We start from the raw sequence: 144,179 nt of genomic DNA on the forward strand, positions 1-144,179 counted from the left end.
AATGACATTTTATTTGCCAAACTCTGCAGCCTAAATTTCTTACCAAGTGCAGTACAGTGGTTTCACTCACACATCACTATTTTTTTCATCAAAGTGTCATGTCAGGCAAAATAAAGTCACAATCAAGGCACGTAGTACCAGGCGCCCACCAGGTTTTTTGTATTAGGTCCTATACTCTTTCGACTGTACATAAATGCTGTATCATCAATTCTGTCTTACTACAAATACCGCATGTACACTGACGACCTCTAGTTGTATGTTGTGTTGTTGTTGTTGTTGTTGTGGTCTTCAGTCCTGAGACTGGTTTGATGCAGCTCTCCATGCTACTCTATCCTGTGCAAGCTTCTTCATCTCCGAGTACCTACTGCAGCCTACATCCTTCTGAATCTGCTTAGTGTATTCATCTCTTGATCTCCCTCTACGATTTTTACCCCCCCACGCTGCCCTCCAATACTAAATTGGTGATCCCTCGATGTCTCAGAACATGTCCTACCAACCAATCCCTTCTTCTAGTCAAGTTGTGCCACAAGCTCCTTTTCTCCCCAATTCTATTCAATACCTCCTCATTAGTTATGTGGTCTACCCATCTAATCTTCTGCATTCTTCTGTAGCACCACATTTCGAAAGCTTCTATTCTCTTCTTGTCTAAACTATTTATCGTCCATGTTTCACTTCCATATATGGCTACACTCCATACAAATACTTTCAGAAACGACATCCTGACAAATCTGCACTCGATGTTACCAAATTTTTCTTCTTCAGAAACACTTTCCTTGCCAAGGCCAGTTTATATCCTCTCTACTTCGACCATCATCAGTTATTTTGCTCCCCAAATAGCAAAACTCCTTTACTACTTTAAGTGTCTTATTTCCTAATCTAATTCCCTCAGCATCACCCAACATAATTCGACTACATTCTATTATCCTAGTTTTGCTTTTGTTGATCTTCATCTTATATCCTCCCTTCACGACACTGTCCATTCCGTTCAACTGCTCTTGCAAGTCCTTTGCTGTCTCTGACAGAACTACAAAGTCATCGGCGAACCTCAAAGTTTTTATTTCTTCTCCATGGATTTTAATTCCTACTCAGAACTTTTCTTTTGTTTCCTTTATTGCTTGCTGAATGTATAGATTGAATAACGTCGGGGATAGGCTACAACCCTGTCTCACTCCCTTCCCAACCACTGCTTCCCTTTCGTGCCCCTTGACTCTTATAACTGCCATCTGCTTTCTGTACAAATTGTAAATAGCCTTTCGCTCCCTGTTTTTTACCCCTGCCACCTTCAGAATTTGGAAGAGAGTATTCCAATCAACATTGCCAAAAGCTTTCTCTAAGTCTACAAATGCTAGAAACGTAGGTTTGCCTTTCCTTAATCTTTCTTCTAAGATAAGTCGTAGGGTCAGTATTGCCTCACGTGTTCCAACATTTCTACGGAATCCAAACTGATCTTCCCCGACGTCGGCTTCTATCAGTTTTTCCTTTCGTCTGTAAAGAATTCGCGTTAGTATTTTGCAGCTGTGACTTATTAAACTGATAGTTCGGTAATTTGCACATCTGCCAACACCTGCTTTCTTTGGGATTGGAATTATTATATTCTTCTTGAAGTCTGAGGGTATTTCGCCTGTCTCATACATCTTGCTCACCAGATGGTAGAGTTTTGTCAGGACTGGCTCTCCCAAGGCTGTCTGTAGTTCTAATGGGATGCTGTCTACTCCCGGGGCCTTGTTTCGACTCAGGTCTTTCAGTGCTCTGTCAAACTCTTCACGCAGTAACATATCTCCCATTTCATCTTCATCTACATCCTCTTCCATTTCCATAATATTGCCCTCTAGTATATCGCCCTTGTATAGACCCTTTATATACTCCTTCCACCTTTCTGCTTTCCCTTCTTTGCTTAGAACTGGGTTTCCATCAAAGCTCTTGATATTCATGCAAGTGGTTCTCCTTTCTCCAAAGGTCTCATTAATTTTCCTATACGCAGTATCTATCTTATCCCTAGTGAGATAAGCCTCTATATCCTTACATTTGTCCTCTAGCCACCCCTGCCTAGCCATTTTGCACTTCCTGTCGATTTCATTTTTGAGACGTTTGTATTCCTTTTTGCCTGCTTCATTTACTGCATTTTTATATTTTCTCCTTTCATCAATTAAATTCAATATTTCTTTTGTTACCCAAGGGTTTCTACTAGCCCTCGTCTTTTTACCTATGTGATCCTCCGCTGCCTTCACTATTTCATCCCTTAAAGCTACCCATTCTTCTTCTACTGTATTTCTTTCCCCCATTCCTGTCAGTTGTTACCTTATGCTCTCCCTGAAACTCTGTACAACCTCTGGTTCGTTCAGTTTATCCAGGTTCCATCTCCTTAAATTCCCACCTTTTTGCAGTTTCTTCAGTTTTAATCCACAGTTCATAACCAATAGATTGTGGTCAGAGTCCACTTCTGCCCCTGGAAATGTCTTACAATTTAAAACCTGGTTGCTAAATCTCTGTCTTACCATTATATAATCTATCTGATACCTTTTAGTATCTCCAGGCTTCTCCCATGTATACAACCTTCTTTCATGATTCTTAAACCAAGTGTTAGCTATGTTCTGCGCAAGTTTCTACCAGACGGCTTCCTCTTTCATATCTTAGCCCCAATCCATATTCACCTACGATGTCTCCTCCTCTCCCTTTTCCTACACTTGAATTCCAGTCACCCATGACTATTAAATTTTCGTCTCCCTTCACTATTTGAATAATTTCTTTCATCTCATCATACATTTCATCAATTTATTCGTCATCTGCAGAGCTAGTTGGCATATAAACTTGTACTACTGTAGTAGGCGTGGGCTTCGTGTCTATCTTGGCTACAATAACGCGTTCACTATGCTGTTTGTAGTAGCTTACCCGTACTCCTATTTTTTTATTCATTATTAAACCTACTCCTGCATTACCCCTATTTGATTTCGTATTTATAACCTTGTATTCACCTGACCAAAAGTCTTGTTCCTCCTGCCAGCGACCTTCACTAATTCCCACTATATCTAACTTTAACCTATCCATTTCCCTTTTTAAATTTTCTAACCTACCTGCCCGCTTAAGGGATCTGACATTCCACGCTCCGATCCGTAGAACGCCAGTTTTCTTTCTCCTGAAAACAACATCCTCCTGAGTATTCCCCGACCGGAGATCCGAATGGGGGACTATTTTACCTCCGGAATATCTTACCAAGAGGACGCCATCATCATTTAATCATACAGTAAAGCTGCATGCCCTCGGGAAAAATTACGGCTGTAGTTTCCACTTGCTTTCAGCCGTTCGTAATACCAGAACAGCAAGGCTATTTTGGTTAGTGTTAGAAGGCCAGATCAGTCAATCATCCAGACTGTTGCCCCTGCAACTACTGAAAAGGCTGCTGCCTCTCTTTAGGAACCACACGTTTGTCTGGCCTCTCAAAAGATACCCCTCCGTTGTGGTTGCACCTACGGTACGGCTGTCTGTATCGTTGAGGCACGCAAGCCTCCCCACCAACGCCAAGGTCCGTAGTTCATGGGGGGTCTAGTGGTATCTAAGTGCAAAACCAAGAAACCTGAAGACAGCTATCGAGAATCTCAATGCGTGCAGCATACGGTGGTAAAGCTCAATCCATCCAAAACACAAGTGGTACCGATTGGTAATTATAGGCTCATCAGCACGAAATATCGGGAATACCCACCATCTTTAACCTCAAATGGGACAAAAATCAACTTTTCTTCTTCAGCAAAGTTTAAGGATAATAATAGATAAAAATATAAATTGGACTGAGCACGTAACTGTAATGTGCAAGAAGCTGTCAGCATCTCTCTATTATTATTATTATTATTATTATTATTACTATCACTATTAAAGGCAGCAGCTGCAGGGGAACAATTACTGCCAGCATTAACCTTATTAGTTCATAATCAGTATAGCTTACGCCACTGCCTCTTCAGTTACTCAAATAATTTTAATACTATTTGTCACATTAAAATATTTATTTCTTACGTAACTATGATGTAAAAAAGATAATGTATGTGTGAAACCCTGCTCTAATGTAAGAGAGGGCCTGATAGCCCTAATAAGAGCAGGTTAAGTAAACAAATAACATCTGCAGATGCAGTTTAACCAAAGTATCTCATACTCATCCTTCACAAATAGCAAAATTACACTCTTACACAAAACAATGAAAAAAATGTCAACGTATACAAAAGATGGAACACTATAACCAATGTATGCCATGCTGTACTTCATCTGGAAGGAGAACCATGTTTATCAGTTGTAAAACAGAAAGACTTGTTGAGGTTGCCATTTCTTGCTTAACAGCACACACAGTTATACAGTATACTTTGTAAAGTCTGAGATGTTGCAAACAAGAGACAATACTGAAAGATTCTATCCTTGAATTTAATTTTGTTACTTTTTTGTAAAAAGTTTAATAGATATTAGATATGGTTTTTGTTGAGTACAGTTCTATCTGATAAAACATTACTGCTGTATTTCTGTACCTGTATTATCATAAATAAAACGTAATGCCTCTGTATTAATGGCACTTGAAACAAAAACATTCTTATTGGTACTTAGAACAACGTTTCCCAGTAAGACAACTGGAACGTTCTTAATCAGTTATTTACATTCTAATTTCTATTTTTTTTTTCAATGATGACATGAGCAGTATAATTCTCTGGTACCAGAATATCTTTTAATTTTTTGATACAAATAAGTTTGTACAAAAAGAGACACTGTTTTCTGATTCTCCTGGCAAATATGAGACTTGGCGCTTAGAATGTTTGACGTTTCCACTCTTCATTTGAAAGTACTTAACGTGTCTGTCAAACATTTTATTTCAGTTTGCAGATTATAAAAAAGTTTCGTAGCTGCATATTGCCAAGTTATGTTTACTAGTGGTAAGTGTAGATCCTTTCTCCTTCTAGTATCGTTTGCGAGTACCCCTATCCTTTTCAAACTACAGTGAACTGTTGACAACAAATTTTATGAGTGAATAAATGAATTACGAGGTTGTGGCTAATATTCCTACTTGTTTAAATAGAAGCCTGCAAGGTGCATGTGTGTGAACTCGACATACACCTCTAATTGCTTTCTTCTGTGCACCGAATGTTGTTTGCTTAAATGAGTTGCCAGTAGGACACCAATAACTGAAAAATATGAAAAATGTGTTAACTTTTATTTCTATGTCCCCTAAAGATAGCAGTTATGTGAAGTAAGATAGAAAAGTAGCTGAACTTTAACGGCTTAGCATGTCTACTATGTAATTTTTTTCAATTGAAAGTTTCACACAAGAATTTAGGACATTGTTCATTACTTTTTGTTGATAAAGTACATTCATAGTAGATCGGGTATTTTTGATAGGACAAAATTGGATGAGTTGTGTATTTTTTTTTCTTAATTTCAAGCTGGTGTATTGTGCAAAACATTAATAAAAACGTCATTTCCCCAGTAGATGCTTCATTGATCGAAATGGAAATAATGCTCCTCTGAGTAATACAATATAGACGACAATAGGCTAATTATTGATGACTGGATCAGGGCCCAGCTATAGGACAAGGGGGGAGGGAGGGGGGGTAACCGCGCTAGCTGTGTAGCCGCTTCGTGGTGGAATGACTGGAACTGATCAGCTGTAGGACCTCCTCCGTCTAATAGGCAGTGCTCATGCATAGTTGTTCACATCTTTGGGCGGGTTTAGTGACATCTCTAAACAGCCAAAGGGACTGTGTCTGCGATAAAATATTCACAGTCAGCGTCTATTTTCAGGAGTTCTGGGAACCGGGGTGATGGAAAACTTTCCTTGAGGATGAACGTCTTTGTAAATAAACGCACTTCCATGCAAACTGCCTCTCCTGTGCGTCATTTACACCACAGCAAGTAATCTGTGCGAAGTGGAAACCATGAGAACTTACTCGCCTCTACTCTCCGCTTGTTACTCTCCCCGCGGTGATCTTGGTGCTCCTCCCTCCGTACTGCATGCTCCCCTCTCCTCAGTAAACGAGAAAAGATGAACAGATTTTAGTTATATGCCCTATTAATTTCAGAGTTAAAACTCAAAATGTATTACACTATACACGTATCACTTCTGCTTCATTGACTGGTGCCCGATACCAGACTCTAGCATGGGGGCACATCAGAGAGACGTATGAGTAAGAGTGATACGTGAATGTAAGGCTTCATGGATGAATGACATTCTGAAGAAGAGTGTAGTGGCGAATGAAACTCTGTACCAAGGTCGGAATTAGAGCCCAGGTCTCACATTAGCAGATGTGCTAATCACTGTTTCACTCCAGTACAGTGGCTCTGCACAACTGCATGGCTCATCTTCACACACCTACCTCTGCAATCCAATTTTGCATTCATGCCTCAGTCCACCTGATATAGAGCTCTGCAAAGTCACTGTGCCAGGGTAGTTTAGTGGTTACCGCATCTGCATACTGAGCTGAAGACCTGGGTTCGAATCCTGGCCTTGGTACAAATTTTCATTTGTCACTTTGGTCCGCATATCATACATGTTCGAGACCTGAGAAAGGTCTCTAGAATCATACAGTTTCATTGAAAAAGTTTGACTATGTCTGAAAACTCATTGAGGAGGAGTTAGGGACGGAGCTTCAGAATTTTCGCATGGGGTAGCAAAATCCCTGGAGCCAGCCCTGGACTGAATTCAGCAGTGTAGTCCATCTTTAGATCTGGATACCTAAGAACCCGTCGCAAAAACTGCTGTGCGATGTCAACTCAGTACTCAGGGAGTTCCACAAGTCCTGTTACAGGCTTCAAAGTGTTGTAAAATGAACATACCAACTAAAGTAATAACGAGGAACCCATGTCCGGGAATGTACCATTTGTATGTAAAATAAGTTTGAAAATCGCTTCATGGCACGCACACAGCACGGACAATGCGCCCTGACACTGAGCGCTCTGCGGAAGCTGCTGCTACTGGTGACCATGCTGTACGCTGCACAAGCTGTATCTGCCACGTATGTTCTCATATACACGGTCCACAAACCCGGATGTGCGTGTAGGCGAGGTCCACAGCCCTCTTAGTAGCGAACGTACCATTTTCTCACAGCCGTTACTGGTGCCGTACGAAAATAGTATCTGATGGACTGAGGCGACGTTCTCAGTACTTGCGTTGTGGTGCTGTACCATTACTTTGCTTTACTGTTCCGTGTGCGGAAGCCAATCATAGTCTTTCAGCCCAGTATTGGGCCACCAATAATGTAGGTTGCATTTGTAGGGGCAGAACAGAAAATATTCTATGTCTTGTACAGCTCCACAATCGCATGTATAATCAGCTGCATTACCATGACCCTGCCTGATCATGTTTGTTTTCACTGGCGCCACCCCTGTTCTTATGCGGCTCAGGGTCCTCCACATTTTCCACTTTGTTGTGAAGCCGCCATGCACTACCTGTGCTGGTGGATATTCGGATGATCGTTCTCCAGTGCCGTGTTTAAGAAACTTTTCCGGTTCTCGGTCGTCCAAGCTCGCACTCCGTGCCAAAGAGGGGATGTCGATCATCGATGGTTCTCTGAGCCTCTCTGTAAATTCGCGATATGTTCTTCGGGAGCAAGACCAGCAACTCTGCAAAGCTTTGGGTAGGGGCGTGGGTTTCATACATCCTGTTGTGATTCCACATGTTTCACTTAGTCTTATGTCGATATTCTTCAAATGGTTTGATCCGGTCCATATGTGCAGGCATATTCAGCTGTAGAGAAGCATAGCACTACTATTATGTACCGTACCGTGAAGAGAGACTGAGCGCCATGGGATCTTCATATTTATTTTATAGCGAAACAGTGCAATCACAGACATGGATTTCTTATCGGAACTTTATCTGCTAAGTGCCACCTACAACCTATAAAATGTAATAGGATATCTGAAACACACTGTAACATATATTGAGCTGAATAGACGCAACTATTGCTGCGACGAGTTTTTAGGTAACGAGATCTGTAGATGGCATGTACTGGATGAAAAAAAAAAAAAATGTTGTCTCGACTGTGTTACTCAGACAAGAATTTGTGGTGCCTCCTCGGCAGCGTAACACTGTCTTTTAGTTGACAATAATGTTTCTAACATTTGCAAACGGACTAATTTTGCCTCCTGATTCAAATAAAATGGTAGAATGGGCCCATCATCGAACACTGCGAAACGTCCAGTCTGATTTTTCCTCATGAAGAAGATATGGCTTTCCTGTTTGTATCACTCAAACATCCTAGTTTATGTTTCTGTAACTGGTTCAAATGGCTCTGAGCACTATGGGACTCAACACCTGAAGTCATCAGTCCCCTAGAACTTAGAACTACTTAAACCTAACTGACCTAAGGACATCACACACATCCATGCCCGAAGCGGGATTCGAACCTGCCACCGTAGCAGTCGCGCGGTTCCGGACTGAAGCGTCTAGAACCGCTCGGCCTCTTTCTGTAACTGGTTTCTTAAATAGGAACGAAACCAGACATTTTAAGAATTATGTATTTCACAAAAACTTAATTACCCTAATAGAATATTATGACTGACACAGTCAAAGGCCGTTGATAAGTGGAGCTCGGATCTTTTCCTGAATTTAGGGTGAATTTTGCAACAATTCATGCACCAATCCAGGTATTGTTGTGAAGAAGAATTGGCGCGAATCGTTTGACGTACCAGATCTCTCGACGTGAATCCCACCAAACATTTATGGAACATAATCGATAAGTCATTTCGAGCACAGAATCCTGCACCGGCAAACTTTCGCATTATGGACGGCTGTATACACAGCATGGCTCAGTATTTCTGCAGGTGACTTCGAACGACTTGTTGAGTTCAGGCGCCGGCCGGAGTGGCCGTGCGGCTCTAGGCGCTACAGTCTAGAACCGAGCGACCGCTACGGTCGCAGGTTCGAATCCTGCCTCGGGCATGGATGTGTGTGATGTCCTTAGGTTAGTTAGGTTTAATTAGTTCTAAGTTCTAGGCGACTGATGACCTCAGAAGTTAAGTCGCATAGTGTTCAGAGTCATTTGAACCATTTGAGTCCAGGCCACGTCGATTTGTTGCACTATACCGGCCAAAAGGAGATCCGATATGGTATTAGGAGGTATCCCACAACTTTTGTCACCTCAGTGTACATAAATAACCAAGAATATTTTTAAGTAAACTTATGTAAAGTCCTTATTCAATATGGAATATTTTGGTTGATTGGTTGGTTTGGGGAAGGAGACCAGACAGCGTGGTCATCGGTCTCATCGGATTAGGGAAGGAAGTCGGCCGTGCCCTTTCAGAGGAACCATCCCGGCATTTGCCTGGAGTGATTTAGGGAAATCACGGAAAACCTAAATCAGGATGACCGGACGCGGGATTGAACCGTCGTCCTCCCGAATGCGAGTCCAGTGTCTAACCAGCGCCACCTCGCTCGGTTGGAATATTTTGACTGTGGATGCCATACATACAAAGTGTTACGTTCGTATAAAGTCATATTTTATTTACATACATTATTTTTAAGGTCATATTTATATACGCTTTAGCTTATAAATGTTTACATATTTCCCTGCTTTTATGTCGTGAAACGCGTATGTATTCAGTGTATTCATTGACAGCGATGGCGAGGCATGACAGAATCTCTGACCAGAGAGTTATTTATCATTGCTAGTCTGCGCTTAACCGCGCGAGTGTGCAGTTCCGAGTTGGACGCAGGTGTGGTACGTAGCGAGTCGCGAGAGCATGTAGTTCAGTTGCGAGTTAGCAGTTGCGAGATGTACTCGGTCGCAGTCGACGGGGGTCGACATGGGTCTCTGGTCACGATTCAGGACGAGGTATATTGTTAAATAACGTAATGAAGCAGCATTGCGCTCAGCTAGTAATGTATTGTAATTGTAATTAATTTGTTGAAGAATTGCCCCAATAATAATTTTTTTTATAAAGTAAATCTTCTAAAGAAAGGCAATCATTCCCTTTTAAAGAATTTTTCCTATGCATTTCCTCCAAGAATCAGAATTAAATATACGCCAGCATTGCACGGAGCTGTGCCGCAAAACAAGAGCAGATATTGAGGGAGTTTACTGATGTGAGAATTTTGGTTTTTTTTGTTCACATTTTATAATCGCACAGAGCCGATGGACAGCGCAGCTGCCCTTATAAAATTTATCAGGTTCATTTTAGCGTTAATTTTGTTGGAAGTCAACATTTGGCACACGTTTTCATTAGTATTGTCTTTAGAAATTCTTAAGGGGAATTTGGCTCCATTTATATTTAATAATTTTCTTACATTTTTGTGGGGAGGTTATACTTAGCACGATGATTATTTACATTTAAATATTGTCATGCATATTTGTGGGGAGGTTACACTTGGCGACATCCGGTCCAGGATCGTATTTCTTCGAGAATCTTCTGAAAAGTAGTCAGATATCTGCTCTTATTTACTTAAATATAATTAGGATTTGGCGCAACGCTTTTACTAATTTTGTGACTTTCTTTGCTCAGATCATCGGCAATTCGTTGTTCTTTGTTGTACTTGTGTTTGTTGAATTTTGCTTTGTCTTTGTTTCATTTGTGAATAATTGTGATTTGTGTAAAAATGCCGCGAAAGACTATTAATAGTGCATCGCGAGGTATTATGAATGAAATTACCGACTTAAACAACTTCACCGATAATACTTGTGACACGCAGTGTAATGATGACAATCCTGCGTTCACTGACAATCAGTGCGTTCCAACCACTAATGATGATTTTGGTCTTAATGATGAACAAACGAACTCGGTTATGTCCTCTGTTGATTTGACGACAATCGATGACGCGGGGCGTTCTGTTGCAATGAGCGCTGCCCAACTTAACGCAACCTGTTTGCAAAATTCGCGTGACGAACAGACAAATTTTTTTAATGAAAACGAACAGTGTAATCAGAATGCGTCGGATTTATTTAATTCCGAGGTAGTGTCTAAAAGTACACATCCGATAAGCAAACCTTTTTGTGAATCACTGAATAACCAAGTGGTTACAGAAAACGTGACAATTGCAGGTACGCCATCAAACAGCACAGAGAATAGAGTAGGTGATGTTACGCATTTTTACTACTACTTAGGGAAGATTTCAAACAACAACTTAATGAAATTAAAAAAAAACAAGACGACCTTCACAAACAACTTGTTGAAGAGAACAAACAATTTAGAGAACGGAACAAACAATTCTCTGAAAGCCTTAAACAGCCGAACGAAAAACACGACAACCATAATGAACAGAACAAACAAATTAGTGAGCAGATTACAGCTGTTACCGTGCAACGTCACGACACGAAAGAACAATCATGTGAAGAAAGTAAGGCTCATGCTAGGAACAGTAATGAAGAAATTACATTTGTTGTACAAGAATTAAGTAGTACACGTGTAGGCACAACAGAATCACTTAAAGATGAAATTAATGCAGTTACTGAACAATGTTCTAAAAACGCAGTACAGTTACACGACGAGTTTAATTTAAAAAGTCACCAGAACTGTCAGACACGCTGGATACGGAAAACGATAAGAAATTTGAACAACAGATCAGCCAAATTGACGAACGTGTTAAAGTAACAGAAATGAAGAATATTTCAGTTGCTAACGCGTCACAGCATGCTGCACATTCTGAACATTTGTCAGAATCACACAGCCAGTGTAACTTAAGCAATTTACAGAGACTACGCGACTTAAAATCCGAAAAACTACGCGACTTAAAATCTGAAAAGATACGCAACTTGAAATCCGAAGTGACACAGACAAACAGATTCTCACACAAACCTGAACGTGTTCTTAAATTCAGTGACGAGAACGTAGATTACGAGCAATTTGTATGTGTAAAAAAATCTAAGGAATTTAATAATGACAGAGCACAGATACACGATTTGAACTGGATACGTCGATTTATTTTTGTACTTTCACCGCTATTACCTGTAACGCAGAAACTAGCTTTGAACTGGATACGACAATTTGCTCTTGAATTTTTACCAACATTTCGTGTAATGCAAAAACTTGAATTAGCATGGATACAGCAATTTATTTCTGAATTTTTACCGCCATTGCCTGTAACACAATAGCTGAAGTTTATTTGTAGCGCGTAATTGACCTCAGGGGATTCATTACGCTTTAATGAATATGTGCCGTAGCGTGCATAGGGCCCCGAACTGTAGTAGTGCTGTTTCATCTTTAGTTTTCTGCACTGCTGCCTTCTCTTCTACTATCCTTTATATCTATCAAAACAGCTCTTTAACTATTGCTCTACCTAGTATTAAGAAATGTATAAAGAAAACCGGATATGACAAATTTTACCGAAAGTGACAATTTTTCATTAGGCACTCCACAATTACCGCCGTAATTTTAATAACAGATAAAATTGTAATCATCAGTACGTGTAAAAATTATCAGCAACAGGAACCACATTTAGCTAACAATAGACGTTTTTCCCAACAACAGCAACAAAACCAGTCGGTTAGCATACCTAACCAACAATGCAGTCTACAAGGTCAACCCATCTTTAATGTTTCGCCGCGTGCACGTATAGTCTCAGCTCCAACAAATAGTAACGCACGGCAGCAAAGAAATAACTTCGTACAGAAAACACAGTATTTCAATTCCTATCGCAATGCACCGTATAGGAATGACTATTACGACAGACGTAAAAATAATGAGGACAATTTTCAGCGTACATCTAACAACAGTCGGTCTTACCAACAGCAAAATTATCCACAAGAACATATTCTCATGAATGAACCCGACAGTAGGTATCATCCAGAGCGTAATACGTCTGGAAGAAATAATAGAACAGTTCAAATAGTTGAAATGCCACATAATCGTCCTGACAATAATAACACGTCAGATAGAATTTGACTAAATACAGTACAGGTTGCATCTTCCAGCAACGTAAGCAATACTTCAGATACACAGAATGTTATTCACGAAAATGTAATTACTTTTGACGACATCAGAGACACTCTTTTGCAGGAAAGACCAGTTGTTCAAAAAACCATTTCACACCCTGTCATCGAAATTAAAATTGGTTCATCGAAATTTTCAGCAGTAATCGATTCCGGCTCACCTATGTCAGTTATTAATGAAGAAACTTTCAACGAGTGTAATAAAGAGAATACCTATCCTACATTATCACTAAGCAAAACGAAAGTAAAAGGAGCAGTATCGAGTAAAGGAGTAGACGTTAAATTACAGACACATTTATCATTTTGTATTGCAGGTCAAACATTTCACTCGAATTTTTGGATTGTTCCTTTATTGACAACAGACGTTATTTTAGGCACGAACTTTCTGGTACAACAGGACGCCATTATTGACTTTCAAAATTCCTATTTAATGTTAAAGGATGAAAATGTACAATTGGCTTTAGAATTTCAGCACTCATTATCTGCAGAAGAACAAACAATTAATCGCACAGAGGTCATTTCCGTATCACGTAGCATAGACTGTAACTCAACATTGTTCACAGATACGTACGTACACAATTATAATACTCCAGACGAAGCCGACTATGACGTAATACAGACGATTTCAGATAAAGTTAAGCAAAGCAGTGCAAGTGCAGACGACGAACGCACGCAACTACACAAAATTCTTTTACAGCAAGCTCCAGTTTTCGACAACATTCCTGGTACTATGTCCGGTTTTATGTATGAAATTCAAGTCAAACAGCATGATACATTTAAAGCCAAGCATTACCCCATTCCATATATTCATAGAGAACAGGTTAAGAAAGAATTGCAGGATATGCTTGATCAAGGAATTATTGAACCAGCAGTTAGTCCGTACATAAACCCGCTACATATTGTTGAGAAAAAGGATGGCTCACTTCGCCTCATACTTGATTCACGTCACATCAGTGACATAATTATTAATGAAACAGATCGACCACAGACATTTCAGAAATTTCACGGTACTGCTATTTATTCTACATTAGATCTGAAATCGGGATTTTGGCAAATTCAGCTCCATCCGAATTGCAGAAAGTACACAGCATTTCTCTGTTTTGGCGACTTATCAATTTTGCAAATTACCATTCGGTTTAACTATTTCCTCAGCAGCTTTTATTCGCAGTTTGAATACAATACTTCCGACAGAACTTAAAGACAGAATCACGACGTACGTAGACGACGTTCTTATCGCAGAAGCTAACTGGTCTGAACACAAAGTGATTTTAGAACGACTGTTGCAAACTTTTCATGCGCAAGGACTCACAGTTAATCTCAGTAAATCGCACTTTGGTAAAACTTCTATAAAATTTCTTGGACGCGTAATTTCAGCAGAAGGCATTGCGCCCGACCCGGAAAAACTTCAAGCTCTACGTGACATTACTGTTCCTACGACAAAGAAACAATTACGCAGCTTTTTGGGTTTAATTAACTTTTTTCGCAAATTTATTCATTACTCTGCCTTGGACACACCCAGATTATGTCAATTGACAGGAAAAAACAGTATTTGGTCCTGGGATAAGCAAGCACATTCTGAATTTGTGAACTTGAAACATGCTTTGTTAAATGCACCACTTTTATCGCACCCAGATCTTACCAGAAATTTTTCCATTGCCACCGACAGTTCTAACACCGCTTTAGGAGTACATATTTTTCAGGAAATTGAAGAAGATGGTTCTACAGTAATTAAAAACATAGCATTTGCAAGTCGCATTCCATCACCTGCTGAACGTAATTATTCTGTCACAGAACTTTAAACATTATGTGTTGTTTGGGCTTTTACGAGATTTCGGCACTTACTTTATGGAAGACATACCACCGTTTATACAGACCACAGAGCGATACAATTTTTGCTTTCGGCTAAATTTACACACGATGGATTAAGCAGATGGAAACTTTATCTGCAGGAATTTAATTTTACAATAGTTCACATTCCCGGCACACAAAATGTTTTAGCAGACGCACTATCTCGTTCTCTCGGCAACAATTAGCAAGACGTCGCAACCAACTTCTGTAAAGCAAATTTCAGCGTTATGTATATTCAGCAAGTTGCATTTGAAAACTTCATTTCGTCGTCATTACAGGACATAGCACAAAAGCAAAGTAAAAACAACGTGTGGAAAGAAATTAAACAGCTTTGGCAAGACAGGAATAATGTTACGATTAGATACCATTACACTGTACGCAATGACATTCTGTTTCGCCGCTCTCATCCAGACAGCAAAAATTGGTTATTATGAATTCCTGACTAACTGGTTAACAAATTAATCTGGTATACTCATTTAAGTTACGCACATTACGGAGCTAGAAAATGTTTTCTTATACTGAGGCAGAACTGTTATTTTACGAACATGGAGAAACGTATTCGACGAGTTTTAGCGTCATGTAAAATTTGCCAGAAAACTAATTCAGACACAACTTCACATATTCCTCCATTATATCCCATTGTACCTGTTAAATTAAGACATATGGTCGCTGTAGATATTTTCGGTCCGATTCCCAGAACTAATAGAGGTTTTTGCTACATCCTTGTTTGCTGTTGAACTCACTTCAAAATTTGTTACTTTCACTCCGTTACGCAAAGCTACTGCTAAAACTGTTTCGAAAGCATTCGTAAAACATTTTCTATTTCATGTAGAGCAGGTGATGAAAGTAATTTCCGACAATGGATCACAATTTCGATCTGCAATATGGACACGTATGTTACGAGCTAGAAACATTTCTCCGATCTATATATCCAGGTACCATGCTTCTTCGAACCCTTGTGAACGATTAATGAAAGAAATTGGTAAACTGTGTAGAATATACTGCCACAAAAGACATATTTATTGGGACACACACATATTCTCGTTCCAAGATGTAATTAATTCCATTCCAAATGAATCCACTATGCTATCTCCGTCTGTTATACTGAAAAATGTTGAACCACCTAACAAAATTACAGAATTAGTAAACTTTCCTACATCTCGTCGACTACGACACCATGAAATAATTGACATTGCGCTGAACAACATCAAACGTGGCGCAGAGCGCCGGAGAAGACAACAAAAACAGGTTTGTATACGCCGTGACTTTCACGTTGGACAGAAGATATTAGTACGTACACACTATTTATCCAACAGAATAAAAGGTAAGTGCAGTAAATTTGAACTTCTATACGCAGGTCCATATCGGATTCGCAGCATTCCTCACCCCAATGTTGTACACGTCGAAACTTTGAGAACCAGAAAATCCAAAGGAAACCACCACGTCTCCAACATCAAACCCTTTATTGAATGAAGGTACTTTATGATTTAACATGCTGTAATGCCATTTGCTAATTTTTGTGATCACTTATGCAATTATATTCACATGACTTATTACTGATGATTATCATATTTTTTCTTGGCAAGTGCCCGGCAAGGTAAGGTTAGCAGGTCGCTCTTCTTGTCGTTACACATCAGACCGTGCATATTTTTCCAGATGAATATACACATTTTATGACAATTTATGCAATTATATTTATGTGATTACCTACTGATGACTATCGTATTTTTTTTCTTGGCAAGTGCCCAGCAAGATAAGGTTAGCAGGTCGCTTTACTTGTCGTTACACATCAGACCGTGCACATTTCCATTTTTTTTTGTATGTGTGATTGTTTTCCTGTTTTGTTTGTATGCATTATGAAATAGCTAAGACATAGCAAACACCAGTTGACTGACATTTTTGCCTTATGATATCTCAACATCGTGACTACTTTACTTTTTTTTTTGCTGCTGCATTATGATATTCTGTGTACATTTTGCTTTTGAACACTGTCTATGTTTCTGACATATTAAGTTTTTTTCTGTCATGTTATGCTGTATGCTCAGTTATGTTACTATAAACTAGTTTTCAGAAAGAAATGATGCGTGTAAAGGAAATAAATTAAACATAAATGGGAATTTCACCTACGGAATAGACGAAAGAAGATACAAAAACCTTATGAGGAAGAGTAAATGGATCAGAATTGACAAGCATTAACAAGAATATACTATACACATCGCAGAATAGCAGTCTTAACTAATTTTTTCTTTCAGAATACGAAGCGATTGATGCAGGCTGTCAGGCAGAACTACACATCTTAGTTTTAGTGATGAAATATGATAGAAATAAGGAATAATTGTATAATGAAAAATGAGGTGAATTTTTGCAGATGGTAATGAGTGGTGATGAATAATGATGAAGAATATGCTACTATGAATAATGAAGTTTTTTTCTTTACAGGTGATGATAATAATGGAGTTATGATATAGATAATGAAGTGATGGATAATGAAGTTTTTTCTTTACAGATGAGGATGATGTTGAAGTTGTGTATTTATGCTATGTAGTTATTTAAGTATTTGTTGCAGTTCGTTTTGACAGTATATATTATATTGCATAGTAGGATGAATGAAGGTTTTGGAAGGGACAGCTATGGAACACATTTTTATACACATTTCACTACCTGTTAATTCGAAGTTCACTACTTTTCAGCATAGTATTCGTTTCTTCTTTCAGCTAAATAATCCATTTTGTATTTTTTCCAGGAGAAGCTTTTCATGATACTTACTAAACCTGTACTAGTACTTGCATTTTTTTTACCCATTTGTGTCTATCATTTATAAATGTGATCACATGTACTGCGTTGTTTCATAACCTTGCTACAGCTGACTCATGACGAATGACGTTACACATTTTCATTTGCAGCAGTAACTCAAAAGCAAACAAAGTAATTACCAGTCGCAAATAATGCTACTAGTTTAAGAGAATTCTGAATAATACTGATCACCTCTGAATAGTATGTCACTTCAGTAATGACTTCTTAATGATACAAAAAAAAATAATGCTTTGTAACTGGCCAATGAATGCCACTGTTTATTGTAATAAGACTACTTATAATGCCCATGATTATTAATGCTATGACAGTAATTAACTCATTTTCAATAATGACTTCTCAATGATACAAAAAAAGAGAAAATAATGGTTTGTAACTGGCCAATAAATGCCACTGTTTATTGTAATGAGACTACTTATAATGCCCATGATTATTAATGCTATGACTGTAATTAACTGATTTTCAATAATGACTTCTTAATCATACAAAAAAAAACTGGCCAACGAATGCCACTGTTTCTTATATTTTAAATTTGTATTATGTCACTTTTATGCTATATATAGGAATACTAGTAGCTTGCTGCTACACTCATTAGCTCTTGGTTTGAATAATGACTTCTGTTGGTTTGTAACTGGCCATTGATTGCCACTGTTCGCTGTAATCAGATGATTTATGAACATTATTCTGTAATACTTCATACATGGTACAGAAATGTTCAGTAACAGGGCGATGAGTGCCACTAATTACTTAAATCAGTTGTTAGACTAGTGTAATTCTCATTGAAGACTAATATGTGACTTAATGTCCTTCAGCTTCTGACCTGACTACCCTGAATTACTGCAATATCCATTTGTCCTGTATATCCTCGTGATCATGGAGCACTATATTTGGTTTTGCACTAATTCTACGTTGGTGTGCCTTGTAAAAGCGTGGTGTTGACACGACATGCTGTCCACCACCGTGAGCGATGGAAACGTTATTATGGTCCCACTGTTTGGTGTACCTGATGTACTGCCAAAATGATAACATGGAATATTACTACGACATTTCAGTGTCTTGGGTACGCAGATTAATACTTCTGGGAAAAGAACTGCAGATTGTCTCACTTGGTGTTGTACTTCTGTGGAAAGATATGGACTTTCAGTGCAGCTGCGTGCAACCTAAAGTGCTACAACCATGATGCAATCCTTCCCTTTCCTATCCTAATTCTTGTAACATAGGGAAAAACATTTTTTTGCTAACATGATTTGTATGCATGACCTATACATTTTTTGTTAATTTGATAATATGTTCTGAACTTCAGTGCGTGTGCACTTTCGTCATTTTTCTAACATGATTTCTACTTATTGTATATACATTTGTGATTTGCTGATTTTTCTAACATGATTTCTACTCATTGTATGTACATTTTTTTGATTTGCTGATATGTTCTAAACTACAGTGCATGTGCACTTGTGTCATTTTGTTAATATGATTTGTATCCATTGCCTATACATTTTTTTCGATTTGCTGAAATATTCTGAATTTCAGTGCATGTGCACTTTTGTCATTTTATAACATGATTACTACTCATTGTATGTAAATATTGTCATACATTTTTGTGGGGGGATTACAGTCGTTAAACTGCGGGCCCTACTGGTAAGTAACTGAAGATCCGAACTGGTATTACTTTACAGTTTATAAAAGGTATTTTATGCTTAGTGGAGGTTTAAATAATTTCTACACTAGCACAGCCGCTTTAAATTCCAAACTCTAGTCGACTAAGTATTCCATTACTACTCAGGTGAGTGACAGTCCTCGAGTACGTTACCTCCTGTTGCCACAAGGCACGAAGTCCGGGGTGAGGGACGCTTGTGGGTAGCCGAGCCACTGCCACCGACTCCTCGCGTATGTTGCCGATGCCCATAGGCATCAGCTCTTTCACTTCGGCGGAGTCCGGGCCTCGCTCTCGAAGCAGAACAGCGTACAGTCTGGCCCTCATCGGTCGAAGCACCAATCCGGTAGGGCGCTGCTCGGCTAGGTCTTCTAGAACCTCACCGATGCGGAAACGCCTGCGCTTCATTACGGCGTACACCGCGGCAGGCATTTTGCACGTCACATGTCTCTCCTCGGCCAACCGCAGCAGTTCACCCCACGGGCCATCGCCAGTCGGCTCCTCTGCAACCGCGTTCCCGCGCCTGTAGCTGTCGATACTCGCTCTCACTTCGTCCTCCAAGTGATTCGGTTGGTCGTCGAAGGCGTAGGCACACAGAGCTGTAACATCCTCCGGCGGCCCATCCTTGACGAACTTGGCGACGTTCTCGACCCTGGAGCCCCTGCCGTAGCGTGAAAGAAGGTTGTCGTGTAGTGATGCCAGCTGCGACCTACTGATGATGTCGTTGCCGACGAATGACGCAAAGACTGGCAGGTGTTCGCGCCGGAGTCCCAGTTTCGAGGCTATGTCGGCAGGATTGTAGCGTCGCGCATTTAAGCTGCTGGTCATCTTCAGATGTTTGAAGAAGATAAGGCACGGAACTCCCTCGTGCACCAGCAGATCAGTGTCGCTGGATATAATGCCGAGACAATGGTCTTCCCTAGCGGCGTACTCGGCCAGCTCATTGTCGCAATCGCCGGTTGCGACACGCACATTGCAGTCCAGTTCGGTACCAAAAATGACTCTTGCAGTGGGCACCACGGCCTCTGGCCTCAAATAGAATTTCCTCTCTTTCATAGAAAGTCCTGCACGAAAATCGGCAAAGAGTTCCGATATCTGCCACAATCTATCCTTTCTTCGGTTTGCCCAGGCATTCATCTTTTCTTCTACTGGTATGCCATCGAAGAAGAAAACCAACCGGATCCCACTGTCACGAAACCTCTGCACAAAGGTTCTGCACGACTCCCGGAATTGCTTGTACTGACCGCCGCAAAACTTATCTGCCGTACCGTATATGTGCCTGGCGCAAGCAGCGCCATCAACGGCAATGACTGGCTCCACAGTCTTTGTGCGCCTCCATTCATCTGCGACGTCTCTGATGTTTACTTCTTCGTACCATTGTTTTCCATCAATGAACGACTGAAGGCCCCGGATGCCCATCGCACTTCTTTCGTTCTAGCGCTATATACTGTTACGAATTTTAAGTCGCCGATACCTGTAGGCAAACAGATTATGAAATTAGAATGCGTAAAGGCTTCAAACCATAAGGCTTGCTTAAATGGCTAAAATTAAGAGTTCACATGCAAAACTATATGGTCGACAAAATAGAAAATTTGGGTGGGTAAAAGCAACATATGGTAATAACATTTTATTAACGACCGGTTTCGACGTCATGTAGAAGTCACATTCAGAAAAATGAGCATCTTCTGGTGGCTGCTTGCATGCTCAAGCGGCACATGGGAATTCCACTGTGTGACAGAACTTCACGAGCCGGCCGAGGTGGCCGAGCGGCTCTAGGCGCTACAGTCTGGAACTGCGTGACCGCTACGGTCGCAGGTTCGAATCCTGTCTCGGGCATGGGTGTGTGTGATGTCCTTAGGTTAGTTAGGTTTAAGTAGTTCTAAGTTATAGGGGACTGGTTCCCGTAGAAGTTAAGTCCCATAGTGTTCAGAGCCATTTGAACCAAGAAAGGATGAAATAAAACACATACACTGGATCTCTGAGTAAATTTTGTTCTGCATCAGTACAAATGGAAAAAAAGTTAATCAAAATCAACTACTGTCTTGAGAAATGATCCCCCCGTTCATCCATATAGCGTTGCCAACGATGCATAAGGTGCTGAATACCGTTTCCAGAATGAGATTTTCACTTTGCAGCGGAGTGTGCGCTGATATGAAACTTCCTGGCAGATTAAAACTGTGTGCCCGACCGAGACTCGAACTCGGGACCTTTGCCTTTCGCGGGCAAGTGCTCTACCATCTGAGCTACCGAAGCACGACTCACGCCCGGTACTCACAGCTTTACTTCTGCCAGTATCTCGTCTCCTACCTTCCAAACTTTACAGAAGCTCTCCTGCGAACCTTCTGTAAAGGAGAGCTTCTGTAAAGTTTGGAAGGTAGGAGACGAGATACTGGCAGAAGTAAAGCTGTGAGTACCGGGCGTGAGTCGTGCTTCGGTAGCTCAGATGGTAGAGGACTTGCCCGCGAAAGGCAAAGGTCCCGAGTTCGAGTCTCGGTCGGGCACACAGTTTTAATCTGCCAGGAAGTTTCACCATTAGCGTTGCGAACAATGTGAGTCACTCGTCGCTGAAATGAAGTGACGATATTCGCCTCTTCTGCAAAGCGCCAATCACGCAATGCTTTCTTCAATTGTGGAATGAAGTCGAAGTCGCATGAACTGCGGTTTGGTAAATAGGGTGGGAAGGGGAGAATTTTCCACCCCCACCACTGTACACAATTCTCGATGAAGTCTGTAGTGTGGGCTATACCGTTATTATGAAGAACGACTGCATTATCCATCAGTGCCGGACGTTTTCGCCGAAGTGAACATCGCGGATCGTACAGCAGAAAGTTGGGTTAGTATCCGGCATTGATGCTGTTGGCATTCCTAACAGGATGACTCCGGAATACCGTGGCTATCATACGCCAGAGAGAACATGGCCTTTGTTGGTGATGGATTCTGTCGCTCCTTGTGTCGTCCTGGTGAACCTCGATAAGGCCATTCTGATGATGGGACTTCAGTTCTGATTCATGCCCTAGTGTTCAGATTTCATCAGTCGCAATAATGCGACTGAGCGTGTTATTCCGTTCGCACTCAAATCGCTCCAGGTTGATGCAACTAGTCTCGTATCGCATCCACTTTCGCACTTCTGTCAACTGATGTAGTACCATTTTGAACACTTCCTGCTCACCTTCGAGGCCTGCCGTAAACTACGGAACACTGTTGCCCCCATATACCAGCCCGTGCCATCAGTCTCTGCATAGGCCAACGCCGGTCCTCTGTGGAACGCGGTTCAATAACAGCCACGGACAGGCCAGCACGGGCAGATCTGGGGTGCTCACTTGGTGGCGAGGATATAGTTGCTGCGCGTCCACGTCGGAAAGCCTCCAGCTAACCTGCAGCTATTCGGCAGGGTAATGCTGTGTTTACTGTGATTACGGTGATGCCACGTGTTCGACCGATAGACCACAGTTGCCATGACTTACGGAATGACCCTCATATTATTGTTATCTAGACTTGTTTTAGCCCATTTGTATCACCAAATCGCTGTTACTCCTCCGGAGCACGTTGTCCATATTATAATAAAAGTTAGTGGCAGTCGACTGCTAGTCATGGAAATTACATAACCACTAAAGTAGCATCTCACAATCATTCGATCGCCGTAAATTCCACTGTATTCTTAAATGTGAAAATGATTCGCATTTTAGCAAAAAAAAAAAATAAAATAAAAAATAAAAAGAAATTGTTGAAATGGCTCGGAGCGCTATGGTACTTAACATCTGAGGTCATCAGTCCCCTAGAACTTAGAACTACTTAAACCTAACTAACCTAAGGACATCGCACACATCCATGCCCGAGGCAGGATTCGAACCTGCGACCGTAGCGGTCGCGTGGTTCCAGACTGAAGCGCCTAGAACCGCTCGGTCACACCGGCCGGCCGCATTTTAGCGCAATTGTAGAAAGTACGTAGGAGCAGGTGAGGCAACGCCACCTACATTTTATGTGTAAGGAAAGATTACACAGAGGTCTTCTCATTTAGAAATCGCACTTCAGTGGTGGTTGTTTGTGACAAGATCTTTTGGAAATTTGTGGTAAGCTCCTATGGGACCAAACTGCTGAGGACATCGGTCCCGACTTAATCTAACTTACGATAAGGACAACACATACTGTGAGGTAACGGGCGAGTCGTCGCGCCCTGAAAATATTCCAAGTTCTGTGGAAGCAGTGGCCGCACAGGCCGGTCGGCGGCCGCGGGCTGCTCGTTAGCAAAATACGTGGTGCCAAACGTTAGCCGGACGAGAGGGATAGCCCCGGCCCATGGTCCATCCGCGTGGCTGGGAATTCTGCTGTGACGAGGATGGTGCTGTGTGTCGATGAAGGAGACGTCTATTCCGGGAGTGCCAAAAGGTTCGTATGAGCACTTGCCAGCGGGCTCGTGCGCATGCGCAGAGCTGAATTCGCGTATGAGCAGTGTCTTCCTCGCGCTTCTGGCTACTTGACGCGTGGCTGTTTGCTGTACAGTAGCAGCAAGTAGCCAGATCCTACCCGTAAAAAATTTTCCGGCGCGCCCAAGCTGCCAGATTCGCGCATGGGCAGACCAAGCTGAGTTATAGTGGGGGGGATCCTTCCCCAAGTGACCCGTGTATATGTTTCGTGTCTTCGTAATATTGCTGGTCTCTTCGTTTACACCCCCCACGTCAAATGAAATCAAAACAGATTTCTGTGGCCGGGAGCCATCAAGTGAATTAACATACATTCTCATAACCATGAAAGACAAAAATAAGTTAGTAGTTTCAATTTTCTGATTTTATATTATTCCTACGTTATTAGCAATCTACCATTAATGTCTTAACGAAGATATTTCTGTTTTGTAGAGAAATTTGCTTCTATTAATTTTTTCCGCTGAGGCAGTTTATTTGAAACGAAGTGTTTCACACTATTGGCTACTTTCAACTTCGTTCAGTTTCAAGTGCAAATTTTCATTTTCTGGGACGAATGACACTATACCATAATAAAGAACCAAACATGAGATTACAGTACTGGACCTCCGAGAAAATTGGTATCACGAAAACCACATGAAAAGCTGAATATCAGGTACTTCATAGTGCATCTGGACATAGAAATGTGCAATTAGAGCGGAATGTAGCATTTTAGTATGGTTTATGAAATTCCGATGCTGGCTGGAGTAGTCTCTGATGTCCTGTTCCTTTTATGACACTATAAGATCTCTTAATGCTACATACGTACGAACACACGTGTACATTTACTTGAAGCTGACTAAGTAGGCAAATTTGGTAAGTAGTTTTGAATTAAATATTTTGTTCCAAATATGACAGCTTTAGCAGAATTTTACAAATCTGCCTTCTGTGAAAGTGTTTTTCGATCACAAGGCAATTGTCTAGTACTTCCTCTAGGCCTGAAGTTATTTCTTAATTTATGTTTACGTCTTAAATTTATAGAATGCCATTCTATGGTAAATTGCAGACTGGCAGCATATCGTGTTTTATCGTTTTAACTCCGCACATGGCCTCAAATTTAATCCTAGAGTAGAATATAAACTGTCAGTTGTACAGTTTCTTTGCCTCACAGACAAAAATGTTAATTTTTTGCACATTTTGAAATAGTCATGAAATTTACTGTCCTTTATTCCGGTGTAAGCTACACAAGAAACTGATTCTTTCTTTTTTTTTCCAAGAAATTTGTATTCCATCCTACTAACTTTTTGCAGTGCTGTGAAGATGTAAACCTGTTGGAAATGCTACGTAACAACATTGCAGAGTACGAATTAAAAAAAAAAAAAAGATCTGTCAAATTCACTCCAAAGCAAAATGTTGTGGTATTTCGAGCTGTGGAATCTAATTTTGAAATGATATTTTGCCAAGAACTGCTTCCTTATTTGCATCCTTTATCTGGGTGGGATATGATAAAACAATTGCTCTAAGTACAACTCTGCATGTCTTCTCAACAACATGCCGCAGGGCTGCACATGGTCACGTGATGCCCCACCACGCACGAAATTCCACCAGAATTGCGACGAAAAGCGTAGCAGCAGAGCAAGCACCAAACACGGGCTGCCTACGTCATCGTAGCTGCGCATCCACAGTACAGCCTGTTGTCTCCTGCTGTCTGGTAACTGCTCAAACGAACCTAAAGATGGCGGACTTTGTGGAACCTTAATGGCAGACATTTCACAGTTCGTATAGAATTTAATAGTAGCCAGATGAATCATGATAACTCAAAAGGAAACATGTACATTACCAATATTTGCACGACGATTCTGATGGTTTAATCATATTGACAACATATTTATTAGTTTAAAGTTTAGTATCTGACGGTAAATTATACAAGTAACACCCAGAAACGAATTTCCAAAATATAAACGCTTCATCCGATTTTGTCGATCGCCGTGTCTTTAGAAAGCTATTAGTGTAAAACTGGATTGGTATGACTTACAGGCATGTAACTTGAATAGTTCACGAGGTATTGGAGGTCAAAGTGGCCGATTACTATCGGTCGCGTCAGGCCATAAGTACTCCACAGTTACACGATAAAACGGTAGCAGCATGCTTATAAATATATTGATTCATCTATGTCTTTGTTAATATACGATATATGCTATTCATGAAGAAACAGGTCAATTATTTACGGTGTTTTAGAAAGCACAGAGACATTAGGGTCCTGGCCTACCTTTTCCTTCTTTTCTTTTGATATATGTTTATTTAATAGTTTATGTATCTAATAATTTGTGTTCGAGCGTGTTTGTGGCCCAGCCGTAGGAATATTTGTTTAATTTCAAGTATTTAAATCCAAATCCAGTATTTCGTATGTTTCATTAGGTTTGTGTGACTGTGCGTTGGCATAAAGACATGGCGCGAGCCAATCACAGCGATCGTGAATGGGGAGACTGGATGGAACCGAGTTTCCGGCGTGGACATAGGGATAGTCTGGGAAGTGCGGGAGTTCTGGACAGGACGGCACTGGACACGGGAAGTGCCGGGACTGTACGGGCGACAGACGCACGGTCGCGAAAGAGACTTGGGAGTGTGGAGCCGTTTGCGCGTGGTCGCGAGAGACAGAAATACTTCAGAGTGCGGACTTGTGAGATTTCCGAGGTTTGTGCAGTGAAGACGTAGTGTGCGTTTAGAAGTGAATGCCTCGCGAGCTATGTTGCTGTTCATAACTAATTACGTGCTGTAGGAATCTATTGTTTCCCTGTTATTCAAAAATGGTTCAAATGGCTCTGAGCACTATGGGACTCAACTTCTGAGGTCATCAGTCCCCTAGAACTTAGAACTACTTAAACCTAACTAACCTAAGGACATCACACACATCCATGCCCGAAGCAGGATTCGAACCCGCGACCGTAGCGGTTTCGCGGTTCCAGAGTGTAGCGCCTAGAACCGCTCGGCCACAACGGCCGGTTGTTCTGTTATTACCAAGCAACAAACTTAGGAACCAACGCAACTGGATACAGATCACAAGTATATACAACATTTATTACCAATACCCAGAATTAAAATTTTTAACAGAACAACGACTAGCCGATCAGATCCGTGTAATAATAAAAAATAACAGGATACCCCAGTCAGAATTAGAAAACATCAAACAAGAAGTACAAAAAATACTAGAACAAAATAATGTGCAATCAGCAGAAGAAGAAAATGCAGTAATGGGCTCAAACATCCCAGGGCAAACAAACAAAGAACAACACGCATCAATTAAACAATCAGAGGAAAACGAAATCTTAAGACAGCCACCAGAACAGGCACAAATAGAACACGAAGTGACACACATGTTAGATATAGAAGAAAACTTTCAGTTGACACATATAGAATACAAAGACACAAATACAGACATTACACCATTCTTGCATAGACCACCAAATAACCCACAAGTCGAAACAACAATAACAACTATCAACACAATCATACACAACAAAATAAATGAAAATACAACTATCGAAGAGTTACAACTACTGATTTATATAGGAGCACTCATTAAACTAAATATACACACTAGGCAGAGTTCAGAACAAACCAACACACAGAAGAAGCCCACAAAACCAGCGTGGCAACACAGGCTACAGATCAGAATAGAAAAACTGAGAAAAGACATTGGACAGCTAACAAAATTTATAAGGAATGAAAAATCAGACAAAAAACGAAAAAGGTTAGGTAACATCTCACAACAAGAAGCGATAGAGCAATTAGATGAAAAGAAGCAGAAATTACAAGCATTGGCCAAACGACTTAGAAGAAGATTATACCACAAATGCCTGAAGTGATAATTTTGCAACATGAAGTCACCCGAGCAATTAATTCTACTCACAGTTGGAAAGCCCCTGGAAAAGATAAAATAGCAAATTTCTGGCTAAAGAAGTTCACCTCAACACATTCACATCTAACTAAATTATTTAACAGTTACATTGCAGACCCATACACATTCCCTGATACACTTACACACGGAATAACTTATCTGAAACCTAAAGATCAAGCAGACACAGCAAACCCAGCTAAATATCGCCCCATAACATGCCTACCAACAATATACAAAATATTAACTTCAGTCATTACACAAAAATTAATGACACATACAACACAGAACAAAATTATAAATGAAGAACAAAAAGGCTGTTGCAAAGGAGCACGAGGATGTAAAGAGCAACTGATAATAGATGCAGAGGTGACATATCAAGCTAAAACTAAACGAAGGTCGCTACACTACACATACATTGATTACCAAAAAGCTTTTGGTAGTGTACCCCACTCATGGTTACTACAAATATTGGAAATATACAAAGTAGATCGTAAATTGATACAGTTCCTAAACATAGTAATGAAAAATTGGAAAACCACACTTAACATCCAAACAAATTCAAATAATATCACATCACAGCCAATACAGATTAAGCGTGGAATATACCAAGGAGATTCATTAAGTCCTCTCTGGTTCTGTCTTGCTCTGAACCCACTATCCAACATGCTAAATAATACAAATTATGGATACAATATTACTGGAACATACCAACACTAAATCACACATTTGGTATACATGGATGATCTAAAACTACTGGCAGCAACAAATCAACAACTCAACCAATTACTAAAGATAACAGAAGTATTCGGCAATGATATAAATATGGCTTTTGGAACAGACAAATGTAAGAAAAATAGCATAGTCAAGGGAAAACACACTAAACAAGAAGATTACATATTGGATAACCACAGTGAGTGCATAGAAGCGATGGAAAAAAAGAGATGCCTGTAAATATCTAGGATACAGACAAAAAATAGCAATATATAATACAAATATTAAAGAAGAACTAAAAGAAAATTATAGACAAAGATTAACAAAAATACTGAAAACAGAATAGACAGCAAGAAACAAGACAAAAGCTATAAATTGAGAAAGGAAAGAAACAATAATAATAATAATAATAATATTACTATTAATACTTCTGCACATGTTTTACAGTTGTTTCTTTATTCTTCTGCTCCGATTGTTTACGTTTAATTTCACTAATACTATTAATTATAATATTATAATTGTTATTATTACTGTTTTTAGTATTACTATTAATATTTCTGCATCTGTGATACAGTTGTTACTTTATGATTCTGTTCAGATTGTTTGTATATGTTTATTCCGTGAAACTACGAATGTACTCGATAGGTTTATTACGTTCAAATAAACGAAGCAAAAGCGGATTGCCAAAAAGCATTACAACAACTTCCAAATAGCACTTTTACATGTCAGGAACATGATGTTCCATAGAACAGTTTCACATATACTACAGTAAAGAAACTCGCATGACCGGGGCTCGAATCCAACAAGGGTCCTGAGTTCTAGTCCAACACCCTTGGTATGACAAACTGACGCTCTACCGACCTCCCAAATATTTCTTTTATATTTCGCTTTTTTTTCTTTTCCTGGCCTCCTTTCTCCCCCTAAAGAGTACATCGTCTTCTCTCATGAGGATAAAGTTTTCCTCTGAGATTGCTTCAACACAAACTAAGGTGCTTCTGAGCTGTGTATTTCAGAGTAAATTTCTGTTTCCTTTAAAATGTTTCCTTTAAAAGAAATACACAGGTATGAGACAAAACACAAGAATTTGTAATTATGTTTTTGAGTTTAAGTCTTTTTCTATTCACTTTGTAGACTAAGTTTCATGTACTTACATTTACTAAAAATTTTGCAAAGTTTTCTTGTATTCTCTAGTCTTTGTTGTATTATGACGCTTGAGGAAAACATACATTCGGAAATTATCTCTGGTTTTATTTTCTTCGATCAGGAGAAAATGCATTCAATATGGTTCAAATGGCTCTAAGATCTATGGGACTTAACATCTGAGGTCATCAGTCCCCTAGACTTACAACTACTTAAACCTAACTAACCAAAGGACATCACACACATCCATGCCCGAGGCAGGATTCGAACCCGCGACCGTAGCAGCAGCGTGGTTCCTGACTGAAGCGCTTAGAACCGCTCGGCCACAGCAGCAGGCGGAAATGCATTGTTTGGCCTTTTAACCAATTCGTGGCATTTCTTTTTGTAAATGAATATGGAATCAATAGCATTCAGAAAATTGGCAGGCAGATCTTGGGGAAGGGGGTACTGTTCATGTTGTCGTGGCTAACATTTGTCAGGGAATTGGCCAGATGACTCTCACTGTAGTGCACACAAACCTATGTTCTTCGGTTTCTATTAGGTCACAATTCTCACATGGTGGGGAATCATCCAGATGAATGGCATGAAGTTTCACTGCGGTTGCTACTTTCAGTTTCCTGCCTTGCACCGGTTTCACATCTGCTGGTGGGTGACGGATGCTGACATTTTTCTAAATAAATTTCCAGTTGTAGTGCGGGTATTTTTGTTGAATCAAATTTCCACTTTTATCTTCAATTAATATTAATTTCACATATATTCGATGGGCGGATTCTGGATGTCACTGAGTTCGAATAAAAATTGTTGAAAATGATCAAAGGCATTGGGGACGTGGCGCATATCTATGGGTGCATTCAAGACAGAGGGAGTAATTTCGTCTAGTAAGTGGGATGTGGGGCTGGTGAGTATCTGCTTCCACAACTTGTATGTGCAACACACGAAAAAAGCTTATGACCTTCTCCCAACGTCAGTGAGATTTAATCTCCTGTTATCGGCTGAGAGGGTCAACGTGTCAAACTTGACTTTGAAAATGTTACCACGAATTATAAAACGACGCAGAGCTGAGAGAATTCTCGCTGCTGCTTCACGTGGCGTGGGTGAAACCTGTGCCACATAATTGACTTTACAAACCATGCACATATTTGCTAAGGCTGGCTTTTGGATGTCGTCAAGTCCCCTCACGCTATGTTCTGTGACGATGGATCGCACGCTGGCAAGGTTTTTGCTAGAGTTTATGGGTACAGTATGCTTTACATTAGACCTCTAGTAGGTACCTAGAATTTGGATATGGGTGACAATATTTAGTTGTTTCGTGTTTCGCAAAGATATGCCATGCTCTACGTTCATGATGCGTCATTTAGTTTTGCTTAGCGGCGCACCTGATGCAAGTTCGTAGTTGCTGATGACTTACAATGCCTTCTCCACGTCACTTTCACCGGAGATCACGAGGCCCACATTGTCTGCGTATGCCTTGCATATGATTCTTTGGCCGTTACGAACAGCCCTCATAGCTGTTTCTGCAGTGTGGCTACTAGGGACTCAATGGCAATGCCACACAAGGCCATCGACACAGGACATCCTTGTCTCACCGAACTCGTGAACGCAAGTTGTCTGGTTAGCTGACCATTAATCACGATTTTCGATGTGCAGTTCTTCAAAATTCTATCAGTGATGTTGACAAAACATTGGGGAAAATCCAGTGCGGTCGTTATTTTGAGAAGGCTTTCATTACGCGAAGTCAGTGTGAAAGCTATCAGTAAGTGTACGATACGTAGCTGCCTGATGTTACTTGGTCTGGACGAAGTAACCGTTCGTGAGGGGAGACTGGCAGCGTCTCTGTGAAAAGCAAAAGCAGTTTCTCTCATTTCCTCATCTTCCGCGGTCTCGTCAGCCCAATTCCTCTCTAACGAAGGTCTGGACATATCTTTCGCGGTTGTAAGGCGGATTTCTGCAGTACCTTTGTGTGGAACTGCACTTGTTTTGTTTCCGCGGGGGTGGCTGTACTACTACTGGCAGCTGTGGGAACAGGTGTACGCTGAATGCGATCAGAAAATTCCTCTGGACTTTAATTTCAGGGCCACTCGTTTCACTTTTTCGCCCTTCAGTGGGACAATTTTCTCAACAGCTTGATGTGTGATCCTTTGTTTCATATTTTTTTCTGGGGGAGCGGCTTTTCTGTGAGGTTGGCACATTTTTCTGCAGCAGTATCGCGTTCAGGTTCAGCGATGTTCCAGTCAGCAGACGGTGTATCCGATGTCGATATACTGTCCGGAACGGACTAGTTTAGGGCTTCCTTAGACTGTTTGGCCGGTTGTGGTGCAGCCCGAATTACGTCCGCAACTTCAGTGACTTCCAGTGGCATACCGTTAGCTGTGGCATTATCTGTTTGAGGAGTGACCAGAACGGGCGCCGTGTGTCTGAGTGCAGCAACAACCGCCACGTACGTTATCGGCACAGAGGACATTGCTGCAGGCCTAACTGATTCGCCGGCCGACAGCTGGCCCACGAGCCGTTTTACACACTGGGCATGCACGTGACCCACTGAACTACACCCTGCGCACGTTCCAAGCCGTCCTTCATACATAACGATAGGTCGGTAGCCACAGATGTTAATGTAAGATGGTATATGTTTTTGTAGTTCCACTTTAAGTTGTCTGATATCCTTCAGCACCAGAAACTTGTGTCAGTTCGTCCATTTTCTGGAATACTATTGAGCACTCTACTGCATTTATTTGCTCGTCTGGGACTTCAAATGGCTATTCGAAAATACTTACTGTTCTTATATTGAAACCGGCATCGGTAACTTCACTAATATTTCCGTCACAAGATTCGACAATTTTATCACAAAGAAGGCAACTGTCACGATCGAGAAATACCTAGCAACTAAACCATCACGACATATCTTCACAGTTTCTGCAAGAAATTCATAAGAATTCGGTTTAATAAAGTTCCGAGCAAAGATTAACATCAAAGTTTCTGCTCTACTTAGTTGACTCATACTTGAATCTTCTCATGTTCACGTGAACACAAACATACACCGGAATGCTGCAATAAGTGCTCAAACTTACCGCGAGCGAACGAGACGGCTGCTGCGCACGGCGGAGGTTCACAGGGGACCGCAGCCGAAGGCACACTGACGGGAGCTCTACAAGAGATACGCCCAAAGTTATCTTTCTCTTGTGGCCCGTATGTCACGTTTACGTACGTACTCATGGACGCCAGCACAGATTACGAACTACAGCCGGGTTTTGGTTGATACGCTGTCGATATACAACGTTTAGTACTGATCTGACTGACTGACATCTGGTGGTTTGGGTGTGAGTGGACAATGCGGCTGACTGATTTGCAGAGGCCCGAGTGCGATTCCCGGCCGGATCAGAGATTTTATCAGCTCGGGGACTGGGTGCTGTGTTATCCTCATCACCATTGCATCATGATCTACGTGCAAGTTGTCGAAGTGGAGTAAAAAAGAAAATACCCGCACTAGGTTTCCGAACAACGCCAAATGCGATCTCGTAGCCAATAATTCCACACTGTCATTTCAATTTTTTACTGAAGGGAGTAATAACAATTTTTCCCAAAAATATATTTTAGGAAACATTGAGTTTATAGCCGCATCTAGAATCAGAAGCAAGTCTTGGTTATGTTCCTCAAATTATTTCGTGAAATTACTCCCTGTGCCCGTCTGTGTACACTCGCTAAAGTCAATTCATCGATTATATATCTTCAATTTCGAAGCAGTTTCTATCGCGCACGAAGTTACGCAAAACGACACAGGCTTTTACAATAAATAAAGAAAAATCTTGGAAAAATTCTCCATTTGTTGCTTCATATTCCCAGAGCACATTCTGCGCATCTTCGAGCCTTGAAAGACGCTAATTGAAAATTTCCTTGGCAATAGTCAACATATTGGCTCCATATCATCGAAGGAGGTGACTGTGCAGTCCAAAAGCCTCATTGCTCACGAAAAAGTAAGGTCTCCTGGGTCCTGTTGTTCAAGAATTTCCATTTCTTTATTTCCTAGCGATATCCATATAGAACTGAATTTGAACATGAATGACAATCCTTCCCGTAACTTCCAGTATGGGCGTATACAAACCGGTATACTGAATCTGCCACCGCCCTGAAAGTAATGGATGAAGTGTATTTTGTACATGAAATAAATCGAATTTGATGCGTTCACAACTCGATAAAAGGAGAAAAGAAAAATTTTTAGCAACTGCTTTTTTTCAAATATCTTATCGAAATAATAATTACACAAACGGGATAACTTACCATTTACATCTACATCTATCTGCATCTAAATGGATACTCCGTCAGCGTTGAGTTTTTATTTCAGCACAGAGTAAAAAAGTTTCCAAGTTTCTTCAGAAGTCGATGAATGCCAAGATGGAAATTAAAAGTTTTGTAAACACGCACACTCAGGTTCAAACTTTTCAGGTTCTTATTTGTATTTAACATTAATTACGAAAGCTACGTAATTGTTCATTTTGCGTAGAAATACAATAATGTACTACAAAATTACACTTCAGCACTATACTTTTACATAAATGTTCGATAAGAAGAAGTGCAAAATAAAAGTATAAAATGCTATTGAAATTATACCCATTATAATGACTACAACGATACTAAAATGATCTATTGACCACTTTCTGCAATGTTCTCATAAAGCTCTTCTGCTCCTTCTCGTACATTAAAATGCCTTCTAAGTTTTAAGACGTACTTTTTCTTTTCATTGCTGTCCAAGTTGTTCTTGTCCAAGGTGGCTACTTTCCTCACATACTGGCTTCAGTTTCTGGATATCCATACCTCAACCTCGACAGGAGTGGTGCTGACAATAACAACAACAACAACAACAACAACAACTGACTGATCACTTAACTTCAAAGAAATCTTAGACATTAGGCCTTTTACTGCACTGGACCGTAGAGCCTTTGCTCCCAATCTTCATTTAATATCTTGACGATGCCATGTTGTCCCGGCACTTTATAGTATTCAGTCAATGAAAGAATATCTTCCTTTCTCCGGTAGTCTTTATCCACTATGCTAACACTGAGTCAGGTTCATAGTTGTGACGACAAAATGGAAGGTAATATACCATCTTATTAAATTTTGGGGTTCTTCCTTGAAGAACATTATTGTGCCATCATTACTGTATTTTTGTTTTGACGGGACAGGAATAAAAAAAAATGAATTTCACTTGGACGATTTTATGGCTGGGACGCCTCAAAGTTTGTGAAAATCCAAAGAGCACAGGCTACGTAGTTGCACCGCTTCGGTCTTTCTGTTCCAAGCCAAATATATAATGTAATCCTTTCCTGTGTCTGTGGTTGGGAACGAATCATTAAGCACAAATTGTACAGCCATGCCCGTACAGCCAAACCCGTCTTGAACAGAATACTTCACCCACGGAGAGCTTCGGTATTGGCTGATTTTGTTGTACGGTATATCAAACATACTTTAAGTGCATTAGTATTTACCTCTTTAATTATTGCACAGAACTTTTTTGCACGGAGTTTGTGCAAACTGTGGTTCGTTGTTAACTGATCCTTTTTCTCCAAAGCTTGTTCCTTTTGAGAGCGTCTTTGGGCATCTCCGATGTTGCGTGAGATGTTGCGACACATACAGATACTGTCTGGCCATCTTTTTTCGTCATGCTGTAGTTTATCGAAACAGTATTCTTCCTTTTTCGTTTTTTCTTCCTGACAAAGATGGCTCGAACTGAGCAATAATCAGGAGTCAATGCTGTTTGAACCACTAATTGTTGGTTCTGGCGGCAAGTGCTTGCCTACAGTTTATGCTCTTATTTTTGCAGAAGACTAGTTTTATCATAACATCTTATTTTCCATTCAGGTGTCTCAGAAGCGAAGCATAGTCTGCGCTTATAGACATTTGCTTTAACTGGCTAAGAGCAAATACCGAGCTTTGCAAAAACTGGTAGTTTTCAACACCAAATAACAAAAGCAAATATCAGCTTTTGACAAAATCATTTCAATTGGTCACGCGTGGAACAAGCTTGATTTGTAACTTCGAACATCTCAATTTTGCACAAATGAGCATTTATCGACTTTTGAGAAAACGATCTTCGATTCCAGTACATTGTTCACCATCACAGCTCCAATGCATGTGTAAATTTGCCTCCAGTAAGAAATTGTGAGCAATTGTTTCCCCACTGCACTTTCGTAGACTAGGAACGAATAAAATGATCGGAGCTACCATGCTGTGCGCAACAGCAACAGGATAAATATGAAATAGCGGCAGTGCCGTTTCGACGGTCACCGGAACGAGTGAAGTGGGCCTTGGGTCTCTTTCACACACATGCTACTCCATTCGGTTCGGTTCGTTTTCAGTTCTTTCTTGGTTGCTGTCGACAAGCGTGAAACGGTGCTTCGGTTTCTATTCGCCACCTAATATAAACAATGGAGCACCGAATATTCTCTAAACACAAACAGGCTTCATGTTTCTATAAGGCGCGATCTCGTGTCCAGGGAAAACAAAGCAATCAAGACGTTCACACACGAACGGTTCAGTTTCTATTTTCGCCTGATAGCGTGCGGAGCTTTCTGAAAGTTATGTGTTGCTCGCTGTACCTGCTGATTGTCTAGTAATTACGTTTATCTGTTTCTCTAGTTTCTTGACTTCTCCCTGGGTGTTGTTACGTAATGTTTTGATCTCGTCCTGAATGTCATTACGCAATGTTTGTACGTCCGCTTGTACCTTGTCAGTGTCTGTTCTCAATTGATTGTGACCTGTTATTAAGTTTCTCTCACATTGAGAGGAATGTCGTTACACGTATTGCCAAATGCACTGAGGTTGACGAACATCATTTTGAGCATTTATTGTATTAATGTGATATTTACAGGCAATGACGCTGTAACAGCATGCATTCTCAGAAATGATACGTTCACAAAGGTACATGTATCACATTGGAACAACAGAAATAAAATTTTCAAACGTCCCTACTTTTATTTTTTTTCTTCTTTATTGAATTTCAGTTCCCCCCGAAGGGGGGTAAAATGGCAGAAAATTCTGGAACTTAAAACATAAAACACAGTGTTGATGATGCTAAGAAAATACACAAGAAGCAGAAAAATAACAGACAGACAGTTAAAAAACACGGCGACAGTCTGGTTTCTGTTCGCAAGATATAAAACGCACACCCAGCGACAGCATGATTTCTGTTCGCAACACTGTGGAAAGACGCACAACACTGAACACTCACTTAAACACTGCATTAAAAAGTTGGCACAAATATGACATGCCACAGCCGAGAGCAGGTGGGGGGGAAAATGGACAGATGATGGAGAAATAAAAAAGGGGGGGAGGAGAGGAAAAGTGAAGGGTGGGAGGGGGGAAAGAAGCCAATGGAGAATGAGGACCCAGAAGAGGGGCGGGGGTGCTGAGCAGACGTGCCAGGAAGGGGGAAGGCAGAGGAGGGGAATGCAAGGACTCGGAGGGTGGGCGGGGAGAAAACACAGGATGGAAGGGGGGAGGAAGAGGGAGCCCAGGGAAAGGACGGAGGAAAGGAGGGGGGTGAGGATCAGATTCGATAGGAGGGATAAATGGAGGGAGAGAGGGCATCATCCGGGAGGGGGAGTTGACGGAAGCCACTTTGGGAAAGGAGATGTAGGGTGTAGAGATGGAGGGTAGGGGGGACACAATGGTGAAGACGTGGCAGGGGGTGGGGATGGGAGAGGAGAGGAGCAACCAGGGGGTGAGGGGGTGCAAGACGGCGGGAAGTGTAGAGGATGCGGATATGTTCGAGGAATAGGAGCAGATGGGGGAAAGGAATGAGATCATAGAGGATCCGCGTGCGGGACGGGAGGCGTATTCAGAAGGCGAGGCGGAGTGCATGACGCTCAAGGATCTGGAGGGACGTATAGAATTTGGGGGGGCAGATATCCAGGCAGGACTGGCATAACAGAGGATGGGACAGATTAAGGATTTGTAGGTGTGGAGGATGGTAGAGGGGTGCAACCCCCACGTCCGGCCAGAGAGGAGTTTGAGGAGTCGGAGGCAGTTGTGGGCTTTGGATTGGATGGAGCGGAGATGAGGGATCCAGGTGAGGTGACGGTCAATGGTGAGGCCAAGGTAGGTGAAGGTGGGGGTGAGTTGGTTGGTTGGTTGGTTGTTTGAGGTTAAAGGGACCAAACAGCAAGGTCATCAGTCCCTTGTTTCAAATAGACTCCATTCTGCTAACGGGACATCTCAGTATAGTCAGAAAAATAAAACGGAAAAAGGGGAAACGTAAAAGGGCAGTCACGTTGTCATTAGTAAAAACAAATGAGGGAAGTTGGCAAGAGAACGGACCCAACACTATGCTGAAGCAGCATAGGCAAGACCACCTGTGACTTAAAAGGTACAACTGCTATAATGCAGAAAGTACGGATGGGAATAGAAAAACTAACCAAGCCTTAAAAAGAAGGGGTAAAAACAGAGTAAAAGGGAAAGAAAAGAGGATTCCGGTCAGGGAGGTGAATCGGGAATCTCTGAACACTGCCTACAGTGGGAGACACCCAAACACTCACCGCCCTGCCCCAACACCAGAAGGAGATTAAAAACTTTAAAACTGAGAATAAAAACCACTCTCCCGGAGGAATCCTAGAACCAGAGAGACCATCCGGGAATCGTCAGCCAACATCAAAGGTAAAGTGTGGGGGAGTCTGTACTTAGCACACAGAGCCAAAAGAAGGGGGCATTCAACCAAAATGTGGACCACTGACTGGAAGGCTCCACAACCACATAGCGGGGGTGGCTCATCACGCAAAAGGAAACCATGGGTCAGCCTGGTATGGCCAATGCGGAGACGACACAGTGTGGTCGAGTCCTTGCGGGAGAGGCTAAAGGAAGAACGCCATGGGCCTGGATTCACCTTAATGGCACGAAGTTTATTAGACAGTGGAGTAGCCTCCCAAGTATTGGCCCATGACTGTGCAAAGTGGGATTTGATGTGAAGCCGTAAATCCGCTGCAGGAGGGGTTACAGAAAATGGGGGGGTAAGTAACTGCTCCCCAGCCAAACGATCAGCGAGCTCATTACCCGGGATACCCACATGGCCCGGGACCCATAGGAAATCAATGGAACAAGCAGCACGGTGAAGATCAGCGAGATGGTCATGGATGGCAGAGACCAAGGGATGGCGCGAAAAACACCGGTCAATAGCAAGAAGGCCGCTCAACGAGTCCGTACATAACAAAACGCGGTTGTGTTGGGATTGTTTAATAAAGGTAAGGGCCCGGGAAATTGCCATCAATTCCGCAGTAAACACTCCACATGAGGGTGGCAGTAGATGATTTTCCGTTCCAACAAAGGACGTGAAGGCATACCCAACATGATCAGCAGATTTAGAGCCATCAGTGTAAAAAACAACAGCATCCCGAAACTCCCGTAAAATTTGGCGGAAAAAGGAACGGAACACCACCGGGGGGATGGAATCTTTCGGACCGCCGCGGAGATCCATCCGAATTCGAGGCCGAGGAACTAACCAAGGAGGGGTGGAGGGGAGGGAGCGAGGAAGACAGGACAAAGAAGGAAGCCGAAAATCACGGTTAAGAGACGCAAGGCGCAGCCCAACCGGTAAACCCGCCCGAAGGCGGGAGTCAGGCGGGCGACGTCCATGGTCTGGGAATAGGATAGAATAGGAAGGATGAGCGGGAGAAGAACGGATAGTAAGGGCATAAGACACCAGAAGCTGGGAGCGCCGAACAGAAAGGGGGGGGATCCCAGCTTCAACCAGGAGACTATCAACAGGGCTAGTAGGGAATGCACCGGTGGCCAAACGGATACCACGATGGTGGACTGGATCCAGCACATGCAGCGTGGAAGGAGCAGCTGAACCATAAACTTGACAACCATAGTCCAAACGTGACAGAACTAGAGCACGATAAAGACGGAGGAGGAGGGAACGGTCCGCACCCCAAGAGGAGTGGGCAAGGAAGCGAAGGACATTGAGTTTACAGAAACATCCTACCTTCAGGAGTCGGATATGGGGCAGCCAAGTGAGCTTGTTGTCGAAAAGAAGACCTAGGAAACGAAACTGTGGAACCACAGGCAATCTTTGTGCAGCGAGATAGAGCTCTGGATCAGGGTGGACCGTAGTACGGTGACAGAAGTGGACCACCCGCGATTTTAAAGGAGAGAATTGAAACCCGTGTGAGAGGGTCCATGCAGAGGCACGCCGTATAGCCACCTGGAGCTGCCGTTCTGCAGATGGCATCGAGGAGGAACTAACCCAAATGACGAAATCATCCACATACAGGGCAGGGGCGACCAAGGGACCGACAGAGGCCACAAGTCCATCGATAGCAATGAGGAAAAGAAGGACACTCAAGACAGAACCCTGTGGGATGCCCGTCTCCTGGGTCCGTGGAGAACTAAAAGCAGTACCAACTCGAACTCTGAATGACCGATGGATCAGGAACTGGCGGATAAAAATCGGGAGTGGGCCCCGAAGACCCCACTGATGAAGGGTTAGTAAGATGTGATGGCGCCAGGCCGTGTCATAGGCCTTGCGAAGGTCAAAAAACACTGCAACCAAATGGCGGCGCTGGGAGAAAGCCTGCCGAACTGCGGATTCCAAGCGAAGCAAATGATCGATTGGAGATCGTCCCTCTCGAAAGCCACACTGGTAAGGGGACAATAGATCCCGAGATTCGAGGACCCAAGTGAGCCGACGGGCTACCAGCCGTTCAAGTAACTTACAACCAACATTGGTCAAACTAATTGGCCGATAGCTGTCAACAGATAGGGGGTTCTGACCAGGCTTAAGGACAGGAACCACAATGCTATCCCTCCACTGAGAAGGGAAGTCACCCTGGAGCCAGATACGGTTAAACACCCGAAGAAGATGGTGCCGTTGTGGAGCACTGAGATGTTGAAGCAGCTGGTTATGAATGGAATCTGGGCCAGGGGCCGTATCATGAGAAGAAGATAGAGCGGAAAGAAATTCCCATTCAGTGAAAGGTTCGTTGTAAGATTCTGACTCACAAGTGGTGAAACATAAGGTGACAGCTTCAGCCTGCTGTTTTTGATGAAGGAAAGCAGCTGGATAGGAGGCCGACGCGATGCCACTGCAAAATGGGTCGCAAGATGTTCTGCGAGAACTAATGGGTCCGTACAAATGCCATCTGGGAGGTGAAGGCCTGGGAGGGTGGACTGCCGATGGCAACCTTGGAGAGAGCGAAGTGTAGCCCATACCCGTGACAGAGGGACAGTGGAACCAAGGGAAGAAACGAATCGTTCCCAACATATCCGTTTGCTCTGTTTGATTAAATAACGGGCTTTAGCGCGAAGGCGCTTAAAGGTAGAAAGGCTGGCTACAGATGGGTGCCTCTTAAAGTGTTGCTAAGCTCGACGGCGATCACGGATGGCAATGGCAATGGCCGTACTCCACCACGGGACTTGCCGACGACGAAATTGTCCAGATGAGCGCGGGACAGCAAGGTTAGCAGCGCGAACAATCGCGGCAGACACGTCACGTAGGACGTCATCAATACAACCCGACAAAGAGGGAGAAAACTCGACCTGTGCAGTATATAGAGGCCAATCGGCGCGGTGGAAAGACCAACGAGGTAACCTGTCCATCGGGGAGCGGGAAGGGAGCGTGATAATCAACGGGAAATGGTCACTATCACAAAGGTCGTCGTGTGGCGACCAGTGTAATGAAGGGAGGAGAGAGGGAGAAGAAAGAGAAAGATCAATGGCAGAAATGGTACCATGACCAGCACTGAAATGAGTAGGGGAGCCATCATTAAGAAGGCACAGGTCGTGGTCTGCAATAAATTGGTCTATAAGAAGACCTCGTCTAGATGGAAAGGCACTGTCCCACAAAGGATGATGAGCATTAAAATCCCCAAGGAGGAGGAAGGGAGGAGGAAGTTGCTGAAGAAGGGTGGTTAAGGCAGCAGGTGTAAGAGTCCTGTCAGGAGGGAGATAAAGATTGCATACTGTGACTGCAGAGTCTAAGTGGACCCTAACAGCAACCGCTTCCAATGTAGTGTGGAGAGGAATCCACGTGCTAGCAATGTCTGTACGGACCAACGTACAAACGCCACCAGAAGCCCGCAAGGGTCCGACCCGATTTCGACAGAAAACACGGAACCCACGGAGGGTCGGTGAGTGAGCATCAGTAAAATGAGATTCCTGGAGAACCACACAAGCTGCTGAGTAGGACGAAAGAAGGGATTTCAATTCCGGAAGGTGACTATAGTAGCCATTACAATTCCATTGGAGAACCACAGAACGATGGTTTAAATGAGGGCTGAACACGCTAAATCCAGTCATACCGCCGGGTCCCCACCCGCCACCGACAAGGAGGGGGCGACATCCATAAACGACAGGTCAGAATCCGGTTGTGAAGCCGGGGAAGGGACCTCCGGTGACACCAGAGGCTCTTTGTCCCGGGACTTATGTTTCTTCTTCTTTTCAGGCTGAGATCGAGGAGGGCTGTGTGGCATAATGGAGCCAGCTGCAGCAAGATCAGGAACAGAAAGAGACCGGGCGACCGGGGGGCCGATAGACCGCGGCTCTCGCGGTCGCCGCGCTGCAGCAGACCTTTGACCTGGAAGGTGCCGGGAAGGGGCATCCCGGGAGAGGCGCCCTTGACCGGCAGACGCCGAAGGAGTGGGACACTTCTCCGGCTGGGGAGGGGGAGCAGCGCCCAGAGGAGAAGGTGTGGGAGCCGCAGGGGAGGGGGGAAGGAGAGGGGTCCGGGATGGGGGTAAGGAAGGGGGAGGAAGGGATGAAGATGTAACCAAGGCGTAACTAGATGTCATGGACACAGGGTGCAATCGTGCGTATTTCTTACGGGCCTCTGTGTAGCTTAAACGATCAAGAGACTTATACTCCTGTATCTTTTTTTCTTTCTTATAGACTGGGCAATCTGCTGAACGAGGAGAATGACTACCATGACAATTTACACATACAGGAGGGGGAACACAGGGACTCCCCTCATGGAGTGGACGTCCACAGTCACCACAGAGAGGGTCCTGGGTACAGCGAGAAGACATGTGGCCAAAACGCAAGCACTTAAAACACCGCATAGGAGGTGGGATGTACGGCTTCACATCACAGCGATAGACCATAATCTTAACTTTCTCAGGAAGGGTATCCCCTTCAAAGGCCAGGATAAAGGCACCAGTATCAATACGATTATCTTTAGGACCCTTCTGAACACGCCGAACAAAGTGAACACCCCGCCGTCCGAGATTGTCGCGAAGTTCATCATCAGTTTGAAGGATGAGGTCTCTGTGAAAAATCACACCTTGTACCATATTTAGAGACTGGTGAGGGGTAATGGACACGGGAATTGTGCCAAGATGGGTACAGGCACGAAGGGCCGCAGATTGGGCAGCCGAAGCAGTTTTTATCAGTAACGAACCCGACCGCATCTTGCTCAGGGAGTCCACTTCGCCGAACTTGTCTTCAATGTGTTCCACACAGAATAAAGGTTTGACACTGGTGAAAGTATCTCCATCAGTCCTGGTGCAAACTAGATAACGGGGGAAAGGTTTTGCCCCTAGATGACGCGCCTGACCCTCCTCCCAGGGGGTAGCCACGGAAGGGAAGGCCGAAGGGGCAAGAGAAGCAGCACTTGAGGAATCAGTACCACGCAGAGAGACGGCCGCAGAAGAGCGGCCAGAGTTTTGGACCCGTATGCGTTTCATCTGCATAGCGTCCGCCCTGATACCACCCACTCCGATCAGGGGCTCTCCTCACGGGTGCCACCCAGCCACAGCAACGGCCGTCTGGCACGGCGGCCATTGCCGGGAGTTCCGATGCTCCAGGATGACGAGCAACCACTCCAAGGCATGCATGAGGAGGTCACAGCTCAGGTATCAGAAGTGTGATCCCTGTGTGTTCAGGGGGCTCAACCAAAAGGGTACATAGCGACCCCACCACACGGGCTGGCTACCGTGCTGGCTATGCACCCTAGCATCAGACAACGACGTAAAAGAAAAGGTGGAATGTACTATGAGGGCACACGTCGGAGACACTAGGTAAGGTGCTCTTCCCCAAATGGCTCACACTACGGAAGAGAAATTTTGGAATGGAGGTCAAACCCCAGAGGGGGACCAAGGAATGCCAAAAGGAGGAGATGATTACGCAACAAAGCCGGAGTGTAAAACCAACAGAACCAGGAGGATAGCGGGGGCCAACATAAGCAAGGACACCAATAGAGAGAGAGGAGAGGGCGAGGGGAAAGGGGTATGGAGGGGAAAGGAGGGGAAGGGAAAGGAAATGCAGCCCGGGAGAGAAAGAAGGCTGCAATGGCTCGGGGCCCCCGTGCTCGCCACGCACGTATCCACGAAAGAGTTGTGGACCCCCTGGGGGGGTGGGGGTGAGGTGGACAGGACGGGCGCTAACAGTAAGGGAGAAATCCAGGAGCCGGAAGGAGCGAGTGGTACGACCAACGATGATTGCCTGGGTCTTGGAAGGATTGAGTTTCAGGAGCCACTGGTTACACCATGCAGCAAAAAGGTCAAGGTGATTCTGGAGAAGACGTTGGGACCGTTGGAGGGTAGGAGCGAGGGCGAGGAATGCGGTGTCATCAGCATATTGCAAGAGGTGTACTGGAGGGGGGGGGGGGGTTGGGGCATATCCGCCGTGTACAGGAGGTAGAGGAGAGGGGAGAGGACAGAGCCCTGGGGCACACCTGCAGAGGGGTAGAAGGTGTGGGAATTGGCATTATGGATGGTAACATAGGAGGGACGGTGGGAGAGGATGGAGGCCACCAGACGGATGTAGTTGATAGGAAGGGCGTAGGTTTGGAGTTTAAACAGGAGACCGGGATGCCAGACACAGTCGTAGGCCTTTTCGAGGTCAAGTGAGACAAAAATGGCGGAGTGACGGGAGTTAAGCTGGAGGGAGAGGAGATGAGTGAGGCGGAGGAGTTGGTCATCAGCAGAGAAGGAAGGTCGAAAGCCACACTGGGTGTTTTGGAGGAGGTGGTTTTGGTGGAGGTGGAGATGGATGCGCCAGGAAAGGATGGATTCCAAGAGCTTGCTGAACACCGATGTGAGACAGATAGGATGATAGGAAGAGGCATCAGATGGAGGCTTGTTGGGTTTGGAGAACATCAGGATACGGGAAGTTTTCCACAGGTCGGGATAGAAGCTAGTGGCAAGGATGACATTGTAGAGGGTGGCAAGGATGGAAAGGAGGGAGGGAGGGCAGTGTTTGAGGTGGCGGTAGGTAACGCAGTCGTGGCCGGGAGCAGTGTTGCGTTTAGTGCGGAGTGTGAGGCTGATGTCCTGTGTAGTGATGGGAGTATTAAGTGCAGATGATGGGGTGTGGCCCAAGTACTGGAAGCTAGGAGCAAGGGGAGGAACAGAGGTATTCATATGGTCCATGACATCAGGGAAGAGGGAATAATCAAAGTGGGGATCATCTGGGATGGAAAAAACATCAGAGAGGTGGGAGGCAAAGTGGTTGGCCTTACTGAGGTTGCCAGGAAAGGGACGGTCATTAAGAAGGAGAGGGTACTGGGGGGTGGGACGGTTCCCAGTAAGGCGGTGGAAAGCAGACCAACACTTGGAAGAGTTTATGGGGAGCGTGGTGTTGAGTTGTGTACGTGTCTGGCGCCAGGCACGGCGTTTCTTCGCAACAAGCAGGTTGCGGATGTGTCGTTGTAATTGCCGGTGGCGGGTAAGTGTATCCCGGTCACGAGTGCGGAGAAAAGAGCGGTAGAGGCGGCGGGACTCTCGAAGGAGAAGGACGGCCTGTGGAGGCAGGCGGGGCGGTGAGGGTGACGTCCCTACGTTCTGTATTTTAATTTATGAAACCTACCTGTTACCAACTGTTCGTCTAAAATTGTGAGCCATATGTTTGTGACAACTACAGCTCCATCTATCACAAAGCGAAAAAAAGTGGTCCAACTAAAACATTCATATTTCTTTACATACTACACGAATACGTAATAAAAATGGGGGTTCATATTTAAAAAAACGCAGTTGCTATCCGTTTGACCTATAACAACGCCATCTAGCGGGCCAAGCATAGCGCCATCTGGTTTCCCCCTTCAAGCTAGACAAGTTTCGTTCTCTGTAGTTTTTTGGTTTGACGCATATTGGTTGGTTGGTTGGTTGGTTTGGGGGATTAAAGGGACCAGACTGCCATGGTCATCGGTCCCTTTTTCCAAAGACAAAGAACACCCACAGAGAATAAAAACAAGGAACAGAAGAGATCACAGACGATACAGAACAAGAGATACTGAGACAAAGACAAGACAAAACAAACGAAAACCACACAGAGTGTGACGGTGGTTGGCCGACCATAGACATAAAAAAGGAAAGGCCAACCACTTAGAAACACATTAAAAAATCAGTGTAAAACCATAGGCCAAAGGCCAGAATCAACACAAAACAATAAAATAAAACAGAAACACTCAGAGTAAATGATAAAACCCCCTGCCCGAATAAAACGTAAAACTAAGTCAGCCATAGTGGAGTCGTCTGTTAAAAGGGCAGGGAGCGTAGCAGGCAGCGCAAATGTCTGCCTGACCACAGCTAAAAGGGGGCAGGCCAGCAAAATGTGGGCCACTGTCAAAACTGCCCCACAGCGACATAGAGGAGGGTCCTCCCGGCGCAGTAAATAACTGTGTGTCAGCCGGGAGTGGCCAATGCGGAGCCGGCAAAGAACTACTGAGTCCCTGCGAGTGGCTCGCAGGGATGACCGCCACACAGCCGTCGTCTCTTTGACAGCACGGAGTTTATTGCGCATTGTCAGTTCGCGCCATTCATCATCCCATAGCGCCAAGATTTTGCGGCGGAAGACTGCCCGCAAATCAGTCTCTGGGAGGCCAACGTCCAGAAATGGCTTACTGATGGCCTCTTTCGCCAGGCGGTCAACATGTTCGTTACCTGGGATACCGACATGACCGGGGGTCCACACAAAGACCACAGGGCGGCCGCAACAGGCGAGAGCATGCAGAGACTCGTGGATAGCCATCACCAAACGAGAACGAGGGAAACACTGGTCGAGAGCTCGTAAACCGCTCAGGGAATCGCTACAGATAACGAAGGACTCACCTGAGCAGGAGCGGATATACTCTAGGGCACGAAAGATGGCGACCAGTTCAGCAGTGTAAACGCTGCAGCCATCCGGCAAGGAACGTTGTTCGGAAAGGTCCCCTAGAGTGAGCGCATATCCGACACGACCAGCAACCATCGAACCGTCAGTGTAAACAACACCAGAGCCCTGATACATGGCCAGGATGGAATAAAAGCGGCGGCGGAAGGCCTCTGGAGGGACTGAGTCCTTAGGGCCCTGTGCCAAGTCGAGCCGAAGGCTAGGGCGACGAACACACCATGGGGGTGTATGCAAAGTAGCCCGGAAAGGAGGTGGAACAGTAAAACCCTGGAGCCCAGAGAGAAGCTCTTTGACGCGGACCGCTATTGTACAACCAGACCGGGGCCGACGTTCTGGCATACGGACGACCGACCGCGGGAACAGGAGGCGATAGTTTGGATGCCCGGGCGAGCTTAGAACATGGGCAGCATAAGCGGCCAGCAAACGTTGGCGTCGGAACCGCAGTGGAGGTACACCTGCCTCCACTAGTACGCTGTCCACAGGGCTGGTGCGGAAAGCACCAGTGGCAAGGCGTATCCCGCTGTGGAGAATCGGGTCCAGCATCCGTAACGCAGATGGGGATGCTGAGCCATAAGCCAGGCTCCCATAATCCAGACGGGACTGGATTAACGCCTGGTAGAGCCGCAACTGTAGAGCGGTCGGCGCCCCAGCGGGTGTTGCTCAAGCATCTCAGAGCGTTTAGATGCCGCCAACACGTCTGTTTCAGCTGCCGGATATGAGGCAGCCAAGTCAACCGGGCATCGAAAACCACCCCCAAAAACCTGTGGGTCTCCACCACAGCAAGGAGTTCGTCGGCAAGATAAAGCCGCGGCTCAGGATGGACTGTTCGGCGCCGGCAGAAATGCATAACGCAGGTCTTGGCTGCCGAAAACTGATACCCATGCGCTACAGCCCAAGACTGCGCCTTACGGATAGCGCCCTGTAGCTGACGTTCAATAGCTGCAATGCCAGTAGAGCTGTAATAAAGGCAGAAGTCGTCAGCATACAGGGAAGCGGAGACAGAATTTCCCACAGCCGCAGCAAGCCCGTTAATGGCTATTAAAAACAGACAGACACTTAAAACAGAGCCCTGTGGCACACCGTTCTCCTGGACGTGGGAGGAACTATACGAGGCCGCGACTTGCACGCGGAAGGTACGACACGACAGAAAATTGCGGATAAAAATCGGCAGAGGACCCCGAAGACCCCATCCATGAAGCGTAGAAAGAATGTGATGACGCCATGTCGTATCGTACGCCTTCCGCATGTCGAAAAAGACAGCGACCAGGTGCTGACGGCGGGCAAAAGCAGTACGGATGGCCGACTCCAGACTCACCAGATTGTCGGTGGTGGAGCGGCCTTTACGGAACCCACCCTGAGACGGAGCCAGAAGGCCCCGAGACTCCAGTACCCAATGCAAGCGCCGGCTCACCATCCGTTCAAGCAATTTACAAAGAACGTTGGTGAGGCTAATGGGACGGTAGCTGTCCACCTCCAGAGGGGTTTTCCCAGGTTTCAAAACGGGGATGACAATGCCTTCCCGCCATTGCGACGGAAACTCCCCCTCGACCCAAAGACGGTTGTAAAGATCGAGAAGGCGCCGCTGGCTGTCCACCGAAAGGTGTTTCAGCATCTGACAGTGGATGCCATCTGGCCCAGGAGCGGTATCAGGGCAAGCAGCTAGGGCACTGCGAAATTCCCACTCACTGAATGGAGCATTGTAAGATTCCGGGTGGGTGCTGCGAAACGAAAGGCTCCGACGTTCCAGCCGCTCTTTAATGGAGCGGAAGGCCTGGGGGTAATTCGCAGAAGCGGAACTCATAGCAAAATGCTCTGCTAAGCGATTTGCAATGACGTCGGAGTCGGTACAAACGGCTCCATTCAGTGAGAGCGCAGGGACGCTGGCAGGGGTCCGATAGCCGTAGACGCGTCGAATCTTGGCCCAGACCTGTGAGGGAGTGACATGGAGGCCAATGGTGGACACATACCGCTCCCAGCACTCCTTCTTGCCTTGGCGGATAAGGAGGCGGGCCCGCGCACGCAGCCGTTTGAAGGCGATAAGGTGGGCTAAGGAAGGATGTCGCTTGTGACGCTGGAGCGCCCGCCGGCGATCTTTAATCGCTTCAGCGATCTCAGGCGACCACCAAGGCACAGCCTTCCGCCGAGCGGACCCAGAAGAACGGGGAATGGCAGATTCGGCGGCAGTAACGATGCCGGTGGTGACAGATTGAACCACCGCATCAATGTCATCAGTAGAGAGAGGCTCAAAAGCGGCAGTGGAGGAGAACAAATCCCAGTCAGCCTTATTCATAGCCCATCTGCTAGGGCGCCCAGAAGAGTGACGCTGTGGTAGTGACAAAAAGAGCGGAAAGTGGTCACTACCACACAGGTCGTCATGCACACTCCATTGGACAGACGGTAAGAGGCTATGGCTACAGATGGAAAGGTCAATGGCGGAGTAGGTGCCATGCGCCACACTGAAGTGTGTGAAGGCGCCATCATTTAACAGCGAGAGATCGAGCTGCGACAACAAATGTTCAACGATGGCGCCTCGACCTGTGGCCACTGACCCACCCCACAGAGGGTTATGGGCGTTGAAGTCGCCCAATAGCAAGAAAGGTGGCGGCAATTGGGCGACCAGTGCAGCCAGGACATGCTGCGAGACATCACCATCCGGTGGAATGTAAAGACTGCAGACGGTAACAGCCTGTGGCGTCCATACGCGTACAGCGACAGCCTCTAAAGACGTCTGGAGAGGGACAGACTCGCTGTGCAGAGTGTGAAGGACATATATGCAGACGCCACCAGACACCCTTTCATAAGCTGCTCGGTTCTTGTAATAACCCCGATAGCCACGGAGGGCGGGGGTTCGCATCGCTGGAAACCAAGTTTCCTGGAGAGCAATGCAGAAGAAAGGGCGAAGGCTGAGAAGTTGGCGGAGCTCAGCTAAATGGTGGAAAAAACCGCCGCAGTTCCACTGGAGGATGGTATTGTCCATGGCTGAGAAAGGCGTGAAAGGACTGGGAAGGCAATTTACGCCGCTTGTTCACTCACTGCCACCGATTCAGTACCCGTACGAGAGGCATCCATGGCGTCTGAGGGACCAGCGAGATCAAGGTCCTCAGCGGACGCTAGAATCTCGACTTCATCCTCAGACGCAGAGCGCGAAAGGTGCGGTGGGGCTGGTGCCACCGCAAGTTCTTTGGCCTTAGAGGTCTTTCTCTTGGACTTCTCTCGCTGAACCTTGGGTTTCACCGGCTGGGAAGGCTTCACCGATTCAGTCTCCGGGACAGAGGAGGATCGTGAAGCCCTACGCCCGGCCGCTGGTGAGGACTTATGCCACTGGTGGCCGTCATCCTTCCCGCTGGTGGAACCCTGGGAAGGGAGGGTCCCAAGGGACCTCTTACGGGCGGGAGGAGCCGAAGAAGTTAGACGCTTCTCCGGCTGAGAAGCGGGGACGGACGTACCCCACGGGTGGGACGAGGCTGCTCCTGAGGTAGGTGGTGCAGGAGCAACCTGTTGGGTAGAGCCCCCCCACGGGCAAGGGGGCAGCAGGAGTCTTACTGCTTATCGAGCTGGCTGGAAGTCTCGGAACTGATGGAGCTAGCACAGTTGTTGCAGCAGCTGCATAAGAAGATGTCATTCTCACAGGATGGAGTCTGTCATATTTCCGTTTGGCCTCAGTATAGGTCAGACAGTCCAGGGTCTTATATTCCATGATTTTGCGCTCTTTCTGAAAGACTTTGCAGTCAGGCGCGCAAGGTGAATGGTGCTCCCCGCAGTTGACACAGATGGGAGGCGGGGCACATGGAGTATCGGGATGAGATGGGCGGCCGCAATCGCGACATGTGAGGCTGGAAGTGCAGCGGGAAGACATATGGCCGAACTTCCAGCACTTGAAGCACCGCATCGGGGGAGGGATATAGGGCTTGACGTCACATTGGTAGACCATCACCTTGACCTTTTCCGGTAACGTATCACCCTCGAAGGCCAAGATGAAGGCACCGGTAGCAACCTGATTGTCCCTCGGACCCCGATGAACGCGCCGGACGAAATGAACACCTCGACGTTCTAAGTTGGCGCGCAGCTCGTCATCAGACTGCAAAAGGAGATCCCTATGGAAAATAACACCCTGGACCATATTTAAACTCTTATGTGGTGTAATAGAAACGTTAACATCCCCCAACTTGTCACAAGCAAGTAACCTGCGGGACTGGGCGGAGGATGCCGTTTGTATCAGTACTGACCCAGAGCGCATTTTAGACAAGCCCTCCACCTCCCCAAACTTGTCCTCTAAATGCTCGAAGAAGAACTGAGGCTTTGTGGAGAGAAAAGACTCCCCATCAGCTCTCGTGCAAACTAAGAATCGGGGCGAATAACTGTTACCTCCATCCTGAGACTTACGCTCTTCCCACGGCGTGGCCAGGGAGGGGAACGTTTTCGGATCGTACTTCTGAGCATTAAATTGAGCCCGAGAACGCTTAGAGACTGCTGGCGGCTGGCCGCCAGCGAGAGATGATGTACCACGCTTCATTGCGGGTCATCCGCCCTGATGCCACCTACTCCGACCAAGGGCCCTCCCCACGGGCGCCACCCAGCCACAGCAATAGCCACCTGGCAGGATGGCCATTGCCGGGAGTCCTGATGCCCCAGGGAGATGGGCATCTACTCCTTGGCATACGTGGGGAGTGAACGGCGCAGGCATCAGTAGAGCGATCCCTGTGTTGTCAGGGGGCTACAACCAAGAGGGCACATGGCGGCCCCACCACAACGGACTGGCTACCGTGCTGGATGTTAGGTGACATGTGGTCCATGGGCGTCGTCAGTGCAGAAAATGGCCCTGCACAGTGCTTGGCAGAAAGTGCACGCAGGGGCGCATCGATGCCCAAGAGATGGAGAGCGGGCAAGACTGCAATGCAACGACGAATAAGATGGCGAAAGTTCTCAACACAACACGGACACAATGCACCAAGTAAGGCGCCCTTCCCCAATCGGCTCGCTCTTCGGAAAAATTTTGAGATATGGAGGTCAAACCCGACAGGGGACCATCGCATAAGGCCGAAACGTTTGAGACTCCTTTTAGTCGCCTCTTACGACAGGCAGGAATACCGCGGGCCTATTCTAACCCCCGAACCCGCAGGGGGGTTTGACGCGTATTTCGTGAGATATTTTGCCCGGTCACGATCAATGAACCAGCCTGTTCTTGTCCTCGTTCGGCTCACCAGAAGATTGCTGGCAGTTGTCCAGCCGAAATATCGTGCAATGAAGTTTACGACGACCGGTTGCAAGTCCTAAATCTCTCTGAACAATTTATTCGTCGGGAAAATTTCAAATTTTACAACGCGAACCTTGTCCATCCGTTCAAGTTCTCTGATGCAGTTTGCTACAGGATTAATTCCCATATGCTGCAGCACTTTCATCCTACCACTGTTGCCATCATTAAAAGCAATAAGAGCATCACTGACCCTCCACTTTAGTGTCTACATTCGAACAAAAATAATTTTTGGTAAGCGAGTCCATATAAGATTATTGAACGAGTCATTGGGATTTTGAGTCTGACCATGCAGACACTTGGTCGGCCGGAGTGGCCGAGCGGTCCTAGGCGCTACAGTCTGGAACCGCGCTACCGCTACGGTCGCAGGTTCGGACCCTGCCTCAGGCATGGATGTTTGTGATGTCCTTAGGTTAGTTAGGTTTAAGTAGTTCTAAGTTCTAGGGGACTGATGACCTCAGAAGTTAAGTCCCATAGTGCTCAGAGCCATGCAGACACTTCTTTAGTAATTCAGGATTTGCCAGGTCTCTGTAAAAAGGTTTTATGATGTCCATGACTGCTGCTGGGATGGAATGTTTATGTCTGTATGAACCGTTTGAGCACTGGGCATTTCGGTAATTACACAATGAATCAGGTCCAGGAAGGCAAAGGTGTTGTACTATTTTCTCATCAGTTGACAATCTGTGGAAGAAGGTACCCCACACTGCCTACTTCATTTTCAACAGATCCTCAGTATTATTTCTAATGGACATCCCATAATACTGCTGTAGTTTATCAGTCATTTTGTCTTTCTGCCTGCCTCTCATCGTTTTACCATAAGTTTCTTGTCTCTCAAACCTTGTTTCAACTTCCTCAACCTGGTGCCTATCCTCTTCTGAACATGACCAATACATTCCAATTTTATGATAATCTTCCCATCCATAACGCTGAGAGGCTACTACGTTGTTGTATGCCTTTAAGTCTCCATCACCTAAGAAGTTAGCGTAACACACTGCCGTTTCGTTCACAGAGCGACTAAAAATTTCAGTAGTTGCAGAGGCCTCCATACCACCACTTGTTCCTTCATAATTTCTGTCACAGATATGCCCTTCTTCATTCCCTAATTTACACTCATAACAATGTTTGGTTAAAATATGGAAATCTAATACCTTTCCAGTATCCACACTGGTCTCTGTAGCAACAGAATTCGTAGAACTGTAGCTGCACTTCTGCCAAGTGCCATCAAAAGCTACTGGTACGTCAGTCATACCATCGTTTACTTCAACAGCTTCGTTTGCAGCACCCTTCATTGACTCACATGCAACAGATTCCATAGCAGCTGGGCATGGCATATTCATTATGGCACACGTTGTTTCTGCTGCAGTGTGGCCTTTGCCAGTAGCTCTCTATCCATAAAACCACCTAACATTTACTTCAAAATAATTATCTTTACACTTATCATAAGTCGGCCGCTACGGTCGAGCAGTTCTAGGCGCTTCAGTCCGGAACCGCGCGACTGCTACGGTCGTAGGTTCGAATCCTGCCGCAGGCATGGATATGTGTGATGTCCTTAGGTTAGTTAGGTTTAAGTAGTTCTAACCTCTAGTGGACTCCTCAGGTGTTAAGTCCTAAGTGCTCAGAGCCATTTGAACCATTTGAACTTATCAGAATTCCAAAACGAATGAGTATATTTACAACTGACATAATTAATGATAAGTTTCCTGGCTAGTCCATTTGATACCTCACCGTCTTCATGTAAACTAACTGGCCCTCCACATATTTTACAACACACACATTCACCCAACACCCTTGTTAGGATGTGTAAATCTCGCAGAATATAACCTAACCTACCATTTACATCACTTTAGTTGTGAGAAACTGTGTATCACAACGTTTTATTTTAATCTTCGACGCACTAATGAGTGGTTCTCTAGATACTGACGAGTTTTCCTGTATTTAATTGTCTGTAAATTCACACTCCACATATTGAACACAGTGCTTCCCTTTATTCGAAAACGTATTACCATTATAGCCACGTTTCTTAAAAACACTTAGTTTTGGCGTCATACCTTACTTTTTGAGAGATTTAACAATCAATTCGTCACTTTTCCTCGGAATAACGTTAGCACTTCGACATACAACGCGTGCTTATGCTATGAAACGATACGATACTGTTTTTGATAGTGCTACCAACACCAACACATAATATAATCTCTATAACAGAGCAATCCACAGCCTTCTATGTACAAAGTTATGGATTTCATTATGTCTCGAAGTAATGCACGCAAAAAATTTAACATTTTCAACTGGTGTAGTTTATATTTAAAAAAATAAAACACTTCCCATGTGAGTTTATAAGTGATATATATATGTCATTTTATTCGGAAAATTTCGAATTTTATAATGAGAGAAAAATCCGAAAATGGGTAAAAAAATTTTCTGTTCTAACTTCCGTTAAGGTAGGCTCTGTGCCCTACCTTCGAAGTTTCTGTAACGTTACTTTTCAACTACAGAAAGCAAGATGGCATGCTGCCAGTGCTGTTCTGACCTACTTCGATAGAGAGCAGGGTTTGCAAAGATGTGTTCTGCGGAAAGTGAGTAGGTGCACCGCGAAAAACTATTAATGAAATGGCGTTTCTTCGATATTTTCACAATACTCTTTTAAAAATTTGTTATGGTTTCCGTATTATTAGTTATGATTTACGATAGGGTTATCGCTGAATAAAAAGACTTTTTAACTTTATTTTTTGAAATTTAATCAACCTTCAATACGAAACAGGTGTTCCATCAGAGTACCAAGATTCTCAGTGTTCCGTCAAGGGTAAAGTTTGGCGACTCCTGATATAGAGATTGTTTTGATTGTTGCCGTTGCCCGCACGTTCTGCAGATCTCTAACCCACTGATAACATCTTTCCATGGGGTGCTGAGAGTCTGGCAAGCCACCACTCGCCATCTTCTACGACTGAACAACTCTGGTACGGATATCAAGCGACAGAATGACGTACCCGTTTCTGTCATCCAAGCTTAGTTTAACTTAATGCTCTGCCGGTTTATTTATCGTTGCTGCCGGACGTGGGAGCACTGGGCATCAAACTTTGCTAGTTGATGATATGAGGGTGGTAAATATTCTGTGGAGTGACGAGGCACATTTGATACTAAACGGTACACTGAACACACAGAACTGCCAAATCTGGGATACTATTAAACGGCGTGTTGTTGTCGAAGAGCCATTTCATGCACCATATGTCACTGTGATGCGTGGATTCACAAGCACCTTTAATCTCGGTCTGTTCTTCTTTGAGGAGAATTCACCCATGGGGCATTTCAGGTGTATCGTGACGTTTGCACGTTATCGAGACCTCCTTGTAGAGCATGTGATCCTTGCTTAGGAAGAATGCAACTGTTTGGAAACCACTGTTTTTCGTGCGAGATGGGGCAACACTTCATGTCACGCGAACAGTGAAAAATCTGCTTAATGCAACTTTCCACGAACGTGTTATCTCCAGAAGTTTCCTAGATCCATGGCCTGCAAAATCACCTAATCTGAGTCCATGTGATTTTTGGCTCTGGAGATATCTAAAAGAGCGCGTTTACCAGGGACACATTCGGTCGGTCTCTTAACTGTTCTGAAGGCCAGTATACCGGAACACGTTCCTCACATTGCACCGGAACTGCTGCGAGGAACTGCTGATCATATCTTTTTACGGATGTAGCATCTCGTCGACGTCTCCAGTGTTCATACTCAAACGACAATGAAAAATTGGAATTAGCTCTGGTTTCCGAGGTAAAGTGGGTGCATCCGCTTATAATTATATTTTATTGGCATTCATTGCCACTCTTTTCACATATAAGCTTGGAAATCTCTTTGATGGTAGTCAGAGTGATGAAGTTTCAGGCAACAGTAGCTGTGTGTATTTTGTCGCTATTTTTTGCCCGTGCTTGTAGCAGAAATAAAAAGAGAGGAGGAGGAGGAGGAGGAGGAGGAGGAGGAGATTAGGGTTCAAGAGGGAACGACAGGGTGACGGTCGAAAAAACTCAACTTTTTATTACTAACTTCCATTGTATATACATTTAAGAATTACACCCCTCAATATCATGAGCGAACTAGAAAAAGGTAACAATTCTGTTACCGTTTGAAGCCGATCGTGCACGGCACGCTTCGGCGTTGGAGAACCGGTTGCCACAAGTCGTTAACGATGCCAACACCTCTATTTGTACCGATTTGAGTAAATCTAATTTGCTGGAGCGTTGTTAGGGCGGTTTTACTCAAAATGTGAACGGAAGTTTCAATAGTCTCATTTGGAGATACGCTTTACAAAACTAACATCCAGCCGAGTCGAAATTGTCAGCATTGCTTCAAATTTGGCCGTATGTGTATTCAATGTAGTTCATACTGCATTAATGCAGGTGGCAAATGCACTTCAAATCAATATCAGCGATGGAATGCGCCAATTCTGTGGACACATAATTGTTATGGTCCAGGCATCGATGATATCCCTTAAGTTTCAAGATTCGTCCCTTCTTTTGTATGGTAAATATTTGGCAAACTTTAAACATGTTTCTCTCAAAACTATGTTTTTTCGGGATGCAATTTTCATGCGATTTTAATTGTTTTTGGTCTCCCATTAAGTAAATTGAATTCACTTCCGTTTGTCGTAGCCGATTTTCTTTATTCACGGTAAATGATAACAGCCAGAAAGATTTATTAAAATTCTTGACTACGTTTTCGGTATATCTAAATATACCTTCATCAGAAGTAAAATACACTAAAATCACATCCTGCAGTGAAGATACATAAAACAGTTGTGCCAAAGGCGTCGTCAGTGCTTAAAACATCATCTCCATTTATACACCATGGTTATGGACAGAGGGTTGATGCGAAGACAGCATAGCATCATTACCTCGGTATATTTAGCTATACCGAAACCGTGGTCAAAAATTTGTTCAAATGTGTGTGAAATCTTATGGGACTTAACTGCTAAGGTCACGAGTCCCTAAGCTTACACACTACTTAACCTAAATTATCCTAAGGACAAAAACACACACACACACACACACACACACACACACACACACACACACACACACACACACACACCCATGCCCGAGGGAGGACTCGAAACTCCGCCGGGACCAGCCGCACATAGACCGTTCGGCTAATCCCGCGCGGCGAATTTTAGTAAATATTTACCCTGCAACTTTTTGGCTCTTATCATTTACCGTGAACAGTTTCAACAGTTGCTTTTTCAGCCATGTTTAAAATCCTGATTTTCTTTATGCCGGTTTTAGTATTTTTTCGGCCAAAAAAAAAAGGAGTCCAAAAATGGCCAGTTTTTTCAAGTATCTACAATTTCGCCTTTTTTTTCAAATCTAAATTATGTAAGGATCTAGGTGATACGTTAATTTCATGTTTCAGATAACCACACCCGAAGTTACAGCGACAATCACCGATCTATCTCCTTTCAGAGTTGCCTCGGGAAAATTCCAATTACACAGGGAAGATATTAATATTATTCAATTAAAAATACCAATACACAGTTCAATATATGCTTTATTCCTCGCAGCAAACCCCATTAGTCTAGTACATTCCAGTGCAGAGAGACAAGGAGGTCGTTAGGGATGGAGCACAAGCTCTTATTAGGTAAGGGTGGAGTTACCGAATGCAAAGGGAGGAGGAAGGAAGGAGCGGAACACGCTTAATTTCAGCATATTTTCAGTCTGTTACAAGCTATGTTCTGTTAGTGTGATGGAAGAACGTGTTACTGAAGTGTAGCCAGTGCGTGTGGTCATTCCCATTCCTGTGATTCAATATGTCTCGGAAAGGAGCAATCAGTGCTGATAAATTTTGCAATGTCTGCGGACGGGCTGCACTGAAACTGCAAAGCAAGCCAATAAAGCCAAATATTGGAAAGGCGTACAGAGTGTACTTCAGCTGTGAAATCGGAGACCATGTACGTTGCACCTCTAGTGTCTCGAGTTTTCACTCGTAATTGAATCGTAAAATATCTGCCAAGATATCTCACGAGGGGTAAGATAGATACTGTCTACAGGAAAATTAAAGAGACCTTTGGACAACAGAGAAACACTTGCATGAATATCAAGAGCTCAGATGGAAACCCAGTTTTAAGCAAAGAAGGGAAAGCAGAAAGGTGGAACGAGTATATAGAGGGTCTATACAGGGGCGATGTTCTTGAGGACAATATTATGGAAATGGAAGAGGATGTAGATGAAGATGAAATGGGAGATATGATACCGCGTGAAGAGTTTGACAGAGCACTGAAAGACCTAAGACGAAACAAGGCCCCGGGAATAGACAACATTCCATTAGAACTACTGACAGCCTTGGGAGAGCCAATCCTGACAAAACTACCATCTGGTGAGCAAGATGTATGAGACAGGCGAAATACCCTCAGACTTCAAGAAGAATATAATAATTTCAATCCCAAAGAAAGCAGGTGTTGACAGATGTGAAAATTACCGAACTATCAGTTTAATAAGTCACAGCTGCAAAATACTAACGCGAATTCTTTACAGACGAAAGGAAAAACTGATAGAAGCCGACCTCGGGGAAGATCAGTTTTTATTACGTAGAAATGTTGGAACACGTGAGGCAATACTGACCCTACGACTTATCTTAGAAGAAAGATTAAGGAAAGGCAAACCTACGTTTCTAGCATTTGTAGACTTAGAGAAAGCTTTTGACAATGTTGACTGAAATACTCTATTTCAAGTTCTGAAGGTGACAGGGGTAAAACAAAGGGAGCGAAAGGCTATATACAATTTGTACAGATACCAGATGGCAGTTATAAGGGTCGAGGGACATGAAAGGGAAGCAGTGGTTTGGAAGGGAGTGAGACAGGGTAGTAGCCTCTCCCTGATGCTATTCAATCTGTATATTGAGCAAGCAATAAAGGAAACAAAAGAAAATTTCGGAGTAGGTATTAAAATCCATGGAGAAGAAATAAAAACTTTGAGGTTCGCCGATGACTTGGAAGAGCAGTTGAACGGAATGGACAGTGTCTTGAAAGGAGGGTATAAGATGAACATCAACAAAATCAAAACGAAGATAATAGAATGTAGTCGAATTAAATCGGGTGATGCTGAGGGAATTAGATTAGGAAATGAGACACTTAAAGTAGTAAAGGAGTTTTTCTATTTGGGGAGCAAAATAACTGACGATGGTCGAATTAGAGTGGATATAAAATGTAGACTGGCGTTTCAAGGAAAGCGTTTCGGAAGAAGAGAAATTTGTTAACATCGAATATTGATTTAAGTGTCAGGAAGTCGTTTCTGAAAGAATTTGTATGGAGTGTACCCATGTATGGAAGTGAAACATGGACGATAAATAGTTTAGACAAGAAGAGAATAGAAGCTTTTGAAATGTGGTGCTACAGAAGAATGCTGAAGATTAGATGGGTAGATCACATAATTAATGAGGAGGTATTGAATAGAATTGGGGAGAAGAGGAGTTTGTGGCACAACTTGATTAGAAGAAGGGATCGGTTGGTAGGACATGTTCTGAGGCATCAAGGGATCACCAATTTAGTACTGGAGGGCAGCGTGGAGGGTAAAAATCGTAGAGAGAGACCATTAGATGAATACACTATGCAGATTCAGAAGGATGTAGGCTGCGGTAGGTACTGGGAGATGAAGAAGCTTGCACAGGATGGAGTAGCATGGAGAGCTGCATCAATCCAGTCTCAGGACTGAAGACCACAACTCGTGCGGTAACGTTCTCGCTTCCCACTCTCGGGTTCCCGGGTTCGATTCCCGGCGGGGTCAGGGATTTTCTCTGCCTCGTGATGACTGGGTGTTGTGTGCTGTCCTTAGGTTAGTTAGGTTTACGTAGTTCTAAGTTACAGAGGACTAATGACCATAGATATTAAGTCCCATAGTGCTCAGAGCCTTTTTTTGAAGACCACAACAACATCTGCCACGGGCTTCGCTGCACACATGATCTGGCGAGAACTGTCAAACTATTTAATGACTTATTTTTGTGTGACAACTCCGTTAACACACGGTATTTCCAAGAAGTAGTAGCCTTCCTTGACATATCCTACGTACCGTCGGTCATGTGACCAGTGCCTCACGCAGACGCACTGACTGTTCCTATACCACCTGACTGTGATAGTGACGAGGGCGGTAGTGAAAATAATGCAGCACTATCACCTTCAAAACCCATTTGTTCGGAGTATCCTGATTTTGTGTGTAACGATGACTGTACAGAGACTCACTTGACAACACAGTGTGAACTTAATGACCTAGTGAGAGATGTGGAATTGCCAGAAGGTAAAGCTGAACTGTTGGCGTCAAGACTACAACAGTGAAATTGTCTTGATAAAGCTGTAAATTTGACTGCGTTCTGCAACTGCCATATTCCATTCCTTCCATTTTTCGAAAATGAAACGAATTTCGTATTTTTGTAGTGATGTACAGGGACTAACTGCAGCTATTGGCACTAACTATTTCGACCAAGAATAACTCAGGAAGTATGATAGGAGCTGCAAAGTTTGTGGGACAAAAGTTACATGGGAAAACGGGGGCCATAATATGACGTTTTTGGTTGCTATGTAGGGTATATGAAGTTACACACCAAAAACCGTAGTCGGTGAATGTGTGGGGTGGGGCTGGAGGACAGAATTATAGGCCCCTGATTTGATCCATTATAAATGGTTTTTGAAAGCCTGCGACTGTAGATACAATAGGTTTGTTTATAAATAAATACTTCTGCTACCAGTCACGATTTTCTTTATTTTACTATTTGCACGACGCGTTTCGAGAAATAATTCCCATTTTCAAGTGCGTTTTTATGATGTGTGTTAAGCCATTTCTTTTGATGTTGTCAGTGTGTGTGAGTCTGCTTCACTTTGTTGACTTTTACTGTAATACATAAGAAACGCGATTTTTAGTTGGGTGTCAATATTTTCTGTGAGGTTAGTGGCTAAAGTTTGAGAACAATTTGTACTTACAATTTTCTAATGGTCCATTTGTGTAGAGAGTCACACACACTTAACATCACACACAACTTGTACATTTTACACATCGAACATATCTGATATAAACAAAACAGTTGCAAAGATCTTCTTATAGGTAGTTCACAGAGATAACATTATAGGTCTTCCACAGATTATGATATGCTTTTGTACAGAGGTTAATTTATCTTTACAATTTGGCTCATGAATTACTTATACTGATTTTACATTTTTGCTTATTTCTATGTTTTACTATTTTTATTTAAGTATATTATCAAAACATCTGAAGAAATTCACTGATTCATTTTCAAGTTTTTCATTTAATATTTTATCTTCATATTTTCTATAATGTGAATATATCTCCAGTTCTTCAAGCAAATCCATTTTATGTCCTTTATCTAGTCGGTGGAGTACTTTGACATTTTGCTCTATTTTTCACATGGGTGTCCTGTATTATGTATGTGTGTTGCTATTGCTGATGTAGCGTGTTTGTTGTGGGTGTATGCTCTAATGTGCTCTGTGTACCTGGTGTTGATATTTCGGCCTGTTTGTCCTATGTAGAACTTGGAGCATTCCTGGCATGTTACCTTGTATATTCCAGAGTCTGAATATGGATCATGATTACACACCAAAAACTAATACATAATATAAAGTGTAATCATGATCCATATTCAGACTCTGGAATATACAAGGTAACATGCCAGGAATGCTCCAAGTTCTACATAGGACAAACAGGCCGAAATATCAACACCAGGTACACAGAGCACATTAGAGCATACACCCACAACAAACACGCTACATCAGCAATAGCAACACACATACATAATACAGGACACCCATTTGGAAAAATAGAGCAAAATGTCAAAGTACTCCACCGACTAGATAAAGGACATAAAATGGATTTGCTTGAAGAACTGGAGATATATTCACATTATAGAAAATATGAAGATAAAACATTAAATGAAAAACTTGAAAATGAATCAGTGAATTTCTTCAGATGTTTTGATAATATACTTAAATAAAAATAGTAAAACATAGAAATAAGCAAAAATGTAAAATCAGTATAAGTAATTCATGAGCCAAATTGTAAAGATAAATTAACCTCTGTACAAAAGCATATCATAATCTGTGGAAGACCTATAATGTTATCTCTGTGAACTACCTATAAGAAGATCTTTGCAACTGTTTTGTTTATATCAGATATGTTCGATGTGTAAAATGTACAAGTTGTGTGTGATGTTAAGTGTGTGTGACTCTCTACACAAATGGACCATTAGAAAATTGTAAGTACAAATTGTTCTCAAACTTTAGCCACTAACCTCACAGAAAATATTGACACCCAACTAAAAATCGCGTTTCTTATGTATTACAGTAAAAGTCAACAAAGTGAAGCAGACTCACACACACTGACAACATCAAAAGAAATGGCTTAACACACATCATAAAAACGCACTTGAAAATGGGAATTATTTCTCGAAACGCGTCGTGCAAATAGTAAAATAAAGAAAATCGTGACTGGTAGCAGAAGTATTTATTTATAAACAAACCTATTATAGGCCCCTATTTCATCGAAGGAAAGCTTAATGGTAGGAAGTACACCACATTCCTGCAACAAACATTAGGTTTGTTATTGGAAGAAATACTTTCAGGAAGAAGGAACTGAATGTGGTATCAACACGGGTATCCGGCACATTTTTCGCTGATGGCTGGAAATGGCTTGCAGAGACAATTTCCAAATCGTTGGGTTGGATGCGGAGGAGATGTGCCGAGGTCGGCTCGTTCGCCAGACCTGACGCATGTTGATTTTTTCTTGTGGGGACTCGTAAAAGACATTGTTTATAAAGACGTTCCAACTACACCTGAAGGTATGCGAGGGAAATGTCAGAGCATATGCTTCGATAAGTGCCGATGTGATAAGGAATGCCACTCAATCCATGCTAACAAGATTGCAACACTGCACTGATACCAAAGGTCATCATTTCGAACACCTCCTGTAAATGGACGTTCATGCCACCTTTTTGACTTTCGTTGACCTCCAAAGACCTTACTGTGAGTTCATTGGATTCGTCTCGATAGCCGCTATCAGAAAATAAGTATCAAACTACAGCATCCCATTAAGAAAAAAAAAGTTGACCTTCATATCTCTGACGCGATCCCACCTAGCAACAAAAACCAACGTTATATTATGACCCCCATTGTGCCATGCAACATTTGTTCGACAAATTTTTCAGCTACTATCATGCTTTCGGAGTTATTCTAGGTGGCAATAGTTAGTGACTCACGCTTTGTAAACGGATCAGTGGAGATTGGTTATCGCCTCCTACAAGGTAATCTCAGGTGTGTGCTATAGAATAATGGTAAGGTGCTACCATCGCTTCCGATTGGGTACGCACCTTAGATGAAAGAAACATATGACAACATGAAACAATTGTTAATGCGATTGAACTAAGACAAGTTTAAATGGCAGATTTTCAGAGATCTGAAAGTTATAGACATATTACTTGGGCAACAACACAGCTACACCAGATTCTGTTGCTTCCTGTTCTTCTGGGATAGCAGCGCGAAGGCACTTCACTAAAAAGGAAGATTAGCTCGAGTGTCAGTCACCGCATCCAGAATCTCACAGTGTTATGCACGAAGTTCTTGTCGAATCCAAGAACTTAAATCTCCCTGCTCTTCATATAAAACTGAGCCTACTGAAAAATTTCGTTAAGACCATGTAAAAAACTGGGGAAGCACTTCTCTATTTGCCCAGGAAATGTCCACATCTTCATGAGGGTACCCGAATATGCGAAGGGTATTCACGAAGATATGCAAAGATTTTAATATGTTATTCTACAAGTAAAACCAAAGAAAAAAGTTCATGCAAACTTAAGTCTGCAAATGTATTGTTATGGAGTATCGGCTAATGAAAGATTATGCCTAAAATTTAGCGAAACTGTATGAGCTTAAAGTAAAGAACGATTTCCATTGATTTTGTTGTTCTCGATCTAATGAATCTAATCAAACATGTCCCAGACGTGTATCTGCAGTAGTTTTCCAGAACATCCACAGAAGCAAACATGTAATTTCGTAATATGTTTAATTTATTAACTACTTGACCCAATTTGTTTTTTAAATTCCAGACAATTGTACAAAGTTTTCAACAGAAGTTGTAAAGAATTTAATTTTGGAAAAATGGTGGTAATAACGTTAACTGAAACTATACGCAGCCATGGTGGTCTCGCGGTTCTAGGTGCTCAGTTCAGAACCACGCGACTGCTATGGTCACAGGTTCGAATCCTGCCTCAGACATGGATGTGTGTGATGTCCTTAGGTTATTTAGGTTTAAGGAGTTTGTAAGATGGCAAGAACTATGCCCCTTACATGAAGTCATTAAAGATCACCTAACTCACGTTGAGCGAACAGTAGGGCTGAACAAAATGACTGACAAGGCCCAATGCAACTTGTAGAGGGTATAGTATGGACGTAGTGGAATAATTAATGTCGGTGATGGTTATAAAGTAATTCACACGACATGAAAACTTTGTGGAAATGAGTCGATTTACTGGACGCTAGTTTACCCCAGGGAAGCATTTAGAGTTGAGTGTGGCCGGCTGGGGGAGCGGCTAAGGGAAGCGACAACAGGCAGCTTAGAGTGGCTCAAGCTCTGAGAAAGCGGTAATGGTGCGTGGCCTCCAGCTGCCTTAAGATGAGTGACAGTGAGTGGGTTGTTGACCCCCACTCCATGCTGGTGTACCGGGAAAGAGACGGAGAACTTGTACGCCTGTTGATAAAGGCCGTTGTCCCGTTTTCTGTGAAACATGTGACAAAGCCGCGCAAGCTACGGTGGAGCGGTCAACAGAGGTCAAAATATGTGTGTTCGTGACTATAGCAACTTCACGCTGAATTCACGATCCACAGAGCCTGAAGTAAATCAGGTGAAGAGCGACAGCATGAAATACGGCGGCCTCCAATGGGAAAGTAGGACCAAGGAATTTGAAGTACTCTCCTGGGAGTCAGAATTCCGGAAAACTTGGTGTTTGTGCAGATGCTAACCTTGATGGGTGGCCTGGGGGGAGCTAGATAGAAGAAGTTGAGAGGAAGGGAAATTTTGTGGGAATTTGTTCACTTTCCAGAGCAGGCATTGGTCGGCGCTGGGAAGCGACGCATAATTAGAGCGACTTGCACTGCAATTGGCATAAGTGATTTTGCTGGAGGGGAAACCGAGGCAAAGAGCGGACTGGCAGAAGTCTCAGTAGAGGTCTTCCGTTCCCAGCTTGCCTAGAGTGTGGACGTGGCATTCTTAGCTTGCCTGAGAAAGAGTGAGCATCTCTCTAGTTTAGGACTTAGCAAATGGAACGATTGAGCTTGGAGATAGAAAGTTTTGGTTCAGATATGTACTGAGCAAGATAGCTAGGAGTGAATAAACAAGCGCAGCCTTGCAGCACTACGAGGTCGGCCGACATCCACACAACGCCACTCCGCCACCGTTTATTCGGTGATATTGCGCCTGCTCTGGCCACTGATTAATTTGTTGGATCATGTCAGCAAAGTTTCCACGAGGGTTTCATGGGCCGTGTACTGTAGAATTCTTCTCACACTTCGCATTATGCCTGGGTCAGTTGATAGGAATTACTTTTGAGTTATCAAGCTTTACTCCGTGCAAACGCAATTTATTACCACTGCCTGGTAGGAGAGTCATGTAATGTGATGATTGAAGGTCGTGAGTTATAATAAATTTGTGATAATCGACTGCATTTGTTTTCAATCAAGTAGTTGAAATCCCAAGTCACTTTCTTAGTTAATTTTATGTTCAACATTTGCATCTTGTTGTTCAATAGCTGCATATAACATCAATGTGCACCCCTTTTTAATTAAAAGTGATCAATTCTGAATCAATTAATGTCAACACTGCCACCGCAGTTCAATCAGGAGTCACAGGGCCTTATTACTTTCTTTGCATTATCCGATATTGCGGCAGTTTTGCACTCTCTGTTGATCTGTTAGTCAATTAGCTGGGGTGAACACACGTCAAAACCAGATAAGTGACGGGTGGGGTGTTACATATGGCTGACCCATGCCAGGTTACAATACTTCGGGATTTGCTAGGAAGTAGTCTTGAAAAAGGAAATTTTTCCACGTGATCCATTGCTTAGCCATTTTTAATTGAAACACGGATAGCAGTAGTTACAATAAGTTACATTATCTTCTTCATGTGCTGTCCTTTCAAATTGACATTTATAAGTGCCTGTGCATGTGTTTGTGATTTGATGGAGTACTTATGATGTGCAATGCTGTAATCAGATGGTGCTGAGCACACAGAACACAATCATTGGTACTAGCCCTTTTGGGGAATGCTTCATGATTTATTTGTCGGGTCACTGCTCACACTCAGTGTATCAATTTGTGTCCTGATATATGTTTTGCGTTATCTAATTATTGAGAGTAAGGGGTACCTGGGTTTTGAGTTTTCGTGTAACATAAAAGTGCAAATGATGACGAGGGGAAAAGCCAAGACAACGGCAGAATATAATCAGACTGTTGCTCGGGAGAACATGGGTGATAGTAGGGAAAGCTCTACCGATGAGCGTGACGAACGCGAGTCGCAACTTGCTGAAACTGCGTCTCATGACTAGTTTAGTCCGCTGAACAGCAAGGACGTTGATTCAGGTAGTGATGCTGAGGGCTCGGAGGATGCAGGGAGTACAGGATTAATCCATAAGTATGGAAGATCCAGCCGAAGAAGCCAGAGTGTGTTGGAACCAAACTGTGTCCGACGATTATCAAACGATTCATTCACAAGTGATCCGATGGGGGCGCGGAGACGGTACTTGTCTAGATATCGAAGGGTTCCTCAGAACAGAGGAGAAGAGTCGCATTTTCAACCACAAAAGGACGAGGATCAAAATGCTCCTACTGTCAAAAACATTACGGACCTGTTGCAACAGATGCAAACGGTGAACTTAGAGCAGAGCGCCAACCTTAATGCTGAAATTAAAAAGGCGAATTCGGAGTTGAAAGAGCAAGTAAAAGAGGAGGTAAAGAATCTCGGCGTCAAAATAGAGAAAGAGATTGCCATCATCAAACGAACGGCAATTGAAGCCAAATTAATTGCGAAAGGTACAAGGAAAATAGCGAGAGAAACTCGGGACTCCACGCAAAGAACGGCAATAGTAGGTAAGGTCATGTTATCAAGGCTACAAAGCCGGATAAAACGTGTCGAAGAAAAGCAACAAGTGCAACCGGACATAGGGCCTAACGAGATGTTGAAAGAGGAGGTGGCGATATTAAAAAGAAATTTAGAGGACGAGGTAAAACGTCTCATTACAGAGACATCGAGAAAGGAGAAGGGTATAATTACTGCGTCGACTGAACCGTCACTTGCCGGAACACAGATAACCGCTTCACGGTGTGACAAATTGACACTATAAGCAACGGGAGCCACGCCTTGATTCACAGCTCTGAGGCAACGAGCGAGGTAAACACGGACAGCGCGCAGCAGTCCAATGAGCACAATTGTTGTCGGCTGATTAGGTGTACCAAACAACTGTCGAACATAGAGAGGGGGAGAGATGACGATAGCGTGTCGGAACGAATTAGTCCACGTCCGAAGTTCATACGAATCGTAAGAACGGGCGAAATGATAACTGGAATGATGATCGGTTTGATTACAAGCATTTTGTATCAGTCCGAAAGTTCCATCACTACAAGGACGAAAGTAATAGCTTGCATCCAAAAACTTTTATGGAACAATTCGAGTTATCATTGCCCCCACACTGGCCATTGATGTACCAGCTGGATTTTGTGTGCTCCCATATGGAGGGCGCGACCGCTGAGTACATGAGAAATGTAGCGAAGACGAGCGTCTCGTTCGAAGAATTCAAAAATGCCTTCTTGGGCAAGTATTGGTCTAAAGAAACCCAAGAAAGGATCAAACAAGAAATTATGATGTCCAGAGGTATGGAAGGGGCAGGGTACCAGAGTCCGGTCAAATTTTTAGAAAATATGACAAAAAGGAACCAGTACCTAGACCACCCATGTAGCGGTGCGGAAATCATCAGATTAAGCTACATGAAACTTTCCATCTCGTATCAACAATCACTTGCCGGTCGTTGTGGTAGTGATACTGAGGTATTTAAGGGCATTTTGCGCGAACTGGAATTCGCATTTCAAGAGGAACAGGCGCGGGAGAAACGGCGACAGCGTGAACAAAATAACAACCGTCGCAATAATAGACCTCAGAGGGATAGTAGGCCAGTGCCGAACTACAACGGCCACAATCAAAATAAGAGTAATGGCAACTCGAAAAGAAGGTACACGGAAGATGAGCAACAGTCTCCGGTGCAACATAATAAATTACAAAGGACTTGGGGCGGTAATCAGCATTCAGGATGGAACAGGAATAATGGTTACCAAAATAACAACCAGGAAGAGGTCGAAGTCTGCTCTCCGAAGCCTGGTCCATCCCACCTTAACGGGCAGGATTACGAATGACTAGACCAGAGCGCGGACGTAGTAAATATAGGCTTTGGATAAGGATTTTGTTAAAGTGCCTTGTTGTTTGTGTATATACTGATCTTAGTGGTAGAATGTCTCGTTTATATGTGCCTATATTTCGTGTTTTATTATTAATAATGATATCTCGCCTCTCGATGCTGTGAAAGTGAAGCACTAGATTATTTTGTAAAAACACATGATTAAAGAATGGAATACAAGTATTTCTGGGCGTACCGCTAGAAAATGATTGATTAGGAACTCTGTTAATTGAAGAAAAGTTCCCCGTAATTGTATTTCCGTCATTGGAGAACATAATTAAGGTGACCAGTCCCGTAAGTCGTTACGAGGACGCACCGACGCATCTAGTATGACCCTGAATACGTAAGAGGTGAACAGCTATGCGCAGTTGCGTGAATTAGCGCACCCAGTGTATGTTAAAATGAACCGGATGTAATCATCTGCAGAGAGAACAGCAGCATTGATACGCCAGAAATACTTGTTGATACCAAGATAGTGTAACAACTGCGAGTGTGAGCAGTGAGCTATATTTGTGTTGTGCCATTATGACATTGCTAATCCGAAACATGTTCACAGGCATTATAAAACCATTCGTGACAAAAGGAGAAAACGGGAAGAAAATAGAGAAGAAGTGTCGCAATAGAACACGATAAAGGACGCTATCCAAACTTCCAACAAAAAATCTTGGTAAGACTGACACCTGTCTAAGTTTGTTGTGTTTTATACATGTTCGCAGGCACAATAAGAGGGAGTTCAGAAGAAAAAACAAGATTAGAGATAAAAAGTAGTAAATAGTAGATATGTAGTCGGGTTGGCCAACACCGTGTTAGTCGTAGGAATTGGTAGTTAGAAATGTTGATGGGATCCTGTCCAGATAATATTGATTCCCTATCCCCTGATTGTGTGTGTGTGTGTGTGTGTGTGTGTGTGTGTGTGTGTGTGTGTGTGTGTGATCGACTGTGAAGCAAGTTGTTTTGTACCTTTTTCTATGTTTATGTATACAAAAAAATTATGGTACTGATGGTTAAACATGAGCACTTTCCATGTACTAAAATTTGTTGTCTTAGTGTGTTAAGGTGGCGTAACTGAGCAAGAGGGAGTTGAAGCTACGACAGCTGGCACACCACACACGAGCTGACAAGGAACGAGGACGACAGCAATGAGGGGAGCACACAGCTGACGATGGTGATGGTATGCACACCACGCCCTGAATCGACGGGGACGGTGGTCAACTCAGCAGCCAAGGAGAGGTGACATCCAGCACCTCTGTGTACGACAAAGAGGTCGGTCCTGGTCTCTGTACACGGTAGGGATCGCGGGCAGCAATGAAGAGGCCCAAGAAGATTTCTATATTTGTTGCTCGCCACGTCAGGTGGAGCGACAGCCCAGATGACCTTTTATGCCTAATGACACCAACTTTGAAGGCTTGAGCAAAAAAAATAGGCTCTTGTCTTATCACGGTCCCTCCCTTGCTCTAAAACGTCTATCGAAGGAGCAATGACCTGTGGCTGAGCCGCGAGAGGTCACCGATCATAGATGCACCAATGGGGTCTTGTGCTTGTTGGACAAGATGTTAACAACGAGCTCTTAGGTGAGAGTCATCCTGCCTAAAGAAGATGCGGGCGCCTGTGGCCCCATCTCTGTAATCCACGTTGCTCTCTTCTCAGCCGTTAGCCATCCCTCAAATTGCTAGTCAGAACTAATGTCACTTCCGTTCCTGCAAGAAACTTGTGCCGTGTGTGTGAGTGTGTCAGTGTGGATTCAAATGAATAACATGCGCCACAATGAACACACTCATTTGTTCTGTTTATGAATTATGTGATCGGAAGGTTATGATTTTATAAATGTGCCATTTGTTAAAACGTCATATATTTCTCATGCCACGTCTGTTTGTGTTAGAATAAGATTTCATACTTATACCTTGTTACAAATACGCAACAGTGGTTGCTCAATACGCGAGGATTCTTGTTATTTTGGTTGTGTTTTATAAATATGTATAAAAAAAAGAGTACATGTGTGTACACAATCCCAGACACTGGACTGGGCCAGACCTTGTTGAATTGTGTAAAAATGACACACCATGCACAATATAAACGTCCAGAGACAGTGAGACAAAAACCGTTATTTATAAAATATCAAATGGGCGTTCACATATAATTGAATGAGAACACCCACTATCAACTTCACAAAATGTTTCACGAATATTGTTCATGTATGTTTTTAGGGAATTAAGTCGAGTAGGGATGGATAACAGAGTGAATGGACCTTAAGTTATAGTTGCAGGTCTTGTCATACAAATGACAAGCACAGAGGTGCTTAAACATGTGTATTTGCCCTTTGCGACGTGTGTCCTTGTAATATAATTGTAGTTTTCTTTTGAGTACTCTGACCAATAATTGTCTCAGGAATCGGCAGGGATTAAAGTAAAATTTGACTAAATAATGACCACATCTTTAACAGTAAATCCAGTCATTGAAGGCAGGTACCCTATGAATGAGTGGGAGTTTGCATCAGAGAGAAGGCAGTGGTAATCAATCGCCTGTAACTACTCATGCGAATGGATTAAAAATACCAGTTATGGAGATATTAATTTTATACCACAGGTGGTAACACCATAGGAGTCATCACCTGTACTACAAAATTTACTGGAAGAGAGGGGCTATGTAAGATGGCAGGAACTATGCCCCTTACATGAAGTCATTAAAGATCAACTAACTCACGTTGAGCGAACAGTAGGGCTGAACAAAATGACTGACAAGGCACAATGCATCTTGTAGAGGGTATAGTATGGATGTAGTGGACTAATTAATGTCGGGAGATGGTTTTAAAGTAATTCACACAACATGAAAACTTTGTGGAAACGAGTCGATTTACTGGACGCTAGTTTACCCCAGGGAAGCATTTAGAGTTGAGTGTGGCCAGCCAGGGAAGCGGCTAAGGGAAGCGACAACAGGCAGCTTAGGGCAGCTCAAGCTCTGAGAAAGTGGTAACGGTGCGCGGCCTCCAGCTGCCTTAAGATGAGTGACAGTGAGTGGGTTGTTGACCCCGACTCCATACTGGTGTACCAGGAAACAGACAGAGAACTTGTACACCTGTTGATAAATGGCCGTCGTCCCATTTTCTGTGAAACATGCGACATAGCCGCGCAAGCTACGGTGGAGCGTTCAACAGAGGTCAAAATATGTGTGTTCGTGACTATAGCAACTTCACGCTGAATTCACGATCCACAGAGCCTGAAGTAAATCAGGTGAAGAGCGACAGCATGAAATACGCCGGCCTCCGATGGGAACGTAGGACCAAGGAATTTGAAGTACTCTCCTGGGAGTCAGAATTCCGGAAAACTTGGTGTTTGTGCAGACGCTAACCTTGATGGGTGGCCTGGGGGGAGCTAGATAGAAGAAGTTGAGAGGAAGGGAAATTTTGTGGGAATTTGTTCACTTCCCAGAGCAGGTATTGGTTGGCGCTGGGAAGCGATGCATAATTAATGCGACTTGCGCCGCAATTGGCATAAGTTATTTTGCTGGAGGGGAAACCAAGGTGACGAGCGGACTGGCAGAAGTCTCAGTAGAGGTCTTCTGTTCCCAGATTGCCTAGAGTGCGGACGTGGCGTTCTTTACTCAGTTTGCCTGAGAAAGAGTGAGCATCTCTCTAGTTTAGGACTTAGCAAATGGAACGATTGAGCTTGGAGATAGAAAGTTTTGGTTCAGCTATGCACTGAGCAAGATATCTAGGAGTGAATAGACGAGTGCAGCCTTGCAGCACCGCGAGGTCGGCCGACGTCCACACAACGACGCCGCTCCGCCACCCTGTATTGGGTGATATTGCGCCTGCTCCGGCCACTGATTAATTTGTTGGATCACGTCAGCAAAGTTTCCACGAGGGTTTCATGGTCCGTTTACTGTAGATTTCTTCTCGCAATTCGCATTACGCCTGGGTCAGTCGATAGGAATTACTTTTGAGTTATCGAGCTTTACTCCGCACAAACGCAATTTATTACCACTGCCTGGTAGGAGAGTCATGTAATGTGATGATTGAAGGTCGTGAGTTAAAATAAATTTGTGATAATCGACTGCATTTGTTTTCAATCAAGTAGTTGAAATCCCAAGTCACTTCCTTAATTAATTTTATGTTCAACTTTTGTATCTGGTGTTCAATAGCTGCATATAACATCAATGTGCACCCCTTTTTAATTAAAAGTGATCAATTCTGAATCAATTAATGTCAACACTGCCACCGCAGTTCAATCAAGAGGCACAGGGCTTTATTACTTTCTTTGTGCTATCCGAAATTGTGGCAGTTTTGCACTCTTTGTTGATCTGTTAGTCAATTAGCTGGGGTGAACACACGCCAAAACCAGATAAGTGACGTGTGGGGTGTTACAAGTTCTAAGTTCTAGGGGACTGATGTCCACAAATGTTAAGTCCCATAGTGCTCAGAGCCATTTGAACCATTTTTGAAACTGTATGCATATGTCAGACAATCTGCTTTTATTAATACTTTGGGACACGTGAATTAATATTAAACCGGAAAAACCAAGCTCAATGTTAAGGAAGTTTTACAGTGTACATACAATTTCACAATACATTCCTAATAAAGTTCATAAAAGTCTCCACCGAGTTCAGTGTATTTAGCTGCACGTGTATGAACAGATTTTGTTTCTCGTTTCGGTTTCACAAGGTTGTTCTTAATTTCGTCTACTGGTATCAGCATTTGAACAGCGTTCTGACATGAGAAACTTAGTTTGGCAGCCTTTGTTCAGCGGCCAACAAACTTTCTAGATAAAACGAGGCCAGAAAAACTGTAAGGATCTTGTGCACATCATCTGCACTACTACAGAAGACTAGGGTGCAACATGCCCTTAAAGTTGCAATTCCTACGTTCCCTCTTAGGCTCCTTTGTTGACAACTGTGATGCTGCAACCGATGAGCACGGAGGACATTTCCACCAGCAAATTTCGGACGCGGAAGTGAGGTACCAGGCAGAGTGAGTTCATCAATGTTAGCCCATTAGTGTTGGTCACTAATTAGGGAGTCAGAGGCAGAAAACTACAAACGGCAAGTCAAGCTGTTGTGCCTTCAATGAGCTTCCTCTGAGGGATAACACCAAGGTAAATACACGCGTGCACTTACAAATCCAATAAAGTAAAGTTTTCTTAACTTCAAAGCGAAAGCTGATCTTGCATTTTCATTAAAATTTTCGCTATCAGCACCCCGCAAACATTGAGAATAACTGTTTTCATGCCAGTTATAGAAAGAAGTTGTTGGCAAGTGTAATTGGTACCAATGCAATCTGACTCTGTGTTGTGTCAAAACCAAATGACATTAGTACTCCAACTTTGAAACCCAAGCATTTTCGTTGACGCGAGAATGGGCGGTGCAGAAAGAGTACAACATATGTAAATAAACAAAGGTGATGGGTACAGAGAGAAGAAGATGGAACAGTACTTGGACTCATTAGTATACTCGAAGTCACCCTGAGCAAACACCTGCGCGCTCAGATGAGGAAGATCAATACTTAAGGTAACCAACACTTCGTGAAGTTGGTCACTTATAGAGCTCTCGCAGCTATTCCGGTACACTGCAAGTGATTACGAAAGGTCAGCAGCGGAAAAAAAACTGACGGTCACTGTGTGGGATTTTCACGATAACCTTCAACACTACTGCATGCTAGCGCTGCGTGCGTAAACGTACTCGCCAGTACAGATAGCGTGACAGCTCAACCGGTTCCAGTAAGTGACGTAAGCTTACTGCAGCGCGTCTTACAATTTGACGCACTGTCATAACTCCGCCGGTTTAGAGTGCTCGGAAATGTGGACCTCTGCCGCTGACAAGCACTTGAAAGGACTGCGAACACTTCCGAACAGATCCCCCATGCTATAACAGGAGCTTCATGCTATATTTTCAATGCTCACATTGGACAACATTAATTGCAACTCTCCCTCTCCCAACCATCCAGATAAAATCCTTCAGATTTTACTCGAAAACAAATTTTTCGACTCACAATGCTATCGGCAACGGCCTTGCCGCAGTGGATACACCGGTTCCCGTCAGATAACCAAAGTTAAGCGCTGTCGGGCGTGGCCAGCACTTGGATGGGTGACCATCTGGGCCGCCATGCGCTGTTACTATTTTCCGAGGTGCACTCAGCCTCGTGATGCCAATTGAGGAGCTACTCGACCGACCAGTAGCGGCTTCGGTCAAGGAAAACCATCATAATGACCGGGAGAGCGGTGCTCTGACCACACGCCCCTCATATCCCCATCATCACCTGAGGATGACACGGCGGTCGGATGGTCCCGCTGGGCCACTTGTTGCTTGAAGACGGAGTGCAAAATGCTATCAGTGCACTTCCTACCTCGCTTCATGAAACATCAGACATTTACCTTTAGGCCTACAGCAAGGGTATACTGCGCACAAATAACGTGGCCGTAAAATGCGCAGTCGGCAATGCAAGCATGGGGAGAGCGATAACCGCGAGGGTTGCGGGCAGGCGCTGTAGGGGAAATGCTGAGAGCTTGAGTGGAAATCGAAGTGTCTCTCAAAACTCACATCTTTGGCCAATATTACGTGGAGTCCCTCCACACCCACTCTTGCATGGTGACCATCCAGAAAGATCTAGTGTCATCTCTGCTTTCTTTAGTATCTGAAAAGAATTCCATCGAAAATACAACCAAGGCAGCTATTTATTTTCACTTGGCTTGTTAGCCATTTGTAACTTACAGACAAATGTCATGAGTGGCGAATTTTCAATAACATCTACATTTCTATTGTCGCCATGTTAAGATTAGCTTCTCATGGCAAAACATAGAAGTGTTTACACAGGATCATATCACAAAAATTGTATGCAGATGCAATTGCAAGAGAATTCTGAAACATTGGTCTATTAATTTTATTAAGGGAGGAAGGGAGGAAAAGTAAGGTTCCACCAGCTGTCGATGGCTCTTACAAATTGCGTCTTTCATCAAAAAGTCTGTGGTTTGTGGCATAATGCGGAAGATAACGACGTTTCGTAAAACAAACATATGGCAAAATACTCTGTTTGCTTGTTGTCATTTGTCTAAATCTGATTTTGGTATCTCAAACCATTTATGAAATATGGTGGAGGTTGCGGATATTTCATTCTGGCTTTATCGCCGGTGCGCATAATCGCAAATGAGTACGTTACATCAGATCAATTTTCTCGAGGTTGGTGACAGTGATCTCCATCAAAGTCTGAAGAAAAATTCAATGTGTTAGCTAAATTTCATATTCAGCAACATATTCTGTAATATGCACCAAACGCAAAATCATATTCGTTGCAAGCTTTTTCCAATTTAGTGCAAAGTGCAAATATAACAGTAACTATCACCATTAACGAAATGATGGGCACCGTCATCACGAAGCTGACACTCAAAGCTATAAGTAGTGCAAAAAGGATTTTTATTGTCTTTTTGCAGGATAGTTTCTGTATAATCGTCTGAGGAAGAGTCCAAGGCGTGATCGATTCGGTCATCGCAGCGGTTCACCCACAGGCCGAAAGCGGGCAAATGGCTTCGGCCTCCCCTTCTGAGCAAACGAATGAACTCACTTAGCACACGTAAACTGGTCACTGCACATAGGCCACTGTATCCTCCGCGGGCTCCAGTCAACGTTTTCTTACGCACTGACCTGTTTCATATCACTGTCAGCAGTAAAATTGTCTAACTGACCACCGGTTGCACAGTAATGGCAGTAGGAAACAATTGTGAAACAGAGTTAAACCATGACAAACACTTCATGTGAAAACTTTATGAAAACCTAATGAGCATGTCTTTCAAACCCTTTCTGCCTATTGCCCACCATCAAAGCTGGATTTCCTGCTAGCAGGCAGTAGGAACCAGGATGGTCTACAGAGACTGTAACACTATGTACCAATCCCACCTCTCCATTTTTAGTCATCTGACAAGAATGGCATCTATCTGTCAGAGCACACATTCGTTTGTTAGGCTGTATACTTCACGAATTGTTGTAACGTTTTACTATGGCCTCAATGAGTCACATCCAGTGCCGTATTTATAGACTCCTAGGCTGAACCTTTGGTGCAGGATACAGCAGTTTTCAAATTAAAAAGCTTGAAGGTTTAGTATTTAATTAAAATAATGTTTTTGCTACAACATTTACATTTTAATGAATTGATGAGATTAAAAATTGAACAGTATGGAAATTACTACAGTATTCAACACGACTTATTAACATCTCTTGAGTATAACAGTATTCGCAGTATTATTATTATGGAAAAAATACTTCATGAAAATATATACTTTTTTAAACGTTTCTGTATTGAAATACTCGGTAGAACGCAAATGAAAGCGTGTGACTGTCACAAGTAAGTAAGCTATCTTTCAGAAGCCTTGGATCACAAGAAATTTTTTCTGCAGTATCTTGTTGAGTGATGAAAAGTTATCTGCAAATGGATTTCCCTCATATAAGGAGTCAAGAATCCGCATCTAGCGACAGGCAGTAAAGCGTTTTGTGGGTGTTGGTTTGGATGAAATGGGGGTTTGCAGGATATCGAATTGCGCCAAATGTAACTCATTTCAAGGTGCCAAAATTCAGTAAACCATACATTAACCCTTTCGCCGGCACATTTTTATAGAGGCACAATGAAGTTAATTTCTGTATCATATAGAATTATGATCAATTGTCTACATGTAATTTATTATAATTTAATTTTCGCGATTTAGGACCTGAAACTATGGTGGTAAGCGTTCTTCCCACAGCTCCTTTGTGAGTTATGGGTGGCCACACAACCTCCGAAATTTTCTTGATGATGCCGAACACTTTTAGAAACTGACTCGCTACGTACCTTATCCCTCAATATACGTGTAGCAGTCACGAGAGCATACACTGTACTGCAGAAATAAAGCAATGTGTTCGAACTTCACAAGTGACAACCGTTGTCGTCGCACGAACGGAAACTTAGCAGTCTTTATACACCTAGTATAACGTTTTACAACTGGACGTCAGGCTTTGATGGTATGTACACTTTCCATGGCCCCTTAACAGAACAAACTTCCGTTACTGTGGGCAACTAATTTTACAGTATTAGAGTGATGGAATAACGACATATAAAATATTTTATTCGAAAACAAAATTATTTTTTTGTTGCGAATATTGGGGAAAACATTGTTAATTAATACTGACAACACACATCAATTGCAGAAAGTTTAGATTTTTCCGCAGGATTTTGCCATACTGTTCTGAAAAGTTTTGTAGTTTCCGATCGTAATGTTCACATTGTAAAAAATAGAGAAATATTTACAGTTTAATTTTAAAGTGTACTTTCATGTAATATTTGGAGCAAACGATGTTCATTCAGTGTCTACTCGTTGGAACAAGGTGTTCTAAGCATAAAATTTTACTGCAGGTACGGCACCGAAGCTCAGTTTTCCTGTGCAGGACATATCACGCACCTGCTTCGTGATGACATTTTTAGGGGCTGCTTCATTGTAATTTGTTCTATTTTTCTTTTCAGCCTCATTTGAAGAGCTTTTGGCAATCTACTTGAGGACTCTGCTTTGGGCTGGACGTGACTTTCTATCATATGAAGTCATAGTTTCTTTAGAAATTCTCTTCATATTAGATCCAGTGTTTGAAACAGTACTGCATTTACATTTTAACTTACCTTAACCTAGCCGGCCGTTGTGGCCGAGCGGTTCTAGGCACTTGGCTGGAACCGCGCGACCGCTACGGTCGCAGGTTCGAATCCTGCCTCGGACATGGATGTGTGTGATGTCCTTAGGTTAGTTAGGTTTAAGTAGCTGCAAGTTCTAGGGGACTGATGACCTCAGATGTTAAGTACCATAGTGCTCAGAGCCATTTGAACCTTTTTTTTTACCTTAAACTATCTGTGAAAACAGAATCTAAATTGACGTTAACCATAACAACGCGCTCTACAAATTGTGAAAGTAAGCAGCCGAAGCGTTCAAGCACAAAATATGCTCCAGTTTATGACAATCTTGTGAAACACATGGGCTGGTGTGTGTTAAACCCCAGAACAGTAACATCTAGTCAGTTAACATTTGTTCATTTTTTTATAAAAAATGTTAGTTGTTTTTATAATTAATTCTGCTATCATATTCCACAAGTTTTACATTTCGTAGTTAATCTTATCGCAAAAAGTTAAGTCTTAGTAGTAGGTGACACTTTCCCCAATAATTGTCAGAGTCATTATTTTCTGGCTCTGGACTTTACTTGGACATCAGTATTGCTTTAAAAAGTATGTTTTGAGTTAAAGTCAACGAAACGAATGACACATTTTTAAATTCCTAAATACATGAAGTACCCACTGGTTGGTAGTACCCGTTACTGAAAGTGTTTTGTTATCACTAAGAATGTTCTGAAAGATATTTTTCAGATTCTGGAGCCTACTTGCAAATCAATATCACTTTAATAATATTAACGACTAATTAACTAACTTGGTTTTTTAAAATTTTTTTATTAGCGTGGGCGTAAAGTACTTCCTCCCGCTTGGTAATCCGCATTGTGGAAAATATGTTGCCATTGCTATGGTTAAAAGCTACATTTCAGAACAGACAGACTACTGCGGGTGCAGCAAACTACAACCACAGGATAGGAGCATAATATATCGTACAAAGTATTTCTACGAACACAATAAAGAAGGTAGGGGGGTGGGGGATATGAGGGCTTTTTTTCTTACCTCTCTGATCGGCCACAAAATTAAAACCACAGTAAGAATCTGGTGGAGCTTTGCGCAGATGCGTTGCACAGTGATTCTAGTATTCCCGTCTACAACGGCCGGCCGTAATGGCCGAGCGGTTCTGGGCACTACAGTCCGAACCGCGCGACCGCTATGGTCGCAGATTCGAGTCCTGCTTCGGACATGGATGTGTGTGATGTCCTTAAGTTAGTTAGGTTTAAGTAGTTCTAAGTCTAGGGGACTGATGACCTCAGAAGTTAAGTCCCATAGTGCTCAGAGCCATTTGAACGTCTACCACGTCGCGTCGCAGTTTGCAGCTCTGAGCGCACAGTAAACACGTAAAGATGCATAGAAAATAAAATCTCCCGCAAAGTGTGAAGTCCTGCTGAGGACTTTTGCCTGATTCATCGAGCCCTCATAATGCAGCTGTCACGCGCACTTCTTGATAACAATCACTCGACGGCATACTGTGGGTGCAATAAAGACGCTCCTGCAGCGTTTTCTCTAGGAAGTGTTCCATTACACATCTTACAGCCCCGACATTGCTAAATGTTGCATCATTCAAAAAGCCTCATACATTACAGTGCCAATGAGGTGGAGCTCCATCCTATTGAAAAATGAAGTCCTGGGAATCTTCCATAGCTTTAGGGAACAGCCATTGTTCCAATATGTCCTGGTACGTGATTCCCATTACAGTTCTTTCCTTAAAGAAAAATGGCCCATAAACCTTTGTACGGGATACGGCGTGGTGCAATAGTGAATGTGGATTTTCCAAGCCCCTTATGCGAACACTATGTCTGTTGACATTTCCACTAAGGTGGAATGTCGCTTCATCAGTAAAAATTACACGCTGTAGAAACGTATCATCCTACATCTTTGCTAGCACATAACTACAAAATAAGAGACGCTTCTCTTTGTCATTGGGGTTGAGAGCCTGCACAGGTTGCAATGGTAGCACTTGTACAGAAAACGCAATCTCAGAACATTCCACACAGTTGGTTGGGGTATTCCAAACTCTTGACTGGCTCTATTGGAAGACTTTTTTTTTTTAAATTGATTTTCGATTTCCCCCCACCTGGGGAGGAGCGGGCTGACAGCAGTTTAATACGCTGCTCTACAGCCGAGAAAAAAGTTAAACAAACAATGGGAGAGAAACAAAACAATATAAAAAGGCGATAAAACGGTGACGTTGTTAATAACAGTAAAATGGCGGAAAGTTGCGGAACTGAAAATACGAGTACAAAAACACGGCGTTGACGGTGCGGACACAGTAATGAGACATGAACAATTAAAAAACACGGCGACAGTTTGGTTTCTGTTCACATGAGATAAAAACACAATTAGCGACAGTATGGTTGCTGTTCGCAACACTGACAGGGACGCACAACACTGAACATTCACGTAAAACAGGAATGTAGAGTGTAGAGGCGACACGGCGACAGATGAGGGGGGGTGGGGGGAGACCCGGACCGATGACGGGGAAAAGGAAAAAGGGGGGAGGAGAGGAAAAGAAAAAAGGGGGGAGGAGAGGAAAAGAAAAAAGGGGGGAGGCGATGGAGGGAGGGGATTGGTAGACTTATTGTCTCTGCGCACAAAACTTTCTTGAATCCGTCGGACATCATCCTCTGACACACGCGATCGGCCTGTGGTATTTTTCTTTGCACGCACTTTCAGTCTGTTTAAATTGCTTAAACCAACGGCTAATGCTTTTGCGTGCCCTGAGCCAGGATTAATTCACTGTACTGACAGTCGGGAGGAGAGGGATTCGTACCTTGTCCAGTTATCCTGATATGGATTTTATACAGTTTTTCACTAGTCGTTATGTGGATACTGCGATTGTTCCAATGGTAAGACCATGGCCAAGATCTACCTTCGCTTAATCCTATCTTGCGGCACGGAACACGTAGATCTGCAGTGGATCTCTTTCGTGTTGCAATGGTGAATGTGGATTCCTGTAATATGTGTGATGTGCCCGACGCTATTGTGCTGCACGGTCGAAGAATAAATAAATAAAAACAAATAAATAAATAAATAAATAAATACCCATTATAGTTTGTTGGGAACGAAAACAGACATTAAGCAAAAATGAAAGCAATTTTAGCGTGAAGTGTTCATGCAACTTTACTGCAGTTTCACTGACATGTTATTCAGCTTCCTACACGTATTCTAAGAATAAATTATGTAATTGCGTGAAAAAGAAAAACACGAATTTGGCAACTCGATGTTCAACCATTTCTGTAGTGGTTTCATAAAGCAGCAGCTAAAGCACATCCTGAGGCGTGATCAATACATGGAAATGTCAGGTTCAAGGGCAAATCATGTGAATTCCACTTCTTCGAAAATGAAATATATACACAAACTACAAAACACATCTGTAGTCATGGTACAGTTGCTTAATACACGGCATCATGCGTATAACCTTGACAGTTACGAAAAGCTACGAAGGAAATGTACCAATATGACTTAACAGTTTATTATCTCTAAGGCACTTCACACGTACAGTCCTGCAGGGTGACAAAGAAGAGTCAAAAGACGGAGCACTCAATTGCTCGGTAGAAATAAACCGCAGTCTGCGTTTCTGTCCAAATAAATAAAAACCTCATTTGTCACCTATTACCTATTTAATATCGAACACTGACTATTGAATAACAGAAATTAACTATGTATACAAAGAATATTTCTTCAAGAAAACACTTAACGTAAATGAATTAATGAATATGTTCAATTTTGCATATATTCGTCTTTTTTCATGTTTAATTTTACCTGTGGTTGATGTGAACTGGACTGCGGGAATAAATGCTTCAATGCGTTGGTTCTATGCTCTTGCGCTTCGTGCCACTTCTGTACGACTTCATAAATACTAGTTGTAACCTACAATGCACGTAGAAGTATTCCGATAACCCACCGCTCCGACACATTTGTAAACATTACGCAAGCTTCTGCGCTGCACCTCCATGCACTCACGTCATCCGATATGACGTTGCGTGCGCTGCGCGCTGCCAAGGCCGCCAACATACAGCGCACAGTAGAAGTTGCTTCTGTAACACATTCTCTGCGCGCAAAAATAAGTTGATAGTGAACTCTTACAAAAGCATAATTTGAAATGAAACATTAAAAATATTATTATTGATTCACAAACCTAACTATGACATGTAAGAGTCATGATTGACTCAAACCTTTGCGCGTGTTTTTACGAACCTGAACCTAGTCTGCAGTTCCACAAGATAATGTTGGCTGCTTTATCGCTCGAAGCTTTTTCGTGCTTCTTCGTACAGTTATGAAGCTGTATTAATTATCAGTGTAGACAAAATAGGGGAATTATGTTAGTGCATGAATATTTACAATTATTTTTCTATTAAATGGTGTACTGTTTGAATTTTAAACGTTTGAAGACTGCATGCACAACATTCGTTTTCTGTAGTTATCTAAATTTCTAAAAGGGGAGTGGTCACTGATTCTACTGTAGCGTAATGGCAAGTGCGTTGGGTTGGTAAGCCGAAAGTTATAGGTTCGATTCTGGCCGCGGTTGGAATTTCTTTTAATAACGTGTAGGTAATTTTGATGCTGTCAAATACTGTCGAAGGTTGTCACGGAACTCATTTGTGATATGAAAATGTACTGAGTAACAAGAAGTGATGTGGCTAATCGATCATCACTACTTTTTATTTCAAGTGATGCGTTTGTAAGAAGTACATTGGCAACGTAACAGTGATCGATGATCTTTCTATTGAGATATGAAAATTCTGCGGCACCCTTATTGAAATATACCGATGAAAAACAAAGAGCAGCTGAAGTTAATGTCTGATCTTCGATTTGAACATAGATATTTTTCCAAAATACAGTATATATCTGTAGATGGATAAGCAGAGGTTGTCCTGCCAAAGATCCACTTTATTAATACGAAAAAATCTGATTGTGCACGCAAATTACATTACAGTCAAAGAGAACAGTGGACGGATGCTCAAAAAGAACGATTTCCTCTTCCTGCACTATAACAAATTTCCTTTAGAGTTTATACTATTTACTTAGACTTAGAGACATTTATTCATAAAAATTTCGACGCCGTATTTGCTTGGACTTTCCAGCCTGCCATTAAAGAAAAGTGGTAAATTCTTTTGAGGTTATCAGGAAGTACATGTCAGGCAGTAAATAACGAATATTAACAGAATTAAGGAATCAAAGGATAGTTCATGTTATATTAAAGTTTCAAGTATTTTTTCCTTTGTATTTTGAAAAGATTACATAGAAATCACATTAATTATGTTTTTCCAATATCACTGAGCACATTAAATTAAACTTGTTGCCATGAAAGCGTTTCCGCATAAAAATTCTGATGTCGTTTGCTCGTGCATTGTAGAGAAGTGGTAGGTACTATTTAGGCTGTCTAGAAATATATGGTAGATACTACGCTAGGCAAGTTAACACATTGTAAGGTGGCTATAATTTCACACCTTACAAGAACTCATCAACATACTTTGCCGTGAACTACAACCACAATTAGGTACCATTTGATAGGTTGTACATCGTATATGTGAGTTTTTAAAGGAGACTGACATTCCCTTAATGCATGAAAGGTGACAGAGTGTCTTTATTAACAGAACGACGTACTGAATGATTGCCTATACTAGTAGATGTTGGAACGCCAGTGGAGATGAAATGGAGGGCAGAACTCAAGCTCTGGGTGGAAGGCCCACATATGTGTTGGTCCTTCTTGAAAACAGGAAGTAGCAAGACGACGTCGTGGCACGTGAGCTCTGGGGCACAGTAGGGTCACGGCCGGCCGCTATTGTAGGAGGACCGGAAGGATGACCGGGAACTCTGCAAATGTGGGACGCAGGTGAGAGGAACGAAGAAGCGGCACCTGAGAAAACACACAGGCTGGGTTATTTCCAAGGATTTTTACTCAGAAGCGTACCATTGTACGAGTAGAGGGTTTTCCTTGCAAAATTTCCACGCTGGACGACTAGAGACTAAAATACGGTTGATCAGCGTTCGGAAGAATATGTAGAGAGAGAGATACTCCGTGGTTTCGGGAATATGATTCGTTTTCGGAATTACGAGGCTTGGGAGCTAAGCCTTGCTAGGAAGACAGCGGTGGAGAGACGAGGTCTTCTATTGCGAGCGCCCGTGTGTGACGGTTGCTCGGTATCAGCTTTGCTGGTACAGACGAACTTGCTGTCTTTGCTCTCAGGAGAGTATAGAGTTAGAACAGTTAGGCACTGTACTGTTGCGAACCTATACGATTTTGGACTTCACCTCCTGGTTGTAAGTCGTCGTTGAGTAAGCAGCATTCAGTAATTGAGAGCACTTCTTCTGCCTCTACTTACGTTGAGACGTAATCTGAACTCCGTCCTTGTGGCTGGGAGTTCGCGTTTCTCGTCTGTAGATCACAGAGAGGAGAAGAGAGTATTAGAGTATATTAGTCAGAGGACTGCCTTCTGCCGTGCTAGTGTTTGAAAGAGTTTATTTGTGGCTGGAGTTCTTTCATCGTCGCAGACGAGTACGATAACCATTACTTCGACTCACTGGATGTAGTACAAACTGTGATATCGCAAATTGCTTCGGCTTCTTAGGGCTATAAAAGCTAAACAGCTGTGGTCATGTTAGCTTATTTCTACTGAGGTTCCACACCACGGTAGATCATCTTTGAAAGCAGTGTCTTCTAGTGTTTGGTACGTTGATGACGTCAGTCATTTCGCGTTACTAATATTGGACCGCGCAGTCATAATAAGCGGCAGAGTTAGGCAATTGATTAATAATTTCAGTTAGGAAATACAGTCAATTATACTTAAAGTGTTGATTTTAATTTATAATAAAAATATATTGAACAACAACGTTTATCATTTAGTAGTATTAGTTGCCTTCATCATTCATTTATGTTTAGATTGTAATTTATATGTAGAAAAGATCATTAAGAGATCCTAAGATCTACTTCAGGGGGTAGTCAGACAGGGCCAAATCATCATTTTAGCGTTTATTATTTTCCGGTGCGCACATTCATTTTTATACTCTCCTGGAGTAGCATCGTGGAACATTCAAGCAGCCAAAGAAGCATTTTATGTCACCCTATAAAAAGAGAGACTTTTTGCCCTTGCATTTTTGAAAACTGCACAGCACTTCATTAACTTCCTTACTGCAGTTGTGACCGCGCACGATATTAGCTGCGCCATTCGTTAAAAATTGGTGAAACGAGCTGTTTTCTTCACGGTTTCTGACACATGTTGACTTACAAGGAATCCCGTGAATGCGAGGTCGCAAAAGGGCAATGATATTTACAGCATTCGATGCCCAGATATTATGTACCACACAGACACAATATTGGCTGCTACTGACATCAAGGGAACGGAATGAAGGTATAGAATGATGGGCACATCACTAGGTTGTGGGGCGTAGATGAACTGCTTACTTGACGAGTAACTCAACACTGTGCTACAGTGGCGTTGACACGAAACAGGGCAATGGCAACGATAAACAAAGCAAACACTTCAGCAACTATTGTCGTAGATATAATGAAGTTGTCATTTCTTCAGAAAGGAATCCAAGGAATTTCACAATGTGAGAAAGAACTGGCAGATGAAATATTAGCGTTTCTGCAAAATGAGTCAATGAAATGTGAGTGTCGTATACGCTCGACTGTGCGGACAATGTACCTGATGGTTATAATTGAACTTCCCCCATTTAACGCGTTATAAAACGAAAACCAATTACCGTACGAGAACCAAACTTGGTAGCACATGAGGAGGAGGAATAATACAGGATCAAGTCAATGTAGTCAATGTAGTTGTGACTTTTGCATTTAATTCCGATGCAATTTCTGTGTTTTATCGTCAATGTGAAGGACCAATGGATACACTAAACGCGCAGTGGTACACCGGAATCTAACCGTACGTCATACCCCTACATATCGCTACCGTTGTTGCTGCAGAAGGGGCTCAATATGGTGCCCATCAGTGTCCAGAAGAGTCTGAAGCGTAGGATTGCATTCTGCACAGCGAAACGAAGCATGTCCGTACGTATGCTGGCTGCCTCTCTTGATATGCTGCACCTCAGGTCAGCACATGTGTGAATCTTCCCTTGTCAAACCCAGTCCTTCAGGTAGCCCCACAACCACAAATCACAGGGAGTGAGATCAGGTGATCGTGCGTGCCAAGCATTTGGAAATGATCGGCTGATAATTCGATCTTTTCCAAATGTGTTTCGAAGAAACAGGGGCACTTCACGAGCGATGTGCGTTGGGACTCCATTTTGCATGAAAACTGTTGAGGTCATGCGTCTCTGTCCTGTAGGGCTGGTACGACATGCTGGCGAAGCATATCGAAGCAACGCCGGCCAGTCGAACTGCACGCACGTCTTTGGTCCCCGAGCGCCAACCTGTTCATAAAGAATAGGCCAATAAGGAACGTAGCTGTGAAGCCACACCGTATGGTGACGCGTTCGCCATACGGAGGAACTTCATGCACAGTGACTGGAGGCTAAGATCCCCACACTTGGCAATTCTGTGTGTTCACCTTACCCGTCAGAAAAAAAAAAAACGATCTTAGTCTGTCCACAGGATGGTCCAGGGACTGCTCTAGTCAACTTCAATCTTTGCGGGAAAGTGGAGAGCGAAATCAACGCGTCGTTGTGCGTCCTGTGGTGTAAGTTGCTATACGGTTCGGATACCATTTGATACTGGTTCGAAACACCTTCCGTTCAGTGGACTAAGGGATGCTCAACTGTCGTGACAGAGTGACACAGAACGCGCACTGCGCGACGATCGGGAATTGCGCGCAGCATTGTCTGCCATAGCAACAAGGATTTCATCAACCACCTGTGTTGCAACCGGTCGTCGACCTCTTCTCGGAGCGACGCCCCGTTCTACAGTCGATTCGAACTACATCATGTCCCGCAGTCGGCGATATTCTCGAAGTGTAGCTGCAGCATTACTGTCGTTTTGATAAAATAGAAAAAAATGTTAAAATGTATGTGAAATCATATGGGACTTAACTGCTAAGGTCCTCAGTCCCTAAGCTTACACACTACTTAACCTAAATTATCCTAAGGACAAACACACACACCCATGCCCGAGGGAGGACTCGAACCTCCGCCGGGACCAGCCGCACAGCCCATGACTGCAGCGCCTCAGACCACTCGGCTAATCCAGCGCGGCGATAGAATAGAGCTTCACCAATAATGTCCTGCTCCTTTCGTCAAAGCTCATGTTGACACCTCAACAAGTGCACTGCGACTGGTTAGATGTGTGAGAGTATGAATCACGATGACTGATCGTGATGACTGATCACGGGCCCTGGTGGCCGTAGTTGGAACTGGATGGTGGCGCTTTAGCGCACGGGGATCATGCACTCCGTACTCTGGACATTAATACTACCAAATTTGGTATTTGTACCGTAATTAGATTCCGTGTTATAACGTGTTAAACATGAAAAGTTTGATTATAACCATGAAGAATACAATGATGTCGATACATCCTCAGCAAGTGAAAATGATACTGAAATTGGTGTCGAACCATTTTCTTCATCATCCTTGCAAACGAGTAGCTGCAGTCTCCAGTAAAATGTAGTAAATGACAATCTTTGTACGAGGACTGGGTGCTAAATATAATTACGTACATGGAAGATTATCTGCAGCAAAATAAAAATAGATTTCAAATAGGTTCGCAGCAGTACGACCGTTTAGTGTATAATAAAAACAACGGATATTCAAGGGAGGACAAGGTACACTTTTTGCAAAAACCGGTGTTTGCGCATTTCAAGGACGCGCGGCACAATTTACAGGATGTGCGTAACATTGACCTGCTATGTTATGCACATCAAATTTCACACGGCGTAGATTACAATGATTTCAAGGGAAGCAGTGGATGGCTGCATAACATCAAAGTGCTACAGAATAGGAATCTGTAAGACATCGAAATTTCAAACACAGTGACAACTTGACGATACACAGCGAACTGCAGAATCGGCAGTAAAATTTGTAGATGGATAAAAAACCTTATCCCATAGTTAAGTAAGGAATTTGTTTTCAACTCCGACCAATCGGGATTTGAAGAGTAAATGGAAAGGAAAGGTATCCTGTAGATTAGAGGTACCAAGAGAATTGCACAAAGATCAACTGCCATTAATGGCTTAAAGTATTCGTATACAATTATGACGACTGTGAATCGGGATGGTAAATTGGCTCAAAACTTATTGTGCTGCGAGAATTTGGAGGTGCTCTGCCCCCCTATGATTCTTTTTCGTGTACGTGATCTTGCAAGGGCAGTAGAGAATACGTACAACATACACTACTGGCCATTAAAATTGCTACACCAACAATAAATGCAGATGATAAGCGGTATTCATTGGACAAATATATTATAATAGAAATGACATGTGATTACATTTTCACGCAATTTGGGTGCATAGATCCTGAGAAATCAGTACCCGGAACAACTATCTCTGGCCGTAATAACGGCCTTGATACGTCTTGATACGCATGGAGTCAAACAGAGTTCGGATGGTGTGTACAGGTACAGCTGCCCTTGCAGCTTCTACACGATACCACAGTTCATCAAGAGTAGTGACTGGCGTATTGTGACGAGCCAGTTGCTCGGCCACCATTGACCAGAAGTTTTCAGTTCGTGAGAGATCTGGAGAATGTGCTGGCCAGGGCAACAGTCGAATATTTTCTGTATCCAGAAAGGCCCGTACAGGACCTTGAACATGCGGTCGTGCATTACCCTGCTGAAATGTAGGGTTTCGCAGGGATCTAATGAAAGGTCGAGCCACGGATCGTAACACATCTGAAATGTCATGCCCACTATTCAAAGTATCGCCAATTCGAACAAGAGGTGACCGAGACGTGTAACCAATGGCACCCCATACTATCACGCAGGGTGGTACGCCAGTATGGCGATGACGAATACACGCTTCCAAATTGCGATCACCGCGATGTCGCCAAACACGGATGCGGACCATCATGATGCTGTAAACAGAACCTGGATTCATCCGAAAAACTGACGTTTTGCCATTCGTGCATCCAGGTTCGTCGTTGAGTACACCATCACAGGTGCTCCTGTCTGTAATGCAACATCAAGGGTAACTGTAGCCATGATCTCCGAGCTGATAGTCCATGCTGCTGCAAACGTCGTCGAACTGTTCGTGCAGATGGTTGTTGTCTTGCAAACGTCCCCATCTGTTGACTCAGGGATCGAGACGTGGCTGCACGATCCGTTACAGTCATGAGGATAAGATGCCTGTCATCTCGACCAACGCGATACGATATACCGAAATCGCGATAGACTACAATCCGACCTTTATCAAAGTCGGAAACGTGATGGTACGCATTTATCCTCCTTACACGAGGCATGACAACAACGTTTCACCAGGCACCGCCGGTCAACTGCTGTTTGTGTATGAGAAATCGGTTGGAAACTTTCCTTATGCCAGCACGTTGTAGGTGTCGCCACCGGCGCCAACCTTGTGTGAATGCTCTGAAAAGCTAATCATTTGCATATCACAGCATCTTCGGCCTGTCGGTAAAATTTAGCGTCTGTAGCACGTCATCTTCGTGGTGCAGCAATTTTATTGGTCAGTAGTATAGTAAGCTGCAGTGGGGAAATGGGCATAAGAGCACTACAACCATGGTATGAGCTCACCTTTTGGTATAAAGTTAGTCAAAACAGCTTGCTTTTGCTTGATTCTGATCTCAGCATAAAAACTGTACTCCTTTGCAGCAAACTATCCCTTCTGAAAAAGGTATGATATTACAATTCATACCATCTAGAACCACTGGGGAAATTCAGCGTCTGGCTGTTTGTATTTTCCGTGGCTATAAACCATATTATCGCACTACCTGCAGCTACATCTTAAAGAATAGCGAGTTTCACGATAAGCTCCACGACTGTGTTTCGCATTCGGTTACATGCCGTCACATCCCATCGGTCTCACTACCTCGTTACACCAATGTGATTCTATGTGCATTCTTTGAGAGTGGATACCAAACTGAACGTCCTGCACGGTTTTTCACTCCTAAAGAATTCGCCTTCGGTCTTAATGATTAATGATGCGACCCTTTGTGATCACCGTGCCAAGAAATTTTTCGATTGATGTTCATCGTACAAGTTAATGGTTTGTTTTGAACATTTCTTGAGTGTCGGCGATGTCCAATTTGTGAAGTGTAACACATAACATCCCACAGGACGTTGATGTCTGCACCTCCCGGACACTCATTTTCTGTCGGCCTCGTGATGCACATGGTGAGTAATTATCACATTTTCTCCTGTCCTAATTGTTAACGCAGCACTTTCAAATGGGCCTTACTGAATATTGAACTTGCGACCTCGCACTGTAGGGCTTCCTTGCTGCTCTTGGTAACGTGACATTCGAGAATAAATTAATTTTCTTTTGAAGCAATATGGAGGCACCTTCAATTTGGCGTCAGCAGCTCGTCTTCTTGTTGTTAGGGTTACTGATTCTCGAACTCGAGGCTCTAGGTTCGATTCCCAGTGAGGTTGCGGTTTGTCCTCGCCTGGGACTAGATTTGTGTGATATTATCATCGTCATCATCATCATCATTATAATCATCATCAATTTATGAGCTAGTGGCCGAAGTGGGGTCATATAAAATGATTCACCCTGTAAGGGGTCCGTAGGCCCTTACTATAAGTTTGCACTCGGCACAGGTCGAAAGGGCAAACAATCGATAGTGTCGGGTTGCGAGAGCGAGTGAGAGTTGAGTCAGTCAGTTCCAGGTTGCGGGCCGAGTTGCTGTAACACAAGGCTGACCGACAAAGGGAGTGGCCATCGCCGCGGTTTAACCCCTTTGTGTTAGAATAATACGGGAAAGTGAAGAAGTACAATTACGAGAGTGATCAGTGATATTTCTGTGCCGATATTTTTGGTTTCGCGTCTACCGCGCCGGCATCATTTGGATTGCAGTGTTGGATTGCAGTGTTGGATTACAGTGATTGAATTTGCGTGTGACGATAATGATTAGCAAGGAGGCCTGTGCTGAGATTAGCCGTTATTAAATATGTATGACGAAGGCAGTGGCTGTCTCCTTTTTCTTGTGTTTTTGAGACGAATATAGGTTCTTGATTAGTGAAGCTGTGTTGGCGTTCCTTCTTGTCACCGGACATTTCATTATTACAGCATTTGAGAAGGACAAAATGGAATGTAACAACTCCGTAGCAGTCCATTCCGATTGCCAGCCCCATTAGGTACACGGTCACATTAATTAATATTTATTTGGACTGCTATCTGATCCCGATCGAGCGGGATACATAAATCGGAGGTGTTACAACCCCGGCGGTCGAACATCTCAGATGGGTTCTTCGACCAATAAAGCCATAGGCCCATTTCATTTCAATTAAATGTAATAAGGAATGCAGTTTTAACGGTGAACCGACATTTTTTTAAATAGTGTCAAAGTTTCTGAACGATTACTTTTTCAAAGCTCTGAAGATATTGTACAATAGTTCCACTATTTCCCTTTTTACAAAATTACCCCGCAGAATATTCACAGTAATCCAAATAGGTTGCTTGAATATTTGTTGAGGAAAACAGTTTCATACAACACTGTAACTACTTTCAAAGTAAGTTCAGCAGTTGCTGCTCTCTGTCAAATAATAATAATAATAATAATAATAACTCCCGTGGAGGCCCGGGAAAAGAATAGACCTCTAGTATGTTCTGCCAGTCGTAAAAGGCGACGAAAAGAACAAACCACTAATAGGGCTAATCCCCCTTTTAGTGCGATTACTTGGTTCAGGACAGAACTAAAGAAGCCTCGGACAAGCGCCGTCATGGTCAGGGACGACGCTTGAACCCTATGCCCGCCCACAATGGTAACGACACTGCTAGCCAACTGGAAAATGATTTAAATCCAAATAGAGGTGTTTTGCAGGATATGCTTCCTGCAACCACCCTAGAAGGAAAACAAAGACAGAGGATGAGATGGTCAGATGAAGTTAATCGACACCTCATGTTCTGTTATTACCAAACAACAAACCTAGGAACCAACACAACTGGATACAGATCACAAGTATACACAACATTTATTACCAGATACCCGGAATTAAAATTTTTAACAGAACAACGACTAGCCGATCAGATCCGTGTAATAATCGAAAATAACAGGATACCCCATTCAGAATTAGAAAACATCAAACAACAAGTACAACAAATACTGGAACAAAATAATGTGCAATTAGAAGAAGAAGAAGAAATACAGTAATTGACTCAAACGTCCCAGAGAAAACAAACAAAGAACAAAACGCGTCAATTAAACAATCAGAGGAAAACGAAATCTTAAGACAGCCACCAGAACAAGCAGAAATAGAACATGAAGTGACACACATGTTAGATATAGAAGAAAAATTTCAGTTGACATATATACACTCCTGGAAATGGAAAAAAGAACACATTGACACCGGTGTGTCAGACCCACCATACTTGCTCCGGACACTGCGAGAGGGCTGTACAAGCAATGATCACACGCACGGCACAGCGGACACACCAGGAACCGCGGTGTTGGCCGTCGAATGGCGCTAGCTGCGCAGCATTTGTGCACCGCCGCCGTCAGTGTCAGCCAGTTTGCCGTGGAATACGGAGCTCCATCGCAGTCTTTAACACTGGTAGCATGCCGCGACAGCGTGGACGTGAACCGTATGTGCAGTCGACGGACTTTGAGCGAGGGCGTATAGTGGGCATGCGGGAGGCCGGGTGGACGTACCGCCGAATTGCTCAACACGTGGGGCGTGAGGTCTCCACAGTACATCGATGTTGTCGCCAGTGGTCGGCGGAAGGTGCACGTGCCCGTCGACCTGGGACCGGACCGCAGCGACGCACAGATGCACGCCAAGACCGTAGGATCCTACGCAGTGCCGTAGGGGACCGCACCGCCACTTCCCAGCAAATTAGGGACACTGTTGCTCCTGGGGTATCGGCGAGGACCATTCGCAACCGTCTCCATGAATCTGGGCTACGGTCCCGCACACCGTTAGGCTGTCTTCCGCTCACGCCCCAACATCGTGCAGCCCGCCTCCAGTGGTGTCGCGATAGGCGTGAATGGAGGGACGAATGGAGACGTGTCGTCTTCAGCGATGAGAGTCGCTTCTGCCTTGGTGCCAATGATGGTCGTATGCGTGTTTGGCGCCGTGCAGGTGAGCGCCACAATCAGGACTGCATACGACCGAGGCACACAGGGCCAACACCCGGCATCATGGTGTGGGGAGCGATCTCCTACACTGGCCGTACACCACTGGTGATCGTCGAGGGGACACTGAATAGTGCACGGTACATCGAAACCGTCATCGAACCCATCGTTCTACCATTCCTAGACCGGCAAGGGAACTTGCTGTTCCAACAGGACAATGCACGTCCGCATGTATCCCGTGCCACCCAACGTGCTCTAGAAGGTGTACGTCAACTACCCTGGCCAGCAAGATCTCCGGATCTGTCCCCCCATTGAGCATGTTTGGGACTGGATGAAGCGTCGTCTCACGCGGTCTGCACGTCCAGCACGAACGCTGGTCCAACTGAGGCGCCAGGTGGAAATGGCATGGCAAGCCGTTCCACAGGACTACATCCAGCATCTCTACGATCGTCTCCATGGGAGAATAGCAGCCTGCATTGCTGCGAAAGGTGGATATACACTGTACAAGTGCCGACATTGTGCATGCTCTGTTGCCTGTGTCTATGTGCCTGTGGTTCTGTCAGTGTGATCATGTGATGTATCTGACCCCAGGAATGTGTCAATAAAGTTTCCCCTTCCTGGGACAATGAATTCACGGTGTTCTTATTTCAATTTCCAGGAGTGTAGAATACAAAGACACAAATACAGACTTAAGCCATTTTTGGATAGACCACCAAATAACCCACAAGTCGAAACAACAATAACAACTATCAACACAATCATACACAACAAAACAAATGAAAACACAACTATGGAAGAGTTACAAGTACTGGTTTATGTAGGAGCACTCACTACACTAAATATACACACTAGGCAGAGATCAGAACCAACCAACACACAGAAGAAACCCACAAAACCAGCATGGCAACACAGGCTACAGATCAGAATAGAAAAACTGAGCAAAGACATCAGACAGCTAACACAATTTATAAGAAATGAAATGTCAGACAAAAAACGAAAAAGGTTAGGTAAAATCTCACAACAAGAAGCAATAGAGCAATTAGATGAAAAGAAGCAGAAATTACAAGCATTGGCCAAACGACTTAGAAGATACATAAAAAGTGAAAATAGAAGGAAACAAAACCAAACATTCAATACAAACCAAAAGAAATTTTACCAAACAATAGATAACACACACAATAAAATAGACAATCCGCCAAACATAACAGACATGGAACACTTCTGGAGCAACATATGGTCAAACCCGGTACAACATAACAGGCATGCATGGTGGATACAAGCAGAAACAGGCTCATACAAGATGATACCACAAATGCCTGAAGTGATAATTTTGCAACATGAAGTCACCCGAGCAATTAATTCTACGCACAATTGGAAAGCCCCTGGAAATGATAAAATAGCAAATTTCTGGCTAAAGAAGTTTACCTCAACACATTCACATCTAACTAAATTATTTAACAGTTACATTGCAGACCCATACACATTCTCTGATACACTTACACATGGAATAACTTATCTGAAACCTAAAGATCAAGCAGACACAGCAAACCCAGCTAAATATCGCCCCATAACATTCCTACCAACAATCTACAAAATATTAACTTCAGTCATTACACAAAAATTAATGACACATACAACACAGATCGAAATTATAAATGAAGAACAAAAAGGCTGCTGCAAAGGAGCACGAGGTTGTAAAGAGCAACTGATAATAGATACAGAGATGACATATCAAGCTAAAAATAAACAAAGGTCGCTACACTATGCAGACATTGATTACCAAAAAGCTTTTGATAGTGTACCCCACTCATGGTTACTACAGATATTGGAAATATACAAAGTAGATCCTAAATTGATACAGTTCCTAAACATAGTAATGAAAAATTGGAAAACCACACTTAATATCCAAACAAATTCATATAATATCACATCACAGCCAATACAGATTAAGCGTGGAATATACCAAGGAGACTCATTATGTCCTCTCTGGTTCTGTCTTGCTCTGAACCCACTATCCAACATGCTAAATAATACAAATTATGGATATAATATTACTGGAACATACCCACACAAAATGACTCATTTGCTATACATGGATGATCTAAAACTACTGGCAGCAACCAATCAACAACTCAACTAATTACTAAAGATAACAGAAGTATTCAGCAATGATATAAATATGGCTTTTGGAACAGACAAATGTGAGAAAAATAGCATAGTCAAGGGAAAACACACTAAACAAGAAGATTACATATTGGATAACCACAGTGACTCCATAGAAGCGATGGAAAAAACAGATGCCTATAAATATCTAGGATACAGACAAAAATAGGAATAGATAATACAAATATTAAAGAAGAACTAAAAGAAAAATATAGACAAAGACTAACAAAAATACTGAAAACAGAATTGACAGCAAGAAACAAGACAAAAGCTATAAATACTTATGCTATACCAATATTGACCTACTCATTTGGAGTAGTGAAATGGAGTAACACAGACCTAGAAGCACTCAACACACTTACACGTTCACAATGCCACAAATATAGAATACATCACATACAGTCAGCAACAGAAAGATTCACGTTAAGCAGAAATGAAGGAGGAAGGGGATTCATCGACATAAAAGCCTACATTATGGACAGGTAGACAATTTAAGAAAATTCTTTCTAGAACGAGCAGAAAGTAGCAAAATACACAAAGCAATCACTCATATAAATACATCGGCTACACTACTGCAATTTCATAACCACTTCTACAACATCAACAGATACGAAGAAAGTAAATTGGAAAAAGAAAACACTACATGGCAAGCACCCGTATCATCTAACACAGCCACACATCGATCAAGGGCATCCATCACATGGCTAAGAAAAGGCAATATATACAGTGAGACGGAAGGATTCATGATTGCAATACAGGATCAAACAATAAACACCAGATATTACAGCAAGCATATTATTAAAGATCCCAATACCACAACAGATAAATGCAGACTTTGCAAACAACAAATAGAAACAGTAGATCACATCACAAGTGGATGTACAATACTAGCAAGTACAGAATACCCCAGAAGACATGACAATGTAGCAAAAATAATACATCAACAACTTGCCATAAAACATAAACTAATAAAACAACACGTTCCCACATACAAGTATGCACCACAAAATGTACTGGAGAATGATGAATACAAATTATACTGGAACAGAACCATTATAACAGATAAAACAACACCACATAACAAACCTGACATAATACTCACCAATAAAAAGAAGAAATTAACACAACAAATCGAAATATCCATACCCAATACAACAAATATACAGAAGAAAACAGGATAAAAAATTGAAAAATACATCCAACTGGCTGAGGAAGTCAAGGACATGTGGCATCAGGATAAAGTTAACATTATACCGATTATACTATCAACTACAGGAGTCATACCACACAATATCCAACAGTACATCAACGCAATACAGCTACATCCAAACGTATATATACAACTACAGAAATCCGTAATTATTGATACGTGTTCAATAACCTGAAAGTTCCTAAATACAATGTAACATATACCGTACAGTTAAAAGGAAGTCACGCTTGATGAAGGTCCGCGTCATTTTCCATTTTTAACCAGACCTAAGGTCTGAGAAAAATAGAAATAATAATAAAAGCCTCATCTATTACGTAACATTTGTACACTGAGGTGACGAAAGTCATGAGATATCGAGATGCACACACACAGGTGTCGGTAGTACCGCGTGCACAAGGTATAAAAGGGAAGTGCATTAGCGCAGCTGTCATTTGCACTCAGGGGATTCGTGTGAAAAGGTTTCTGACGTGACAACGGCAGTACGACGGCAGTTAACAGACTATACACATGGGACATTTCGGAAGTCGATAGGGAACTCGATATCCCGAGATCCACAGTGTCAAGAGTATGCCGAGAATACCAACATCGCCTACACCGCCTCTGCTGGGCTCGTGACAATATCGGTTGGACACTAGACGACTGGAAAGCCGTCGCCTGCTCAGATGAGTCCCGGTTTCAGTTTGTAAGAGCTGATGGTAGGTTTCAAATGGTTCAAATGGCTCTGAGCACTATGGGACTCAACTGCTGAGGTCATTAGTCCCCTAGAACTTAGAACTAGTTAAACCTAACTAACCTAAGGACATCACAAACATCCATGCCCGAGGCAGGATTCGAACCTGCGACCGTAGCGGTCTTGCGGTTCCAGACTGCAGCGCCTTTAACCGCACGGCCACTTCGGCCGGCGGATGGTAGGTTTCGAGGGTAGTGCAGATTCCACGGAGACATGAACTAAAGTTGTCAACAAAGCACTGTGCAAGCTGGTAGCGACTCCATAATAGTGTGCGTTGTGTTTGCACGGAATGCACTGGCTCCTCTGGTCCACGTGAACTGGTCATTGAATGGAAATGGTTATGTTCGGCTAATTGGAGACCATTTGCAGCCATTCATGGGCTTCATATTCCCAAGCAACGATGGTATTTTTGTGGATGACAATGAGTAACGTCATCGGGTCACAATTGTGTGTGAGGGGTTTGAAGAACATTCTGGACAGTTCGAGCGAATGATTTTGCTTTCCATCGAACATTTATAGAAAATAATGGAGAGGTCAGTTCGTGCCTTCACTGGCTCACTGGCACCACTTTCGCTATTACGGACGGCTATAGAGGCAGCGTGGATCAATATTCCTGCAAGGGATTTCCAACGAATTGTTCAGTCTATTCCACGTTGAGTTGCTGCACTATGCTGCGCCAAAGAAGTCCGACGCTGCATTAGGAGGTATCCCATGGCTTTTTTCACCTCTATGTAGTTTGTTATGCCGAACCCCCGGATTAATGAATAACGCAAATTCGTTCATGAAGGAATACGTTACCAACAAATGTCGCTGAATCAAACAGATGTATGTAGTTACTGTCATTACAGAAAACACAAATCGAAACTTGACTGTACCTCTGCTCAATGTTCTAATTGAATGAAACTGTCCATCAGTTGTCATAAATTTATCAAGCGCCAAAAAGTGGAGTTTGCGTGGCGACAGAGAGAGTGTGTGTTATGAAATTATAATTTATTGCTGAAGCTGGGCTTCGATTCTCTTCATCTAGGAGCAGATTTTATTTTCTAAAATGCGCCACTTTAATATAAAATAAAATTCTAGAGAGGTTACTGACAACCGGTCGGAATTCCACTAACTGCCAGATTGAAATGCACGTGCATGTTTTTAAATCACTAACGGAACTACGAGTAATCAAAGTTTTCACAAATCAAATCCACTTAACACATGTTATAGTTTTCTGGTGATCAACACAGGCTATTGGGCTATGGTACATGATACGACTCGAGCCACCAATGGTCGACAGCAACACACCATAAATTAATTAAATTAATGAACTAGCCGGAAACATCAGACTGTGTTCACAGCTACAAATTGCGATAAAATACCTCGCTCAAGGCTAGCTAACCAACAACCCGATTTATTGTACCGAAGGTCGATTAGATGCCGAATTCAAATAACGCTATACGCTGTGGCACACTGCATAATTATCAGAGTCCAAACTAAGCGCGAATAATTCAAAGTGCTGCGATTGCGCCAGAAAGTGTGTTGAACAGTGTCCAAAATTCATCAGATTCCACTCGGAACGCAAAATATTTTCAGAAGCTTAAGTCGCCGCTAGACTACTGCATAAAACGCCCGCCCGGCTAGCCGTGCGGTCTAACCCACTGCTTCCAGAGCGAGACGGCGTGCCGGTCCCTGGCACGAATCCGCCCGGCGGATTAATGTCGAGGTTCGGTGTGCTGGCCGGCCTGTGGACGTTTTTTAAGGCGATTTTCGATCTGCCTCGGCGAATGCGGGCTGGTTCCCCTTATTCCGCCTCAGTTACACTACGTAGGTGATTGCTGCGCAAACACTTTCTCCACGTGCGCGTACACCATAATTACTCTACCACGCAAACATTGGGGTTACACTCGTCTGGAATGAGAAATTCCGCGGGGGTGTGTGCACTGGGGCCGAACCGCACAATAACGCTGGGTTCGGTGTCGAGCGGTGGTGAGGTGAGTGGACTGCTGCTGCCTATTGTGTGGTTCTGTACCACTGAGGGCTACGGAAGGGACGAAGCCTCTCCGTCGTTTCTAGGTCCTCAGTTCAATACATACATACATACCGCTTAAAACGATCGTCTCCGACCCCGCACCCATCAGGCTGCGGACAGACTGATCGTGAGGAACCTGAAAGCAGCCCTTTTAAGGGGAACGACAGGGTGACGGTCGAAAAAATTCGAAATTCTTTTATTATGGAGTTCGAATGTATATACATTGTAGAATTATTTCCCAAATATTAAGCGCGAATCCCAAAAGGTAACGATTGTGTGAGCGTTTGAAGCCGAGCATGCACGTCACTCCTCGTCGTTAGAGAACAGGTTCCTCGCTCACGCTCTCTGTTTATACGGATTTGAGTAAACATGATTTGGTGTGGCGTTGTTTGGGCTGTTCTACTCAAAATGTGAACTAAAGTTTCAATGGTCTGGTTTGGAGATACGCTCCAAAAATAACATCCAGCCGAAACGAAAATGTCAACAGTTTAAATCTGTGTCCACTAGGAACACTTGCTTACCCATCGACGGCAGGAACACAATTCCTCTACCGAAGTCTGCCTCTGTCCCTTGCTCAAAGTGGAGACCCGACTTTGTGAGTGCGGGAAGTGGCGCTCGCCATTATGGCCAATGAGGCCACGCAAAATTGCGGTGTGAACTGCATGCTGTTCTGGCAAGCAGCCCTAATGCAGCTCGTGGCTCGTGATTCGCCATAATTTAGGCAGAGGAATCTCTTTGCGTCACCAGACATGCATGATGGGCAGTGTTTCAAAGGTTGGCACTACCAGCGGCGGGAATAAGTAATGGTGCTTCTTTTGCCCACACACGGAATTTAGACGAATAGTCTATGCATGCAAGTTAGATTGTCTAAGTGGAAAAGGGACTCCATTATGGTTACTTGAGAGAGACAGCAGGTCTTAAGACAATAAAACGTAAGTACTTTTCTCCCAGCCTTTCAAGTATCAGTGTATGTTAGGAGTATGAAATGAAGGACCAACAGCGTATGACACAGGCAGATTAAAAATGATGAAGACATCGTTGAATGATTAAATACTATAAAAAATATGAAACGAGTGAGAAAAGAAGCACATCTTTCAAGGGTATACATTGGATGTGACATATGATGGGATTCTACACAACGTTATAACATTAGCGTAATGGATGAGCGGTCGCAAACAGATAAACAGAGAGAGAGAGAGAGAGAGAGAGAGAGAGAGAGAGAGAGAGTGTGTGTGTGGACCAGGTCAGAAAGTGGTGTTAATGCCTCATATGTCAAACCATGTGTGTTCACTTAAACATGGAAGCTAGGAACTGTAGTGCAAAACAGCCAGGTAAGATTGGCATCACCCAGCATAGAAGTACCTATCAACCCATTGGCAGGAAACCTTTCCAGGGCTTAAGAGAGAGGTGGCTGCAAAGCAGTACATCATAGTACAGCAGATTGATCTTGTAACACGTTACCAAACATCATAATAATGAAACATCAAGGCATAAACAAATAAAAGCGATATAAAAATTAAAGACAGGGTAGGACTATCAGCACATCTGCTAGCTAATGACCACCTAGTCTAAGGCAACTACACTCATGCTCATAAACTGAGCATAATAGCAGAATGTGGTGCCACACACCGTGGTACTACACAAAACTGGCGCTAATAGCATAGGCCAATAGGTAAAACATACGACACAGATCTGTAGTCCACGGTATTGGTGATAAGTTGAGAAAATCGTCCCGGAACACTTGTGCTACAAAACGCTACTGTTTCCAGCGCGTGTACCCCGCCAGAAGTACGGGATATGATCACCATGCACACGTAAACAGGCCACACAACTGATTGGCATAGTCTGGACCAGGTGGTCGAGCAGCTGCTGGGGTATAGCCTCCCATTCTTGCACCAGTGCCTGTCGTAGCTTCTGAAGTGTCGTAGGGGTTTGAAGACCTGCAGCGATATGTCGACCGAGAGCATCCCAGGCATGATCGATGGGGTTTAGGTCTGGAGAACAGGCAGGCCACTCCATTCGCCTGATATCTTCTCTTTCAAGGTACTCCTCCATGATGGCAGCTCGGTGGGGCAGTGCCTTATCATCCATCAGGAGGAACGAAGGGACCCACTGCACCGCTGAAAAGGCGGATATACGGGTGCAAAATGACTTCCCGTTACACCTGACATGTTATAGTTCCTCTGTGAAAGACATGCAGGAGTGTACGTGTACCAATCATAATCCCACCCCACACCATCAAACCACGACCCCCATACAGGTCCCTTTCAAGGACGTTAAGAGGTTGGTATCTGGTTCCTGGTTCACGCCAGATGAAGACCCGGCGAGAATCACTGTTCAGACTATACCCGGACTCAACCGTGAACTTAACCTGGGACCACTGTTCCAATGACCATGTACTGTGTTCTTGACACCGGGCTTTACGGGCTCTCCTGAGACCAAGGGTCAGTGGAATGCACCTTGCAGGTCTCTGGGCGAATAAACCATGTCTGTTCAGTCGTCTGCAGACCATGTGTCTGGAGACAACGGTTCCAGTGGCTGCGGTAAGGTCCCGAGCGAGGCTACCGTGGCCGTCTGCGGGCACTGATGGTGAGATATCGGTCTTCTTGTGGTGTTGTACACTGTGGTGTTGTACACTGTAGCGCCTGGACACGTTTCCTGTCTACTGGAATCGTTGCCATAATCTTGAGATCACACTTTGTGGCACCCGGTGGGCCCGTGCTACGACCTGCTATGTTTGACCAGCCTCCAGTCGCCCTAGTATTCTACCCCTCATTACGTCATCAATATGTGTTCTTTGAGCCATTTTCAACCCTCAGTCACCATTAGCACGTCTGAAAACGTCTGCACACTTACTCGCAACACCGTACTCCGACATGCACCAACACACCTCTGCGTATGTGGACTGCTGCCAGCGCCACCGTGCGACGACGGCAGGTCAAATGCACCACATGGTCATACCCCGTGGTGATTTAAACCCGCAAACCGCCCACCAGAGCGTTCGTTCATCATATACCAGCATTATCTTTAATTTATGAGCTGTAGTGTACATATAATTCCATCATCATTATATAAGCTTTGGAAAGCGTGAGAGTAGAGGCCTCTGAAACCTAATTGTCAATTGACTGATGCCAATGCACCAGGAAACGGAACCCAAATGGAACAACAGAGTTCGACGAGCGCAGGTAGCGATGGTAGAGATCAGTCCTCTATGTTTAATAGACCAGTGCTTCGAAAAAAAGACTCTCGCACTTAGTGATGGATATCCACATCGTACAACTATGTTGAGGTGGCACAGAGAATTCCAAAGAGACAACCTCACTCTGGAGGACGCTGATAGGACGGGAAGGCAACCACTTTCAGTTACGGAGGAAACTACTGATGCTGTGAGTAAAATGCTAGACGAAGAGATGCGAGTGATCTCTAAGCAGATAGAGGATACCTTAGGGCCAAATGAACCAGCAATTCGTCCAATTCCGCTTCATCATTTGCAAGTAAAGAAGGTTCATTGTCTCCCGGCGCTGCCATAGACTGCCGGAAGAGCTGATGACACGACATCCTGCTTGGTGCCGGGAAATGCTAAAGAAGTTTTCTAAGAGAGAATCTCAGTGTGTGAATAACGTCGTGACATGTGATGAGACTTTGCTGTAGTATTATGACGTGCCGACTAAGATTCAAAACAAAGTTTGTGCCTTTCAAGATGATGACACACCCGTAGATGTCAGAAAATGCCAATCAGTAAAGAAGAAAATGATAGGTGTTTTTTCCAATTCGAGTCGAATTGTCGAGCGCGCTTTTTGGACATACAGAAGACAGTCACAAGTAAGTGGTACACTGGACCGCCCGGTTGGCCTTGCGGTCTAACGCACGGCTTTCCGGGCGGGAAGGAGCGCCTGGTCCCCGGCACGAATCCGCTCGGCGGATTTTGTGTCGAGGTCCGGTGAACCGGCCAGTCTGTGGATGGTTTTTAGGCGGTTTTCCATCTACCTCGTCGAATGTGGGCTGGTTCCCCTTATTCCGTCTCAGTTACAGTATGTCAGCGATTGCTGCGCGAACAAGTTCTCCACGTACGCGTACGCCACCATTACTCTACCACGCAAACATAGGGGTTAAACTCGTCTGGTGTGAGACGTTCCCTGGGGCCGAACCGCACAATAACCCTGGGTTCGTTGTGGGGCGGCGGAGGGCTGAAGTGGACTGCGGTAGTCGTCGTGGGGTTGTGGACAACCGCGGCTACGGCGGGGACGGAGCCTCTCCGTTGTTTCTAGGTCCCCGGTTAACATACAATACAATACAAGTGGTACACAGAGGAATGCCTGCCCAAAGTCATCTTTGAAGAACCGGCGACCGAAGTCAAGAATGGACGCTTGGTTCCTCCATCACGACATCGCTGCCGCTCACCGCCCCAAAGCGTGCACGAATATTTTCGGGCTCCAGGACAAACTTCTTGAGTACCCTTCTTACGGTCCAGACCTTGCTCCTTGTGATTTTGCACAGTTCCCGCATGTGAAAATTAAGCTGAAAGGAGGTGCAGTCTTCAAGCGATGAGGATCTCCTGAGGGCCTGGGGCAACGAGTGTTCCTTTACGCCCTATAGAAACTAGGGAGAACTGGTTTAGGGGCTGGTTTCGGAGGATGGAGAGGTGTATTCAACATGGCGGAAAATACTTCAAAAAATTAAATAAAAAAACCTGTACTGCAGAACATTACTTGTACCATTTGTACTACTGACACAATCGTCCACCAACTGGGGTAGTCATCGGTGCGTGCCTCCTGGTTTCCTCGCCGCCTAATAGAAGACCACGAACAGCAACGAAGAACCACCTGTGCGGAATTGCTTACGCGTTACTACGCTGACCGTGAATATTTTTGCCGAAGGTAGTCACAGGGTATAAAACATGGATTCATCACTTTGAGCCAGAAACAAAACCGTAGTCCACGGAGTGGTCTACACCACCTCTCTTCCGAAGGAAAAGTTCAAAGTTGCTCCCGCTGTTGGTGAAATCATGGCGATGATCTTCTGGGACTCCAAAGAGGTTATTTTGTTTCGTGTCTTCTCTCATGGTTCGAAGATCAACCTAAAAGTGTGTTCTGATACTATGAAGCATTTGAAGACAGGACTTCAGCGTGTTCGATGCCACAAAAAAAGTAAACGAATTTCTCATTCTTCAAGACAACGCAAGGCCTCACCCAATTCTGCGCATATGAGAGGAGCTCGTTCCCTGTACAGCGCGTATCTTGCACCTTCCGCTTGCCATCTTTTTGGCCCAATGAAGGATGCACTCCGCGGCAAGCAGTTCGTGGATGAGTCGGATGTTACTGGTACAGCAAGACGTTGGCTCCGACGTCGACCAGTACAGTGGTACCATGCGGGCATATAGGCCCTACCAGTAAGGTGTCGTAAGCCCTTCGCATTCAAATGGTTCAAATGGGTCTGAGCACTATGGGACTCAACTGCTGTGGTCATCAGTCCCCTAGAACTTAGAACTACTTAAACCTAACTAACCTAAGGACATCACACACATCCATGCCCGAGGCAGGATTCGAACCTGCGACCGTAGCGGTCACGTGGTTCCAAACTGACGCACTTAGAACCGCACGGCCACACCGGCCGGCCCTTCGCATTCAACAAGGGTTGTTGAGAAATAGGGTTTTGTAGCCAAAACAGTGGGAAATAGTATGATAGGATCCTGAATAAAACGAACCTGCTATCAGCAAAAAAATTGTTGCATTACTTGTGGATCGTCTCTCGTAGTTCTCTGTACCACAGTGGTAGAGTAGTACTCAGAAGCGAGGCAACCGGCTGATGGTAGGAGGGGGGGGACTATCCAGGATTGGTGTTGACATATCGCACTCCATTCGGAAGACAAGGTCCAGCGCGGTGTCGTTATCTCAGCCGAGGGCGGTCGTATCTAGTACGAGCCTCTAACGAGTAATTCACCATCAAAAGAGAAAGGAAGGAAGCAACTCGTTTCAGGCAATAAGTGTAGCGCGCGTCATTATGTCCCTGTACTGTGGTTGTGTGGGATGTGTAATGCGGGGTGGCCAAACTCTGGTGTATTTCAGCTAAACGAACTAGCTTATTTGTCGCAAAACAGAAGCAGCTAGGACAAAACACTCGAGAAGTTTAAAACAACTTTTCACTTACCTCTCATTACCGTACCGACATCACCGATAACATCGTAGCAAAGCCAGGAAGCTGAAGAGTGGCTGCATATATAGTTACGCTGAGGCTACGTGCAAACGCAAAACTGATTGTAAAGGTGCAGATAGGGCAGTAACTGGTGTATAGTACTCTTGTGACATCTGTTTGTCGCAACTGCCTTGGCGCATTCACATTGGAACTTTACTAAAACCGACTCGTATTATGTGTATTAGTCACTTAAAACGTGTGCAGTTGTGCCATTGACCAAGGACAGAGAGAGCAGTTTTAACGGAAGTACGTTAACTTATTTATAACTCTGCTGACTGAATGCTAAGATGGTGGATGTTGGAAATTATGTTAAACTCTCGAGATATTCCTCCTAAGGCAAAATCAGTTTTCCACTTGTAGCTCATTGTTTCTAGTTTTATCCACTCATTTCCCAACTAATAATGATCAAGTATACTGATCCATCAGATGTACTTCGTTTGAAAGTTCTCCACTTTTGTATCGTGGTTAAATACACTGAAAGGGCAAAGGAACTGGTGCACCTGCCTAATACCGTGTAGAATCCTCGCGAACACGCAGAAGTGCGGCAACACGACGTGGCATGGACTCGACTAATGTCTGAAGTAGTGCTGGAGGTAACAGACACCCTTAATCCTGCAGGGATGTCCATAAATCTGTAAGAGTACGAGGGGGTAGAGAACTCTTCTGAAAAGCGCTTTGCAAGGCTTCCCAGATATGCTCAACAACGTTCATGTCTGGAGAACCTGATGGCCAGTAGAAGACTTTAAAGTCAGAAGAGTATTCCTAGAGCCACTCTGTAGCAATTCTGGACGTGCGAAGTGTCGCACTATCCGCTGGAATTGCCCACGTCCGTCGGAATGCAAAATGGACATGAATGGATGCAGGTGATCAGACAGGATGCTTACGTACGTGTCCCCTGTCAGTCTTATCTAGACCTATCGGGGGTCCCGTGTAACACCAAGTGGACACGCCCCACACCATTACAGAGCCTCCACCAGCTTCAACAGTTCCCCACTACCCGCAGGGCCCGTTGATTCATGAGGTTGTCTCCACACCCGTACACGTCCATCAGCTCGATACAATTTGAAACGAGACTCGTGCGACCAGGCAACATGTTGCCAGTCATCAACAGTCAAATGTCGGTGTTGACGGGCCCAGACGAGGCGCAAAGCTTTGTTTCGTACAGCCATCAAGGGTACACGAGTGGGCCTTCGGCTCCGAAAGCGCATACCGATGATGTTTCGTTGAATGGTTCGCACGCTGACACTGATGGCCCAGCAATGAAATCTGCAGCAATTTGTGGAAGGGTAGCAGTTCTGTCACGTTGAACGATTCTGTTCAGTCGCGGTTTGTCTCTTCTTGCATGATCTTTTTCCGGTCGCAGCCATGTCTGAGATTTGATGTTTTACCCGATTCCTGATATTCACGGTACACTTGTGAAATGGTCGTCCGGGAAAATCCCCACTTCATCGCTACCTCGGAGATGCTGTGTCCCATCGCTGGTGCACCCACTATAACACCACGTTCAGTCTCACTTAAATCTTGATAATGATTGAGGATAATACACTTTCTTTAAAGGGATACCCAGAAGCTTGTTTTTCTCTGCACTTTTCCGAGAATTAATGTGAGCTCCGGTTGTCTGGTATTATTCCAAACACTCACATGAGCTCATTTGCATAACTTTAATTAATTACACGCTCTTAATTAAGTAAGGAGAGAAGTTATCACTTAAGTGCCTCACCCAGATCAAGATGGAAAGGGGCATCATAGAAACTTTTGAGACGGAGGTAGGTTCCATCAAAGTGAAATACAAATAAACGTAATTAAACTTGCTGAGGAGAGCACATCGGTCTCAAATCCAATATCCGTAACTATCTGTTGTTGTTGGCGAATATATTGATGCTCCCATAAGCGGTGCAATCTCTGTGTATTCTCTGTATTAATTACACCAAAGATTAGACTACATCACATCACGAAAATGTCACATAACACGGTGCCAACATTTCACTTTCACTGTCACCTTCGGGCATAACTGACGGTAATTCTTCCAAGAGTTGATGCAGCATGTCACTGTTCAGGTCAGCAGCTCGCTGGTTCCATATTCCGTTTCAGGAAAGAGGGAGTAAGTCCACTCATACTTACCTATAGTTAAAGACTGAAACTAATGTGATTCCCGCCCAAGCGAATACGGGTGTGAAGACGTTGTAGCAATTTAATAATTGTTAAGCTGAACGGTCAGCATGACGGATTGTCAATCTTCTGGGCCAGGGTTCGATTCCCGGCTTGGTCGGGGAAATTTCCTCGCCCAGGCCCTGGGTGTTGTGCTGTCCTCATCGTCATCCTTTCATCCTCATCGACTGCAGGTCGCCGAAGTGGCGTCAAATTGAAAGACCGGCATCCGGTGAACGGTCTGGCCGACGGGGAACCCTAGCCATACGAGTAAATAAATAAAAAAATTAATGATAATATGTTTTAATGTTAATTTAGATGATATTATTGCAATAAAACATCAAATGAAGGTATGTTACGTAAACTTCATTTTTTCCATTTCATGTCGGAAGCGCTTGCGCATAACTTGCCGACACCAGAATCTTTATTGCAGCACCCATGGAACCTGAGCCAGCCACCTCCATAGCTTATGCGATAGCCAACGATCTCACGAAGTTACCGCGGTTCACTGTTGCCGACCTCCGGCTCTATTCTGAATGAGAATAATACATTGTAGTAATTAAAAAAGAAAAAACATTTCATGGTGTAATATTCACTTATTTCTGATCCTCGTCATGTTAACAAGTAATTTTATTACGTGCTACAGTGTGTATAAGTATCTTTCTTCCCGTGATTACAATGAATTATACTGCTATGAGAAAGTTTTTCTATCTAATATCGATATTTACTGTGCTAACAAAAGTCATTTTAACGATGTATGAATATTCACAACAGGATGTATTTTCCCACACGGAATATTACGAAAGAATTATCCAGAGGGGAAGAAATACTTTCGAAGTGTTTTTAGAATGATAACGAATACCTTTGAACATAAAATGTAACCACCGTCTTCTATAGCAAGCTCTTTGCTTTCCATATTTTGATAAGTGGTAGAATGGACCAAAACAAGAGAAGAATATCCATAAACATGGGCTCTGAAGTATATACGTAAGGACCTATGAGCACTTGCTCATCTTTACTTCTGTGAAGCACACCTTTTCTAATGAAAAAATAGGGCCTATGTTTAGTAGAATTTTTCTTGTTTTGGTCCGTACTACCTCATCCCTAAATATAGAAGGAAAGTGCTTGCAGTAGAATAGATTTATTTCACAGCATCAGAAATAATGTGTTCATCGCTCTTAAGGTATGCATTTTACAGCCCATAAATACTTAATTTTTTTGCATCGAATGGTCGTTCCTATCATATCTCGGAAAATTGACAATTTCTCCTGGGACACCATGTATACAGCCGCAACCCTCGCTGCTTTTAAAGTTATTACGGCTGAACGACACTAGAGACCCTAGATGCAAGGAAGCCACTCGTAAGATTAATGTTTGTTTTTAATTATTCTTCTACTGAATTAACGAAATGGTTATTATATTTTGGCATTCCAAGTATTAATAAGTTATCAAGAGACGTGAACTATGGTGAAATAAAGGCAAAAACAAAAATCTCTCCTGAATCAGTAACACAAGCTATAAGTTATCGATAAACAAATTCTTTCCAGTACGTGTGTAACTGCAGCTAACACTGCTGACAGCAAGAGAATTTAAATACATATTTCATGCATGAGAAGCATACAGTATATTTCCGCTGTCTGACCTTATTATGACGGGCACTTTCCTTGTGTCTTAATTTCGCACATTCTTACACTTCACTTGACTTTATAATACAGGAATATTATTGTAAATGTAAAAACGTTTCTTTCAAAAGCAAATGCGTTGAAGGTTCTTGCCGTCAGATGTAGCAGTAATTGTGGAATTGGTTTCTTATGTGTTGCGAAGCAGTTTTACTGCTTTTGATGTTTTATCATCACTTCTGTGTGATTTCCCCTACAGTCCAATTTGATGAGTTACTTGGTACGTTACATAATGTAGGTATTGCATTCCCTGCAAGATTACCACGTTCCACGTTCACGGATTTGAATGGAAGTGTAGTGAACAAAACATCACGTTATTAGGTAGATATACGACATTTTTCTGCAAAAAGTGTTGTTTACTAGCCATTATTTTTATTCTTAAAAGAAAACGACTTTTTTCAATAAACGTCTGTGGAGTACAGGAGAATCGTAAATATACGATTCTGTAATGTGCTGTTTCGTATCTCCCACATTCCTTCGGAAACTAAAGAAAGAAACGTGACGGCATTTTTTATTTATTATTAATTTTTATGGCACTACATACGCTACTCACAGTAAAAACTATTTTACAAATAAATATGAAGGATACTATTCTCACTCACCAGATATTGTGTTCAGAAGTGAAGTCCAGACCGCCGAGTTTCTTCCATTACGCACTATGAGAAGTGGTGACGTCAGTTACAGTTATTCCCAGTTATAGCTGAAATCGAGCACTGACTTTAACATCTAAACGGCTTGTAGTATTAGTATTAGTGTTTTAGTACAATAACCTAATTTCTGCAAAATTAGCAATACTGATGTCATGGCTATCGTTTTTACATCTGATCAGGTGAGAAGGTGTCAAACAATTTGAAGCACTGTACTGACATTTATTTCTCTTTAAAAATAACCCAATTACATCTCTTCAGTGAATTTCCGTTTATGTTGCATTGTTAATTGTGTAGTTCGCCGCCTCCAAAGGAGTAGAAGACGAAATATCAGTTTGGAATGAAGCATTTAGCTTTCTGACGATTCCTGACATGTTGTATTATGCTTTTATAAGAAATTCTATGCATTATGTCCAGTTTTTAAACAAAATTATGTTATACAGTACGTCTTTTGCTTCCTCCAGTGCAGACGCCGAAACAATCTCAAGGTCAGAAGCGTAATACCTCAGAATAGGTTGGATAGAAAGAAAACACTTTCAGTGAATTAATTAACCTTTTATAGTGTCAAAATCGTCAATCACAGGGTTTAGGTCTTAGGACCAACATAGATCCTTTCAAAAAAGATCTTTGAAATTTTTTGTTAAAACAGCTTTACCCGTGCAACAAGAAAGACCGCTGAATATGGGGAAGGCTACTGGTCCCGATGGGACACCAATACGTTCAATACGTTTGTACACAGGTTTTGCGAAAGAACTTGCCCCTGTTGTAGCAGCAGTGTACCTTAGGTTTCTTGGAGAAGCGAAGTGTTCTTGATGATTGGAAAAAAAGCACAGGTCGTTTCCGTTTTCGAGACGGATCGTCGATCAGACATGCAAAATTACAGGCCGACATCTCTGACGCCGATCAGTTGTAGAAGTTTGGAACATATTTTATGCCTCTGTATTACGACATTTCTGTAGACCGAAAATCTCGTGTGCACGAATCATCACGGGTTTTGAAAACAACAATCACGTGAAACCCACCTCGCTCCGTTCGTCCGTGAGACCCAGAGAGCGGTAGATACTGGCTTCCCGATAGATAGCGCGTTCCATGACTTCCGTAAGGTATTTGATACAGTTCTGCACTGCCGAGTAATGGACAAAATACGAGCGTATAGAATATCAGACCAACTGTGTAACTGGATTTTAGAGTTTTTAGCGTGTCATCCTCAACGAAGAAGAGTCTTCACACATAAAAGTGATTTTGAGCGTACCCCCCGGGGGTATTATAGGCCCATCACTTTTCACAATATACACTCCTGGAAATTGAAATAAGAACACCGTGAATTCATTGTCCCAGGAAGGGGAAACTTTATTGACACATTCCTGGGGTCAGATACATCACATGATCACACTGACAGAACCACAGGCACATAGACACAGGCAACAGAGCATGCACAATGTCGGCACTAGTACAGTGTATATCCACCTTTCGCAGCAATGCAGGCTGCTATTCTCCCATGGAGACGATCGTAGAGATGCTGGATGTAGTCCTGTGGAACGGCTTGCCATGCCATTTCCACCTGGCGCCTCAGTTGGACCAGCGTTCGGGCTGGACGTGCAGACCGCGTGAGACGACGCTTCATCCAGTCCGAAACATGCTCAATGGGGGACAGATCCGGAGATCTTGCTGGCCAGGGTAGTTGACTTACACCTTCTAGAGCACGTTGGGTGGCACGGGATACATGTGGACGTGCATTGTCCTGTTGGAACAGCAAGTTCCCTTGCCGGTCTAGGAATGGTAGAACGATGGGTTCGATGACGGTTTGGATGTACCGTGCACTATTCAATGTCCCCTCGACGATCACCAGTGGTGTACGGCCAGTGTAGGAGATCGCTCCCCACACCATGATGCCGGGTGTTGGCCCTGTGTGCCTCGGTCGTATGCAGTCCTGATTGTGGCGCTCACCTGCACGGCGCCAAACACGCATACGACCATCATTGGCACCAAGGCAGAAGCGACTCTCATCGCTGAAGACGACACGTCTCCATTCGTCCCTCCATTCACACCTGTCGCGACACCACTGGAGGCGGGCTGCACGATGTTGGGGCGTGAGCGGAAGACGGCCTAACGGTGTGCGGGACCGTAGCCCAGCTTCATGGAGGCGGTTGCGAATGGTCCTCGCCGATACTCCAGGAGCAACAGTGTCCCTAATTTGCTGGGAAGTGGCGGTGCGGTCCCCTACGGCACTGCGTAGGATCCTACGGTCTTGGCGTGCATCCGTGCGTCGCTGCGGTCCGGTCCCAGGTCGACGGGCACGTGCACCTTCCGCCGACCACTGGCGACAACATCGATGTACTGTGGAGACCTCACGCCCCACGTGTTGAGCAATTCGGCGGTACGTCCACCCAGCCTCCCGCATGCCCACTATACGCCCTCGCTCAAAGTCCGTCAACTGCACATACGGTTCACGTCCACGCTGTCGCGGCATGCTGCCAGTGTTAAAGACTGCGATGGAGCTCCGTATTCCACGGCAAACTGGCTGACACTGACGGCGGCGGTGCACAAATGCTGCGCAGCTAGCGCCATTCGACGGCCAACACCGCGGTTCCTGGTGTGTCCGCTGTGCCGTGCGTGTGATCATTGCTTGTACAGCCCTCTCGCAGTGTCCGGAGCAACTATGGTGGGTCTGACACACCGGTGTCAATGTGTTCTTTTTTCCATTTCCAGGAGTGTATTTACATGACACGGCACTAAACATCTGAAATTCCTCCACGCTTTTCGCGGACGATGCAGACGTATCAAGACGCAACACTAGAAAACTAGTGAAATGCGGGAAGACCAACACATGGTCGACGGTTGTTGCAGCCATTGGCAACTGACCCTGATCATAAACGAATGCAAGGGGGGGGGGGGGGGGTTGTTTGGGGAAGGAGACCAGACAGCGAGGTCATCGGTCTCATCGGATTAGGGAAGGATGGGGAAGGAAGTCGGCCGTGCCCCTTCAAAGGAACCATCCCGGCATTTGCCTGGAGCGATTTAGGGAAATCACGGAAAACCTAAATCAGGATGGCCGGACGCGGGATTGAACCGTCGTCCTCCCGAATGCGAGTCCAGCGTCTAACCACTGCGCCACCTCGCTCGGTGAGCGAATGCAAGGAAATGCGTCTACATAGACAAGAAGATCCATTATTGTCACGATTACACGACTAAATAAGAATCACTGGGAGCAGTCACATCCATGAAATATGGAACGATGGGGAAAAACTAATCGAAGGAAAGAAAGATGTGAGACTGAGATGCATTGGAAGACTCCTCAGGAAATGTATTCCGTCAACAAACAAAGTCCTCGTTTGACCAATACTTTAATACTGCTCGGGAGATTGAGATCCATACCGTATAGGATTGATAGAGGAAATAGTGAAGATCCAAAAAAGAGAAGCTCGTTTTCTTACGGGTTCATTTAGTAAGCACGAAAGCATCGCAGAGACGATCATCAACTCCAGTTGCAGACACTGGAAGAGAGAAGTTCTCTATCAAGGTGTGGTTTATTGTCGAAGTTCCGAGAGCGTACGTTCCTAGAAGGGTCAACAAGTGTATTGCTTCCTCCTAGGTGCATCTCGCGGAAAGAGCGTGAACATAAAATTAGAGAGACTCAAGAGCACCCGAAGGCTTACAGGCATCGTTCTTCCCGCGAACGGTTCGCGATTGGAACAGGGAAGAAGGAAAGAGGAAAGTAACAGTGTTTCACACAATGCACTACTGGCCATTAAAATTGCTACACCACGAAGGTGACATGCTACAGGCGCGAAATTTAACCAACAGGAAGAAGATGCTGTGATATGCAAATGATTAGCTTTACAGAGCATTCACGCAAGGTGGCACCATTGGCGACACCTACAGCTTGCTGACATGAGGAAAGTTTCCAACCGGTTTCTCATACACAAACAGCAGTTGACCGGCGTTGATTGGTGAAACGTTGTTGTGATGCCTCGTGTAAGGAGGAGGAATGCGTACCATCACGTTTCCGACTTTGATAAAGGTCGGATTGTAGCCTATCGCGATTGCGGTTTATCGTATCGCGACATTGCTGCTCGCGCTGGTCGAGATTCAATGACTGTTAGCAGAATATGGAATCGGTGGGTTCAGCAGGGTAATACGGAACGCTGTGCTGGATCCCAACGGCCTCGTATCACTAGCAGTCGAGATGACAGGCATCTTATCCGCATGGCTGTAACGGATCGTGCAGCCACGTCTCGATACCTGAGTCAACAGATGGGGACGTTTGCAAGACAACAACCATCTGCACGAACAGTTCGACGACGTTTGCAGCAGCATGGACTATCAGTTCGGAGACTATGTCTGCGGTTACCCTTGACGCTGCATCACAGACAGGAGCGCCTGCGATGGTGTACTCAACGACTAACCTGGGTGCACGGATGGCAAAACGTCATTTTTTCGGATGAATCCAGGTTCTGTTTACAGCATCATGAAGGTCACATCCGTGTTTGGCGACATCGCGGTGAACGCCTATTGGAAGCGTGTATTAGTTATCGCCATACTGGCGTATCACCCGGCGTGATCGTATGGGGTGCCATTGGTTACACGTCTCGGTGACCTTTTGTTCGCATTGACGGCACTTTGAACAGTGGACGTTACATTTCAGATGTGTTACGACCCGTGACTCTGCCCTTCATTCGATCCCTGCGAAACCCTACATTTCAGCAGGGTAATGCACGACCGCATGTTGGAGGTCCTGTACGGGCGTTTCTGGATACAGAAAATGTTCGACTGCTGCCCTGGCCAGCACATTCTCCAGATCTCTCACCAACTGAAAATGCCTGGTCAATGGGAGCCGAGCAACTGGCTCGTCACAATACACCTGTCACTACTCTTGATGAACTGTGGTTTCGTGTTGAAGCTGCATGTGCAGCTGTACCTGTACACGCCATCCAAGCTCTGTTTGACCCAATGGAAGGCTGTTATTACGGCGAGAAGTGGTTGTTGTGGGTACTGATTTCTCAGGATCTATTCACCCAAAGTGCGTGGAAATGTAATCACATGTCTGTTCTAGTATAATATATTTGTCCAATGAATACCCGTTTATCATCTGCATTTCTTCTTGGTGTAGCAATTTTAATGGCCATAGTGTACTTTTTGCCAAGTTGTCTTGCGGAGTATGGTTGTAGATGTCGTATGTACTTACGTTCACATATATTTCAACACAAACAAACGTTGGACAAGATTTCAGTATTGTAATACAGAAACCTTTACTGAAAATGCAACAGTTAAGAAAAAATGAGTTGTACAGAATTTCATGCCACCACTAGTCATCTGATCTAGATGATGGTTTCAATGTAATGATGTCTGTATCGTATGTGGTCTAAACCTGGAACACCTGCAGAAAATTTAAGGGACCCAGCTGCGACTGAGTAAACGGACCTTAATTCAAAAAAGCTTATCTTAGTTGCTTCCTAAGCTGAAGGAGTAATGTGGCTTACACTGTGGTGGAAAATATCGTTCTGAGGACAGTCTAATTAGATAGCAAATTTCTTCGCAGCTAGACTGTAACGCCGCATGTCACATGATTATCTTACTCTGTATGAGAGCTGATTGGCAGTAATCACCTGCGGCACAGAAAAAGAAGTTTCATATACCAGTACAAACAAACTGTCCTCAAGAACAAAAACTAGATTTCCTGCTCTGTATACTCACAAACAAACAACTTATTGACAGTGGAACCCATAAGAAGCCTGCGCTACAGCGACAGCCAGAAAGCCAAGACAGGTGTGAAATGTATATTATTACTGGGGCATGGGTTCTTAAATTGTTTATAAAATGTCTTTTAGCCTTTACTTCCTTGAAATAGCTCTTTTTAGTTTTAAAAAACGATTTTAGCCGTCTTCAAGAGTTTTAACGAAAAATATAATGAATAATATTAACATAGAAAATTTTATTATAATTTTACACAGTTATTCTAGTCTTCGTGGACAATAAACAATTAACTATTTCTTATATCGACACTCGACAAAATGAATAAACAACTGAAATATTTGCCTGTGCTACAATTATTTTCTGTTTCATAATATTTCAATGAAAAGCTATTTGCTGAAAAATTCTTTTCAAGTGCCATTCACATACGAGTAGAAGCATGCACTTGATACATGTACCTAAGTATGACCGCAATCGTGGTCTAACACTACAACTAACGAGAAGTTTTGCACGACGATTGGTATTGCTGTACACAGTTAACGACTTTTCAAAATTCTATGAAGCGAACTTTTTCTTGTACTTACAACATTGCAGCCCAGTCAGCAATCGTGATATCTAATATATAAGAATCTATCAGCCTTGATTGCGGTAATGAAACCAATATTTACCTGGATTTCAGCCCAAATAATTGAGCCTTCTTCAGAAGATATACTTGAATCTACGATTTGTCTAAGAGGGCATTGTCTATAAATAAATTTTTAAAATGTCACTACGCCTATTCTGGCTGTTTTAGTTTTATTTCTAGACCATGCCCTCTTAGACAAATTATAGATTCAGGTATATCTTCTGAATAAGGGTCAATTGCTTGGCCTGAACCTAGGTAAAGGTAGGTTTCATTACCGCAATCGAGGCTGATAGTTTCTTATATATTCTAACTTTTTTTGTTGTATCTCAGTACATTTTTCTAGGCTGAGAAAGCGCTGTCTGCAGCACAGGAGATCGACTGTGCCTGTATCACTGACGCAATTGCTCGTGGCCTTCAGTACAATTCCCCTTTCAACTTCTCTCCGCTCCTCCTCCCCCCTAATAATGATTGACAGTTTCTTCGTATCTTCATATCCAGTGTTTCTCAGAAGAATATTCCTGAAATTAGTGACGCATGGTGTACTCGCTGAACCAGGTATTCTCTCCAGATAAATCCGCTTCTTAGATCACGTCTACGGGATCTTTCAGTGGCAGAGAGGCGGACTCAAGGAGTTGAATTGCAACAGGTGGACGTTGGAAGTGTGATGCTGCAAATGTCAATCATGCAGCACTCTTCTCCAGGCCCGCCTTGGTTTTTTAAGTCTAAGAAGGGGAAAATAAGCTGAAGATGTAAAGTTTGTGTTAGGGAGGACACTGGAGTGAGGTGGTCGAGGGAGATTCGTTTAGCTATAGTATTGTGGTGGTGTAATGGCTAGCTTACCGGCATTCTAAGCAAGGGGACTCAGGTTCAAGTGCTGGTAATGACACAAATTTTAATTGATTTCTTCAGCTTCCATCATTACTGTTTTTAAATAAAAGCTTTTTAGTCTAGAGCCGAATATATCTACTACCTCCATGAATTTCTGGCAGTATTCGGCGTACTGCAAAGCTGGCAAGAGCCAAGTGAACCAACGGGTAAGTATGGGTTGAGTTGAGAGGGTAATGTTTGGAACTATTTTCTTATAGAAATTAATGCAGGTAGCATCTTGAGAAATACTTTAACAGAGGAAATGATACTGTTATCCTCAATAAAATTATTACTGATATCGCAAAGTGTTAAACATTGCTGCTTGGTTCAGTGACTGTTTATAAATTAAAGTTGAAAGAAATGAGCCCTCGGTCACAATTTTTAGTCTGAAAATTGTGACCGAGGGTTCATTTGTTTGAACTTTATTACTGATATTCTCTGCTAGACCACGCAAGCGGTAGGCAATGGATCGTACTGGGAAAGATTTCTTTCAGGGCTCCCCTTCTGTTAACATATAAGCATCACGGTCTGTCACTAATAGCAAAAGGTTCTCATCCTTATCTTCTCTTTGCCACAGGACGCGTAGCGCATTCCTGAGAGTGCCAGCTGCAGCACTGTGATTCGTCGTCTCCATTTCTGTGTATAGGAGTAAGGGGGGGCTGTGTTTTCCCCAGTACGACATTAGCTATAAATCTGCTACAACTGTCAGTGGTCTTGTCTACTGAAAGCAAAATATAGTAGTCACCAGTGTGTTTTAATATCTGTAATAGTATTTTCATACACCTGTTTCAAACAATTTTTTCGGAATGTCGACTCATCTGGTATACTGCTGCTGATGATGATCTGTAGGTATCTCTCAAGAGTAGAGTTCTCTACCACGATCCATGGCACGTAATTTTACACTAAAGCCTTACACAAATCTAGAGTAAAGGTGTCCACTATTTGTCATAGAGAAAATTAATGACTCAGTCCTTTTTTTGTTCTTCTTCTTCGTGACGCTCCAAGTATGAAGGGCGAAATCTTTGTGTTGAAGAAAATTAGAATTTTTATCAGGGCTTGCCTAAAATTACAACAAACCAAGACTAAGAAGATGGCAGTAACGAAAACATTGGAACGTGAGCGCTTACAACGCAAATTTCAATAGAATTACACAACGTAAGAATGTCAGTGAACTAATTTTCAATTTCGATTTCACAACGCGAGTGAAGATGACTAGCAAGATAAAATGAATGATTAAAACAACTTGTGTTTTCTTAGTTGTTTTTGACAGGCATGGAAAAAAATTACTTGGCGGTCAGTTGTGAAATCGAGGTCTTCCACGACCTACTGCCGGAAAAGACCAAGTTTTGACGATTTCTGTTTAGTCTTGGCAAAATTCCACTCAAAGTGTCATTTTAGTGCGGGCCACGTTCTTTGTACCTTACAAACTATAATGGTATGTTTTGTAAGTCCCCGTCGCCAGTTTTATAAAGGTCCCGCTGCTACTGCTGTGGAGGCCGAATTGACACTGTTGTAGGCAGAGTTTGTGAGTTTGTAAAACGGCTTCTGGTGCAGTACACCGCAAGACAATTTCTCCCTGCCACTACTACACAGCTACGCCCCAGGGTCAGTTAACGGGATAGGAGAACGAAGATTCTACAACAAAATGGTTCAAATGGCTCTGAGCACTATGGGACTTAACTTTTGAGGTCATCAGTCCCCTAGAACTTAGAACTACTTAAACCGAACTAACCTAAGTACATCACACACATCCATGCCCGAGGCAGGATTCGAACCTGCGACCGTAGCGGTCGCGCGGTTCCAGCCTGTAGCGCCTAGAACCCCTCAGCCACCCAGGCCGGCCATTCTACAACTCTCCAACAAATTAATAACAAAGTCACACAAATGAGTTAAAAGGTTTACTAATCTTTCTTACTTGTTGAATATCGAAGTCTGCAACACTGCTTGTAATATAACACAAGAAAGGCCCTCAATGGCTAAGTGCAAATAATCATAGGTAAACTTCGCAATACATAGCAAATGTAATTACAACAACTGTCTGTTCAGTTCCAAGAGTTCACTAAACGACGTTCCCTGTGTAAGTCAGCCCTGGACGATGATCAGTAACCAAGTGGGCGAGAACTGCTCTTCTATCTTTCGAGTAGGCTTGTGTACGTTACCGTCAGGTCATTGGCGGATTGTACTCGGTCGGCATTTGGCCGAGGCGAAGTCGATATTTTCATCGGCAGTGTCGACCGTGGCGCTGATGGAACTCACGTCCGCGACGAGTGTCTATGGTACTGGCATCAGCTCGCATCTTTGGGCCTGTGTTGCTTTTGCCCTAGCTATATCTTATCCGGACGACACAGCAGTAAGTAGACTCAGGTGTGATCGATGGGGCTAGACAAGTCGTTGTTTATTGGTGTTACCAAGAATCTCAAAAAGTACTTGACCAGTTTACTTAAAATTTTTACTCAAAAGTACATGAGGCAACAACTGGACACTATAGAGGAGAACTTCCATAGGCGCAACACAAGAAAATTCTACAGAACTTTCGCAAGGACGGGCCGCGCGTATACACATCAGAAGTAAGATAAAAAAAAAACCCTCACGTTAACTAATCAAGAGAACTGTCAGGAACTGGAATGTCATTTCTCTGTTGTTCTTAACTGTTCTGCCCTGAACCTGAAACAGTATTCCCACACAGAACTGCGCCTCATCTCACCCAGTATCACTCCCAAAAATATGTGAAGAGCTCCATAAAAATGTATTTAAATAAAAAAACATCAAGACATCCGGTAAAGAAGGCATCATTGTAGAACAACTAAAGAACCTCGGACCAAAGTCTTTGCAGGAACTTACACAAATAATCACAACCAGCTGCCAAACTGAAAGACATTCTGACGACTGGAAGTGTGCACTTGCCCATCCGCTGCACAGGAAAGCAGACAGCACGAATGTGGACTACTACAGAGGAATCTCTCTGCTACATGTCACACACGCAATTTTCTCAGTGCGCTTACTCCAGAGAACACAAGAACAGTTAGAACACAAAATTGGTGAATACCAGGCAGGCTTCCGCCCCAATCGTTCGTGTGCACAACAAATTACCAGTCTGGAAACAGTTCTGGAAACAGTTTTAAAATACAAGGCTGAACCGTGATTTATTTTCAAAAAAATATTCTTAAAAATTTGATCACACTACGTGAGCGTGGAAGTAGTTGCCAGGGAGTAACTGATGAAATCAAAATCAAATTGCTTTTAACAAATTATAATTTTATTCCTAAAAGCCTTTTCTATAAAGAAAAAAGAAACAGATTTAAAATTATAAGCAGAAAGCACCATCTAAATATCAAGTTACAATTTATTCAGAGGCAGAAAGAAACAAATTTTTGAGTGTATGAGCTTTCGGGCTGACAACCTTGCCGCTCCCTTTTGACACGGCCGTAGTCACGACCGCTCACAACAACCTCTGAAAGACTACACTGGTGCAAATCTGTAACACACCAGATTACCTTAAAGTAAAAGTTTTAACAATTCACACGTGCACACGAACTATGCACCCCGTAGGAGGGATGGAAATGGTACAAAACACTAAAATTAAAAGATTACCTTGTCACTGAAGATGCAACTTGATTTTAATTTCTAAGAAAAGTCTTACGATGGAAGGGTGGCAACTTTATATACTAAAATGACCATTTAAATAAAATCCCATGAAATGCAATCTTATATAAAATTATACAAGGTTGGCCAAACGAGTTAACATGCTCTACAGTACACATATACCGCCTCTCAAGATGATAGGCAAGACAAAAACATATTTCAGGAATTAGGCCGTTACACTCCAAGCAATAAATTCGTTAACACACCGAATCCGACAAACATGACAGAGGAAGCTATTAACGTACGGCAGATTGATAGGGAGATTACCGAACAACCCGAACCGCAGGTTGCTCTAACCCACCCCTACTCCACAAGCGAAAAACGGACCACCCAATTCATAAATAACCACCTTCCTGCGGGTGGGCAAACGGAGTAGAATGGTGGGGCGACCCCAAAACAAAGCGGCTGGAGACCTCACCAAGAAAACAAGTAAAATTTAACAAGTTAATGAAAGAACATATCACCAGTCACTTCTAATAAACTGCAATTTCTGGGGAAGAACTGGCGCAGGACCCCCAAATCGCTCTCCCGAACCGTTCGCTGCCAGCCCCTTCAACGGACGCAGGAAGGCGCGCCGATCTCCCGTCTCACGGCGTCGCAGCTCGCCCCGGCCAGACCGATGCCGTGGGTTGACTCCTGTTGCTCTCGTGTCGGCCGCGAAGCCACTACCCCTCGGTATACGGCCCAGCCCACTGGACCCACGTGGCGACCTCACATGCGCCGACGCTCAAGGCGGACAAGTCATCTTGTGTCTCAGTGCGCGACCGACCAACCGATCGATCCAACCGCCAATGACCATTGCCTGCGCAACTCGAGCAGACTGGCGGCCTAACGCAGACTCAGATGCAGGAACTATAACCCCGACCGGGTGACCACTTACTGAATTCGCTTAGTGGCAGAGTGGAAAGACTCTCATTTATCCGGCTATAAAGATTGATCCGAACGAAGGACATACTAATACTCCGGACGACAGACAGACACTAACTGCCGCACAAATGCGAACGAGAGACAGACCAGCAACTGGTGACGTGAGACTGACCTAGCCTCACCCCGACTGACCAACTGCCGAGCTCACAGCGCCCCTTAAATGCACGTGAATAGACAACCTTTCCGCTTTCCCACCAGAGGGAGACACCAAAGCTGCGATTGTCACAGCGGTGCCACCGCCAGAAACGGAGGGCGACTGCTTCACGCAACGCGCTGCGGCGCGCTCTTCAAAACAGCAATTTTTACCACGGCTCAAAGGCTACCAGGAACACTCCATTTGCGGTGTCGTAGATTTCAAGGAAGCATACGATTCTATTGACCGACAATCCTTGTTCAGCATCTTCGAAGAACAGGGACTCGAACCAAAAACACTACGACTAATCACATAGACATTGGAGGACGGCGGTTCAATCCCGCGTCCGGCCATCCTGATTTAGGTTTTCCGAGATTTCCCTAAATGGCTGCAAGTAAATGCCGGGATGGTTCGTTTGACAGGGCACGGCCGACTTCGTTCCCCATCACTCCATAATCCGATGAGACCGATGACCTCACTGTTTGGTCTCTTCCCCCAAGTCAGCCCTATCGGATATTGGCTGGCACAACATGGAAAGTTAAATTTATTCATGGGTGAAATCTCTAATCCCTTCACGATCAAAACTTAAGTACGCCAAGGCGACAGATAATCTTCTTCCCCGCATATAAAAGGCAGTCTCCCACTGACCCACTCATTCACTGACTCATCATGACCCAGCTCAAACAACGAAGGATAGAAACTTGAAATTTACAGAGGGTGTTGGTCTTATACTGTAGGCGTCGCTGACGAAGAGATTTTTCGAAATTCTATCATTAGAGGGCGAAATAAGGCATGAAAGTGTTTTTGAAAGTATCTCACTATTAATACAATTTTGAAGCTAGAGCTACTAAATTGGTATTTGGTTTTTCGGTCAGAAATAAAGAAATACGTGTTTCAACATTTTTGAAAATTTACCTCCTGTGGAGGTGAAATAGTTTCTGAATTTTGGTTTTTGAAAACAGATCATTATTAAACAAGTGCCGAAGCATTTTAAAGCTACATCTGTGAAAGCCGTGTTTGCCTTCTCAGTTAGAAATAAAGAAATACGTGGATTTTGGATATTCGTCCCCTAAGGGGGTGAAGAGGGGATGAAAGTTTTTATGAAAATATTTAAGCGTTTTCGAAGCAAATATATGAAATTTTGGCTTCTCCGTTAGAAATAAAATATAGCCTGTTTCAGTGTTTTTGAAAGTTCAACTACTAACGCTGTGAAATAAGGTCTGACGGAACCATCGCCCAGTCCAAACCACTATCGACAGAAACTTGAAATCTGGAGATGGTTTTGGTCTTATTCTGAAGGCATCGTTTAGTAAGGGAGGTGAAGTAGGGGATGAAAGCGTATTTAAAAACATGTTACTATGACGGCAATTTTGAAGTTAGAACTACAAAACTTGATATTTGAATTCTATGTCAGAAATCCAAGTATGTGCTTCAACATTTTTGGAAATTCAACCACTAACGCGATCAAGAGTGGGTAACAGCTTTTTGGGAAAATAATTCATTAGTATAATCCTAACAAAGCATTTTTAAAGCTACATCTATGAAAATTGAAATTTGTCTTCTCACTTAGAAATAAAAGAAATACGTGTTTCAGTGTTTTTGGAAGTTCAGCCCGTAAGGGTGTGAAATATGCAATGGAAATGTTTATGATGATATATGAATTGTTGAAGCTAAATCTGAGGAAATTCGTATTTGGTGCCTTGGTTATGAAAAAAATGTGTTTCAATTTCTTTAGAAATTCAACCCACAATGGGGTGAAATAGGTGATGAAAATTTTTTTGAAAAATATCATTATGTTAATATATTTTTAAAGCTAAACCTATGAAGATTTATATTTCACTTCTATGTGAATAGTGTGTCAGATCCTCAGGTTCATCCAGAGACTGGATGACAAGTCAAAATCGATGTGGATAGAGCTCACATAAATTCAGCGGACGTCATGGACAAAGGCGTCTATAGACACAAAGTATACAAGTGGGAAATGATTGTTAACAAGAAACTCGAAAAGTTTGACCAATTTCATTCGAATTTTTCCAGGATACTATAACAAACATTTGCATGGACATAGGCTATATACTTGAATTTATAGAATAGGACAACGTTATCAAATTTGTCGAAAAGCGCTTGACCGACTTAGTTCACATGTTTAGACGATAGTCTAATATATATATTCAGAGAGACAAAATCTGCCTACTTTTTTCAAACGACAATGTACAGGTTTATTGTTATACCTGACTGGGAGTAATATATTGCTTACTATGGTTTGCTGAAAAAATGTGCGGTTTCGTTTTCTCTCTCGGAATAAGTTGTAACTATGATAGAAGGGCATGTGAACCATTAGACAAATTTTTTCTAACATATACATTCTTTCCCGTTACATATTATTTTGAACGAAAATCGTAGATGCTTTTCTTCATCTCCATCGGATTTACAGAAAACAAGAAAGTTGTACTTATGGCTTATCGAATTACGGTAAGTGAAGGTCAAGGGCAGAGACAGGGGAGAAAATAAGGTGGATGGAGAGGAGGTTAGGGAGAAATCGACATGGAGAAGAAGATAGACAGAAAGGAATGAGAGGAGGAGTAGATAGAGAGGAAGGATGGGTGGGTCGGGGGGGGGGGGGAGATGTTTAGGGTGTACATCGAATTCCCATACATATTTAGCACTTATAAAGCATTGACATAGCGCCATACCCATTCTTGATTTCAGCGTAGTGTATAAATTTACTTATTATGTCCTTTCTGGTGTTGTTGTGGTCTTCACTCCTGAAACTGGTTTGATGCAGCTCTCCATGCTACTCTATCCTGTGCAAGCTTCTTCATCTCCCAGTACCTACTGCAACCTAAATCCTTCTGAAGCTGCTTAGTGTATTCATCTCGTGGTCTCCTTCTACGATTTTTATCCTCCATGCAGCCATCCAATACTAAATTGGTGATCCCTTGACGCCTGAGAACATGTGCTACCAAACGATCCCTTCTTCTAGTCAAGTTGTACCACAAATTTCTCCCTAGTTCTGTTCAATACCTCCTCTTTAGTTATGTGATCTACCCATCTAATCTTCAGCATTCTTCTGTAGCACAACATTTCGAAAGTTTCTATTCTCTTCTTGTCCAAACTATTTATTGTCCATGTTTCACTTTCATACATGGCTACACTCCATACAAATACTTTCAGGAACGACTTCCTGACCCTTAAATCTATACTCGATGTTAACAAATTTCTCTTCTTCAGGAACGTTTTCCTTGCCATTGCCAGTCTACATTTTATATTGTCTCTACTTCGACCATCATCAGTTATTTTTCTCCCCAAATAGTAAAACTCATTTACTACTTTAAGTGTCTTATTTCCTAATCTAATTCCCTCAGCATCACTCGATTTAATTCGACTACACTCCATTATCCTCGCTTTGCTTTTGTTGATGTTCATCTTATATCCTCCTTTCAAGACACTGTCCATTCCGTTCAACTGCTCTTCCAGGTCCTTCCCTGTCTCTGACAGAATTACAATGACATCGGCGAACCTCAGAGTTTTTATTTCTTCTCCATGAATTTTAATTCCTACTCCGAATTTCTCTTTTGTTTCCTTTACCGCTTGCTCAATATACAGATTGAATAACATCGGGGACAGGCTACAACCCTGTCTCACTCCCTTCCCAACCTCTGCTTTCCTTTCTCGCCCCGCGACTCTTATAACTGCCACCTGGCCTCTGTACAAATTGTAAATAGACTTTCGCTCCCTGTATCTTACCCCTGCCACTTTCAGACTTTGAAAGAGAGAATTCCAGTCAACAGTGTCAAATGCTTACTCTAAGTCTACAAATGCTAGAAACGTAGGTTTGCCTTACCTTAATCTATCTTCTAAGGTAAGCCGTAGTGTCGTATTGCCTCACGTGTTTCAACATTTCTACGGAATCCAAACTGATCCTCCCAGAGGTCTGCTTTTACCAGCTTTTCTATTCGTCTGTAAAGAATTCGTGTTAGTATTTTGCAACCGTGACTTATTAAACTGATAGTTCGGTAATTTTCACATCTGTCAACCCCTGCTTTCTTTGGGATTGGAATTATTATATTCTTCTTGAAGTGAGGGTCTTTCGCCTGTCTCATACATCTTGCTCACCAGATGGTAGAGTTTTGTCAGCACTGGCTATCCCAAAGCTGTCAGTAGTTGTAACGGAATGTTGTCTATTCCCGGGGCCTTGTTTCGACTTAGGTCTTTCAGTGCTCTGTCAAACGCTTCGCGCAGTATCGTGTCTCCCATTTCATCTTCATCTACATCCTCTTCCAGTTCCACAATATTGCCCACAAGTCTTAGAATGTGCGAATCCACGTTACTGATTTTCTTTAGCATTAATTCAGGAAATATGCCTAAAAACCGTGTTTTTCTGCAAAAATCCCCTTTAGCCCATACGTTTTCTGTGAAAGTCCTGTTTAGCACCTTTTAGGCCTTAAGTATGATTTAGCTCTTTTTGGGATCTATAAGATGAAAAGTTTTAAGTGCGGGCGCGGCTCAACGAACACTGTACGGCGTCGCCAGTGGCTAATAACTACCAACGTAAGACTTGGTTCCGGTGTTACACCACTGGTAAAATTTGTAGTTAGCCTATAGAAGTGGAGTCGCACAGCAACCACTGATAAAGGGATTAAAGGTCTGAATATGCAGTGGCACAATAACAGTTCAAGTGAAAAAAGTTTACATAAAATACTGCAGACGCAAGACGCAGAAATGATTCAATATTTAACATCATACACTCAGATAATTATAAAGCTTATGTCGACAAATACGACTGACGAAACTCAGTAGTTAGCGAACGAAGCTGTTGTGCCTGAACTCGGATTACTAAAATAAACCCCTTTGGCGTGTAGTGGTTGAAACTGAATCCGCATGCGAGATTATCTGGGCGGTATTAACTGGCACAGTACCGGCAAAGTTCCTAATTGGCCACTCGTGGCGACCACCTGAGTCAACAGCTGCAGCTGCTGCGCGTTACAGGAATATCTCAGTCTAATTACGTGCCGCCTAACTAATCGCTTTGCGGTGTCGAATGGCACCTGTAGTTGCGATGAGATAGGGAGCGCATTGTTCCAGAACACTGGCACTACATAATACAAGAGGGGCGAGGTGCGACTTCGACTGGAAAAATCACAAAGCGATGAAAGCGACATGTATTTTCAGACAGCTTTCGAGCAATTTATTGACGAGGAGTATGTAGAGAATAGCGAAATGAAAATTACGGTCGCTTGATACTTGTAGTTGTTGTTGATGATTTTAGTGGTTTTCGGTCGAAAGACTTGTTCGATGCATCTCGTAACGCTAGTTTATCCTATGCCTTTTCATCTCTGCGTAATTGTTACAACCTTCATCCTTTGATCCTGCTTGCTATAGGGAGGCCTAGATCTCACTAAAATCTTAAACCCCTTCACCCCCTAACGAACTTCACTCCATTACCAAACTGACGATTACTTGATGCTTCAGGACGTGACCTTTCGACCAAGCCCAAATTTTACAGAAAATTTGACATTAATATCTTCACTGCTCGATTCTATTAAGTTTCTCCCCATTAGATATACGATCTACTCATCCAATCTTCAGCATTTTTCTGTACCACCACATGTCAAAAGCTTTTCATTCTGTATATTTCTACTCTCTTCTTGTCTGAATGTTTAATCGCCAACGTTTCTCTTCCGTGTAAGCCTACACTATAGACCAGGGGTTGCCACTGCAGGGATGGGAAAAGCTGACCGGTAAAACTGATATGGTGTTTCAGTTCTGAATAACAGGCATTTTCCGCTATTTGTTTCGTCTTTGTTATAACACGTCTTTTATACTTTTTACTATTAACCGGGTAAAAAAATCAATGTATCAATTTGTCATAGCAGCAGTGCTAAAATATTTATTTTGGACAAAGCTTTTTAAAAATGCGTAACGTTTATTAGTAGAATTTCCATTGATTTGAAACTTGGGTTTTTATTGAAAACGGGAAAAGTGATTAATGCTACTTTAATAGCAACACCGATAGTTAGAAACGAGCAACAAACACACGAAATAAGAATCGGTACAGTATTGCTGAGACAATAATGTACATGTTGTCCTTTACTATCTAGAAATTATCATTTGTAACTCAAATCTATTTATCACTCATAGGAAGTTCTGTGGCTTCTGAAGGACTGGTATCATCTTTGAATGATACGGTTTCTGATGAAAGGAGTCGACTTATAGATCAATACATTATAGAACTAAAATTTTTGAACAGATTGGATAATAAATATTTGCCAAAGGATTAACCGATTACTGAGATTTCAACTACTGTCAAGTAAATGCTTCTTATAAATTTTCTGTTTTGCCAACTACATAAATTGCTCATCTGAAATTTTTTAAAGAGCGTTTTTAGCTCTGTCATCAAAAATCAATTGTATTCAAACCCCTATTAAAAGCAAATAAATGTATTTGAGAACAAAACTTGTTTTTCATTCGAAATAACTATTGAAAAACACGCTAAAATTTTTACGCAAAACCTAAAATGTCATCCATTGTTTATTGCAATAATAGAAAATAGTTGAACTGCTGCCACTGTCTACATAGTACGTGTTTATCTATTTGTAGCCCTTGGAAACGGACAACAAAACACGGAACAATAGAGTTATCTAACGTTTTGAAAGACGCTAAATTACATGATTTTTGAGCAGAGCTTCAAAAAAATTAGGATGAATAGCAGATTACTGGTAATTCTTTGTGGTATTCAACCCCTCATCAATTTTCGAGAAAACAGCGAACAGTATATGTCCATAAGTTTTCTTTTATTTAAGTTTTTTAGTTGATATTTTGATACTAGGTATATAGAAACATATAACGTAAAACTCCGAGGGAATCATAGAACTTTTGAGTCTTTCTTCATGTCTAATTTCATTAAGGGAAACAACAATAAAAAAATCCGAAAATCAGTTATTTCAGGAACCGGTTATACTGATAAATTTTAAGTCAGGTTAAACTGAATTTGGAAAGAATCCAGTGTGTCTGAAAAGCTGTTGCTGCAGAGAGAACCGCCAGCCCTTAACTTCCCGTAGTACTCAAGGATATTTCAGGTGATATGCGTGTGAATAAATAAAACACATACTGAGATAACTAAAATTACTCTCTTACGTTACTTATTTTGAAAGTAAAATGATAGTGAGAAAACAGATTAATAAAAGTAGCATCTGTATGATGTTAAGGAAAATGGGTTAATCGTAGAATGTTTGTTTCGGATTGTGCTCAGGACACAGGAAGGTAGGACTGTACCCTCCACAGGACTTTGTTAATTAGTCGTCGCTGCCTTTAACGGGAATAATTAATTCTGTTTGAACTTTGGCGGTCTTTTGATCGATTCGTGTCGGTTGTTATTACTAAGTTTTCATGCCACTTTTGAACTGTTGCTGGGTAGCAGCCATGGAAGAGGTGTGGGCCAGATTTTGCAGGAAAAATTAGGTGACAGGTACCAGGTCACAAACTTTTTCATGCCAAGTGCAAGTCTTAGCCAGGTGGTAGTGGATATAACTTCCTTGTGCAAGGGATTCACAAAGCAGGATCAAGTGATGATAGTGGGTGGAGTGGGAAATAGTATTGATAGGGATCAGGGCTACAGTATTGAGTGTGACCTGGTGAAAATAGTCTCGGCAACGACCCATACCAGAGTTGGGCTGGTGCCTGCTTTCGTGCGGCATTATCAGTCCTAGTTGAACCGCTCTGTCAGGAGGGTATGTATAAAGTTGGATCAGTTGTGTATGGTGGCCACTCTGTCAGACATTGGATTGGCTCCTGTCAAGGCTATTGATAGGGCGGACTTCACAAGGCATGGCCTACATCTCAATAAGAAAGGGAAGAGTAAATTGGCAGGGTGGTTAGCGAAATCCATAAGGGGGACACTAGTACTCATGGATGTAACTCTTTTGTAGACTAATATCAGTGTCCAATGAGAAGTTCAGGCAGGTAGGTGCTAAAGAGGTCCAAAACTCACAAAATTCTCACAACAGGAAAGTAAATAATAATGTTACCATATTTAACCAAAATGTTGGTGGATGAAAGAAAAAAAGTAGATTCTCACAAAAGTAAAGTAAAAAATAATGTTACCATTTTTCTCCAAAATATTCCGGGATTGAAGAATAAAGTAGATGAGCTCCTGGTTTGTTTGGATGACATTGAATCTGATAATGTAATAGAAATACTATGCCTGTCTGAGTATCACATTGTGTCTGATATGGAAAAGGTAAATATCAGTGGTTATAAACTAGCTGCACATATGAGTAGAGAGAATAAGGTGGGAGGAGGAGTTGTCATATATGTCAAAAGTTATCACTGTGTAGAAAGCTTAGATACAAAAAAGTTTTGTCTAGAGCAACATATAGAAGCATGTGCCTGTCAAACTGAAGGAGGGCTCTTTTATAATTGTAATAGTATATAGGTCCCCTTCAGGAAACTTTCATTTATTCCTGGGAAACTTGGATGCCTTGTTGTGCTATCTGTCAGATAGGGGAAAGCAAATTATTATTTATGGGGACTTCAATGTTGATTTACTGAAAGAGTGTAATAGGAAGAATGACCTGGAAGTCTTGCTCGGTTCTTTAAATTTGACATCTGTCATTAATTTTCCTACTCGGGTAGTAAAGCACAGCAGCACTTTTATAGACCAAGATAGGTTTAAAAACATAAATTCTTGTCCTGATGAGAATGGCCTTTCTGATCATGATTCTCAGCTAGTTACAGTATATAACATAGCTCCATTCAGTAAGTCAAAACTACCCTCCAAAGTTGTGCATTCAATTAATGACTCAACAATTAGAAATTTCAGAGAAAATCTTCAGCAGTTAGACTGGGATGAGGTGTACAAGGAACCCAATGCTAATTTAAAATATAACTTATCTCATGATACACTTGTAAGAGAATTTGAAAACTGTTTCCCCAAGAAAGTAGTTAAATCTAATTATAAGAAACCATGCAAAAAAACCTTGGGTTACTAAAGGAATAAAAATATCTTCTAACCACAAAAGGGAACTGTATCTAACAACAAGAAAGAGTAATGACCGAGAAATACCCAAATATTATATAAACTATTGTGCTACATTAAGAAAGGTTATTAAAAAATCCAGAAGCATGTGCATCATGTCTGAGATTAATACCTCTGATAACAAAATCAAAACAATTTGGAATATTATTACATGGGAGACAGGGCAACCAAGAGTACAGGATGACGACATCACCATCAAAGAGAATGGAAACTTGATAATAACAAACCAGAAGTCGAGAATATTTTGAATAATCATTTTTTAAATGTTGTAGACAAAATAGGATATAAATATTCATTAGAAGAAGCAAGGCAGTTAATGGAAGAGGCCTTACCAACACCATTCTACCCACCTCTCCTTCTGAAATTAGGAAGATAATAAACTCTCTCAAGAATAAAAGCTCACATGGAATTGATGGTATTTCCAGCAGGATAATAAAAGCTTGTTCCCAAGGAATAAGTGGGATTCTTAGCCACATATGTAATAGCTCTCTGAAGCAGGGTATTTTCCCAGATAGACTGAAGTATGCCATTGTTAAACCACTCCATTAAAAAGGGGATACGTCTGATGTCAACAACTACTGCCCAATCTCTCTTCTGACTGCCTTATCCAAAATTCTTGAAAAAGTAAAGTATTGTAGAGTAGCTTCACACCTTTGTGAAAATAAAGTTTTAACAAAATGTCAGTTTGGTTTCCACAAGGGTTTTTCAACGGAAAATGCTGTATATACTTTCATTAATGAAATATTAAATGCTCTGAGTAACCGGAAGTCATCTGTTGGGATTTTTTTTGATCTATCAGAGGCTTTTGATTGTGTAAATCATGGAATACTTCTAGATAAGCTCAAATACTGTGGTATAAATGGGACAGTGCTCAAATGGTTTAAATCATACCTTACTGGAAGTAGAGGAAATAAACAGTTCATATAATATGCAAAGAACTGGTGATTTTTCAAACTGGGGAACAATCAAGAATGGGGTGCCGCAAGGTTCGGTCTTATGTCCTCTGCTGTTCTTAATATACACTCCTGGAAATTGAAATAAGAACACCGTGAATTCATTGTCCCAGGAAGGGGAAACTTTATTGACACATTCCTGGGGTCAGATACATCACATGATCACACTGACAGAACCACAGGCACATAGACACAGGCAACAGAGCATGCACAATGTCGGCACTAGTACAGTGTATATCCACCTTTCGCAGCAATGCAGGCTGCTATTCTCCCATGGAGACGATCGTAGAGATGCTGGATGTAATCCTGTGGAACGGCTTGCCATGCCATTTCCACCTGGCGCCTCAGTTGGACCAGCGTTCGTGCTGGACGTGCAGACCGCGTGAGACGACGCTTCATCCAGTCCCAAACATGCTCAATGGGGGACAGACCCGGAGATCTTGCTGGCCAGGGTAGTTGACTTACACCTTCTAGAGCACGTTGGGTGGCACGGGATACATGCGGACGTGCATTGTCCTGTTGGAACAGCAAGTTCCCTTGCCGGTCTAGGAATGGTAGAACGATGGGTTCGATGACGGTTTGGATGTACCGTGCACTATTCAGTGTCCCCTCGACGATCACCAGTGGTGTACGGCCAGTGTAGGAGATCGCTCCCCACACCATGATGCCGGGTGTTGGCCCTGTGTGCCTCGGTCGTATGCAGTCCTGATTGTGGCGCTCACCTGCACGGCGCCAAACACGCATACGACCATCATTGGCACCAAGGCAGAAGCGACTCTCATCGCTGAAGACGACACGTCTCCATTCGTCTCTCCACTCACGCCTGTCGCGACACCACTGAAGGCAGGCTGCACGATGTTGGGGCGTGAGCGGAAGACGGCCTAACGGTGTGCGGGACCGTAGGCCAGCTTCATGGAGACGGTTGCGAATGGTCCTCGCCGATACCCCAGGAGCAACAGTGTCCCTAATTTGCTGGGAAGTGGCGGTGCGGTCCCCTACGGCACTGCGTAGGATCCTACGGTCTTGGCGTGCATCCGTGCGTCGCTGCGGTCCGGTCCCGGGTCGACGGGCACGTGCACCTTCCGCCGACCACTGGCGACAACATCGATGTACTGTGGAGACCTCACGCCCCACGTGTTGAGCAATTCGGCGGTACGTCCACCCGGCCTCCCGCATGCCCACTATACGCCCTCGCTCAAAGTCCGTCAACTGCACATACGGTTCACGTCCACGCTGTCGCGGCATGCTACCAGTGTTAAAGACTGCGATGGAGCTCCGTATGCCACGGCAAACTGGCTGACACTGACGGCGGCGGTGCACAAATGCTGCGCAGCTAGCGCCATTCGACGGCCAACACCGCGGTTCCTGGTGTGTCCGCTGTGCCGTGCGTGTGATCATTGCTTGTACAGCCCTCTCGCAGTGTCCGGAGCAAGTATGGTGGGTCTGACACACCGGTGTCAATGTGTTCTTTTTTCCATTTCCAGGAGTGTATATTAATGACTTGCCATTCTATATTCACGAAGATGCAAAGCTGGTACTTTTTGCCGATGATACAAGTATAGCTATCACACCAAACAGTCAAGAATTAACTGGTGAAATTTTAAATGATGTTTTTCAGAAAATCATTAAGTGGTTCTCTGCAAATGGGCTCTCATTAAACTTTGACAAAACACAGTATATACAGTTCCACACAGTAAATGGAATGACAACATTAATAAATATAGGCTTCAATCAGAAATCGGTAGCTAAGGTAGAATATTCAAAATTTCTATGTGTATGCATTGATGAGGGGTTGAACTGGAGAAAAACACACTGAGGATCTGCGGAAACGTTTGAGTTCAGCTAATTATGCTACTAGGGTCATTGCAAATTTTGGCGATATGCATCTGAGTAAATTAGCTTTTTTTTTTGGTCATCAGTCTACTGACTGGTTTGATGCGGCCCGCCACAAATTCCTTTCCTGTGCTAACCTCTTCATCTCAGAGTAGCACTTGCAACTTACATCCTCAATTATTTGCTTGACGTATTCCAATCTCTGTCTTCCTCTACAGTGTTTGCCCTCTACAGCTCCCTCTAGTACCATGGAAGTCATTCCCTCATGTCTTAGCAGATGTCCTATCATCCTGTCCCTTCTCCTTATCAGTGTTTTCCACATATTCCTTTCCTCTCCGATTCTGCGTAGAACCTCCTCATTCCTTACCTTATCAGTCCACCTAATTTTCAACATTCGTCTATAGCTTACCACGCCTATTTTCATTCTCTGCTTTCGTATGGCATCATATTCTGGGGTAACTCATCATTGAGTGTAAGCATGTAATCAGAATAATTAATGGAGCTCATCCAAGATCATCCTGCAGACACTTATTTAAAGGGCTAGAAATCTTCACTGTAGCCTCACAATATATATATTCACTTATGAAATTTTGTTGTTAACAATCCGAATGAATTGAAGAGTAATGGCAGTGTACATGGCTACTACACTAGGAGAAAGGATGACCTTCACTACTCAAGGTTAAATCTAACTTTAGTTCAGAAGGGGGGTGGGGGTAAATTATGCTGCCACAAAAGTATTTGGTCACTTACCTAATAGCATCAAAAGTCTGACAGATAGCCATATAGCATTTAAAAGGAAATGAAAAGAATTTCTTAACGGCAACTCCTTCTACTCATTAGATGAATTTTTGAATATAGTAAGTAGGTGATTTCCCAACCCCCACAAAAAATATATTGAGTGTCATGTAATATTTTTTGTAATGTAATATCTTGTATAGACACCTTTTATTAACATGACACATTCCACATCATTACGATGTGTCGTATTCATGATCTATGAAACAAGTACTAATCTAATCTAATCTTATGCGGAGCGTCAATATATGTCGCTGTAATAGTCATTACGCAGTGAACGACTTATTGCAGTTATTGTTGCTTTTTCGGGTGTTAGGTTAACTGGCATCTGTCATGCGAAAGCCTGCGTCTCAAACAAACTGATTTGTGACCGTTATAATTGTGACGAAGCTAAGACTGATTGTGTAGCATACACATGGTAGTGTTTTAGCCAACAAGCTATTCTTAAGATTACCTGTGTCGCGACGCAAATTTCAGCTCCTCATTGTAATTTCGCGCACTTCAAACGCATGGAACTCTGCATTATAATAAATCATACAGAATTTGGTTGAAAAAATTCCTTTTCTTTTTGGGTTTTATTGTTTCTAAGGTTTTTCATTTTTTGTACACCATAAAATTACATAAATTCAGAATATGTAATTCTTTTCGAGTTGTGTGTGGTAAAAGTATCGATTGGTTTTCTAAACTAACAGAGAAAGGTCACATACAACTAAACTATGGTTAAAAGCGCACTGATTGTAACCAAGTTTTAACATATTTGAATATCCGGCCTTGAGCCTTCTCTTTGTTACTACAAACCAAACACTAGTTCGCTTAAATTGAAAGGGTAAATGGTTCAAATGGCTCTGAGCACTATGGGACTTAACTTCTGGGGTCATCAGTCCCCTAGAACTTAGAACTACTTAAACCTACCTATCCTAAGGACATCACACACATCCATGCCCGAGGCAGAATTCGAACCTGCGACCATAGCGGTCGCGCGGACCCAGACTATAGCGCCTAGAACTGCACGGCCACTCCGGCCGGCTTGAAAGGGTAAATCGGTTGAGATCATTGGTATACGAGGTGTGATAAAACCTCTTCAGCTGCTAGACCTGTGAATATAGAAGCTTCAATGACATTATTTTGCATAGTTTTATATTCTGTAAACATAAACTATTCCAAAGTTTCGGTTGATTCAGATTGCGTAGTTGTAAACCACTAGACTGATTGTTTCCGCCTTATGCATTGTTTCTCTACACAATAATGTGCTGTTTTGTCTCCTTCCTCGCAGTTAGTTTCAACAGAAAACTTCTAAATTACAAAAGTTGTGTTGATGACTTATCAGGTTATATTTAGGATACTACCACGCAAACTTAATAGCCGGAAATTTTATAATGCTCCCAGTTAATAGTTTAAAACAATCCGAAACAATGTCATTGAAGCTACTGTCAGACCTACAATCACAGTCTTTTTTTGGTAGGTTGTGGTACGGCATAAGCAGTGGATTTCGGTCTTTCTGTCTTAGTATAAGGATAAAATTGTTCTATCCTATAATGTCGTTCCAGTGACATCATTGGATGCACGTTGAAGGTGTGGTGGTGGGAGGTGAAGTCCCATATCACCTTCCGACGATGGAAGTTCAACGTAGCAGGCAATAGGTAACCCAAGTACATAGGTACACTTGACAGCAAAAAAAGTGGGTCACCCCTGAATTCCAACGTGTAGGCTGCACCTGAATGTATGCAACCAACATAGCATATCTGTGTTGCACATAGTTGCAACCCTCCACAGTACAGTCGTTATAAGATACACAATGGGTAACGCTAGAGACTACTAGAGAACACCAGTCTTTATGACAGTCTGTCCAGATGTAAAGTAACAGCACGATAGTACAGAAGAGATCAGACAGTCCTTAACGTTTGTAAACTAAACTTAATTACAATAAGTGGCATTTCAAATGTTATGGGACAACTAGTTTTGTCACATAAATCGTTCAGTAATCCTTAGGCACAATTAAATATTTGAGACAGTATATGGATTTATAAAGTTGTATGGCAATGGGAAACAAGTTCTTTGCTGTCTAAAAGGATTACCCAACACATGCTGAACGTCGTTCAACGTTCATAGGGGAGTGGTTTCGCACCAACTTTATGTAATACTAAGCAGTTAAAAAAAAAGGTGATCAAGGGCGACAACCACTCTACGGAAATCCCAACATTAACAGCGAATCACAAGTAATATCACTGTTCACATTACTCATCAACAGTTACTTGTACACGAAGTTGTACTTTAAATGACATGACCAACGTCTTCGTTCTGGATCCGAATGCAAACCCAGAACGTAAAGCCTTTGTTAACCAAGCAAAGCTTTGTGCCTTATCGAGACGTCAGATATTGACGTTTGAACCAGTATCAGTTATCAATTCTCAACTTGAACGTAAATGACGATAATGTTTGTACGAAAGCAGGAACCCTAACATGACAATTACCTTCTTGGTAATTAATCTCGAAAGACGTTGTATAGTTTTGCATTGTCAAGGAATAAAGGATGCACATGTTTAAAATTGAAATGCTATCATGTAATGCTGGGGACAAGCATGCGAACCCAGCACCTAATCGGATTGTTGAATAAGTACGTAAAATCAGAATGTAGATATCACAGTTTGTCACTAGTAGTGGGGTTGGAACCTTAAATGACGACTGAAGTTGTATTGCCTGACCGGGATTCGAACCCGGCGACTACCGCCGTCGTTGTCTAACCAGGAACAGACGAGAAATGTCTAATGTTGGTCCACCATCAGCGAGATGTGCACACGTTTAACTAGAAATAAGGTGACGAAAACGTCTATGCTGACTGGGAGTCGAACGCCGCACACATGGTTATGAAGACACGTTAATAATCAACTTCATATTCAGTAGTAGCCAGGAGTAGCATGTTTAGTTGCAAACCTTAAGGCCTTACTCATCCCTAGTAACGTGTTGCCTAATATCTGCGATATCATTATGTTAATTTACAAGTGGATTGACTGCCGTAAAGTAGTTGTGTATCATTGAGATGTAAATGAAGTGCCTCGGCAGAAAGTAATTTCCGTCGTGCAGCACGTATTGTTTCAGAGACACTGAGTACATGTTGTAAGTGCACAAAACGTGTATTATATACTAAATATATACTATTATTTGGAGAATCTGTTTACTTTCACATTCCGCTTAGTTGTCGTGGTTGAATACAGGTTTTCTTAAGACTACGTCTAATGCACAGCGCTTACAAGAAGTATAGTTTCCTGCGTCATGCTATTGCTAGCTAGGTGAAATATTTTGTGGTAGCTATGTTTAAAATGAATGTATTTTTGAAAGTATTGTTCGTCAAATATTTGAATAAATCGTCAACTGTAGGTGTGCCTGTACATGTTATAGCATAATAGCTGTAGCTGCGTTAGTTTGTACTACAGACTTGGGTAGGTTAGGTGTAACTTTTGATCCTTCAAGGGATGATCGTGGCCATGCGGCCCGGGTCTGTACTAGCCGCGGCTCGCGAGCTACGGGCCAGCCAGGCTGGCCGAGGCGAGACGGAAGTGAGCGAGCTGGCGGTGGCGCTGGTGGGCCAACAGCCCGGGACGAGCCAGCACGGCGGCGCCGCATGCCTCTGCCTCTGCAGATCCGTTTGACGTAAATATGTTTACCTCCTCTCCTGGAATCAGTATAAGAGCGGCAAGCAGAAATACACATCAGGCTTCCTGCCGTAATGGCTCACTGGGAGAGGTCTATTCGAGGTAGAGTCAAAAAATGGTTCAAATGCCTCTGAGCACTATGGGACTTAACATCTGAGGTCATCAGTCCCCTAGAACTTAGAACTACTTAAACCTAACTAACCTTAGGACACCAGACACATCCATGCCCGAGGCAGGAATCGAACCTGCGACCGTAGCGGTCGCGCGATTCCAGACTGAAGCGCCTAGAACCGCTCGGCCACTCCTGCCGGCCGAGATAGAGTCGTCGCTCTCATCGAGGAAGGAGGATGTTCCATCAGAGAAGCTGGCAGACGGTATGGCGTACCACATACCGCTGCAACGAGATGGAGGAGGATCTGCCTTGAAAGAGGCACCACCAACAGGGCTCCTGGCTCAGGCAGGAAGAGAGTGATCTCACAGTAGGAAGACCGGGACCTAGTGTGTAGGAGCAGAGAAAATCCCTTTCTGAACGCGAAGCAATTGCGGCGGGAGACCAACTTCCCCGGCTCCAGTGACACGATTCGCCGAAGGCTGAGGGACGCTGGACTGCATGCACGACGATCCGCCGTGAAACAAGAGCTCAGCGAAGACAACGTTTTATACCGGCTAGCATTTGCGGAGCTCCATCTGAGGGTGTCGTGGGACAACGTCATTTTCACTGATGAGAAGGTGTTTTCCACCAGTAACGACGGTCCACGAAGCGTTTCCAGGCCGCAAGGCACTCGCCATCGACGCGAATATGTAACCACGACGAGAAGAAGTGGCCAGCTATCTGTTACCTGCTGGGGTTGGAATTCTGCGAGAGGGGCGGGAATTCTTCACAGGATAGAAGGAACTCTGGACAGCGCGCAGTATGCCCACATATTGGAAAATGTGATTCTTCCGTCAGTGCGAATGCTGTACGCAGAAGGGGAAGAGGACCATTCTCCCATTCACAAGTATGCATTTGTTCAGCAGCAGCTCTCCACGATTGGCGCCAACGTCATGGACTGGCTGCCACGGGCGGCTGATATGAACTCCATGGAAAATATGTGGGCTGAGGTCGCCAGAACATTAACAAAGAACTGGCCACGAAACCAATCAACTACTGCGGACGCTCTTTGGGACTACGTCCTGGAAGCCTGGGCGGAAGTTGTTTCTTCAGGCTGTTACGTCCGACGGCTTATACATTCTATGCCAAGACGCGTGATAGAAGTACAAAATAATGAAGGATTCTGGATAAAATATTAGAGTTCTTAAAATGTTTTGTTGTGTCTTCTTTTTCGTCATTTTTCCTCATTGGGAGCTAGTGGAAGATCGCGTGGCAACAGAAAAGATACAATATGAGTTAGCTTTCCTTTGAGTTGCCCTTTTAATTCAAGTGGGTTTCTTTTGAATATACAGTTTGTTAAGTATTCTATTTTGATTTCATTTATACCCTGTCTGCATACTTTCAAACTAATCAGCGTAGATGGACTCTGTTATTTCAAATACGTCTCTCTCTTCCTCTCCACACCCTCCGTCCTCCACACAATACGTCAACGATTTCATATTATGTTTTCTCGCCGCGCGGGATTAGCCGAGCGGTCTCAGGCGCTGCAGTCATGGACTGTGAGGCTGGTCCCGGCGGAGGTTCGAGACCTCCCTCGGGCATGGGTGTGTATGTTTGTTCTTAGGATAATTTAGGTTAAGTAGTGTGTAAGATTAGGGACTGATGACCTTAGCTGTTAAGTCCCATAAGATTTCACACACATTTGAACTTTTATGTTTACTCGTTGTCAATATCTCTTCTATTCTCTCTCATACTCTCTCTCTCTCTGACACTATCGCCGCAAGTGCCCATCTATTACACTCCCCCAAAACTTTGTAAACAAATCTAGCGGTTCCCAATGACGCTACATTTTCTCTTTTAATTGCTGCTGTCTTTACTCTCTATCGTTCCTCTCACCACCTATGAAACCGGATTCTTTGATCTCCCCTTCCCTATAACCCATTCTTCGTTCTGAGAACAGACCTTCCTTATCTCTGGGTCCTAAGATAAAACGAACAGTGGCCCACATCTAAGTAAGCAATACTTTGCAAGCATTTCACGCTTACATTTTGCACTTCTGCTCTTCTATCCATTCCCAGATCCCGCCCTCCTTCCTGTTACGCGTCCCTTGACATCTGCATCTACATCTAAATGAATACACTGCAATTCATAATTATGTGCTTGGCAGGGGGTTCTGTGGTCTGGTGGATTAATCTCGTATTGATGTGTATAACGTGTAGGTTCACATCTCACGTCAGGCGTAGATTTTTAACACACACAGGTAGCTCTCCTTCAACCCTAGTAACGCCAAGTGCAGAACGCCAGTAAGCTCCGTAGTTCAATATCCTCAGTAAAGATAACATCCCTTCGCTGCCGACTGGGCATTCGTTTGAGCTGTGACGGATGAAGAAACTCCGTAAGGTAGAGACTCTGTCACCAGCAAGCCGTCGTAAACTAGAAAACGTATTTCATTTAATGAACCAATGGCCATGTAAGTTCACAAGTCTCTTATTTTATTTGAAACTGAGACGTTGAAACTTGTGGTGCTGGACTGGGATTAGAATTCGATTTCACTGAGTTCCCGAAGATTGCAAACTCTTCTAGGCGTCATCGAAAGGCACCTATCTGGTTTCGAATCCTGATCAGCACAAAATATTCGTTACTTCATTTCAAGCCCTAGCATGTGCACTCCGAACTACTGGTGAAAAATAGTTGCATTTACAACGTCTCTTCGTGGTTTGACAGCTGTAACGTGTTAGTTTCAACTCACAGCCACATGATGAGCTTTTTATCACAACATTACAAGATCAAACTTTTCCTTACATCTTTTCAAGTTCAAACATTCCTCTCCATCCTACTGGTGAAAACGGATTTGGGTTTGACGGTGTGTTCGTTGTGATCACCAACGACGACGTGTTGTGGATTCAACTTCTAGCCAGTAGAGTATTTTTCATCACATCATTGAAAGTACAAACATGCCATTCCTAGCTATTATTGGAAGAGAATGTGATAGTTAAAGTTTCTTCATGACCACGTGTGCGGGGTTTGAATTCCATTCAGCACAGAACTTTTCGTCGCCTGATGTCTAGCTAAACATGCGATCATCTCGCTACTGGTGAACCAACGATAGCTATTTATCGTCTGTTCCTGGCTAGAAAACGACGGTGCTAGATGCTGGGTTCGAATCCCAGTCAGGCAAAAACAATTCTATCGTCAATTAGGGTTCCAGCAATCGTTATTGGTGAAACCATTTGATATTTAACTTCTGATTTTATGTACAGTCGTGCTCAAAAGTATCCGAACGACTCGAATTGCATTTCACCTGATTCCCATGCGACCTGCATAACGCAGCTGTCTAGTAGGTTCTCTAATCGCTCCGTGGTACAGTCGTTTGACTATTGAAAATGGTTCCAACAAATCACCACTAGAAAACACTGCTCTGTATCGCAATAACTCAAGATGTAAAGTAATACCACGATACTACAAATATCAGGAAACATCTCATCACAGGTAAAACTGTCCTTAAGGCTTGTAAGCTCACATTTATTGCAATAAATGACATACCTGAAATGTTAGCACTCTCTTTATTACGTCAGATAGCTAATGCACGTAGTAAGTTCGTCGTATTCATGATTTCCTCTTCAAAATAACATACCATACTTGTTATTTAACACAAAATGCCATTAAAAATTTACGTTATTCACGAGCAGCTAGTTGAGAATATGTATGAACTTCAAATGACACGACGAACCGCCTCGTTCTGCATATGGATTCAAACCCAGGTCATGCAGGCTAGGCCGCGGTGGTCGTGCGGTTCTAGGCACTTCAGACCGGAACCGCCTGACTGCTACGGTCGCAGGTTCGAATCCTGCCTCGGGCATGGATGTGTGTGATGTCCTTAAGTTAGTTAGGTTTTAGTAGTTCTAGGTTCTAGGGGACTGATGACCTCAGATGTTGAGTCCCATAGTGCTCAGAGCCATTTGAACCAATCATGCAGTCTAAGATTTCGTGGCTGACGGAAATTAACAGTCATTCCTGACTAAGCATAAAGAGAGTGATATACCTCATTTTTGGACGGTATCAGTTAGCAAATATCAACTTTAAATTACATAACGTAACGTTTTTAACGGTCGCGAATTCCTACCCAGCATCTGTTGTCCCTGTTAACGAACTACGAGAGGTGTTAAATATTGCTACTTCACAAGTAACTTACTTGAAATGCAGTGAGGTAAGGCTTTGTGTTGGACAGGGATTCGAACCCAGAACCTAATCGGATTGTTATCGAAGCACAACCAACTTTGACATATCGGATTTTCTCGGCAGTAGCTAGATGTATTAAATGAAATGGCGAGACGAAACATTAATTTTTCCTTCCCAGGACTCGAACCCGGCACGTATCGCTGTTATATTCTAGAGAAAAGGAACGTTAAGTATGGGTTTGTTACACCAGCAGCGACATGTGAGCATGCTTGAACTAGAAACAATATGACGAAGTGTTCAGTGCTGACTGAGAATCGAACCCCAAACATATCGTTGTTGACTACACACAAAGAGACGACACTTACCGAATTTTTCTCCACCAGCAGCTCGGAATAACATCCTTGAACTTACAGTGACCTCGCAAATAGTTCTGTGTCTCACTGGGAGTCAAAAACGTCAGATATCGTTAGTGCTCCAGAATGAGATTTTCACTGTGCAGCGGAGTGTGCGCTGATATGAAACTTCCTGGCAGATTAAAACTGTGTGCCCGACCGAGACTCGAACTCGGGACCTTTGCCTTTCGCGGGCAAGTGCTCTACCAACTGAGCTACCGAAGCACGACTCACGGCCGGTACTCACAGATTTACTTCTGCCAGTACCTCGTCTCCTACCTTCCTACCTTCCAAACTTTACAGAAGCTCTCCTGCAGAAGTAAAGCTGTGAGTACCGGGCGTGAGTCGTGCTTCGGTAGCTCAGTTGGTAGAGCACTTGCCCGCGAAAGGCAAAGGTCCCGAGTTCGAGTCTCGGTCGGGCACACAGTTTTAATCTGCCAGGAAGTCTAATATCAGCGCACACCCCGCTGCAGAGTGAAAATCTCATTCTGGAAACATCCCCCAGGCTGTGGCTAAGCCATGTCTCCGCAATATCCTTTCTTTCAGGAGTGCTAGTTCTGCAAGGTCGCAGGAGAGCTTCTGTAAAGTTTGGAAGGTAGGAGACGAGGTACTGGCAGAAGTAAAGCTGTGAGTACCGGGCGTGAGTCGTGCTTCGGTAGCTCAGTTGGTCAGTCCGGCTTTCGCCGCCGTGCAGTGCGGAACACGCGCGCTCGCTGTTGTTTACATTTCAGCGGCCGTCACTTACGTGTCGCTTACGTGCACTAGAACCATGGTCAACCGTTTTAGAAAATCAACATTACGATTCACCTTCTGCAACGACTACGCACGACCAAAGGCCTTGGAAGTGGAACGCTTCCTACGTGACGTTGATAAGATCCCAGCTTCCGATATCTTGGGCATCCATTTGTCCATATTAAGCAGTACGGTCTACGTCAAAGTCGTCAATGACGCGGTATACTTCGTGACACCAACCATGGCTTACGCTTTTGCCACGCCGACGGCAATGTCGGAGCGGTCACCGTCGACCATGCCGGCTTAGGAATGCGCACCATACGAGTTTTCCAACTCCCGTTCGAGCTCCCGGCGGAAGACGTTATCGCGGCTTTCCGCCCATATGGCACTGTACATGGCCACACTGCCGAACGCTGGGCGCAATTCCAAACGTACCCCATTCTTAACAGTGTACGGCAGATCACCATCGATCTCCATCGCCACGTGCCATCTTACCTGCAAATTAGCGGGTGCCGCGCGGTTGTCATATACGACGGCCAACCCAAGACCTGTTCCGGGTGCGGCAAAGAAGGCCACCTCAGATCTGAGTGTCTTCAGCGACGAATCACCCAATCGTCAGCCGCTACCGTGACACCTCCGGCTCCGACGACGGTTTTACCGATCACCTACGCATCGGCGCTCTCTTCTCCTCCCACCGGTCGCCGCCCGTCGGCCCACGTACCGGTGACCCTTCCAGCTGCTACGGATACCGCCGGGGCCGACACGTCGCGCTCAAAGCCTGACGCTACTCCGGCGCCACTACCAACAGCGACGACTTCCGACCCCCACCCGCCCGACCATATGGACGCCCCGTCAATTGACGTTCCCGCGACGGCCTTCCTCTCAGAGCGACGCGACTCCCTTCTGTTT

The 144,179-nt window shown here is 43.4% G+C and overlaps 1 protein-coding gene and 1 pseudogene across 3 annotated transcripts; one reads left to right on the forward strand and one right to left on the reverse strand.

Annotated features, from left to right (window-relative positions):
• Positions 1 to 5,107: 5,107 nt before the first annotated feature.
• Positions 5,108 to 81,719, reverse strand: LOC124613215 (constitutive coactivator of peroxisome proliferator-activated receptor gamma-like). Of its 3 annotated transcripts, XM_047141889.1 has the most exons (3): positions 81,571 to 81,719; positions 19,357 to 20,674; positions 5,108 to 5,153 (listed from the first exon to the last, which is right to left on the reverse strand). In XM_047141889.1, the coding sequence occupies exons 2-3, from the start codon at positions 20,617 to 20,619 to the stop codon at positions 5,124 to 5,126; spliced, it is 1,293 nt and encodes a 430-aa protein (XP_046997845.1). In that variant the 5' UTR covers positions 20,620 to 20,674; positions 81,571 to 81,719; the 3' UTR covers positions 5,108 to 5,123. The 3 variants fall into 3 exon arrangements, with proteins under 3 accessions (XP_046997845.1, XP_046997843.1, XP_046997844.1); XM_047141887.1 differs by lacking the exon at positions 5,108 to 5,153 and having other exon boundaries at positions 19,039 to 20,674; XM_047141888.1 differs by lacking the exons at positions 5,108 to 5,153; positions 81,571 to 81,719 and adding an exon at positions 32,412 to 32,458 and having other exon boundaries at positions 19,039 to 20,674.
• Positions 74,140 to 74,257, forward strand: LOC124614439 (annotated as a pseudogene).
• Positions 81,720 to 144,179: the final 62,460 nt, after the last annotated feature.

This window comes from Schistocerca americana, chromosome 4 (genome assembly GCF_021461395.2).
Source record: "Schistocerca americana isolate TAMUIC-IGC-003095 chromosome 4, iqSchAmer2.1, whole genome shotgun sequence".
NCBI classification, from domain to species: domain Eukaryota; kingdom Metazoa; phylum Arthropoda; class Insecta; order Orthoptera; family Acrididae; genus Schistocerca; species Schistocerca americana.

Excerpts from the sequence above, each read along its gene's own strand:
- LOC124613215 (XM_047141887.1), bottom strand. The coding sequence starts at position 20,619 with ATGGGCATCCGGGGCCTTCAGTCGTTCATTGATGGAAAACAATGGTAC.